General features: G+C 50.1%; 4 protein-coding genes across 9 annotated transcripts; 2 read left to right on the top strand and 2 right to left on the bottom strand.

The window, feature by feature from the left end:
* Positions 1 to 10,921: 10,921 nt before the first annotated feature.
* DENND2D (DENN domain containing 2D) lies at positions 10,922 to 22,955 on the top strand. The gene is made up of 12 exons (XM_042016033.1): positions 10,922 to 11,060; positions 14,071 to 14,255; positions 14,787 to 14,899; positions 15,029 to 15,098; positions 16,217 to 16,294; positions 16,406 to 16,546; positions 18,480 to 18,628; positions 18,754 to 18,931; positions 19,399 to 19,440; positions 20,048 to 20,138; positions 20,548 to 20,787; positions 22,070 to 22,955. The coding sequence occupies exons 1-12, from the start codon at positions 11,006 to 11,008 to the stop codon at positions 22,129 to 22,131; spliced, it is 1,404 nt and encodes a 467-aa protein (XP_041871967.1). The 5' UTR covers positions 10,922 to 11,005; the 3' UTR covers positions 22,132 to 22,955.
* Positions 22,956 to 27,930: 4,975 nt separating this feature from the next.
* Positions 27,931 to 58,208, bottom strand: CEPT1 (choline/ethanolamine phosphotransferase 1). 3 transcript variants are annotated; one of them, XM_042016035.1, is made up of 9 exons: positions 58,121 to 58,208; positions 56,207 to 56,607; positions 52,813 to 52,960; positions 51,631 to 51,772; positions 43,940 to 44,024; positions 32,629 to 32,760; positions 31,841 to 31,999; positions 30,547 to 30,672; positions 27,931 to 28,841 (listed from the first exon to the last, which is right to left on the bottom strand). In XM_042016035.1, the coding sequence occupies exons 2-9, from the start codon at positions 56,543 to 56,545 to the stop codon at positions 28,722 to 28,724; spliced, it is 1,251 nt and encodes a 416-aa protein (XP_041871969.1). In that variant the 5' UTR covers positions 56,546 to 56,607; positions 58,121 to 58,208; the 3' UTR covers positions 27,931 to 28,721. The 3 variants fall into 3 exon arrangements, with proteins under 3 accessions (XP_041871969.1, XP_041871968.1, XP_041871970.1); XM_042016034.1 differs by lacking the exon at positions 43,940 to 44,024 and adding an exon at positions 37,439 to 37,523; XM_042016036.1 differs by lacking the exons at positions 43,940 to 44,024; positions 58,121 to 58,208 and adding exons at positions 37,439 to 37,523; positions 57,580 to 57,682.
* On the top strand, positions 58,205 to 74,002 carry DRAM2 (DNA damage regulated autophagy modulator 2). Of its 2 annotated transcripts, none has more exons than XM_042016038.1 (9): positions 58,205 to 58,246; positions 62,543 to 62,633; positions 65,330 to 65,487; positions 66,397 to 66,464; positions 67,014 to 67,153; positions 69,294 to 69,471; positions 72,365 to 72,447; positions 73,143 to 73,235; positions 73,667 to 74,002. In XM_042016038.1, exons 3-9 carry the CDS (start codon positions 65,357 to 65,359, stop codon positions 73,772 to 73,774), a joined length of 801 nt encoding a protein of 266 aa, XP_041871972.1. In that variant the 5' UTR covers positions 58,205 to 58,246; positions 62,543 to 62,633; positions 65,330 to 65,356; the 3' UTR covers positions 73,775 to 74,002. The 2 variants fall into 2 exon arrangements, with proteins under 2 accessions (XP_041871972.1, XP_041871971.1); XM_042016037.1 differs by having other exon boundaries at positions 66,945 to 67,153.
* Positions 74,003 to 82,750: 8,748 nt separating this feature from the next.
* LRIF1 (ligand dependent nuclear receptor interacting factor 1) lies at positions 82,751 to 94,743 on the bottom strand. Of its 3 annotated transcripts, none has more exons than XM_042015992.1 (5): positions 94,663 to 94,743; positions 90,703 to 90,778; positions 87,104 to 88,628; positions 85,450 to 85,728; positions 82,751 to 84,239 (listed from the first exon to the last, which is right to left on the bottom strand). In XM_042015992.1, the coding sequence occupies exons 3-5, from the start codon at positions 88,613 to 88,615 to the stop codon at positions 83,778 to 83,780; spliced, it is 2,253 nt and encodes a 750-aa protein (XP_041871926.1). In that variant the 5' UTR covers positions 88,616 to 88,628; positions 90,703 to 90,778; positions 94,663 to 94,743; the 3' UTR covers positions 82,751 to 83,777. The 3 variants fall into 3 exon arrangements, with proteins under 3 accessions (XP_041871926.1, XP_041871927.1, XP_041871925.1); XM_042015993.1 differs by having other exon boundaries at positions 94,613 to 94,699; XM_042015991.1 differs by lacking the exon at positions 90,703 to 90,778 and having other exon boundaries at positions 94,663 to 94,733.
* Positions 94,744 to 101,778: the final 7,035 nt, after the last annotated feature.

The following is a 101,778-nucleotide window of genomic DNA, read 5'->3' as shown; positions in this document are numbered from 1 at the left end:
CAGATCGGCTCATGCACCCAGACCCGCAGTTCAGGAGAGCAGAGATGTGCCAGGTGGGATGGGGGAAGCCTCGGCAACGCCTTCCCCACCACAACAGCTGATGTGACGGTGCGGGGAGATGGAAAATGCCTCTGACAGCTGGGCCAAATCCTGTAGGCTTCCAGAGATTAGGACCATCCCCTAAACAGCGCTCCAGGATTAGACAGGAGGTGGTGAGACCTTCCCACTTGTGCATTGTAAAGCAAAGTGGAGATGCCAAAGGCCTGGAATAAACAAGGAACTTGTGTCATCCAGGTGGGAAGGGCTCCCTGAAGCTGCCACATCCTTTGTGCTCATCTCCTCTTATCCCTGTCCCTGTGAACATCTCTGGAGGTCGTGGTGGGCTCTTTGCACCCCAGCAAGACTGTGAAAGCAGCAGGTGGATGTCACACCAGGGCCACCACAGGCTCTGGGCATGGCATCATCTGGTCCTTGGCACAGCCATGGGCTTGGTCAGGGCAGAGGACAGAGCTCCAGGGGACCACCATGGGTGTCAACAAGGAGAGCCACCCACAGCCTGTGTCAGGGAGAGGAAGGGAACACCCAGGAGTGACAGGGTCCCCATTGCCGTCCCCAGCGGGATAAATTCAAAGTCACCCAATAGGACAGAGAAGGAAACATCCCCACCTCCCTTCGGCCACATCCAGCCCTGCAGACATCGTGTGGACTGCGAGTCCATGGGAGACGTCACAGAAGGCCAGAAAAATGCCCAAACCCCCTGAATTTCAGCAGAAAGGAGGTGCCCAAGCTCCTTCAGGGGGGCTATTGCTGGTGGTTACTGGAGCTGATTCCTGTGTGGGTCTGTGCCCTCCCTTTAGCTGCTGCTCCTGCCCTTGCCTGTCCCCTTTCCAGGGTTAACTCAGATCTCCAGAAAACCAGGGAGCTCATCTGGGAAGCACACAGTGGTTAACCACAAACGCCAGCAGGGCTGCAGCTTGGGGGGCTCAGTGCCCTGCCTCCCACCTCCCACCTCCCACCTGCCACCTCCCACCTCCCTGCTCCTGGCTCCGGCTCCGGCTCCCAGCAGCATTTCCAGCCTCGCCGTCACCGCGATATTCGCAGAGTACTGAGTCAAGCAGCCGGGGCAGGCGGCAGGTGGGCTGGGACCAGGCGAGGTTTCCATTCGTCTGTCACACGCAAGTGGACTCTTACTTCATCCCGAAGCAATGACTGCAGGCAGGGGCTCTAGGGCTGAGCTGGGACACGGCTCCAGTTCCCCTCCCAGAGCCCCCCAGGAAAGGGCCTGTCCAGGTGTCACCCTGGGACAGGAATTTTAAGCAAGTATTGCTTTAAAATATCCTTGTCTGGTCTAGAAAACACAACCAGATAATAAAAAGACATCAACAGGAGCATCTCTGAGGTGCTGAGGGGCATCTCTTGCCTGATGGGCATCCCTTGGTGGGCACTGCTAGAGGGCTTTAACAGCCACAGGCTCCAGCGTTGTCCGTGTTGCTGGGTGCACCCCAGCTCACCCCAGCAGCACTCAGCAGCACCAGTTTGATTTACTGACTCTCCAGTAACCCCTTCTTCATGGAAAGAGTTGTCCAGCCCTGGCACAAGCTGCCCAGGGCAGGGGTGAAGTCCCCAGCCCTGGAAGGATTTGGCAGCTGGGGACATGGGTTAGTGGTGGCCTTGGCAGTGTTGGGTTAAGGGTTGGACTCAATGATCTTAAGGGTCTTTTCCAACCTAATTGATTGTCTAATTCCATGATAAGTAGGGGTTCACCCACCTCCAGGTCCCCCAACATCAGCTCATGGAGCAGCAGGGTGGGCACCCAGACCTGCACCCTCCCTGCTGGGATCAGGAGCTGCCAGATGCAGGCAGGGGATGCAAACACCCAGAACCAACTTTCGGGCTGTTACTTTGGGACCATAATGGAATCATTCTCCTGCAAGATGGATGGATAGAAAATGAGGAAAACCCATGCAAAGATGTCCTGATTTTGCCTCGTGACTGGCTGGGAGCTGAGCCAGGGAGCTCCGTGTTCCCTCCAGCCTGCGACAGCACTGCAGTTAAAAAACCACCACAGAGAGGCATCAGCTGCTGCCCACAGCCAAAACGGTTTCCCCAAGGCCATCTGTGAGGCCACCACAATCACAGTCCCAGCACGAGAGGACAGCTCAGCCTGAGCAGGAACTGCAGGGCAGGAGCTCCAGGGCAGTGCCTGCAGCAGCTGCAGCCAGGGCCAGCTCAGCCTGAGCGTGCCCGGCCAGCAGGAACCCTCACACGCCTTGGCACCACAGCTGCCGTGTGCCCAGCAGCAATGCCAGTCCTGGGGCACTGCTCTGCCCCGGGTGGGTTTTTTCCAGCCCTGCCCTACTTCTGCAGCTGCCAGCAGGAGCTCACCTAGGACGGAGAGCCCGCAGGGACAGGGCTGTGCCAGCCCCGCTCTCCTCAGCCTGCCCCGAGTCACCTCTACCGAGGCTTGGGGACGGCAGCTGGAGACGCCAATAAGGCTCTGTCACCACCTGCCCTGGCTGGCCCTGCTCTGTAGCGGGGAGAGGCTGCAATTAGCAGCTCAGGTTTTCTTCTTCATTAAAACCAGGAGCTCAGGAAGGCCCAAATTTTTACAAAGCCCCTTTGCTGGTTTATTCTGAACATTTGCACCCAGGGGCCACAGCCAAACCAGCTGCTTCTGTCTCTTGAGCAAGGAGCTGGGAGGCTCTGCAGGAGAAGGGGGAGGGAACAGCTCAGCCCCAGGCTCCACCAGCTCCAAGGGTGAATTTTGCTATGGATTAGGACCAGCAGGGAACTCAGGGTTTGCTCTCCATAAGGACAGGCAGCACTTCTCAGAGCCTGCTTTGCTCATGTCCTCACCTGCAGTCCCAGGCAGGACCAGGCACTGCCAGACCCCAGGAGGGTGTCCAGCCCTGCCCTAAGGAGTTTGAGGGACTGAAACCCCTGCCAGGGTGCACCATGACATCGCCCAGTAACAGCCCAGGGTTAGACACTCCCGCTCTCATTTGACCTTCAGCATGCCCTTCATCAGGTCCCCAGACCTCCATCAAGGACTTAAGGCCACCTCAAGTGTCTTCAAGGCCATTGCTCCTACCCAGTCCCTCCTGTAGGACCAGCACTGGTGTTTCCACTTCCCCTCCCAGCTCTTCCCATATTTTCTCACGTCCAACACCTCCTTTCCTTGCCTTAAATGCTTTCACTGGCACCCTCACCTGCCTCCATTCCTTGCGCTCTCCCCATCCCCTCCTCCCCCCTGCTCCCAGTCCCTGCAGGACTCTGCCAAGCTCCGTCCTGGAGCAGCCCTGTTCAGCTGAGAGCAGGCAGGACCAGCAGGATGTCCTGCAGCCAGACCCACCCCAGCCCCGGGGACACTGGTGGCACTGGGACCAGCCGTGTTTCAGATGGGGCAGTGATATCCCAAGGAAGTCCTTGAGGCCAGTGTGGTAGTGGCCACAAGGGCTGTCTGCACCTTGCCATGTCCAGGGGGTTTGGGAAGGGCTGTCCCTTCCTAGGATTCTCAGAAGCAAATGGGATCTGCTCCCTTGATGGGAGCATGTCCCAGGCCCATCCCACAACCCTCTCTAACCCAAACACCTTTATTTGAGAACTTCCCTACTCTGTCCCCCTCTCTGGAGAGTTTGCTGGGTCGGAGGGGCTATGAGAGGGGTTGGAACATCCCCAAAACCCAGTGACTTCCTCCAAGTCCCAGTAAACTGGGAATACAGACCAGTTTGGGTTGTCCAACAGGGCCCAGCTGCATCCTTTCCCTGCTGCCACCAGGGAGCATCATGGGGACATTCAAGCTGGCTGTCCCCATGCCGGGGCTGGCCGAAACCCTCCAGACAGTGAAATCCTCCCAGCCAAGCTTTGGGAATGCCTGGTCCTTGGAGCTCCTGGTGTCCCCAGAGGCAGCTGGGCCCAGCCCTGTTCGAGGTGCAGGGGCTTGAGTGCCGTGGTCAGGGCACCCAGGAGCCGCTCCCTGCCCTGTCCCCGTTCAGCACAGCGTGACAGCCCCGTGCCATCCCTGGGGGAAGCATTTCCCCAAAACACCTCCAGAGCAGCTGGGCCAAGACGTGGTGCTCAGAGAACAAACGGGGGCTGATCGGTTGATCCAATCTCATCCTCCTTGTCCATGTGCAAGTCAATGCCAAAGGGACACTTGGATAATTGGAGGGAAAGGCCAAAACCTTCAGCTGGACATGACCAAGGAAACTGAGAGCCAGGGGTGAGGCTGGAGGTGGCTTTGGCTCTTACCCATCTCCTGGGGGTTAGGAGGTGGGGGAGACCCCAAGGGGTCCAGAGACAAGAGGAAGAGATGGGGGGGTCTTCTGCCTCCCAAGTGCTGACTCCTCAGAAGGAGGAGAAATTCTCAGTCACACAAAATCTGAGCGCAGCCCTGGGAGAAGGGCTTGGGGTGTTGGTGCTCAGTGTGCCCCAGCTGTGTGCGCTGGGCCTCAGGAACCCCCCGAGCCCTCAGCTGAGCCCCCAGCGTGGGCAGCAGGGGAAGGGGAATTCTGCCCCTGTGCCCCCTCAGCTGAGCCCCCACCTGCAGAGCTGCCTCCAGCCCTGGGTTCCAGCACGGGAAGGACCTGGAGCTGCTGCAGCGAGTCCAGGGGAGGCCACAGAGATGCTCCGAGGGCTCTGGAGCCCCTCTGCCCTGGAGCCAGGCTGGGAGAGCTGGGGGTGTTCACCTGGAGAAGAGGAGGCTCCAGGGAGAGCTCAGAGCCCCTTCCAGGGCCTAAAGAGGCTCCAAGAGAGTTGGAGAGGGACTGGGGACAAGGGATGGAGAGACAGGACACAGGCAATGGCTTCCCACTGCCAGGGGGCAGGGATAGGTGGGGTATTGGGAAGGAATTCCTCCCTGTGAGGGTGGTGAGGCCCTGGCACAGGGTGCCCAGAGCAGCTGTGGCTGCCCCTGGATCCCTGGAAGTGTCCAAGGCCAGGCTGGATGGGGCTTGGAGCAGCCTGGGATAGTGGAAGGTGTCCCTGTCCATGGCAGGGGGTGGAAGAGGATAAGATTTGAGGTCCCTTCCATCCCAAACCATTCTGGGATTCCATGGCACAGCGAGCTGGGTGCAGGGACCCGCCCTTTGCTCTGTGACACGGCCAACTCGCTGAGGGAACCCATCCCTTCTGCAGGCTGGAAATGCCCCGGGGTCCCACGGGGCAGTGGTGGCCAGAGGCGTCATTCCTGCCCAGCACCTGTAAAGCCCTCAGGATCCCTTGGGGTGCTCAAACGTTGCAGGAATGCCAAGCGACATGCAGGGCTGTTGCCTGCCCTGGCTGGCACTGAAGGTGAGAAGCTGATTTATTTTCAGGACCTGCAAAGCCCTAGGGAGGTGGACACGGCCAGGCTGGGCACCAGGGATGGCTCTTTTCTGTCCCTGGCACTGTGACTTCACAGTAAAGCGTCGGGACTCTCCAAAAGTTCACATCTTCCCGCAAGCCAGGCCGTGACCCAGTCCCACCCCAGTGCCTGCACAAGGGAAAACACCCTTTAGGCTGTTTGTGACCCTGGCTAGGTCTTCTTGTGGGGTGGTTCTTTTACACCCTAGCACGGCAACCAGGAGAGAGGGGGGGGACAAGGAGGGAGCTGCCAGGGCCAGTTATCTGATCCCAGCAGCCCCAGTGTAAACTTAGAATGGCCTTTTGGAAAGAACTTGCTGTGGCAAAACACGCAGTAAATCAGTGCTCTGAGTGCCAACAATATTTCGAGATTAGCAAATCTTAAAGCTCACTTTGGGGTCGTGGGTGGGAGCCCTGCCAGTGTAACTGGGGGGGTCTTCCTCACCTCGCACCCTCCAGCTCCCAGGGATTGCACCAAGCTGCAAATCCTTGCTTTTCGAAGGAGATGGGACAAGGTGCAGGGTCACCAGTGGGTGTGGGGTCCTGCAGCCCACTCCTGTGGATTCTCACCCTGTGCTCCTGAGAAGCAGAACTGACCCTCTGATTTCTGTGCCTTTTCCTTTCTGGACTACCTTGGAAAATCCCCGGTTTCCTCCCATTTTTTATCAAGTAACAAACCCGGCTCCCACCAGTTGCCCTGGCCCTTTCTAGCATCATCCTGTGATCCCTGGGACAAGTCACCGTGACCTCCAGCACCATCACCCCACCCCTCCCTCCCCAGTGTCCCCAGTGTCCCCAGCACCCCAGCACTGGGCTTTCCACTGGGCTTCAGGGTGAGAATGCCCAGGACTTAAAAGCCACCCAGGAGGTGGGACCCCAGTGCTTCCAGACATGTCACAAGTTTTCCTTGCTCAGCTGAGGGCTCATTCAACCTGTGAGACAAAGAGAAGGGAGAAGCCCTTGGAAGTGAGCTGGAAAAGGGGCATCAGATACCCGGGAGCCCCAGACAGGTGCATCCCAATGGAAAATCACCACAGGCTCTGCATCCTGCAGGAGACTGACCCCTGAAACACCTTTCCAAGGGCAAAACATCCTGGAAATGGCATTTTAACCCAGGATAAATCCCTGGGTCATCACAGGAGGCCTTAGGGAAGATCCCAGGCTACACCTGAGAGTTCTGTGGCTTGACCCTTTCCAGGCGATTTGTAGTTTGGATGCAGCTGTGTTGAGAATGGAGGAAACCACTTCATCCAGAGCAGTATTCCATCAAGGATCTGGAGGAATGTGGGACTGAAACCCCGATTGCTGCTGCTCTTACATCCGTGCTGTTTGAGTGAACACCCTGAATTATTCCAAGCTTAGACCTCCTGTCACTGAGTTCTCAAAAAGTTTTGTGTTGGCCACAGAAGGTCACTCCTGTCTGTGTCAGGGAGAGCAGGAAATGTTGCTTGTTGGAAGGACACTGTCAGTGTAGCTGAGCTCCTGCTCCCTGTGGAACTACTACAAAATAAAAAGCTGCCAAGGTCAGGTGCAGCAGCAGCACAGGCTGATATTCAAAATAATGCTCCTGCTTATTGGCATTGTGGGATGGCTCCCACCTGTGGTGCTGCATGGACCTGACCTCAGAGTGCAGGGAAAAGAATTCAGCAAAACCAGCACGGAGCTGTGTCAGGGGAGGGTCAGGCTGGAGATCAGGGAAAGGTTCTTCCCCCAGAGGGTGCTGGGCACTGCCCAGGCTCCCCAGGGAATGAATGGGCACAGCCCCGAGGCTGCCAGAGCTCCAGGAGTGTTTGGACAGTGCTGCCAGGGATGCCCAGGGTGGGGTTGTTGGGGTGTCTGTGCAGGGCTGGGAGTTGGACTGGATGATCCCTGAGAGTGTCTCCCAGCTCAGGGGTTCCTGTGATTCTGTGATCTGTGGTTGCCCAAATGCCAACAGCAATGCCAGCCCAGCTGGGAGCCTGTAAGCTGAGATGTCCCCTGGCCAGAAAACAGCCTCGTAGCACTTGCCCTGCACTGTACTTGCAAAGGGGCTGCAGCCCAGCATGAACCCTCCCTGTCCACCCAGCACTGCCCAGGCCCCTCTCCCCAACACCACGTTCATGAAATCCCAAATGTGGATTGAAATTCTTGGGGTTAAAACCATGAGGTACAAGGAAAAGTGGCTAGATTGTCTTTGTTTTCCAGTTCCTGGGAGCTTTGTAGCCTCCTCTACAACCACCATGCAAAAATTGGGCCCTAAATCTTTTTCCGTGTAAAAACGGGCAAATTTTGGGTGTGTGACTTTGACATGGGGGTCTCTGCACCCCAGCAATGGAACAAGGAGGCCTTTGGGGGGATAAGGGATGTGCTTGGTGTACCATGAGGGATGACATCTTTTTTCCTTGCCCGATCTGGGTCTGCTTTGCTCCTGGTCATGGCTCAGGGTGTCCCAGCTGAGGCCCCAGCAGGTCACTCTGCACCCACAGGGAAAGAGGAGCCGGCAGAGGATGTTCCATGGCACCCGTTCTGCAGTGCTGAGAGGGACCACGGAGCACGGAAGAGGGCAGAGAGCCAAGCATCAACGGCAGGAACGGTGCAAACACCGTGTGCTGAACCCACACATCCTCGGCCCGAGCACGAATCTCCCGAGAGTCAGAAAACCGAAGGGAAAAGTCCGTCCAGTGGAGGTCCCCTCTCCTGGAGAGATTTCTTTGCTCTAATGCCGCCATCCAGTGGGAGAAACTCCCTGACTTGGGAAAGGCTGGGAAAGAGGGCGTTGGGGTCCCCACCATCCTCGGGCTGCCCTCGGTGGCCTCCCTGCCGGGGCTGCTGCGACTGCACTCCATCCTCCGTTTCCAAGCCGCGATCCAGCCTGGAGGCGACGGGCAAAGCAGAAACGGCTCACGCGGCCCCCGAGCTCCTCCGGCACCCGGAGAGGGGATGGGGAAGGAGGGAAGAAGCGCCGGGGTCAGGCGAGGGCTGCAAGCCCAGAGGAGGAGGAGGAAGCTGAGATGCGAGCAGGGTCCGAGCCGTGCGGACAGCCCGGTCCCAGGCGATGCGGCCCCGCGGACACTCCCAGCGCTCCCCTCCCGCTCCCCGCGGTGGGAGCGCACCGAGCCTGCAGAAACCGAGCTCCAGCGCGTATTCAGCAGCACCGCGGCTTCGAGGAGGGAAAAACAGCCAAACACAAAACTCCCTGCGGCTGGTCAGGGAAGCGAAACGACTTTGGCAGCGGCCGCGGAGCAGCGCGACGGCGAGCGGGGGACGCGCGGTGGCCAGCGGCCCCCAGGATCCCACAATGCGCCTGTTTGTTGTCCCGGTGGGCGGCCGGATTCCCGCAGAAAGGAGCTTTCAGTGGGAATATTCAGAAGTTCAACCTCTCGCAGCAACGCAAGGTTTGCTGGATTGTGCCATGGCACAAAGGGACAGTGTTTCCGCGGGAGCGGGAGGTTTTGTGGCTGGAACACGGCGCTTTTCTTCCCGCACAGAAGCCGCCTGAGCGGAATCACGGCGTTATCGAGGCGGGATCGCACTCAGAGACTTGCCTTAAAGGGAGAAAGCAGAAAAAACCCCAGTGTTTATGGGTATGAAATCAAAGAATTTGGGGGGTTTTCTTCTATCTGAAAGCAGCAGCTGTTTTCCTAAGGTGGCGCCAGTTTCCACGGAAGCGTGCGTATTCCTGCAAAATCGAGGGGAAAACCCCTAACTTTTCCTTTCCCTTTGTGCCTAGAGGAAATTTGTTCTGGGAACAAGCCCTGTACGCAAACAAACAAGCTGTCCTCTCCTCCGGGAAGCACAAATTCTTTCCCACCCACTCAAACTCAGCCAGAAAAATGACTCCTGGACCAGCAATTCCCCGATAACCCCAATGAGGAGGCAGCATCCTGGCTGAATCAGAGGCACGTGTCCCGGTGGGGACGAAGTTTGGAAGCATCCACCACCTCTGCAAGCTGGTGAAGGCCACTTCTAGCGTCTGCAAACCCATCCTCGAGCTCCAGCCCACACTCGGGAAAGGGAGAGGGATGGGAGGTGTTGCAAAATAAAAAAGATGAGGACATTTGGTGTAGGGAATCTGCTCTACAGCTGCAAACGGCCCCATGCTGGCACTGAGGCAGAGAACTGTGCACAGCTCATCACACCTGGAGTCCAATAACCGATAGCTGTGCCCAAGGTCCCTCTGTGTGTTTAATTAGGATCATAGAAGGTATTCATGACTTCAATTTTCGGATCAGGGAATGGTTTGGAACAGATCTTAATTACTGCAGAAGCACTGCCCAAAAACAGCAGAGCAAATATTGGGGGACAGGCTGAGAACGGGAAAGGAGGATTGTGCTTTTAAAGATAACATTGGTTTTAAAGAGACTTTCCCCGTGGTGCGTGTGGAGCAGTGAAACCACCCGGCAAAGCCGAGCAGCTCCGCAGTGCCCGGGCGTGCCCGAGGCAGGGAAACCCCCGGATCGCAGCACAAGACACTGCGCTTCCTTCCTGCAACGAAGGAGGATGGCAACCGGCCTCCAGCCCAAGAGCTGGACGAAACACCTCTCAGTATCTCTAGGAGGGAGGATACACCTCTGACCGGTGGAGAAACGCCAGCCCGAGGTACAGCTCAACCCGGCCAGACGAGCTCTCAGCCCACGGCACTGGGAATGAAGCGCTGTGGAGCCACCGGAGCGGGTGATGGGCTGAGTGCCCATCTCACTGCAGAGCGAGAGACCCCAACACCTCTGTACCCTGCAGGGGACGGGTCAGTGTCGTCTCCGACTCCGCAGAGGCTGCGCTGGTCCTGGCACTGGTGGGGGCCCACGGAGAAAAGGGTTTGGACGAGGCCGGGAGGCTGGAGCAGGGCTTGGGCAATGCCGTGGCAGTGGGCAATGACTGTTTTGTCCCCTTGTTCCCACGGTCCATGCCCCGATTCCCACCCTGTGCCCAGTCGTGCCCTGTGCCCCAGCCTAGGCTGTGCCGGCTGCCTACTAGTGTGCCCAGCCCCGTTTGAGGGGATGCTCAGGTCCCTCTGTGTCCGGTGCTCCGGGTGTCCCCATGCCCGATTCTCCTGGATGCCCCATGCCCGGCTCCTCCTGGCATCCTTATAACTCGGGGTGTTCCCAGATCCCCCATTCCCGCTTGTCCCCACGACCATCGTGCCCGCGTGCTCTCAGATCCCGGTGCTCCCAGTACCCCCGTGCCCCTGCTCTTCTGCAACCAGGTCTTCCCTCCTCCCCCATTCCCGATGCTCCCAGAACTCCCGTATCCAGGTTCCTCCCAGGACCTCCTTGCCTGGTGCTCCCGACTCCTCCCCAGTGCTCCCAGGACTCCCATTCCCAATTCTTCCCTTACCCCCTGTCCTGTGTACTCCCGGATCCCCCATCCCCAGTTCCTCCTGGCATCCTCGGCTCCCTGCTCCCCTCATTCCCGATGCTCCCGGGCCCCCCACGCCCGTTTCTCCCGTTTCTCCCGGGCCACCCCGTGCCCCAGTGCCCCCACTCCCCGGACGAGTCCCCCGTGCCCGGCCGGTGCCAGGTGTTGCCCCGTTCCCCGCTCCTCCTCCTCCTCTCCGCCCCGTGCCGTCCCTCCTCCCCCGGGAAAGCGAAAGCACGGCGGGCGGAAGCCGAGCGCTCCCCGCCGGGCCGGGCCGGGCCGGGGCCGCACCGGGACCGCACCGGGGCCACTCCGCGCCGCGGCCACCATGGCTTCCATCGGCAACTTCTTCCGACGGAGCCTGCGGCGCGCCGGCCGCAGAGGTGAGGGGCGGGAGGGGCTCCGGGAGGTGCCGGTGCCGGTGTCAGGGTCGGTGTCGGAGTCAGGGTCGGTGTCGGCGTCGGGACAGGTCCATCCCCAGTGCCGCGGCTGCGGGAGCCGACGGCTGCCGGCGGAGCGGGGACGTTCCCGAACAGACGGCAGCGGCTCGGTCCCTCCAGCCCTGCTCATTCGCACCCCCCCGGCGGAGCCCAGCTCGGGCCGGCTGCCCCGGGACTCGCCGCATCTCTTGCTCCATTCTCGGGGGCTCAGCCCGTCCCGAAGGTTCAGCCCGTCCCGAAGGTTCAGCCCATCCCGAGAGCTGCACCCCGTCCATCCCCCGGGAGCCCACCCCTTCCCAGCTGAGCCCACCCCAGCCCCAGGGGCGACCCCACAGATCCCCTACCTCCCCACATCCCCACTGAATAAGGCATCGCAGGTCATGCCGGCGCATGGCATCTGGGACATCCCTGGGGGCTTCCATGGGGGGACCCACGAGGGAGATGGTGCCCCTCAAGACAGTTGGGTGTTGCAGAGCCTTCAGAAGGCAGTGCAGAAATCGGTCCTTTGGGATTTATGAGCTTTTCCGAGATACCGAAGGGGTCATCGGAGTTTTCTGGCTGCCAGAACAAAGCAGTTGGAGCAGCCTGTGGATCTGGGGGGCTTACTGCTCTCCCCTCCCCGTCTGGCTCTGGCTCCGTGTGCGCTCGATGTTCCCAGCTCAGCAGAAGAGGTTTGATAAAGCGAAAGCCATTTCCTCTCCACTGGGGCAGATGAGCAGCTGGGCGGCACGAGAAGCTGAGCTCCCCCGCCAACCAGGTCGGGAAACTTTGGCACACCAGAGCCCGGGAGTTTTCCGGGAAAAGCAAACCGGTTGTGCCACAAGCAGAGTGGGGCTGAGCACAGCCCTCGGCGATAAGAAAAGCCCACGGCAGCCTTTGCCCTCTCCGTGCCCGGTGGATGGAAGGGTGAAGATCCACGTCACCGGCAGCCACTTTCCATCCGGGAGCCGCGAGAGCCCTCCTGGCCACCCTCCTCCTTCCCCTCCTCGCAGGGGCTGCTCCCACTGCTGGGGGTCTGGGGGTTGTCCCTGAATCTTCCTGGCACGGGCTATGGGAGAGTCATTGGCTCTTGTGACCCTGGCTCATGTTCCCGGGAGATGAGGCACTGAATCCTGCCGGTTTGGGGCTGCGCTGGGCTCTCTGATGTTCAGCCTGCCTGACAGTTCACTCCATACATCCCTGGAGCTCATCTTCCAGCCCAGGGATGGGGAGCTGTGGTCTTGGAGGGGTTTAGGCTCTGCCAGTGAGGGCTTTGCAGGCAGACCTAGCACTGCTGGGGGATCCACACTTCCATGTGCGAGGCAGAGCCATGGCCTGGCATGGCCAGGCTCTCCAGAGCAGCGGGTTTGACTTGTTTGCTTGTAAACCCCACAGACAAAGATGCAAATCCAGTCCTTGCTCGAAAGCACATCTGGTGTTCTCTGAAATGCAGGATGGGACTGGATAGGCAGGATTTAACTGGACTTTCATCTTGCCCTGGTGAGGGGAAAACAACCAATGCCAGCGTCCAGCGCAGATGGGGGACACCAGCAGCCCTCCCATGGCACAGCCTTGTTCCCTGGGGTGCCCCCAACAGCAGCCTCCTGCCTGGGTCAGACATGGGACTAGAGCAAAGCCAGTGCTGGAGCATCCCAAGGAAGAGCAGGAGAAGCAATGCACATCTTGTCAACCTTTTCCCTGGCCTGGAGCACCTCGCTGGGCAGGTCCAGGATGATCCCCAACGAGGAGAAACCAGAGGTGTCCTCAGCCAGGTCTCATCCTCAGGACACTCCCAGGCTTCCCCTGCTGCAAAGGAACCTCTTTGGGATGAATTTCACCTTGTGAAAGAGGAAGGACTTTGCATGTGGGGTGGAGCAGCCCCAGGGTGCACGCAGGGGTGGCTTTGAACATTTCCCGACCCCGAGCTGGGAAAGGCATTTCTGGTCCCTGGGAAGGGACATCCTATGATGGGACTGTGAGTGTCACCTCTCAGCCCTAGCCAGCTGTGGCACAACCAGAAGAACCCAGGGATGAACTCTGCAATCTGGGGACAAACTGCAAGAGCCAGTTATTTCATCCAGCCACTTATTTCTTTTCTTTGCTATTCCTAAAAGAGCAGCTCAATTTTTCTGCTCCAGCTCCCCACCATAATCAGAGATGGGACAGTTTCTGTGCCAAGAACAAGGGATAAAGGGAGGCACAAGTGGCCTCTGGCAGAGGGAAGAGCTGTGGCATGGCCTGGCTGCAGTCTCTGTCCGGCATTTAGCTCCTTTCCAGCCCTCGGGTCTCACTGTCCCACTGTGGTCATCCCAGGGCCCTTGGAGATGCTGGATGGGGCTCTTCCCCCTCCTATTCCTGGCTGTTCAGGGTGTGACAGCTGACGCTTCCCAGCTGCCTTCCCCAACCGGCCCGACAAGAGCTGGGGTGGAATCTCAGGCAACTGCTTTGCTTTGGGAGCTGTGGTTTAGGGAAAACCCTCGAGTAGCTCATTTGCAATCAGCAGTTCCCAGGACATCTGGCAGGGCAAGGTTGGGATTCATCTGACTGGAGCTTTTGGGGGTGCTTGAACAAGATCTGGGCTGTTTGTTTGCTGTTTACTTCCCCTAAGGGAATAAAATTAACTGTTACAAACATTCCCACACCTCCCTGCAGATGTTTAATGCAGAGCCCATCTGCTCTCCCTCATTCCACATGCCCACTTCGCTCTGGGCATCCCTCTGCCCTCGCTGGGCTGGGGCAAAGGAGGGCTCAGGGTTTCTTAGGATTTTCCCTAAAAGACTCATAAAAGCCTTTCTCTTTCCTTTTCATGTCCCCAGCTGCTCATATTTCAAAAGTCCTGGGCACCAGGACCTGGTTCCTTCCAGCCCCTTTAGCCAGTTCATGTGTAACTCTGCAACTCCTCCCTTGCCCTCAGGACACCTCACACCTTTCATTGCACTCTGATCTGATTTTTTGGGTTTTTTTTTGGCTTCAGAAGGAAAAGATGGGGCCTCTGCTGCAGAAAACACCCCCCCGCGGGTGCCACAGGGGAAGCCGGGGGAGCGGAGCTCGGTCTTCTACTCGGCTGGGCAGTTCTTCTTCGAGTACCTGGTGGTGGTGTCGCTGAAGAAGATGCCAGATGGACATTATGAACCCAAGATAACCTACCAGTTCCCAAAGGTATTTAGTGCCGTGTTTCTGGTAAGATCCGTGTTCCACATTTAGGGGAGAAGGGGATGTTGTTCCTTCCCCATCACTAAAGCCATGGAAGGAGAAAAGTGCCCCATGCCCTTGAGTCACAGCCCCAGACCCCAGGGCTTTGCCTGCCCCGGGTTGGGGTTGCTGGGACCATCTGTCCCTCCCCATGATCCCAGCCCAGGGCCACAAACCCCAGGAGGAAACTCCCAGGGGTTGTCTTTGGCCTCCTGTTCCAAAAGGGGAGACCACAGCAGGGAAATCACACCTCAGGGAGGCGGCACAGGAGGAGATCCCAGTTTGCCAAGGGTGCCTCTGCTTTGCCTCACTGTCCGTGGGTGAAAGTCAAAATTTGGATTTTTGGGAGATGCTTGTCCAGACATGTGCACACCCCTTCTGCATCATTCTGAGCTGGGGGTCGCTTTGGGACAGACCCCATTCCACCCCACCCCACCCCGTCCCTGGGGATGGTGGGGGCCCTCCATCTCCCTGACTCTTGGCATCGCTTCCTTCCAGCGTGAGAACTTGCTGAAGGGCCAGAAGGAGGAGGAGGAGCGTCTCCTGCAAGCCATCCCCCTCTTCTGCTTCCCCGACGGTAACAACTGGGCCCCTGTCACGGAGTTCACCAGGTACCTGCCCCACTGCAGGGTCTGGGCTGGGGCCCCCACCCCTGTTGGACTCCTGAGGGCTGGAAGGACCAGCCCAGCCCAGCCCAGCCCAGCCCAGCCCAGCCCAGCCCGTGTTTTCTCTCCTTGCAGTGAAACCTTCTCTTTTGTCCTGACCAACGTGGATGGCAGCAGGAAGATCGGCTACTGCAGGCGGCTGCTGGTGAGCCCTCCCCACCCCACCCCCATCGGGGGTGTCACCCCCTCCCCACGGTGGGACACAGCACCTCCTGACCTGCTCACAGTGCAGCTCTTGGGGACGTGCCTCAGAAGCCCCCTTTGGCCTTGACCAAAGTGATGACAAGCAGCAAGAGGGTACCCAAAGGGGGTTTTGGAGCTCTCTGCTGAGGCATCAGTCAGATGCTGGATGGAGGAAACAATGAGTGTTCACAAAACATGTGGATGTGGCACTTGGGGACACAGTTTAGGGGTGAATGTGATGGTGCTGAGCTGACTTTTGGACTTGGAGATCTTGGAGGGCTTTTCCAAACTTAACGGTTCTGTGATTCCCCCCTGGTTTCCACAGTTTCCCTGGCTCCTTTCCCTTGTCTGAGGTGGTCAGGGTGGCTGAAAATCCCACTTGGGATCAGGATGGGAATGCAGCCATCCAGGCACCAAGGAGCTGGGAACCCTCAGCCCCATCCCCACAAAAACTGCATCTGAGCAGTGGCTGTTCGGCAGCTCATGGGTTTGACCAGCTCAGGGACTCTGAGGTGCGATGGGCTTCCCTGGCTGCTGCTTTAAACAGGGACATAAATCCAGGAGGGCATCCCTGTGCCACAGCCTGGGGTCTTGCTGGATCCCACCATCCCTTCACCCTGGTGAACCTTCCCATTTCGGCATCCAGGGCTGAGCTCAGGCTGTTGGAGGGCTGACAGAGCAGAGAGCAAACAGACCCAGGGTAGTCCAGTTGGAAAGGGGGAAAAAAGCCAGAGAACTCATCCTGATGGCCCCTGTTGTAGCAGGAGACAGGATTAACCCCAAGGATGGTGGGGCAGGATGTCTTGGAGAACGTGTCTGGGTGGGAGGAGAGTTTGGGAATATGCCAAAGGACTTTGTACCAGAATTATGAACAGCTTAGGCACCCAAATCACCTTCTCTGGGCACCCTCTGCTTTTCCAGCATCAGCTGCATCCTTAGCCTTGGTCCCGGCCCCTGATCTGAAAATCCCCCAGTGAGTGACTGGGAATTTGAGGGGAGCAAGTGAGGATCCCTTTGGAGAGCATGGAGCTGGTGCAGGGGGCTGGGAGATGCTCAGATCCTTTTCTCACACTCTTCCAGCCATCCGGGCGTGGTGTCCGGCTCCCTGAGGTTTTCTGCATCATCAGCTGCCTGGGCTGCTTTGGGCTCTTCTCCAAGGTAGGGACGTGGTGGCTCTGGCCCCGTGGTGGCCCTGTCTGGCCCAGTGGTGGCCCTGGCGACTGCTCCTTTGTCTGCTGGGCATTCCTGGCTCACCTCTTTCTCCCCCAGATCCTGGACGAGGTGGAGAAGAGGCGACAGATCTCCATGGCAGTGATCTACCCCTTCATGCAGGGCCTTCGGGAATCGCCCTTCCCAGCTCCAGGGAAGACTGTCACCATCAAAAGCTTCATCCCCGAGTCAGGCACAGAGGTTGGTGGGGAACCCGGGGTCACCTCCTGGACTGCTGCAACGTGAGGAGCCCGGGCTGTGTCCGGGAGCATCCTCCACACCTGCAGCACCCAGGGGAGCTCACTGGAGCAGGGCAGGGTGGGTCAGGCTGCCAGCGGCCTCATCCCTTGGGAATATGGCTGTTACCTCCCTCCTGATCTGGGAGGAGAGCAGTGAGGGTGAGGATGGAGCCCATCCCCAGGGGATGCTGCCCCATCTTTGCATCCTCTGCAGCCCCCCCAGCCTGGAGCTGGAACTGCCACACAAAAACCTCTGTGGACACCGGGCCGGGACTTGCACCGCCCTGATGCCAGAGTGGGATCTCGTGCCAGGGGCTGGGAGGGGGGTGTTGTGCCAGTGGCTGGGAGCTGCTCCTGCTCCTGAGCCAGTGCTGGGGACCACAGTGGTGCCAGGGCTGTCGGGGGCTGCAAATTTCTTCCCAAAAGAGGTGGTCGGGCACTGGCACAGCCTGTCCAGGGCAGTGGTGGAATCACCATCCCTAGAAGTGTTCAAAAACCACACGGATGTGGCGCTTGGGGATGGGGGTTACTGGTGAATGTGGAGTTGCTGATTTTAGAGGGCTTTTCCACCCCTGATGATTCCATGATTCTACTCTTCTCCATACCACTGTGCTCAGCTCCCAGCCTTGATTCCTGCCTGGTTTAGCCCCCCGGGCAGGTGCAGGTGTGTGGCAAGCCCAGCTCTTCCCTGTGGAGAAAAGATCTGATCCAGGCAGGGATGAGAAGATCTCATCGTGCCCACGCACGGCCCAGACTCGCACGGGCACAGCCTTTTCATTTGCTTTTTCTTTCTCTTGTGGCAAAGCCGAGCTGGAAAAATAGGAAAGATTCACTCTGGCACTGGGCAAAATATCCTTAATGCTGAGCATCCCATGTATGTGCCCTGCCAGGGAGGCCCTCAGAGCAGGATCCCTCCTCTAGAGCAGTTTAGCAGCTGGTGATCCAAGCGATTTCTTCATCCAGGGAGCTTGTGCAAGGCTTTGCAGGTTGCTCAATGCTCTGGCCCAGGGCCATGGTTGGGAGCACGGCCTGGGCTGCCAGAGAGAGGAAGAATGAGGATGTTCTTTGAAAGAGCTGCACTGTGGGGCTCTGGGCAGGGGCTGGAGCAAGGCAAGGAGATCACTGAGACCAGGAAAGGAGGGGAAATAAATCCTGGGTGCTGCATGGGCTGAGAGCTGGGGATGAGGCAGGATTTGTGCTGGAAAGGGGCTGTGGGGCCCAGCCACGCCTGATGCTGCTGGCTTGGAAGTTGCTGCTTTGGTGGAAAGGCACAGGGAGAAGGGGCTTCACCCCTGAAGGATGGGGAGAGGGGCCAGGACTGTGTCATGAGCTGCACGGTTCAGGTACTCGCTGTGTCCGGCTGCCACAGGGCGATCGATGGGATCAGGAGAACTGTCATGGGCAAAGGCAGCTGAGTAGCCAGCCTGCCTGTAAATATCTATTAGAGCCCTCAGTTGTGGGACATCCTAGCCAGGAATCGCCAGGCTGACCCTGCCGGAGAGGCTTTAGAGGAAGGGTTTGTCATGCCCTCCCCACTCCTCCGTTTCCTGGCAGGTCACAGGTGACCTGTCAGACACTGAGATGGGACATGTCCCTGCCACCCCCTGCCAGGGACTTGGGAGCACTGGAGAAATGAGGCATTTGGGTTAAAAATCCAGTGCCCAAATAAAGAGCCCCCCAGTGCACATCACCGACGGCTTCCCTGAGTCCTCAGCGCTGCACAGGCTGGATCTCCTGGCAGGATGAGACGGGGTTTGTCCCTTGCACATGGACACGGTGGGTCCTGCAAACACTGGGTCATTAATTGCTTCCAAATCACCTTCTCAGGGAGCCAGGGCAGGACGGGGGGAGCGTTGTCCCCCCTAAGCTGGGGTTCCATGGCTCTTCCTTGGCAGCTCATCGAGCTCACACGGCCTGTGGATGCCCACCTGGAGCATGTGGAGTTCCAGGCTCTGCTCCAGCGGCTCAGCCCTCAACTCATCCTGCACATCTTCGCCTCTGCCATGCTGGAGCGACGGCTCATTTTCCTTGCTGAGGAGCTGAGGTGAGTCCCAATCTCTTGCCCATAAAAATGCCCATAAAAATGCCCTTGAAGTGGCACAGGACACAGCAGAGCTCGAGGTGGGACGTTCCCTCGTCCCCACCATGGTATCACCACCTGTCCCGCAGTGTCCTGTCTCAGTGCATCCATGCCGTGGCTGCTCTCCTGTACCCCTTCACCTGGGCTCACACCTACATCCCCGTGGTCCCCGAGTGCCTGCTGGACACCGTGTGCTGCCCCACGCCCTTCATGGTCGGCATCCAGATGCGGCACCTGGAGCGGGTCCTGGAGCAGCCAATGGAGGAGGTATTTCATCCCGAGGGGAGGGCAGCTGGATGGAGCCATCGGTTAATCCGTGTCCCCAGCTCTGGCTCGGCCCCAGGGCTGGAGGCTCTGCTTGTGCCCTTTTCCCATTCAGGGAGGCTGGAAATGAGGGCATCTTCCATGTCCCGTCCTGTTGGTGCCTGGGGCGGTACCTCCACCCTCCCCGGGGCGCTGCCCTGCCCCTGCGGCTCCAGGAGCTGCTGCTGGGGTCACCCCAGCCTTGAAACAGAGGAAAGCTGTGTGGGGACAAGCTGCCAAACCTGCAGCAAAAGCTGGCCCTGTGGGGAATGTGCTGGTCCCCCTGCCCAGGTTCCTCCAGCAGAGAGGGGCTGATCCCTCTCCTGCCACCCTCACGGGCTGGTGCCACACCAGTCCCATCCCAAAATGGGTGGGAGGAAGGCCAGATGCCTTGGCAGGGCTAAACCTGGTCACTCCCTGCTCTCTTTCAGGCTCTGATAGTTGATCTCTGTGAAGGGAAGATCATCCGGGCGGTAGGTGCTCCCTGTGTGGGGGTGGGGCTGGGGGTGGCCTAGGTAACCCCAGGAAGGGCCTTTTCTCCTTTGGCGTCAGCTACCTGGCAGCTTCCACATTTTTAAATGGCTTCAAACTGCCAGAGGGCAGGGTTAGACGGGATTTTGGGAAGGAATTCTGTCCTGTGAGGGTGGGCAGGCCCTGGCACAGGGTGCCCAGAGCAGCTGTGGCTGCCCCTGGATCCCTGGAAGTGTCCAAGGCCAGGCTGGACGGGGCTTGGAGCAACCTGGGACAGTGGAAGGTGTCCCTGCCCATGGCAGGGGGTAGAATCCCTTCCAACCCAAACCCATCTGGGATTTTGTGGTTCTATGATTTTGGGGGCAGAGCCATCTCAGTGCCACCCACCCAGGGGAAATGCCCCATGTGGGAATGTCTGCAGCCACTGCACCTGGCTTTTGAGCCAGAACAGCAGGATCCATGCACGGGATACCCCACACCCACATCTCTGCAGCACATTATGACGATAATTAATTAATGAGCTTTGAAAGCCCCCCTGATGGGCTGCACCAACCCACGGCCCCCTGAGCTGGGTTCCCTCTGGTGCTTCATGGCCCCATTGCCTTCCAGGTGGGTGATGAGGAGGAGATCCTGCCCGGGAAGCTGCAGAACGAGATGCTGGTATCTCTGAACAGGCACAACAACAACAACAACGTGCACAGTAAGGATGTCTGTCATGGTAAAACAGCCCTGATCTGCCCTCTCCATGGCTACAGACCTCAGCCAAGGGGTTTTCCTAAAGGCACCTGGTCTGGGATGTTTCTCTCCCTATTTGCAGGGGTAATCCCTTGGCTTTTTCTCTGTTCTTTGAAACATGAGAGCAGGAACAGATCATTCTGCTAGAAAAATGGATTTTTGCTAATATTTAGAATGCTAAGATGCTGCCACCCTGGAAAGCAACACAGCCAGGGTTCCCTCAGCAAAATTAGTCTGATCTTTGATTAGTGGCAGAGGGAGGCTCTAAGCAAATCATTCCTTGGGATGCAAACCCAGACCAGGTTAAAAGAAGGCCATGCTGTCTGTGTTCAGAGGTGCCATCCCCACCTCTTGTGCTCCGTGTCCCCTTCCAGCCTCGGAGCAGGTGAACGCCCTGGTGTCCGAAGCCTTTGTGCACTTCTTTGTGCGGCTGGTGGGGCACTACGCCTCCTACATCAAGTGGGGCAGGAGCGGCTCCGGCAGCTTCCAGGAACGAGCCTTCTGCAAGGCCATCGCCTCCAAGAGCTGCCGCAGGCTCGTGAAAAAGTTTGTGAAGACCAACATGTTTTCCCTATTTATTGAGGAAGCGGAGAAGAGCAGGATCCCACAGGAAGGTAAGGTCCCGTTTCTCCTCCCCCCGCAGTGGGGTGAGCTCTGTGGAACCCTGGGCTGGTAGGTTTAGGGGCAGAGACACCTCGTGCCTGGTGAGGGATGGGATGCAGCCCAAGCTGAGGGTGTTCCGGGCACTGAGCAGATCCTGTGTGCTCTCAATGGCCTCATTTCTCCATCCCTGTCAAGCAATAAAAAATCCTCATTGTGACTCCCCATCCCTGGCAGTGTCCAAGGCCACACTGGACAGGGCTTGGAGTGACCAGGTCTAGTGGAAAGTGTCCCTGTCCAGGGCAGAGTTTGGAACTGGATGAGCTTTAAGGTTCTTTCCAACCCAAACCAGTGTGGAATTCTGGATTCTGTGATTCATTTTAGATTGTGTCACTCGCCTGGAGCTGGGGCCGGCTCACTGGGAGCTCTGTGTTGAGGCCAACAAGCAGCAGCAGCAGCACAAACATTTGGCTTGGGCACAGCAGCAGCTGCCGGGAGCCTGACTCAGCTCAGCCCCCAGCTCCGTGGCAGCAGGGCTGGTCCTTCCCCCTTCCCGGGGATTTACAGGGCACAGGGCAGAGCTGAGCCTCCTCCCAGCCTGGGACAAGGACAAATGGGCAGTGGAGGTGGAGGAAGCCACCCAAAAACTGTACTGGTGGATGGAGACATCCTGGGCTGGGATCTGCCACCACGCCCGGGGGGCTCCTGGCTGGCACTGCCTCAGGTGCTGCTTCTCTGCCCTTATGCGAGACCTTATAGGGCAAACCTGGACCTGGGCAGGGAGAGAGGGATGGCACAATCCCTCTTTTCTCATTGTATTCCCAGTCTACGTCACCATTCTGGCTTTCTGCTGGGTCTGCTGCTTTCTCCCTTCCTTGCTGGTGGGAAACACAAAACTGAACAGGAGTGAACACATGGGTTAAAAGCTCTGGCTAACCCAGCATAATAAAGCCTATTTTGGGTGAGAGGGATGGGTAGCATTGCAACCACCCCCATTTCACAGACTTACAGAATTCCAGAATTCCAACAAATTGGGTTGGAGGGACCTTTAAAGGGCATCTCGTTCCACCCCCTGCCATGGCAGGGACACCTTCCACTGTCCCAGGCTGCTCCAAGCCCCATCCAGCCTGCCTTGGACACTTCATTTCCACATTTACCCCACGTCCTCTCTGGGCACAGCTGTCCATCACCCAGCACAGTTTGGGGCACAAACACTTCCCAGGATTCGGGCTGCACAGCCCTGTATCCCCCATTCCAAACACCAGCACCCCACCCATGACCTTTTCTCCTCCACAGCGTATTTCCAGCAGAAAATAACCGAGTACCATGAACAGAAGAAGCACCGAAGGGACTCCTGAAGTCCAGCCCAGGAGCAGAGCAGCAGGACTGGGATTGACACACCCCCTGCCAGCAGCACCACACTGGACTCTGTTCCTGCCCACCTGGGACTCCTGAGCTGCCTGGGCACCAGTCCTGCCCTTTCTTCCTCAGGGCATCATTGCACTGCAGAACTCTTTGCACGGAGCTGGTGCCGGGCTGGGGTTTCCCTCCCAGCCGTGGTTGCTCCAGGGACACTGTGACTCCCAGTGCTCGGCCCTGCACAGTCCTTGTCCCCCCAGCACCTCACGCAGAGGGAGGGCAGCCAGGGCTGGCTGCAGGACAACAGGGGTTTAGAGTCATTATTAGAAGGGGGAAAAAAAGGGATGAGTAGGAAATAGTGTTACTTCTCATGGAAACAAACCAGGGGTTTGCAAATAAGGAACATCCCATTGAACAGTTCCTGAGGTTTTGTTATTAACAACTGTTTGATATTGTTTTATTGAGCCATTGTTAAACACCAGCAGGAGCAGGTGGGGGGGTTTAGTGGTTTCCTCTCTCGCAGCTGCCGCATTACTGGTGCCACGTAGAGCCAAGTTTGGCTTTCTAAGGAAACAAAAATACTCATTTCCAGCAGGTTATTTATTTGTGCTGGAGCAAACTGTGAAGGCCACGTGGCTGTGGGGTGTCAAGGGGGAAACCAGCTGATCAACAGCTTTGGGGAGGGAGGAAGGATTTGTTCCATCCCAGAGTAAAAGGTGTCACCATCCTCCTTGGGTCTGGTCTTGGTGCCAACTTCTCTTAAAACCTTGCAGTTCCTCTCTGAAATGTGATGCCAGCAGCATATTAAAGCTAAATTATTGTTCTCCTCCTTTCCAAATGCACTCACCCAGGAAATAAATATAGCAGCAGGGAAGCTGGGCTGGGACTGCAGATCTGACTGGTCCCATCCCAGAGAAACCTGAGTCAGGTACTTCTCCCAGCAAAGGCTGGGGATGATGGCAGAGCTGCTTTCTCCTCTCTGGGATCATACAGCCAGGCTGTCACATCACTTGGTACCCAGCAGGCATCAAAATATCAAAAATATCCTGGAATCATGGAATCTCAGACTGGTTTGGGATGGATGTTCATGATCACCCAGTTCCACCCCTGCCATGGGCAGGGACACCTTCCACTAGCCCAGGGTGCTCCAAGCCTCATCCAACCTGGCCTTGGACACTGCCAGGCACGGAGCAGCCACAGCTGCTCTGGTGTTCCAGGGCCTCTCCACCCCCACAGGGAAGAATTCCTTCCCAGTATCCCATCTATCCCTGTCCTCTGGCAGTGAGAAGCCATTTCCCCTTGTCCTGTGACTCCAGGCCCTTGTCCCCAGTCTCTCTCCATCCTTCTCGCGGTTCCTTCAGGTACTGACAGGACACAATTAGGTCACCTCAAAGCTTCTCTTCTCCAGAGTGAACACCACCAATTCTCAGCCTTTCCCCACAGCAGAGCTGCTCCATCCCTCTGACCACCTCGTGCCTCCTCCCCTGGCTCCAAATCCAGTTTAACACAACTCTTGCAGTGGTACTGGAAGGCCCAGCAGGGGATTTTACACAAGCACTGAAAGGCAGCAGGCTGCCACTTGGCTCTTCCTCTCAGAGCTGGGCAACAAGAGATAAAGGACATTTATTTTCAAACCCTTCATGCAGTCAGGCACAAATGTGACAGAAGCATGGCTGGGCACAGGGCACAAACAGCAGTGAAAGTCTCCAGCCCTGCTGAAGGAAAATTGTTGATTTGTTGTTCAGCCCCCACATGTGTTTGGAGGGGGAACAGGAATTATTTGTTAGGAAAAAAGGGCATTTTTGGCACTGGGGGTGTCTTCTCTGGCTCCACAAGTTCCCCCTCATGGGTAGAGAGAGTGGTACAGAGTTAACTACAGGAAATTAAAGATTAGTGGTATTTTCTTGTTTTGGTTTTTTTTTTTATTATTATATTTATTTTTCAAAGTTCAATCAACAGCAGAAAATGGTGTGGAAAATCAAGGGCACCTATCAGGAATAATCCCTTTGGAAATGATCTCTTGCCTCACCCTTCTCCTGCTTGGTCATTACATCGTGAGGAGATTCCAAACCTTTCGGTTGTGAAGCCAAACACCATCTCATTGAGAAATTGGGAAGTGGTTGTCATTTTGGAAACAATTATAAATCACCCAAGGGACTGAACTGTGTGATTGCTTAATTCCTGCTGGAGAAAAAACTGACAGAAAGTTATTCCTCAGCTGCTGAAAACAGATACACAAAAATGCATCCTTAAATTTAAAAATATATAAATTTTCAAATGCAGTCAGTGCTCCAACTGCCAGGCTAGGGTAAACTCCAGCAGCAGAAGGGCTGGAGCTGCCTTAGAATCATCAAATCCCAGAATGGTTTGGGTTGGAAGGATGTTAATGATCACCCAGTCCCACCCCCTGCCATGGGCAGGGGCACATTCCACTGTCCCAGGGTGCTCCAAGCCCAGTCCAACCTGGCCTTGGGCACTGCCAGGGATCCAGGGGCAGCCCCAGCTTCCCTGGGCACCCTGCGCCAGGGCCTCCCCACCCTCACAGGGAAGAGTTTCTTCCCAATATCCCATCTAAAAATCTCCTGTTTTAGTTTAAATTCATTCCTCCCTGTCCTATCACTGTCTCCTTGTGTGAAAGACACCCTCCTGGTTTTTATAGGCATTTGTTAAGTTCTGGCTTTAACACCTTCCCTTTAATGCCCAAAGGGTGGACAGGCTGTTTGCTGGGGACACACTGGGAAGGCTCAGCTGGGGCTGCTGGGAGCAGGGACACCGGGGCTGGGTCACACTGCAGCACATCAGCACAACCCACAGCTTTTTTTTAAATCTTTCTTCCTGCTCGAGATTTGCCCAACTCTTGATCCAAGCCTACAACAGTAAATAAAACAGTGCCAAGAAATGTTTTCCTGAACTGGAAAGAGCTCATTTATTCTGCTAAATTGTTAACATAGTTCCCAGCAGAGCACTGGCCAGCTCACACCACCCAGACAACAGCAGGCAGCTCAGCCCCGCTGCTGATTTGGGACTCAATCCCTGCTACACAGCTGCCCTGGGGAAGATAAGTTTCATGCTCTGGCATGTGTCACCCTCTGCCAGCAGCCTCAGTGCCAGCAAGCAGTCCTGGGAGGGTTCACCCTGCTGGAGGTGAACGGCTCCAGGGCAGGAACAGCCCCTGCTCCCACCCCACTCCCGGCCCACCAGGCCGTAACCTCGGAACTGCTGCAGTCCTCACACCCTGGAAATGATTCAACTCCTCTGCAGCTCCATTCCACACCCACAGCTGGGCTACAGCAGCACTGGAGGTACCTGGGACGAGCTGGGTAGGATGGGAAGAGGAGGAAAATAACTGCTTTGAAACAAAGCTGACACTTGGATGACACAGAAAGAGGCCCTGAGGTGTCCTGACCTGCCCCTTTCCTGTGTTAAACCCCTTATCAGAGCAAGGAAACTCCTTCAGCAGCGCTTAAAGAGCCAACACAACACCCAGGGGAAACTTCCAGCTTCTCTTTACAAATGGAGAAGAAAACCTGCAGAGCAGAACTGTATTTTTCTAGCAGGGCATGTTCTCAGTCCCAGGTGCTGCTGCTGCAGAAGTTCCTCCTGAGCGTCTTCTGGACACAACCAAAAGTGAAAGAGCACATCACGAGATCGGGCTGAGCCCACAAATCCCCTGCTCCCCTTCTTGGCCCCACAAGCACGTCTGATGTGACCCATGGCCACAAACAAGGCAGGTGGAAAGGTCATTTATTCCATTATCTCTCACCATACCCAGAGCCACAGCAGCACTTTAGAGGGCTTGGATTGCCAGCAGGGACTGTTCCCTGATAACACTGAAACTGCATCAGCAGAGAAATGGAGTTGTTTCTTGGCTGGGGTCATCCAGACTTCCAGGGAGTGAAAAGCTCGGGAAAAGGTGTCCTATTGCATTTCCTGAACAGCAGCAGGCTTCAGTTTTGCACATGGAAGTCTGGTCCTACACAGCTTTTTAAAGGCTTTGGTTCTTCTCCAGTCTCACGTATCAAATTATTTGGAGCAGCCTAATCTTGAAGCCCTGAGGACTGAGAGCAGGAATCTCGTTGTTTACATGGGTAAGTGGGCACAGAGGTGTTTGGTCAAAGGTTGGACTGGATGAAGCACCAGACTGATTCTGATTCGAGGAAACCACTCACACTCCAGGGAGGGACTTACCAGCAACAGCTCTGCACCCACTCAGTGCTGATGAAAGGAAACACATGGTTTGTAAAGGGCACTTTCAAACCCTTCCAGGCTCTTCCCTTGCAGACTTTTACCTGCTCCCCTTGAAGAGCAGTAGCAGAGGCTGCATTGTCCAAATCAACCCTTCCCTGAGCTCACTGCAGTTAAAACTCAATTAATGAGTTCCCTGAATGCCACTTATATCTAACAATGTCATTCTAGAGCTGTCACCTCACACACAGAGATGCTCCCGGCACCAAGGCACTTGGAGCAGAGCTCCAGGACACTTGGGAGCTGCCCCAGGAGTGTCAGGGAGCTGCCCCAGGAGTGTCAGGGAGCTGCCCCAGGAGTGTCAGGATGCAGGAACCAAATGCCCTCTCTGCCTCCAGCCCAGCAGGGACCCTGAGGAGACCCTCAACACAGGGCCAGATGCCCAGAGAACCCTCAGCTGCGCTTGCCATAAAGCTGCTGCTCACAAGATTCCAAGTGGCAGTGCAAGGGTGGAGTGGGGAAGCCCTGCAAGAGTCTCCTCCTCATCCTGAGCATGTTCCCAACTCCCCCCGTGCCCCCAGGCTGACACAGGACCTCCATCTCACTTGCTGACACGGTGCCACCCTGCAGGAAGGAAGCAAGAGTCTTCCAAGCACAGAAGGCACAACACTGGGCACATCCCTGTGCCAAGGCTGAGCTGAAGGACCTGGCACCTCTGCTCCACTTCCCAGCACAGCCCAGCAGGGCCAGCCTGCTCTGCCCCCACAAACACTTCAACCACTAAACCAGAGCCACCTTCCTCCATGTCCTCTCCAGTCCTGTCCCTGCCAGGACACAAGGAAGCCCAATCTCTCAGTCCACAGCAGTGGGACACTGAGCACTGCCCAGGGAGGGGGAACAAGGGTTTCAAACCTCTTCAGGCACTGCAGGAACTGAGTTTTCTCTCCACTTCCTGAGCACATTTTCTAATCACTGGAGTATAACAGGAAATCCGCATCAGCGCTTCCAGGAGCTGAGGGAGGTTTTGACTTTGTTACTGAGGTGTGGGGTTTTTTGGTTTGGCTTTTTTTCTGAACATGAGCTGTGTTTGACTCCTTCAGAGCCATGTTGTTGTCCACAGGCACTGCCTTGGCCTGGGCTCCCAGCACAGAGGAGAAGTTTCCTTCCCATCTTCAGAGAGATGCTCCATGGTCAGAGGGCTAGGATTTCAGACATGGGATCCCAGCATTCCAGCTCTGCCCCCAGCAGCTCCCCCACAGCCAAGGCAGATCCTGCTCAGAGACACTCCCTGCTCTGCACATCAGCCCCTTTGCTCGGGGGCTGAAGTTTCCCTCAGTGCCAGGGCCCATGGCACCAGGTGAATTTCATTAACATGCAATTAAACCCTCCATTAATCTAACTTGGTGTCCCTTGTGCAGTTCACCACAATTAAAATAGTATTAAAACAACAACAGAAGAAAGAAACCCAAACTTACTGCACTATATAGCAGGCAAAGTTCTCTGAGATCCTGGAATGACAACATGATCCACATAAAAGCACTCTCTAATGTGCAGGCAGGTTTGTCCTTCACAAGCCTAAGCAGGACAGAGCAACACACACATCTCAAGACAACTGTTGCTCTCAGAATTCTTATTTATTAAGAGCAGAAAGGAAATTTTGCTTAAGTTTTATACATAAAAAAGTAAACAGTAAATTTTTTTTCTTATAGTCTTTTCCACTGAAGAAAATTGAGAAATAAGTTGTCTTTTTAGATAATGTTTATTTAAAAAAATAAAATTAATTGACAAAGATACCACACTATTTTGCATGCCGGGCACCCCTTGGCTCGCAGGACCCTGTTCAGCACGAAACCGCTTTGTCAGCAATGCACGAGCAAAATCCACCCCAGCCTGGCTCCCACCTGGCAGCTGCTGCAGCCACACAACTTAGTGAGATATCTCTGGGTTTTACCAGCTCAGGTCTTTAGTAAATAAATTCCAAGTGGACACTAAACAAGTATATCACTAAGAGATGATGAAATATTAAAATTAAAAGCAAATCAGATTGCAGCTGTAATTATACTACATTAGAAACTTCAGTTGGTGGGGATCCATTCACCATATAGAGATTAATTTGTAATCAAGGTAATTACAAAGACAGAGCATTACTCCCTGCATGCTTTCCCGGGCTTGGAACCAACAGAGTTGACTACGTGGAGAGTTGACTAGGGTGTACTTGAAATTCACTCTCTCAGGCAGGAGACTAGTTAGGAGTGTTACTGATAACAAAGAAGAAAAGTTATACAACGTTGATTATTATAAATTACTTTGTTCTTATCTGCTTTTTGCCTTAGTCTCCTACAAGTCTTCATCCATTCCGTGGAAACCCAACTCCTCCTCCCTTCCCCTGCGGCAGCGGCCGTCCCTAGTGGTGGTTTGAGTGCGAGGGGCAGCCCTTGATGCGGAACACGTGGATGTGCAGGTGGGCAGCGATCTGGTTGCACACACTGACACAGTATCGGAGCAGGTCGAACAGGGACAGGATCTGCACAGGGGAAAATCATCCACAGTTACACCCCCATGTTCCTCAAGGGCCACACACGGGTGTAAGAGCCCACACTCCACAGCACTGTGGTCCACTGAGCTAAATCTCCAACCCCAGGAATAACCGTGGCTTGGGATGGAAGAGACTTTAGAACCCATCCAGCTCCACCCCTGCCATGGGCAGAGACACCTTCCACTAGCCCAGATTGCTCCAAGCCCTGTCCAACCCGGCCTTGAACACTGCCAGGGATGGGGCATCCCCCCCTAAAGGGTTTCTGGGAATGCTGGGCTTCTTTCCAGCCCAAGATAAGACAGACTCTTAATTCTACAATGAGAGAGTGGAGAAGAGTTACAGCAGCCACACAGATACCGTGAAATGCCCCATTAACTCTGAACGGTGATAGCCACACACACAACGTCTTCTCACATCACATCACATCAACAAAATTTTACTAAAAGGTTAACACTGGTTTTGTACATTAAACTCGAGCATTTGATCAGCCCAGATGAGCTGAATTTAAGATCTTTTTCCCAATGGGTGCTGGAGTCAGGATGGACATTCCAGAGCTTAAGGCACAGCCAGAGCACCCCTGCACTGCCCATCACAGACCCCTGCTAACGAGGCAGCAACACTCATCTGCAAAATATTCTAATCTAAGCTTTGAATATGTGCTACAGTGCTTTAAAATTTTAAATTATCACAGAGTCATCGAGGTTGGAAGAGACCTTCAAGATCATCAAGTCCCACCATCACCCCAGAGCCACCATAATCACCCTTAACCCATGTTCCCGGGTGCCACATCCAGACACCTCTTGAATACTTCCAGGGATGGTGACTCCATCACTGCCCAGGGCAACTTATTCCCATGCCTGATTAACTCCTTCAGCAAATTTTTTTTCAAATATCCACCCTGAGGCCGTTCCCTCTCCTCCTGTCCCTGTTCCCTGGCAGCAGAGCCCGACCCCCCCGGCTGCCCCCTCCTGTCAGGGACTTGTGCAGAGCCACAAGGTCCCCCCTGAGCCTCCTTTGCTCCAGGCTGAGCCCCTTTCCCAGCTCCCTCAGCTGCTCCTGGGGCTCCAGACCCTTCCCCAGCCCTGTTCCCTGCCCTGGACATGCTCCAGCCCCTCAATGTCTCTTGTCAGGAGGGGCCCAGAACTGATCCCAGGACTGGAGGTGCCCCAGCAGTGCCAGCACAGGGCACCACACTGGGCCTCTGGACACACCATGGCTCTGACAGCCCAGGGGCCATTGGCCTCTTGCCCACCTGGGCACATGTCCAGCCACTGTCACCAGCACTCCCAGATCCCTTCCCAGCTTCCCAGCCGCTCTTCCCCAAGCCTGGAGCATTCCATGGGGCTGCTGTGACCCAAGGGCAGGACCTGGCACTCGGCCTGGTTGACCCTCCCACTGCTGGCCTTGGCTACGGATCCAGCCTGTCCAGACCCCTCCAGCAGATGCACATCCCACCCAGCCTGGTGTCCTCTGCAAACTGACTGGGAGGGCCTCGATCCCCTCACCCAGACGGTGCCCAGGACTGTCCCAACCCCAAGCCAGGGACACTGTGACCCTGCTCAGCTCTGCACCAGCTTCAAATCCACCCTGTGATGTTCCTTCTCAGTCCCATCCCCTCCAGGGGACTCAGCTGGGCACAGCCAACACAATGAATTAGTGGCAGAGCTAATTAATAAAATGAGCCTGGACTCACCAGGGCAATCCAGAGGACAATATATTCATCAATAAAGCTGTTAAAATACTGGTCAAGGAACAGCAGTGCTGGGCCTATGAATGCTGTGTCATACAGATACATCTCACTCTTGGTCATATGGGCAACCTGCAGTAAAAAAAAGAGAAGTTTAAGAAATAAACATGTGCCAGCCAAGGCAGAGTGATTTTCAGAATACACAAAGCCACTTTACTGCAAAATATCAAATACTCAAGTGGCAGCAGCAATATTGTTTGAACCACAGAGCTCCACAGCTACAGAGATGCAGGGTTTGCAGAGAATGTAGCACAGGAAAAAAAACTAACATGTTTTCCAGCCCACCTGCTCCTCCTGCCACAAACCAAACAGTGAAATTGAAGCAGACTGGTAAATTTTAAAGCTGAGCCTGGAAACAAAATCTCACAGCTGCTGGAGCTTCAAAAGTCAGGGACACTTGGTGTTCCTCTCTCTCCACCTCTTTTTCTCCCATTCCACAAGGATCACCACCTCTGTCTGGTTACAATTCCATGAACATTTTTGGTGTTCAAGTGTGACCTTCCCACCTCCCTACAGGCACAGAACCCACCCCACACTCCATCCTCACTGCCCAGCACGGCTGGGATGGGACTGAGCACCAAAGCACGTCTGGTAAGAAAGAAACTTTTCTTCCACTGTGAGCTTAAACTCTTCCTCCGCTGTGAATTTGAACTCTTCCATTGTGAGATAAGTCCAGCACTGACCCAGCTCACAGCAGCCCAACAGAGCCCTGCAGAACTGGGATGGTATTTCAGGCAGGAGCTGTTTAACCCTCATTCATTGACACCTCCGCCCTTGTACAAACCTGTTAATGATTTTAACCCCTATTTCCCTCCAATTCTTTAAGTTAAACCCTCAGCAAGTGCTCCAAACCTCAGCAGCTCCATCACCTCCTCTCCTTCTGACAAACCCTCCTCCTCTTTGCATCTGAAGGGGATTCCAGCCACCTCTGTTCCAGCCCAGCTCTTCACACATGTGCACAAATACACTGCGAAAGTGTGAATTAACAGCTGGGGAAGGCGGAGAAACAGCTCTGAGCTGTCCTGGTGCTGCCTGTGCAAGCACAGCATCAACTCCAGGTTTCCACTGCCCTTTCAAACAGAAAAAGGCTCTGCTGCACCTCCAGGCTACTTAAAGCAAAGCACGAGTATCTCTTCAGCACACAAACAAGTGCAAGTTACTCAGTGGAACACACAGAGAGCTCCATCATCTACAAAAAGTTCTCCTGCAACAAGACTCAGGAAGGCTCTGGCACACTCACCACCAGTTTATTTGTGATCTTAGCAGACACAAAGCCAAAAGTCAGAATGTAGAGGCAGGGGTGCCTCTCAAAGAGCTGCACAGCAGATTTCTTGTAGATCATTGCAGCCAAGGCGATCACTGAGCCAATATGGAGAAAAGGTGAGAGGACACTCGTTCCCTACGACGAGATGAAAGCACGAGGTTAATAAAATGTGCACATTGCAAAGAAACCTCAAAGAGCCCTGCACGTGGAGTGCAATGAGGGGGTAAAAATAAAGTCACATTAGAAACTTCTTTCTGAATGCTGGTAAAAGGAACAAAAAGTGGTGAAACTTGAGCAAGCAGCAGCTGAGAATGTGGTGGAAAATTTCTGGTGCTGGGGAAAAAAATCAGATTTGCAACAGAAGGTGCTTGTGCAGACACCTCCACTTGTTCTTTTACACTGGTAATATGAATAATAGATCTTTTATAAGGATCAAACCCAGAATCTTCTTGAAAATTTTCCTTCTGAATGGATTTTTGCACAGGATTTTTCTATGAACTCTTCAGAGAGGAGTGTATTTGTATAACCTGGGTCTCATTAATTCAAAAACAAATACCAAAGTACAATGAGTACTTTTATTCAAAAATTTTAAAACTCTGACTCCTAAATCTACTATTCTTACACACACAATATTAACTTGTTTTTCCCATGCCAGCAAGGAGTTGAAGGGAAAATATTTCCCAAGGAGGAGGGTTTATGTTAAATACAAACTGTGGCTGAAGAGCCTCCGTGCTGAGGAGGAACTGGCAGCCCAAGGTACTCACTGCTATAGTGGATCCATTTTTGCCAACTCCACCCGTGAAGATCACACCAAAGTAGTTTGTACAGGAGAATATGGTTCCTGCCACAGTACAGAGAGCTGGGAATATTTTCACCTGAATATTCAGTATTGGAATCTTAATGGAAGAGAGACAGGAAGTTAAAATATGCACAAACTCAAATTTGGGTTAATATTTCAGGTGCACTCAAACACTCCACTTTCCAACACAACGTTTGCTCTTCTTTCTCTGCTATACAGAGATTGACATTCCTACAGAGAAAAATGTATTTTCCAAAAATCCTTCCATGAAGCTTCCCAGAAAGCCAGATTTATGTTCAGTTACCAGAGAAGAGACACCAAAAGCAGAGAAATGGACAGAAACCAAGAACTTGCCCTAAATCATCCCAGGGAAGAGAATCATCACCTTTCCTGAAGCTGCAGTCAAGATCAAACTGGGCAGAGCAAGAGCCACTTGGGATGGTCAGATAAACCCCTTCAGGGACTGGATCTGATCTTCTGGGCAAGGCAAGCAAAGAGATCAGACAAGCCAGATCCGAGTCAGTGACCCAGGAAGGATGAGGTTGCTAAAGAGGGGGAGAACGAGCACAGGCAGTTTCGAAAGTTTCCTTTGTCTTTTAACGGTCATGTTTCAAGCAGAACAGGAAAAACTAGAAATGAAGAAGAAAATAGTCCAAACTAAACCACAGGAAATATGTTATGGATGCAAGGGTTTAGAGATAACTACCCAAAACTTCCCAACTGTACCTATTCAACTGCTAAAAGCTCTTCATTTGGGAGCTGAAGTCGTGGCACTCAACTGAATAAACGCTCAGCTCCCCAGTGAGTCCAGCCAGGAACAGAACTTCAAAGAAGGTCAAGCTGCTTCTATTTTTCTTTAATTACACTCTCAGAGTAGCATTCAGAAGATAAATCATGGGATACTATGAGTTGGAAGGGACCCATCAGGAGCATCCAGTCCAACCCCTGTTCCTACACAGACACCCCAACAATCCAACCCTGTGCCTGAGAGTGTTGTCCAAATGCTCCCAGAGCCTGAAGATCATTCTTGAAGATCCTAAGTTTTCCATTCCACTCAACAAGTGAATCTCTTGATCTTTCCAGGGCATGAATAAGAGGCAGAGGAGCTTTAATCCTCCATGCCTTGTTCAGCCCACTCCCCAAACCCTGCCCAGTTTCATGACACTCAAATATATTTCACCCTTGCTAAGGCAAAAAAAAAAAAAAAAAAAAAAGGCCTTTTCTGCAAGACTGTAGAGAAAGAATAAAGATAAGTAAAGAGAAGGCTTGAATTGCCAGCCTGGAGCAGTACCTGCAATCATTCATTAATGTCAGGAGGCTCAGGACTCATGTACCTGTGCTGGCCTCTGCCCCAGAACTGATACCTTGGTATTTAAAGAACGGGGTGAACTGGCTTTTACAAGCCAAAGGAAACAGTAGCAAACTGCATACAGGAGTCCAAAGACATTAAGGCTGACATTTCCCCAAGACAAGAGGAGTTGGCTGTGAAAAACACCCCGTGAACTCCCAACTACCACTAGAACACTGGAGAAGGATGCTCAGGGAAGGAGAGGAGAAGGCCACACTGCTTTAACACCCAGTTTGGCCTCCTTTTGGCCTACACAAGCAGCTGCATCAGTGCAAAACATGTCTGCAGAAAATACTAATGAGAAACAGCCACATACAGAAGTTTGGCAGAGGAAAGCCAGAGGAGTGGATTAAAAGTCAGCACCTGCTGAATTTCTCCGTGTACAAAATGGGAGCAGCAAGGCCAAAAGTGGGAAGCAGCAAAATCAAGGAAATAGCAGATTATTTTTATTTTTTCCCTCTGACTAGAGGGAGAGAGGGAAATGTTCCTACAAAGTGGCATTGCAGCCCCTGAATTTTAACCCAGAGGACACTGGAAGACAGCCACAAGGCTTCCTTGTCTGGTATTCCATTTATCACTACAGTCCCTGCAATTATTCTGCCCTTCCTGGTGATTCCAGGGGCTTCATCCGAAGCCACATGCAGGCAGAACTGCCCAAAACCATGTCAGCAATGCAGGGAAGTATCACCAGTCACAGCTTTTGCAGGCAAATCATGTTCTCTGTTAAACCCTCTGAGATTGATTACAGAGGGAAGGCTGCAGTGCCCAGAGAGCTGCTGAATCCAGGTAAATCCTGGGAAAGTAGCATTACAGGCTGGACAGGGCTTGGAGCAACCTGGGCTAGTGGAAGGTGTCTCTGCCCATGGCAGGGGGTGGAACTGAATGAGCTTTAAGGTCCACTCCAAACCAAACCATTCCATGATTCCAGATTCTGTTTGGGAAGAGCCCAGGCAGGGCAAGAACCAAGGGCAGCAGGCAACAGACAGAGTCGGCAGCGGTGGCCAGAGCCGGCATTAAAGCAAGTCTGGAATATTTTGCCAGAAAATTACTGCCAGGATTCCAGAGTACATTCCATCAGAGTTTTGTGCAGCACAAATTGGGATTTAAAAAGCAAAATTATGAGGAAATAGGCCAGAGCAGAGCCCAGCTAAGGGCTCGTGGAAGCAGCAGGGAGGAGCATGTAAGGAGACACGGAGCTGCTTCCTCCAGGAACTGCTCCTGCCACCAACCCCACAATCCCAGCTGGGCAACTCAGCCCCTGGAGTCCTTCTCACAGGGCTGGATCCCAGCTGGAGTCTGGAGCTGTCCAGATATCCTGCAGTCACATCTGCCCAAGGAACAACTTCCAGAGGGCCAAACTCCAGCTTCATGTTCCCAAAGCGTTTGTGCCTTTTCATATTCCAGACCCTGTGGGAGAAAACTTCAGCAATCGCAGCACTTTTCTGCCTTCAAGCAGGAAAATCAACTCCAAATAATCAATGTATTAAACGAGTTACCCTAAGCTTCCTTGCTTTACTTGCATGTCCCAAGTGATTCCAGCTGGGATACTCAGCATCCCACAGGAATCACCCAGCTCCAGGAGCCTGGGGAGCAGCATTTAACAGGCTTTGAAGAGAATTTACACTGCCAGAAAGGAGGGAGCCAGGACAGGCACACATAGTTTCATGGAATAAAGGAAAGGTAATGAAAGCAACAATTGCCAAAATCCACAACTCTGCATTTTGCCTGTTCAGAGTGTTTTGCTTTTCCCATGAAAAGTGGAATGTTTGAGTACACAACCACATTTACTCCGTATTTCCCCTAGACAGAAGCAAATAAAAAATACCAAGCCACCAATTTTGCAGTCACATCAAGTATTAAAGGATTAGAGAGGGCTGGGTGAGATGGGGTTGTGTGACTTATTTTGCTCTGCAAGCAGTAAATAACATTTATCTCTAAGTGAACACAAAAATCTCACTCATTGAATTAAACAGGATTGTCATGGGAGACCTGATTAAGATTGTTCTCTGGAGAAATGCTCCATTAAACCAACCAAAATAGTTTAGTATTTTTGGGAGCTGCCTTAGGCAAATGCTGCTGCAACCCAGAACTTCTAATAGATGTCAAGATTCTGCTGAAAAGCATTATTGAAAAGGCTGTTATGGAGTTATTTAAGCTATTTAATAACAAGAGACCAATTTCTAAGCTCACATAAACACCACTGAATTGTGCCAGAGGTTGCTGTGGCAGCATTTTTCCCCCTTTACTATTTATTTTTAAAGGAAACTGAGAACATGAATTGAGAAATTCTCTTTGTAACACCGAATATTAAATTATAGCTGCATGGGAATGTTTGCCACACTGGTATTTTTTGAAAACTTAGCACCAATAAAGTGATGTGCAGCCTCATTTTTATTTTCTAATCAGTCCTACCCACCCTCATTCCCTTTAGATGGTATTTACTTTGCAGTTTATATAATTAATTAAGGTCTTTGGGTTTTTAAGCCTGAAAGCACAAGCAGCAAAATCAGGATGGCCACAATTAGCTCATTTGGGATCCTCTCCACATACTGTGGGTTCACTGCTCCCATTACATAGAGCAGATTAAAAATTCATCCATTTGGGGTGAAGCTTTTCAGGGACTTTTGACCATCTCTCGGTGTTATTGAAATCAAAATTTCTTTCTCCTTAAGAACTGCATTTATCAAATACAGAGAGAAGATCAATAGCCAGGAAGAAAAACTAGGAAAACCTTCCAGGAAATCAATGCTTTGGATTTTATTTCCAGTAAATTTATATATTTTGAATTTATGTATGCACATACATGCTTTTCTGTGCACAATGGCATTTTGATAGCTCAATGTGGCTTCAGTAATACTCACTCTTGTATTATTATTATTATTATTATTATCATCATTACCAAACTGTTAGCTGCCATGGCCTGGTGAGCCTATATTATATATAGATATACACACAGATACATATAAAACATCTGCAGCCAGGCTGTGCCAGCAGCTCATTTAATCAGGATCACCTGACAATCGAGGGTTTTCCCCTTGCACAAACCAAGAGTTATCAGCCACATTCAGGCCAAATTGTTTACTGATGGTTCCCAACTGCTCTCTAAGAGCCTCCCCCAAATCCTCATCCCAGTTTAATATTCCTCCACTGTTTGTTGCATGGAATTCATTCAGGTGTTGGCCAGGATTGCAATGTTTGATAGCTTTCCACCTGCATGCAAAAGGTATAAAATAACCTTGTTTTAATGACTTTGGTACAGCCAGAATCCACAGTTCACTCTGTGTGATCTGGACTCAAAAATCTGTTTCCATTTATGAGGAAAAGTGAAACCTTCCTGCAGAAGTGAAACTGTGCCCAGATGTGCAAGAGTCCTTCAGTGACCACAGGATTATTACAAAGCATAAAGTAAGAACATGAGCAAAATTACCAGAGATTGCCAAAAAGGTGGTCCTCCAATCACTGCCAGTAAATGCAGGATTATTATGAAGATTTGTACTTCAGTCACATCAATTCTGATTAGGTACAAAAAGCCAAAAAAAAAGCAAAATTATTCAAAGCAGTTTCAAGTCAGTTATTCGCAAGCTCAGCGGCGCAGCTCTGTCATGCACAACCCCAAAAGGCTGAGGAGAAGAGGAAAAACTCACAAATAATTTAAAAGGCAAAAATGTATTTAGCTTTATTGTTCAAATTCAGAGTGATGTTGTGCTATACTTCTGTTTTACTTCACTGCAATAACAGAAATCCATTTTATCAACAGGAAACATTGGAACTCTTCACTGCCCAGTGGCAGCTGCAGAAATAAATATTCAGTTTTAACCTTGTCCACCAAAAAAAAAAGAACTTAGTACAGATGATAAAATTCTAAAAAGATATTTTAAATCCCTATTATAGTCCCTACCCTATTTTAATATGAATATTCTCTGAATAGCATCAAGCTGTGAAAAGAGACAAATCCCTAAAGGGTTGATGGAAATGGTGCAGTGGCAGCAAGAAGAGAAACCACTTCTGGTTCCAGCAAAGCCAGGGTGAGCTGCAGGAAAGAATGGGAGAAAACAGGGAATTTATGGCTTTGTTTTAAAGAGCATGTAAAAGTCTTGGAGGTAGAAAGAGGGAAAAACAGTGTACAATGAATGCCAGAAATAGGAGTGTATAAAAATACAAGTGAAATGAAGAGGATGGACTTGCTGGTGTGATAGATATATGGGGTATAAATACACTATATATATTATAAATAGACATACACATTTTATATCTCTCTATCTGTGCATAGAGATGTATGTTATATATAACATATATATTATAGCCATATAATAGTATCTTGCCCTGAAGTGCTGCATCAAAAATAATCCTTCAAGTCAGTTTGAAACATTTCTGGCTTATTGTTATTTCCAATCAGACACTTCTACCTGGAAGACTCCAAATCACTTCCTGCACACACAGTGCTGTGCTGTGACAAAACCCTGCTGATATCACCTGCACAGGGAAGGAGCATTATGGGGTGGGCTTTCTTCTGTCTGCCTTCAATGAGCTACAGGACCATGGAATTGATTTTAGTATCAGCTCAGTGTTTCTCCATAGTCTTTGTTCCAGTTTGGGAGTGGATCCTCTCATTTGAGGATCTCCAGTCTGGCCAAAAAATATCTTTGTTTCAGCAGCAGAGCCATATGCACAAGAGTTAATTCCAAGGCTGCACCTAAATCCCATGGAGGGCATCCCCCCTGGCAGGGGGTGGACTGAGATGAGTTTTAATCCCAACTCAACCCATTCCACAATTCTTTGCTTCGTCATTTTTGTTTTCACTACACAAACCTGCAGATGGGACACCCAGGAAATAACCTTCGGGCTCCTCCTCTATTCAATTTGCTCAATAACAATCCTGCAAGGCAATCACAACTGGCTGGGGGAAAAACTAACTTCCACTGAGGGAAGAATGTTCTGAAAGATCTCTGTTTTCAGTCCTGATACAAACAAATGCAGTTAATTGAGGTACCTTGCTAGAAAAAAAATCAAAATGCTCAGCAGAGATGCACAAACCAACTGATTTAATGCAAATTGCTTCCTCCCAGCCCTTGGAGTCAGGATGGAAATGTGTTCTCAGTGTGTCCAGCCAAGGAAGGGCTGGAGCAGCTCCATTCCAGGAGCACAGGAACATGTTTTAGCCCATTTCACTACTTCTGTCAATCACCTAAAGAACAGAAAGAAACGGAGAAAGTTCACAGAAACAGTGACTAATAACTCATGGAGGTGAGTCCAATTTACAGCTTCCCTTGGGCAGGAAACCAGGTTTCTTTTGGCAGCAGGAATCTTATGCACAATAAAGTAATGTCATGTATGGAAACCCAAGTTACTCTGCCAGAGAAACCTTTGCACAAGGCTGAGAGCCCAACAAATACATGGGGAGCAGTGCCTGGACTGAGGTTAGGGAGACAGTTTTATCTTTACACAGCCATGGCACAACCTTTACTCCCCTGCCCAGGGCTCTGCCCTTCCAACTCAAACAGAAACAGCATCAGGCAGCCAATGATATTTGTTAAAAACTCCTCCCTGACTCACAGTATGAATCTCCTGTTGCAGAACAAATATGAGTCTTAACTTCAGTTCCACCTTAATATTCTGTATTTTTAATACCAAATGGCTCCTTAAAACAGAAGACAAAGGCATTAAGACCTACTGAGGAGAAACTAAGCACCAAACTATCACCTAAGGAAAGCATAAATTCTTAATCTCATGGAGGAAAAAGGCCTGGGAACATCCCATGCCCATTAAAACCACTGTCAGATGACTCAAAATGATAGGCTTGATATCACTAAAGCACATGCCTGATGTTGGAATTATTCAATGAATTTTTTTACTAGATGTCAAGTGGCCTCTAGACAGAAATCTAAGAATCCAGGAATCCACAGACCAAAGCTGGACCACAGAAGGGAACAACATCTGGAAGCAGAAGCTAGAGAAGGGAGCACACTGCTCCTCTCTGGGTTTAACTCGAATTCAAGGGAACTGCAACCACAGCATGAACCAGACACATCTATGGTGCTGCTACATGCAGCAGTCATCCCAGCTTTCTTAAAATCCGACCACTTTCTTCCCCCAAAAACACCCTCTCAGCCCCACTTTCTCTCCTTGGCCAGCACCATCTCCTGGTCAGGACCATCAGTGCGCTCAGGAGAGTGGCTTGGCTAAAACAATCCGACCAAAAAAGAACTTCCTGTCCCAATTCCCAGCACATCAGCTTCCCTGGTGGTTTTTTTCGTGACCTCAGCAATGCTGTGAGGCCTGAGGAGAGGCCAGGGAAGGTCTGCTCAGCCCCTGGAAGCCACAGAACCCAACACTGAGCCAGTGGGACTGGGCAGCTCCAGAGTGGGGAGGAATAAACGGGAATGACAGTCAAGTGGATTGCTACCAGCCTTCATAAAAGTCCTAAACAGCCCCTGGAATGAAAAATAGGTGGAAGAATGCCATTATAAACCAAAGCAACAATGGTTTTGTCAAGAGAGACATGAGCAAAGGAATATCTGCCCTGCCAGGAAAGCGTTAACAGGTCAGGTGATGCAGAAGACATTCTTACACCTTAACGATTAACTTGGATTTATGCACTGCGCCAGGTAAAATGAGCTAGCAATCAAAAAAATCCATAAAGTGCCTGGGCCACCACACTGTTTTTAAACTCTGGTAAAGCTGGGAAGTACCTAATAAAATGGGAAGGCAAAAGCAGGGCTGCAGGAAAGCACTTGCTCAGTTTGAATGGAGACTGACCAATGCCTTTCTTTTTGAGGGGAAATACATCCAGCCTGCTTTAGTGGATGGGGAATTTATTTGCAAAGCAGAGTGATAATGCTCCTGCTTCAATATGACATCATTACTACTGTACTTTATTCTACATCAAGTTCCATTGCATATTCAAGTGACTCTTCCATGGTAAAGATTAGAGAAAACACAATTTTGGAGTAATGGATCATTTATCAAATTATAGTAGAAAAATAAGGGGGAAAAAAGTAGAAAATAGGGAAAGGCCTTTGTTCCTGCAGACTGCCTCATTTAATTACTATAATTACATTTAATTACACACAAGCAGGTACAACACACAGAGCTGTAAGAAAGGAAAACCATTTCAAAGCAAGAAGGGAATCAGCCAGTTCAAAGATTCTATTTTCAACTTGTGTTTGTATTTATTTACTCATTTAAATACTACAGTGGAAATCCTAAGAAAAAACAAATGGGAAGAGCAAGCAGCATGAATTCTGCAAGCAGCTCTTAAAGCCTCTGAACTGGGATATTTTTATTAAGTGGGTTATTTTCAGGCATCACTGGAGCCACACTTCCCCCAACCTGACAGCTTTGCTGCCTGATGTTTCCTGACAACTGAGTCATGTCAGCACTGCCCAGACACTGACATTGTGCACATTGTGTGGAGGATCACTAAGCCCCATGAAGTGAAGAAAATGAAACAAACCCTTTCCCCAAGACATTCCCACACTACAATAGATGGACGGAAAGTTATTGTACGACTTCAGTGGACACAAAGAATCAAGTTCCAAAAATCTCTTCTTCAAATAAACCAGGGCCTTTTTCATCTTCTACAAAATAAACAGAAGACCCTGAACTGAGGTTTAAGATCACCAGGAACATCCAGGCGAAGAACAAGAACAAAGAGCTGATGCTGACAACAGAGCAAAGAGCCCAGACTCATTATTTAACAAACTAAAATGCCCAGACACAACATCCAATGGCAAGGCTGGGGAGAACACTGAAAATAATGCTGAGAAATACTGATTCTGCAGCAAAATGATGTTAGGGAAGAATAATAACCAGCAGTGCTGTAGAAGGCAGGGACAGGGCCAGGCAATGTCAGCACTGCACTGGGGGTGAACCACTGGCTGAAAACCAGAATATCTGAGGATTTAATTCAAATAAAGTCAGGGAAGGATAAAAAGTGTGAATTTTTAAATGCACATTTCAACCTCTCACTATCTGCCTAAATTCACAAGACAGGAGAACTCCTGCAGAGCTTCCAGGGGCAGCTGCAATTCCTGTGGTGACACTGCCATGGATTCTCCTGCACACACTGGAGTGCTTTCCTCTATTGACCCTCCTTTCCCTGCTGTGACAAACTGAAACGCAGATTATTTGCCAGTCTACAAACCTGTACAGTCTTCCCACATAAGAGAAGATCCAGAGAACCCCAGCCTGGTTTGAGTTAGAAAGCTCACCCTGTTCCACCCCCTGCCGTGGGCAGGGACACCTTCCACCGGCCCAGGTTGCTCCAGCCTGGTGCTTGGAGCACCCTCGAATGGTGGAAGATGTCCCTGCCATGTAATGGGATGAGCTTTAAGGTTCCTCTAAACCAAAGCATCCTGGGATTCTATGAAAATGCCCTGCCTGGCCCATCACCTCACCCCCCCCTCCCCAGCTGGCTGTAAAACCAGTGTCACCAGTATCTCCTAGGATGGCCAAGGCCTCCTGTCCCAGGGGGTACTGCAGATGGACATCTCCAGCAGCCCCAGGTCCTCTGCACCTGCCCTTCCTCCCTCCCGCCCCATGGCAAATTGTCCTCGTCCAGTTCAAACAACTTCCTTTTATCACCCATCTGAGTTATTTCCACCCCCCAGGGAATGATTTCAGAGCTCTGAGTGTTTCAGAACTACGTGATTTGATAATTCTTTCCGCCCGAAGCGACTCCTCGGTCAGTTGAGATGTTGATATCACAGGCTAGAATCTTGATTTAAGGTCTTCCTTCCTTTGGATTACTGCTTACTAAATTACCATTTCCTGACTCTATTTCCAGCCTTTCACAGATTATGAACAAAGTATTTTAAAAATTATGTCACTGATGCCACCTGACTCCCTTCAGAGCCACCCAGCTCCCAGGGTCAGCTGGAGACACATCGGGATTTACCAGACTGCTGATGGTGCTGCATCTAAAGCAGAGCTGGTAATTCATCTTCCTAAGTAACCTCCTGAAAGCAGAGATTTTGCTGAACTACTACATGAAAAAACAGAAGAACTATTAGAAAATAATTAGCATCAACACGAGTTTAACAATGGGTATGTAAACCAACCACCAAAAAAAATAACCTCACTTTTATTTAACATCTGATGCAGCTCTAAGAAAGAGATCAAAAAGCTATTCTTATATCCTCAAATATTTCAGGAAAAAGTCCAGGCTAAAAATTCATCAATAATAATCATAATCTATGAGATATTTCAAGGAATCTAACTCATTCACTTTTAATGCTAACATTTTAATGGGAGGGGACCTCAGCCACATATGTGTTAGGAAAAAAAAAAAAAACAAAAAGAGGCAAAATAAGGAAGAGAAGTCCTTTTTAAGGCCAGCAAACTAGAGAGGAGAAGGATTTATTTAGCACAGACATAAGGAAAAGCATTTTGAAAATAAAGACAAGCAGGAAAGGAAGTCACTCCTTCATGAAGCTACAAGCGGCAGAGCTTAAACCAGACATTTTTAACCACTAACTGGTGACTTTTGAAGTTATTACACAAAACACAGTTCCCTGAAAGAGCCAAGAAATTCTGTTTTTTTGGTGGAAAGGTACTGAAATTGCAGCAACAAAAGAAGCTTCTTCAAAAAGTAGTTCCAACAACATTATTCTACACCCACACTTAGAGCTGCTTCTACAGCCCTGCTTGGCTTTTAGGTGAAGCCAAAGCTGTGATAAAAAAAAAAGTTTAAAATCAAACTTTTGTTGAACAGGCAGGCTTTGCTTTGGCTTCAAGCAAAACGTGATGCTTTCAAAAAAATTTGTTTCCAGTTTAATCAAATTTTTCCTACTTGCTCAAATATTTTTCCTCCTTGTGTTAAACACGAAAGCAGCGGTGCAATCCCCTGGAGAAGCTGCTTTTCACAGAGCAGTGCATGACAAAGGTGCTGCCCTGCTCAGCCCATGCTGCTGCCAGGTTAAGGCTTTACCGTGTAGTTCCAGAGCCAGGGCCCCAGCGTTCCCGTGAGGAGCTGGATTATTACAGTGCAGAGCACGGACTCTGTCACATCAAATCTACGTGCGAGGGAGAGAAACGGTTCAGAACATTGTCCTGAGCACTCCTCGGAAGGGGAGCCATTAAAACATCTTCAGTCAGCGTCGGGATGATTCAAAGGGCAGGTCAGGGAAGGGATTAACGACCACAAAACCCAGGAGTATTAATGAATTAACAAAACCATTCCAGCCCACATAGTATTTTACACATTTAAATCTTCATTTAGAACTTCTGCAATTTACAGTTTTACCATATCACTCCAACACGGGAGGAAAAACTGTCATTTGGTGTGTGCATGAGGGAATAAATGAAATTCCTTGCTCTGAGTCACAGTGAATAAAATCCATAACCAAGCACAATCCAGGATTCTCATCTCCTGACCTCATGTTCGTGTCTCCAAATGACACTGAATATATGAATTCTTTAGCTGCATGTTTCAGTGGAGCACAAGTGCAGATTGTATTTCAGTTTGACACCTCTGAGGGAAAGGAAGAAGTTCTAACTTCCTTCCTTTGCAGCTCCGTGGCAAATAATGCTCCAAGAAGTGAGCTCTGGACCCCTGCTCAGGGGTAATCACACTCCATTCTGTATATATTTATTTTTCACCCCTGACAGAAAAGGATGAAAAAATATGCTGGAGTCAACAGAGCCATAGAAACCACCCTTTCTCCCAATACACAGCCATAAATCTGCATTTTACCCTAACAAAAGGATTTTAAAATGGGATGAAATTAAAAAAAAAAAAAAAAATCAAACCATCTAGATTAAAAAGAAAATAATTCAGCAGCAGCAGGTTCAGCCAGAACACAGCTCCTGTTTATTGCTGTGCTTATCAGAGTATGCTGGAACAGACACCACCATGCCAAGGGATGTAAAACGGGCACCACAGAAAGATCGTTGTGGCCCCACTGCCAGGGCTCAGGTGCAGTGATGATGTGCAGACCCCAGACCTGAGGAGAGGGGCCACTGAAGTTCAGCCTGATAAGCATTTTCAGTTTAATTACCACAGCACATAGCACAGTAAATAGCTGGGAGAGGCAATAGTTGGGATTTTACGGAATACAGGAAGAGAAAGCCCCATGGCCGAACCCCACAGCTACTTTGGTGCTTTACAACAGCTGCAGTTTCTATTCCTTTTTTCCTACGTTATTTTAGGTGATATTTGTAATTCAGACATGGATCCATTTTCTAATCATCATCTGGGAAGTTTAAGAAGGGGCATCGACCTCAACATGTGCTTCACTCCCCAGAGATGCTGGCACTGACAATCCCTGTGCCTGCTCTGCTGGGAGCCCTGTCAGGCTGCTGAGTCTGGAGCCAATTAGCACACAGGGGATTAGTGCTGCATCCAGAACGTTCCCTTGTCAGTGCTAACTTATTGAGTGTGTTCCATGGGCAATCCTTAAAAGGCCCTGTTTGACTGAACAAGTCATTAGACAATTCAAGAGCCACCAGTGGCTCAGGGCTCAGAGACAGCTGCAGTCAGTCCCTTCCTTGTGCTAACAGGGAACCCAAACTGAATTCAAATTGAGAGACTTCCTGAGAAAATGATCCAACGACAACAGGAAACAGACACTTACACTGGAGATGGCCCTGAAATCAAGTCAATCACTAGCAATACAGCTGATCTAATACAGCTTTTTAAGGCTGTGTGAAACTATGGGGGAGGTTTGTGCACCATCCTGCCCTCCTCTCCAGCACACAGAACTTCATGAAAAAGTCCCAAATCGCAGCAGACAAGAAAAACACTCCTGCCTCAACAGAAAACAGAAGTTACAGGGCTGGAAAACTCACAGGGATCCATCTACCAGTTAATGCTCTGGTCTGGAAAATGATGATTTTTCCATCTGTCTTGCCCATATCTACTGAGCGTGCAAGTGGGATTACTAAGGCTGGGCAATGAACTGGGAATCTGAGCAGGAGATAAAGGGCTGTTTTCTTAATGGAACCATAGCAGCAAGAAAGAATGTTCAACATCAGAACACGAGAGAAAGAAAGGCTGAGAGTCCCATGCTAGAAGTGCAAATGTTTAGTTATAAAGTTATTAGAGCTTTATCCTAACTCATTCCAAACCAGCAGTTTCACTCGGATGCAATGAAATACAACAGCATGAATAAAGCAAACTGTACAGAAAAAATGAGAACATGAATTAGAATTATTTCCAGCACCAGGAAATTCATGTTGAGGGAAAAATAATATTAAAAATGAGCCCCTTTCCTTGTTATAACACACCTCCAATATGTAAATTTTTCCTTCTGCAGCTCACAGAGGTAAATAGAAGTTGCACAGGTCAGGCAATAGCCGTGTGCTTGTTATGTTGTAGTTCATTATTTCACAGAGCAGTGAGAACTCCAAGGATTTATCAGAACAATCAGGAGCAGCATCTCCACACGTGACCAATGGAACTGTGGCTGAAAACGCTGTTAAGGGACTTGTGGGAGGAAGAGGAGGAGGAAGTGGAAAACCCCCGCACACCTCTTCCAGGAGCCCTCGGCAGCTGCACAGGTTTCTGTGGTGCTGCCAGTGTGACTGAGAGAGCAGGAGCTGCAGGTCAGCAGCACCAAACTTCACACCCACCACAAAGACACTTCAACACGGTGCTGCTTGCAAGCACAGAGAACCCAACACCCCCTGACATCAACAGAGGCTCTACTTAGCCTCAGACTCTCCTCTGCAAATAACCTGGGTGTAAAAGTTCTCCAAGAAAACTTTTGGAAAAACTCCTAAGATGGAAAGCTTTAAGCTCTGCAATCATGGGGATTATTGCCTTATCTCAGAGTGGAGATCCTGAGGCTGTTCCCAGGAGCAAGAACTCAATGTGCTAAACTGACTTGGAAGGCTTCCATCCCTGTATTTCAGAATTTGGTGTGTGTTGTCTATCCAAGACAAAACACCAACTCTCCTCTGCCAAGGCTGAAGAGGAAGGTTGGCTTAGCTGCTTTCTGAAATCCAGCCTCATTTCCTCACCTCTCCTTTGGACCTTCGTGGCAGGAGTGGTGACAGGGCTCAGGTGAACCAACCCAACCTTCCCCCTTCCTGAACCAACTCATGATCCCCCAGGCTCTGGGGCCTGTACAGCTGCTCCAGAGTCACTGAACAGGAATGTTCCCCCAAATTCTCCAACTCTCCTCAAGAAAGGCTGTTTTGTTCAGCAGTCTGAATTCTTTTGCTTTCTCTGGGGATTATTATTCAAACAGCAAAGTAACCATTTTTAACTTTTCAGTTATATGAAAGCTGGTAAAAACTGATTCTTCCTCTCATATTTATGATATGCCTTTGTGAAGCCTCCTTGGAAACTAATTTCCATCTCATTGTGTCTACATTTACACATATATACACAGCTGTAATTCCTACCATTACCAACTTTTAGTATTTCCATTTAAAAAGGTTGGAATAAACAAGATAATGCAGTAACTTGAAGGAGAAATGCTGGAGACCATGGTACAGCAGCACACTCATGTCTCTGGATGGACCCTTGAGTGTTCAGTGCCCACGGGGTTTTTGCAATACCATTCAGCCCCTCCAGCACTTCCATCACAAACAAGTGCACCAGGACTTTACCTGAGCAGTTTGTGTCTCATGTCCCTCAAGAAAACACCCAGGTTGGACAAGGGGGAATGGCTTCCCACTGCCAGAGGGCAGGGTTAGATGGGATATCGGGGAGAAATTCTTCCCTGTGAGGGTGGGCAGGCCCTGGCACAGGGTGCCCAGAGCAGCTGGGGCTGCCCCTGGATCCCTGAAGTGTCCAAGGCCAGGCTGGATGGGGCTTGGAGCACCCTGGGACAGTGGAAGGTGTCCCTGCCATGGCAGGGGTGGGACTGGATGAGTTTAAGGTCCCTTCCCACCCAACCAATTCCATGATTCTGTGATTCTGAGCTGTGCTGCAGAATCCAGCTCTGACAGGGACGGATGGCTCTGACCCCCTGGATATGGGACAGCCCCTGCAGTCAGGCTGTGCTCTGACCTTGTGCAGCTGGAAACACCGTGAGCCTGCACACACCTGCTTGTCCTCCTGCACTTCCTGCAGGGACCAGGACCACTACTGAATCCAAGTGGGATAACCCTGCATTGGGGAAGAACCAGGTGATCACACCTGGGCTCCAGATAACATCAGGAAAATCCTTTCAGGATTTGTGCTCCGTATTCCCTAATGATCTGTTTTCTGCAGCATGTTCTGAAGTATCAGACCTGCTTCCACAAGGACACAAGAAGGTCCATCGGGTCTTACCACTTTGATTTTTGGGATATGCAGGATAAAAGTCTCTGTTTCCAAAGCAGAGGTGTCCCAGTGACAGCACAGCTGCCCCAATACAGGACTCAGCACATGCTGTGCTGCAGCACAGCAAATCCACAACCCAGACAAACCAGTTCCTGTGCTGGAAACCAGGTCAGGAGAACCAAGTCATTATTTGGGCTGTTTCAACACCAAGTGTCTCTGCCATTAAAAATCACATTTTTCTTTCTCGAATGTGCCAAGTATTCCTGTTCTTCCATAAGATCATTCTCAGATCAAGTGTTTAAGTAAAACTTCTGCATTTACCTCTACCCCTGCTGTTTCCTGCTGCCTTTGCACTGCTGGTATCATTACAGTGACTCTCCTGGAGCCTGCTCCACTTGCCTTGAGACACTTCCTGCTTCCTCCGGGGGAATTTTTAAGCAATACTGACCTCTAGCTATTTATTTGAGCTGTTCAACCAACACCAGTTGCTTTTTGAAGAAAGCAGTGCTTGCCAGGATCTAATGGAATTATGTGATCAGTTGAAGATGGAGACAGATGACAGAACCTCATTGACTCAACTGATTATTCTACATCCTGGAGCAGCACAGGGATCACCCCACAGCTGTCAGGGAGAAGACAAAGAAGCGACACAGCTGATGGATTCAGTAATTGGGCCCAACTGAAGTTTTCCTCCTCCACCTGCAGAATTCTGTAGGAATCTTGCAGAATGGATCCCATTTCCTCCTCCCTCGGGGGAACTGATCTTGCCCTGCAGTCTGACATGCTCTGCTCAGCTTCAGACTTGCCAAGGCTGGTGCAGTGACACCAGACAGAATCATGGAATTGTGAATGTTGGAAAAGCCCTCCAGGATCATCAAGTCCAGCCTGACCAATCCCCACCCTGCCACCAGCCCTGAGCACTGAGTGCCACATACAGTTGTTCCTTGTGCACCTCCAGGGATGGGGACTCCACACCTCCCTGGGCAGCCCCTTCCAATGCCTGACCACCCTGTTCAGGAAGAAATTCCTCCTGATGTCCAACCTAAACCTCCCTGGCCCAGCCTGAGGCCGTTCCCTCTCCTCCTGTCCTTGTTCCCTGCGAGCAGAGCCCGACCCCCCGGCTGCCCCCTCCTGTCAGGGACTTGTGCAGAGCCACAAGGTCCCCCCTGAGCCTCCTTTGCTCCAGGCTGAGCCCCTTTCCCAGCTCCCTCAGCCGCTCCTGGGGCTCCAGCCCCTTCCCCATACATGAACCACACACTGTTCCACAAGCACACGCTTTGTTTGACACACTGATTGTCCTGGTTGTTTTAAGACAGACTTTTCCAGCAAGCCAGGCTGATTCTATAACTGAACATTTCAGGCCTGTGTGGAAAGAGTGAAGTACAGTCTCTCCCTTTAGCACCCTCTGCTCTTCCCCAAGTCATTTGATTATCGAGTTCTCTCTGCACTGAAATACAATTTCTTGGACACATCACAAATAGAGTAAGTGATAACTGTCTGCTCCTTCCTGCTGCTTCGGAATTAAGGCAAATCAAAACCACCATCACATTCCCCAAAACATCCCTACTACACCATCTCTGAGGATTTTTGAGAGTCACTACATGGGATACACAGACAGGAAAAACCTCCTGTGCACAAGGATCTTTCTGGGTCCTTTCAACAGCTGTCTCTGATCGCCCTTATTCAGGATTAAGGACACCTAAGTCTGTGCACTCCTGTGAATCTGAAAGGGTTGATAAAATACCTTTTTTTCAGTCTTAGATTAGTGAAACGAAAGCTTCATAAAAAAAGTGTCAAACAGTCAATCTGTTAACTGGATAAATAGCCTCATGGGTTTTGCATTAAAATGAACATCAGCTTGTAACAGTCTATTAACCTTGTGACACAGGGCAAAAGAAGGAACAAATGTGTTTACTACACAGTGCTGTGATATCTAAATTAATGATACACACATTTAGGTGCTTATTGCCTGCTCTGAATTAGCTACATATTAACGGTCATCACATTCTTATAAGGCCAGGCAGAAACATCTAATTTGCTGAAAAATGCCTCCAAAATACAGACTCCTAACAAAGGAATGTTCCAGTGAACACCAGCACTGACCCAAACACTCCTCTGCAGCACAACAGCTGCAATTTGGGGGGGCTGATACTTCCATCTGTAAAGTCAAGCACATGTCAAGGTCGGGCTCTTTTGTTCTTTGATCAATAACCAGAAATCTTTGATTATCAGGGCCTTGTAAAGTTCAAAGGGAGCTAAAAGCATTCAGACCTTTGGTACAGCATGAGACTCCTAAAACAGGAAAATATTTGAGCCACATGTCTTATTATAAAGGTTTAAGTACCAGCATGGGATAGTTGGATAGTTTCACTCAATCTGCTTCAGTGTAGTCAGAGTGGGAAGAGAAATCTAGATTTTCTTCTTTTTTTCCTCCAATAGACATTTAAAACTGATCCAACATCTTAAATTTTTGATCAGAAACACAGAAGTTTCTCAAGAGAATCTACAGTATCAAAACAGTATCCTGCCAATAAAAGCTGTCATATACAAGAGGCCCATAGTTGTACTGTTTTAGCAGTATCTGGGTACCTATAGACCAGCAATTATAGACCATAAATAAGTCTATTAGACATTTGTAGGTACTTGCTGTAGAATTGTTTCAAAATCCCACAAACTAAGGGCAAATTTCACTTTCCAGATGCAAAAAAAAAAAACAAACCTTCTGCAGTGCATTTATTTGAAATATATTTGTTAACTCTATGAATGCAAAAACACAGAATCAATTCTCAACATAGAATGCATTTATTTCCCCATTAAGGTTAGAGAATCCCACAGCTCACCAAGTCCTTGTGTTGTACCTCCCACCCACCCTCATCCAGCAGGAAGCAGGATTTCAGCTCCTGACCTTGGCATTGCAGTTTTGGTTCCATTATTGACAGAATCACAATGTGCACTAACCAAAAGGGATTCAGAACTTTAAATGGGAGGCACAATGGCAATTAATAAAGTGTATTTTAAGAGTTATGGTTAATATTAGCAATTAACTGCACATCACAATCAAGATGTATCAAGACAGAGTTCAATGAATGCTAAAGCCAGACTGCCACCATCTGACCAGAGCATTCCAGTCTTGGGATAAAACACCAGGTACTTTCCATTACTTACTTAGCTTTACATCACATCAAAAGCTCTAATTAACTAACAGGCCAAAAGGATATTTTACTACTCCTAACACAAACTATGGGACATTCAGTAATAATTACAGATCCAACAGCTGCCACAAGCTCTAAGTGCGTCTCTATGGATAGAAACAATTTGCTACTGCTCTGAGGAGCTGCACTATGCCCACACAAGGTGCAATTCAGGAGGACAGGGTGCCTTTCCCCTTCTCTCAGGCAGGTACTTACATGCCGAAGCGCAGCGTCCCCGAGACGTACGTCTGCCAGTGCGCGCAGTAAAACATGAACGTCCCAGCAAAACAACAAAAGAACATCCAGTCAGGGTTGGTGCCCAGCTGCACAGCAATACAAGTTCCCAAAACCACAAAGACTGCAGAAGAAAATCAGTCACAGAGTGAAAAGGGTGGATGTGCGTAATGATCCTCACCAGAGCAAAGCTAACAACAGGGCCCAGAGGAGGGACAGTGGGAAGGTTATCCTGGCATGGTTATTTCACAGACATGAGATTTAACACTTCCACTTGAAAAAATACAGGCTGTACAATGCAATTCAATCCATACCAGTGATTAGAAGCCATCAATATTAAGGGTTTCTAAGTCTCCTACATTTTTTATGCCCAATCTCATTAAGGGACTTCAGTGATTTCTGCAGCTGCAGCCTGCAGCAAGTTTTGGGGTTTTCTCCTGCATTTGCCAGATATTTTTCCCTGTTTTCTGAATTTTTCTGATGCCATTAAGAAAATCGAAAGTCTGGATCCATTCGGGATGTGTAACATATCTACGCTTTCCCCTCCACACACAACTTTGATAAAGAATTCATAACATTTAAAGCATAAGACCTTTAGCATTTAAGGAACCCAAAACACCCAATCAGGAGTTGGACTCGATGATCTTGTGGCACCCTTGCAACACAGGATATTCTATGATTTTACAGTTTTTTTCCAACGGGGTTAAACTTCAGGCTGGCTCAATGAGCTCCACCTACCCAGGAACTGACTTGGACAACTCTAATCTTAATCTCTGACTTGTGAAGTCCCACTGCTTAGGTAGACTTGTCTTGATATCACTCTGTATCAAGTCAATATGAAATAATACAGCAGAGTATTCTGACAACTTCTTACAGAAAACACTTTAGAACCAAGACTCTGCTAAAGCATCAAAGAGAAGCGCTGGCTCAAGTTAAATGAGTCACATGCTTAGTTTTGTTTTCAGTGTAACACAAGAGAAGACATTCAGCTGATCCAGAGCACTGTCTATGGAAAGAAAGGTGACTTTCTTGGTTGAAAGTGATACATTCAGCACTATCAGTTGTCCTTTCTTCAGTAAAGAAGCTTTTTTATTGTATTGTAGATTTGATCCCTGAAACAGAGTCATTTAATCCTCCTACTTCAATTAAAAATGACAACAATACCTGTGGACAGTGAATCACAGCCATGATCAAAAAGCTCTCCTAACGGAGTGCTGCTATTTGTCCTTCTTGCTTGTTTTCCATCTATAGCATCCAGGGACTGGTAGATGAAAAGGCCACAAGCACAAGCAATATATGCCCATGGAGGTGCCTAAGAGAGAAAGGCAATCACAATAAGGTTTAAAAAAATCTTTAGAAAGAAGCCTGCAGCTGAGCTGTCCCACAGCCTGACACTACAGCTCTCCCTTTGCACATACGTCCTCCTCGCCCAGGGACCTCTGAGCAGCTGGTCCTTGCAAGGACAGACAGAATGGGTTGTGACATGTGGAATGTAAATAAACCAGTAACAGATTAATAGCTACAGCCTCTGCTCTAAAGCAGGAAGCTGCACTGTACAGCTGGAAAAATTCTAATACTGCATTTGCAAAGTGATGCAGAACCAAATCCTTGTTAAATACATGCAAGTTGTCCCAGTGATTTCAGAAACTTGGGAACTTTTAGCCCCCACCTTTGTCACAAACAGAGCTCATCTACACCAGCCCTCCACCACTCACCAGTTGAGAACTGTGTCACTGCCAGTGACTTTAAGTCCAAGAACATTTCCAGAGCTCTGCAGCACAGCCCCTCCACCACCAACTGTTCCCTCCAGTACGAGGCACCAGCAGCTTTGCCAAATCTACGTCAAGAACCCTGAATAGTCACGTCCATGACAGCAACTTTTACTCTGACAGAAATACAAACAATGCCAAAGCCCTGCTAGAGCAAAGATTACAATCCAAGCTTTTTTATGCTTTTTGAAGCATAAACCCTTAAGAACATAAAAGTCACAGCGTTGCCATTACTCTGTCTCAGTTTACACATCCATAAATCAGATATTATTGGCTATTTTGCAATCTTCACATTTGACACACTTTACAGAAGTGAGCATTTATGAGCAGCTTTATTTTACAGACCACACCAACGAAATCCAAATACAGCTTACTCAAGCTGACCTGCCTCTCATAAAGCCCTGGAGTCCAGCTGATTTTGGCCAACACAACCATGACTAATTTGTAGCACGTCAACCTAAATATATTTCCTTCTACAGCTTGCATTGCTCCTGTATTTACCAAAACAGTTCATTCTGCCCCAAAAGCTGCCATTGTGCTCTGCTTTCAGCAGTGTCTGTACAAACAGCACAAGGAGAGAAAGGGGAAACGTGTCACCCAAGAGCAGAGCACCATATTTAGCCAAGGTTCTGATGCTGCAGAATTCCACCCCATTTTTATCCCTCATGTACAGATTTTATCTGCCACAGCTAAGTTATATTGCATCACCCTGAAGGTTTCTCTATAAACTTAAAAATCAGTCTGCTGGCTCTCCTTTCTTAAAAGCTCCTTTCATTAGCAGTGTAGGTGTTTCCACTTAGACCTATTTATATCCCAGTAAGATTTCACAGCTCCCTCTCTATCCAGATAATTTTCCTTTTTTTTTTTTTTTTTTTTTTAAACTCAGGTACCATTCCATCAGTCAGCACTTTTCCTCCTCCCAGCTAAGCAGGAAGTATTTGCATCTCCTTTTCTCTCGGGCTGCACGAGGCCCTGAGCAATAGCTCTGCCCTGGCTGCACCTTTGAGCAACAGGAAGGGACGAGTCACTCTTGAAAAAAAGCAGAACTAAGGCTGGGGTACAAGGAGGAGAAAATTTACATCAGAAATCAATAGTGCTTTGGGGGGGAGGAGGAGGAGAAAGTCTGTTCCTGGAGTTTCAGAGCCCCATTTTCTTCCCCAGAGAGCTCCTTGACACTTAAAAAGCACCTCCCTGGTCATGCTGTGCCATGTGGCAAATCAGATCAGGCTGGAAGCTGCCTCAGCACTAAGATATTTTTCAGTTCAAGTGAGGATAAAATCTCGTTCACCTCGCACAAAGTACTTCTCAAATTGTTAAACACCAAAGAGTGCCTTAACACAGCAGCCTGCAGCTAACTCTGACTTTCTGATGCTCTGAGTACAGCTACCCGGGAACTTCAGAAATTTAATTACCAACCAAAACACAATTGTTCTCCAAATTCTAAATTCTGCTCTGGTTCAGTGACCCAAACCAGCTCTGGGTTCAAACCGAATTTCAGGGCCTGAGTCCCCACATAACCCTGCTCAGAAGTAAACACAAGTTAAACCAACCCACACCATAATGCCACGGCCTGGAAAAGGAAGGAGCTGCTCCAAGTATTCCCTGCTCAAACTGAATAGTCACTGTTTATCTTACACCTGCCAAATTCCAGAGGTTATTGTGAAATAACCTATTTCAACAGATTTCTAGGGGAGGCAAACATCCCTTCCCCATGTCATAGATGGAGCAGGGATGCAGTGCTGACTGTGCCAGCCTACGTGGGGTTTTGGAGTCTGGTGGGGAACAAACTGCATCCTGCTGGACTCCCAATCCCAGCTGGGAGACTTGGTTAGGAAGGGGTTCAGATATTTTAAAAGCTGGAACTCTTTGAGACATTCCCAGCTATTTGGTGTGTAACACATTTCTAATACCAAATAATTCCCTTTCTCAGTATACACACATAAAAGCAGCTTTTAAGATTGAACATTCAAGTGAAAGCTTTTCCAGTGCACAAAAATGAAAGTCTTCAAGTGCCTTATGAGGTAACTGGTGACAGAGAGAAGTTGAAACGCCTCAAAAGGACTTTTGTACCCCTGAAATCAGGTTAAAACAGCTCTGCTTAAGGCAGGTCAGGAGCTTTTAGTGCATTCAGAACAAAGAATAAAACCACCAACTTTTATCTGGCCTCCTCACAGCATGGCCACAGGTCAGGAACACAACTCCATGTTCCCACAGCTCCACCACACTGTGCCAGGACACAGAACCTGCTGGGGCCCAGGAAGGTGTCCCTGTGGCTCCCTGAGCTCAGTTTGGTCACACCAGCTTTGATATCTCAAGTGGCACCACTCTGGAGCTCAGTGCCTTGGCTCTGGTGCAGCCCCAGCATGTCCAACCCACCCAGCTCATGTGGCAACTCAGATCTCAGAGCCGAGGGGGGGTCACCCTGTCACAGGCACAGAAGGTAAACAGGCACCAACTCCTCCTGCCACGCAGGCCAGGCAGCTGCAGAGCCACTGCTCCAACTCCTGGTGGGGCTGAGCTTTGTGCAGCAGATCTCCCACGGCTGTTTTGGTGTCAGACCCTGCTCCACATGGGTGTGTTTGCCCCAGGAACTGCTGTCTCACTCCAGCATCCACACGTGCTCTCTCTGCAAGCCAGCATCACAGAGAGGCACAAACATTTACAGAGAACAGGTTACAAGGACGAGGACTGCAGGCTGAACAGCAAGAACCAGCTCTCCCCAAAGCAACAACCCACCCAAAACCAGTGACAGCCACCAAAACAAAGACTGTCAGGAGTCCTTAACTCACCTGTTCTGTAGCTGTTGGGCAGTAACATACTAGTAGCAGAGTTGTAAATATATTTATTAACAGTCCGATGATGGTGATCAGGTTGGGGGCAATCCAGGCTGGAACTCTCCCAACTAACCATTCCCAGTAGCCCTGCATGAGGGGCTCGAGCAGGGACCGTCCGGCACTCTGGTATTTGTGCTCCTCTAACCGTTTGAGCTGGTGCTTAGACAGGGGCGGCGTGGGCAGCTGCACCAGCTTGCTGAGCACGCAGGCGGCGGCGGGGCCGTGCCCACAGCCCGCGGGGCCCTCCAGGTGCGACTCCCCACATCGCCTCTTGATGCTCCGGTGCCCACTCATGGGTTGGGTGGCCTAGGAATTGTCTTGGGCAGGCAGCAGCTGGGCTGGAGAACCATAAGATCCTGCGACACAAAGGGGTGAGACACACCTGAGCGCACAACCGAGATTTTAGCATATCAAAAGTTTCCACGTGCTGCCCTAAAGAGCATTTCATTTGCCAGCAGCAAAGCAAGACAATTTTATAGGATTACCCCCCTGAAAGAGAAAGTTATTTGGAGAATTGCTGAAGGAACAACAAGAAATGAGCGTTCCCAATGCAGCTGTAAAACCCTGCATCCACCAGCCAAAACTCCAGCAGCAGCAGAAACTGCCAGCACAGCAGTGAGTTGTGTTACAGACTGGGGCACAGCCAGTCCCCTCACACCTCTCCCAGGACAGCATGTGACACCACTCAGGTCATCAACTGACAGCACTAAAAACTGTGCCAACACTGAGAAGTCTTAAGTTAAATTAGTTCGGAGCAGCTTTGTCTCCGTGGTGATGCTGAACAACCACCTAAAAACAGTTATGCACAGGTTTTTTTCAGATTTATGTTTGTTATTTCAGTTTTGCTGGAGCTTTTTTCTGCTCCAAATTTAACCCAGCTCATTGTCTGTTCAATTTTCAAGATATACAAGAAACAAGCTTTAGCTGGCCAGAGACAGCATGAGGCAGTTGGGAAAAGAAAATACAGGGTCAGGAACAGCTCTTCCAGCACAAACAAAGACCCTCACAATGTTCCGTCTCCCTTGAAAGCAGGTGACCAGACAGATGTAACTCCCCACAGGAAGTAGAGGAGCAGTAGAGAAAGAAGACTAAAATAAGAGTTTGCTATTTATCTGTAGGAGACAACCAGAAAAAAAAAAAAAAAAAAAAAAAAGAAAAAGAAAACCTCTGCTTTATTTGCTGGTTGAAGTCCAGCAAATAAAGCAGAGAAAGGAAGAAGACAGAGAGCTCCAAAGCCATCCATACTGCACAGGTAGAGAAAACAAGCTGTGCAAATCAAAGGTCACCACTGGCCCAAGAACAGGCGCTCTCAGCTCCACTCTCCACACCTTCAGCAAGGCAAATTCCAGCAGTGAAAAGCCACCTCAGGCGGCCCCGTCAGAGGGAGGAGAAGAGAAAGTGGCAGGGCCTTGGCAGTGCTCGATAAGCTCGGGGAGGAAACAGAGCTGCACCTCTCCAATCACCAGGAGACCAGACTTAGTCACCGCGGAGGTCCCTGTGGGTGTTGCCCTGGATGACCAGAAAAATTAGCCCCAGTGCATTAAACTGGGCTCTTCCCTCATCCTGAGGGGATGAGCCGGGGGAAAACAGCCCAGGAGCGCCTGGAGCTCCAAAACAAACGCCCGGCCCGGCTGCCGCGGGACTCCCACAGGGCCTGGCAAACACCCGGCCGGGGAGGGGCCCCGGGCACCCCTGGCCCCGCCGACGCTTCGCCCCCGCCCACGGCGCAGGCCGGGTCCCCCCGGACACCGGCCCAGCCCGGGCAGGGGCCCAGCCGCACCTCGAGGCCCTCCCCGCTCCCCCCGCGCCCTCAGGAGCCCCGCCCAGGCCCGGGGGGCGCCCCGGACCCCGGGGCAGCCCCGGCATTACCTCCGCTCCCCGCACCGGGCGGCGCTTTTTTTTACGCCCCTTTTGCGACGGCCGGAAAGGAGGCGGTGGCAGCGCGCGCCGGGGGCGGGGCCGGGGCGGCGCGAGGACGGCGCGGGAGCGGCTGAGGTGAAGGGGGGGGGCGGGGGGAGCCGGGCCCGCGTCGCTGCCAGCCCTGACACCTCCCCAGAGACGCCCCTCAGCGTCCCCTTCACCCCCACTGCCACCCTTGTCACCCCCCAGCGACCATCCCCCGGCCTGCCTGTCACCCCTCTTAGCGGCCGCCCGGTGTTCCTGTCACCCCTTGTTACCCCCTCAGGGATCCTCTGTTACCCCCTCAGGGATCCCGCTTCATTCCCCTCAGCGACCTTCCGGTGCCCCTGTCACCCCGTCAGAGACACCCCTCGGAGACCCCTTGTCATCCCCTCAGAGACCCCCCCCATCCTCAGTGACGCCATGGCCTCCCTGTCAGCCCTCATCACACCTCAGTGACCCCCCCAGTGTCCCCTGACCCCCTGGATGTCACCCCCACCCTACTCCATGCCATGCCCTTTAGTCCCCACTGCACTTCGAGACCCCCAGGAACCTCAGGTGTCCTCCCTCCCTCTCCTGAAAACTCCCCCTCACCCCCTTTGTGCCCTCCTATCAGCCCCAGTGACTCCCATCGCCGTCCCTGCCGCCCAGTGACCCCCCCACCACATCCCCAGTGACCCCCCATCCCTTGCACTAATCCCTCTGCCCCGAGGACCCCACTGAGCCCCTCTGCCCCTTCATCTCTCTGCCCTCAGCCTCCCCCTTCTCCCTGCCATTCCCTTTCCCTCCTCTCCTAAGCCTCCCTCTATCCTGGTTCCTTTTCCCTTTCCTCTCTGATCGCCCCCAGCCCCCCCGTCCCCCTGTGACCTTGCAGGGACTCCAGTCCCAGCTGTGCCCTGGGAATCTCTGGTGGTTTTAGATGCCCTCTGTGGTCAGGCAGGTGGGACTGGCAGGTGCCGTGGGTTCATCCCTGGCACGGAGCTCCTGGATCAGCTGGAGTGTGCCAGTGTCCCGAGCAGGCTTGGGGACATCCTGTGTCACGGTGTCCTGGGCCTGGCACTGTTTGGGTTGGCTCCAGGCCATGCCTTCCCAGCCAGGGAACAGGAGCAGGGCCAGAACAGAGACCCCCTGGAAGCTGCCCCCCTAAAGATTCCATGGCAACTTTTTTTGTGTCTGTACTGAGAAAACATTCGAAATGAGTCACCTGTCATTACCCTGCAGCAGGGACAGCAGAGGTGACACATTTCCTACTTCCTTACGTCAGTGCTTTGAGGATCAGTGATCTCTACCCGTGGCTTATCAATGGGACCTGACAGGCAGGTGTGCAGGCTGTTTGGGCTTAGCCCCCTCCAGCCTCTGTTTGCTTAGGAAGGCACAGACAAATTCCTCCATCCTTCCCTCAGCACTGGACAATTTGTTGGAGACAAAAGGAGCGTCCCTTGGTAGGGCTTTATCTCTGCCTGTCTGCCTGACAGAGCAGGGAAGAGGCAGGCTGACAATCCAGGAATCAACAGTAAATCAGGAATTTCCCTTTTCCCCACATACTTCGACCATCTTTGCAGCTTTATCATTCCAGGTAGCATGAACTTTCTGCCCTTGATGATCTTGCCCACCTTTCATTTTCCTTTGGAGTTTCTATTCCACATGTTCCAGCCTGGGCAGGATGTGGCTGCATTCCTGCACTGGGAGAAACACTTCTGAGAGGGTTAAAATCTCCTTTGCTTTTGAAACACTTCCTTCACTTACTCTTGATATTGGAAACAATCTGTGATACTCAAACTGGAGCTTAAAAAAAACCCCTTAGAACTCCAAAGTGCCTGAAGATCAGGATAAATGTTTAAGAAAATCATAGTTATATGGAAAATCGAGGCGGGCCATTGCTGCTTTGTAACCTGCTTGCAAAGGAGCTTATACAAAAAGGAGTTTGAGTGTGTTTTCCTTCTCCCTGTTGAAACAATGGGACAGGACAAGGTGTTAATAATAATTTGTCTCAGGACCTTGCAGCTGGCACATGGCAGTTCCCTTCTGCCTCCTGCTGTTTGGAGGTGCCTCGTTCTGTGCCCAGACAGAGCCAGGAGTTGGCAGGGACACAGGGCAGCTGCACAGCTGGGGACAGCCCGGAGTACACCATGGCCTCACTGTGCACAGGGATTTGCACAGAGTGAAGCCTGTGTTGGGGATGTACAGTCTGCCCCCAGAACAGTGGGAAAACTGACTTGATTCCACTGTAAAATATTTAATGGGGAGAGAGATGAAGGGAGGTGGGAACTCAGGGTAGATCTTGACTGACAAGATGGTTTTTAGTGTAAGGAGTTAGTGAGGGGTTTCTGCTGGGGAAGGCAAGAGGGGCAGAGCCCAACTGGTGTCATCAGGATGAACCTCCTGGGGGGCTACAGATTCCTCCTGAGGGACAGCTCTGATCTCTGCTCTCTGTGAGCAGGGACAGGACCCATGGAAAGGGCTGGAGCTGTGTCAGGGGAGGGTCAGGCTGGAGATCAGGGAAAGGTTCTTCCCCCAGAGGGTGCTGGGCACTGCCCAGGCTCCCCAGGGAATGAATGGGCACAGCCCCGAGGCTGCCAGAGCTCCAGGAGCATTTGGCCAAGGCTCTCCGGGTGCACAGGGTGGGATTGTTGGGGTGTCAGTGCAGGGCCAGGAGTTGGACTGGATGGTCCTGTGGGTCCCTTCCAGCTCAGAAGATTCTGTGATTCCACCAGCCTGCAGCCACACTCAGTAAGAAGCTGTACCTCAGCAGAGCTGTGGGGTATGACTGAAGCTGTTCTTTGTGCCAGACTGCATGAAAACTGTGAGAAGTCACGTGCAGGGCTCAGCCCTGGGCTCGGTGACAGCTCAGGGTGCAGAGATTGCCAGTCCTAACAGTGAGGGCTCCTCTGCAGCCCAGCTTGCTTTGAAGCAGACAGTGTTGATGAGCTGCCTGTGTGGACACATTTATTTTGTAGTAAGGGCAGTATCCAGGGAGAAGTTGGGAATAGCTGTTCTGCTTTACTAAGCTCTTCCTAGCCCAAGTAAATCAGTCTGCCCAGGCACGTAAATACCCTCAGCAGGTGGAGCATCTGCACTGTCTGTGAGCTTCATCCCTACAGAGCTTCACCCCCTCTGCATCCCCAAGGCAATGCCCCAAACCTGTGGGAGGAGAAGTCAGGAGTTAGGGAATGTCTGATTGAACAGACAGGCTGGATCCATGGCCAAGGCCAGCAGTGGGAGGGTCAACAAGACCAATGCCAGGTTCTGCCCTTGGGTCACAACAGTCCCATGGAATGTTCCAAGCTGGGGCAGGAGTGGCTGGAAAGCTGGGAAAGAATCTGGGAGTGCTGGTGACAGTGGCTGGACATGTACCCAGGTGTGCCCAGGTGGGCAAGAGGCCAATGGCCCCTGGGCTGTCAGAGCCATGGTGTGTCCAGAGGCCCAGTGTGGTGCCCTGTGCTGGCACTGCTGGGGCACCTCCAGTCCTGGGATCAGTTCTGGGCCCCTCCTGACAAGAGACATTGAGGGGCTGGAGCATGTCCAGGGCAGGGAACAGGGCTGGGGAAGGGTCTGGAGCCCCAGGAGTGGCTGAGGGAGCTGGGAAAGGGGCTCAGCCTGGAGCAAAGGAGGCTCAGGGGGGACCTTGTGGCTCTGCACAAGTCCCTGACAGGAGGGGGCAGCCGGGGGGGTCGGGCTCTGCTCCCAGGGAACAGGGCCAGGAGGAGAGGGAACGGCCTCAGGGTGGGCCAGGGGAGGGGCAGGGTGGATACTGGGAACAATTTCTTCACTGAATGAGTTGTCCAGCACTGGCAGGGGCTGTCCAAGGCAGAGGTGGAGTCACCATCCCTGGAGGGATTTAGAAGCCGTGGATATGGCACTTGGGGACATGGTTTAGTGGTGGCCTTGGCAGTGCCAGAGGAACAGTTGGACTCGATCTTAGAGGGCTTTTCCAACTTAAATGATCCTATGAAACTCAGGTTGCTCCAGCCCCTCTCCTGCCATGTATTTAGCATTGCACCAGCAGGACACTGGGATGTGTGTCCACAACGAAATGGGAAGTCTCCGTGTTCTGTTCCCTTCCTGAGGTGAAAGCCCTGGTCTTAGGCACTGCTTTTAGTTGCATACACTTCATCTCTTTAAAGCTCCTCAGTTCAAGTTAAATTGTTGTGTAGACAACTCCTGAAATCAAACAGCCTTAAACACCAGTTTTTCTTCATTTCTGCCACCCCAGCACACACAAGCTTCACTCCTTAAACCACTTGGAGCACGGGAAAAACATCTTGGGGCAAGCCAATGGTCTAATCCTGTGTCCAGTCAGCAGCAGTGACTAATAAAAGGTGCTAAGAAGAATAAACAAGGCAAGAGGTACAGAAGTACTTCACATCTTGCTTATTTTCCTTTATATCTCAGAGAATCAGAAAAATGAAGCGGACGTGGAGCTTCAGCAGAAAAATGACCTTGGATTCCCCTTAGTGACGTCCTCTGATGCCCTTTTTCTCAGGTATGTGGAATGTGGTTGGTTGGTTGGTTGGTTGGTTTGTTTGCAGGGGAAAATCTGTTAGCTCAGAAATAAATTTAAGGCACTATGAATATTTAAATGTGAAAGGAAAAGTATATTCAGACTGACTGCTTGGAGTTGGGAATTACATACTCAGGCACATAACATTTATAACAGAGAATGTCATGCAAAATCTGCATTTCTCTTTCAAATTCCCAATTTACTCATACTAGAGATGGGATTGTGAAGTTACAGTCATTACTGCATTGCAGTCTTAAAATCATCATCAGATGGCAAACTTTATATTTAACTTAAAAACAGGCACGAAATGGGGCAACTTGAATTCTGTCAATCTGTTCTTATTCACTACATCTCCTGTTAAACACCTTCACCTGCCACCAACCAGTTCCTCACAAGCAGCTGACCCTTCACCTCTGCAAGGCTGCAGTTGTCCATTCTGTGCAAGGGTGACCAGCTCTGATCTCTTGCAAGATTCACCCGCTTTGTTTCAACTTTTTTTCCTGCCGTGAGACTTTCTAGTCTTGGTGCTTCCTCTTTCTTCCTTTTCTCTTCCTCCTTTCTTTCAGCCTCTCACACTCCAGGCCGTGCCTTTCTAAAACCTCTCTGTGCTGTACTTCCTTCTAATTTGTTTCAACATTATCCTGCTTTTCTCACATACAGATCTTTGCCTGGATGCCCTTGGATGTGTGCTCTCCATTATTTGCTCTTTACCTTTGTCCTCTTTCATACTGCATTTACGGTCTCCAATTTTAACTATGTTGAAACACTTTTTCTCCTCTTCTCTCCAGTGACCATCAGGAAACACTTTTTCCCAGTGAGGTTGACTGGCGCTGGTCATCCCAGGCTGCCCAGTAAGGTTGTGGTAGCTCCATCCTTGGGGTGTCATCCTGCACTACTGGCTCTGGTGGCCCTGCTTGAGCAGGGGGATGGCCCAAGTGACTTCCAGAGCTCCTTCCCCCCTCAGCAATTCTGGGATGCTGAAATATCTCTGGTTGTGTTTGAGGCTAGTAGCAAATTACTTCCCTTTTGCAGCAAGAGTAGGGAGGAGTCGCAGTTCTCTCTGTGTGAGCTCACCAGGGTGGCACAGCTGCACCTTCTTGCTCTTAGAGAACTGGGGTGAGACACAGATTTGCTGTCAGGCTGGGATTTAGGGAACTGGACAGTGAGTACAGAGTCATCATTTCACTGCACTGCACGTGAATCTTTCCCTCCCACCTGTAAAACAGCAGCTGCTGGGAGTAACCCTTGCGTTTGAGGGTTGTGATTGGTAGCAGTGAGCTCAGATAGCTGAGAGCTCGTGAAGCCAGGCTGGATGGAGCTCAGCAGCCTGCTCTAGTGAAAGGTGCCCCTGCCCTGTTAATATTGGTATTGTTATTATTGGTATTACAATCCATGGGGAAGTTCTGATTCATTCTCCACAAAAGAAGTGGATTTATGTTCTCAAACCTCCATAGGTGATGTCTTCCAAAAGTTAACTTTACAGCATAGAATAAATAGATCTGAACATTACTTCAGTTTTTATTTCATCCAAAATATGGGGTTTTTTTAATATTTTTACTGACATTTCATCCTAAACATTAATAAATTTAAAAAATAAACTCATTTTAAAAAGTTGTTGCAGAATGGCAAAGTCATTTTCTGTCCTACTCTGTGAGGTACCTCAGCATGGGCTTCTCCTTGGCAATACCCAAATCTAGAGAGGACGGGAGGAAGAGCTGTGGGGAAATGGAGCTGTTTGCTCAACATGAACACAGTGAGCTCAGGAAACCCTCTGTGCTTTGAGAGAGCCCATCAGCACCTTGTGGAGACACAAGGAAATGAGTCTCTGAAACAGAGAAGGCTCAGAATGGAAAGTAAAACCCATGTGTGTGCAACTAAAGGCTGGCAGGGTTAGATGGGATATTGGATATTCCTCCCTGGGAGGGTGGGCAGGCCCTGGCACAGGGTGCCCAGAGCAGCTGGGGCTGCCCCTGGATCCCTGGCAGTGCCCAAGGCCAGGCTGGACATTGGGGCTTGGAGCAGCCTGGGATAGTGGAAGGTGTCCCTTCCCATGGCAGGGAGTGGAATGAGATGGGGTTAAAGTTCCTTTCAGCCCTGGGACTCTATAACAGATGTCGAGTCACACAGCCTGACAGGGAGTAATTGAGGGCAGGTATTAAAGTAATTTGGGGTCATTTCCTCCATGTCTGTCCCGCTAATTGTTAATGGCAGCTGGAGGCTCCACCACAGCCACCATCAGTTGCAGTGTCAGTGCAGGGACATGTTCTATGTCAGCTCACTCTGCTGACATGGTGTTGTGACACAAGGCTGAGAAGAAAATGGAGTCACTTACTCATAGTGACCCACTTGACCTTCTTCTGGCAGCAACAAATCCAAGCCATGTAGTAAAATGTCAGTACTGGTTTCTAATGATCCTCTAAGAATTTCAGAATTAACATTTCCTGATTTAATTCTGTTTATTTATGATTTCTTCTGTGAAGTCAGTGTTCACTTTGGGTTTGCAGGAGAGGACTGAAAGCAGTATCAAACTGCTCTATGGGAAGCAGCCTGCCTCAAGGAAAGCAAAATTTTAGAGACCTCGTAGTAAAATCCTAGTAAACCTTTGAGAACTCTCAGTAAACCTTTGAGATCTCTCATTTGAGAACTCTTAGTAAACCTTTGCATTTGGTTCTTCACAGTGTTGGGAGGCAGAAGTCAGCCCTGAAATGTGGTGGTTCCAGCAAGGCCTCTCGTTCCTGCCCGTGGCTCTGGTTGTGTGGTCAGCAGCATCATTTGTGTTCTCCTACATTACTGCAATTGTTCTGCACCATGTGGACCCTTTGGTGCCCTACATCAGGTCAGTGATGTCCACCCTGTGTCAGAGCACTGAACTGACACCACTCCTGTGAATTCTTCCCAACTCCAGACTTAAATAGCAGTTCCTACCCAACAGCTCCAATTCCGAAGTTACTGTTTATAGCCATTATATAGTTATAGGTGATAATAAACTGACAGAGGGGGAAATTCCTTCCCTGTGAGGGTGCTGAGGCCCTGGCACAGGTTGCCCAGAGAAGCTGGGGCTGCCCCATGCCTGGAAGTGTTCAAAGCCAGGTTGGACAGGGCTTGGAGCACCCTGGGATGGTGAAAGGTGTCCCTAGCTGGAATGAGATGAGCTTTAAGGTCCCTCCCAACCCAACCCATTCTGGGATTTCTGTGTTACTCTATTTAAAGGTGTCTGGTTTTGTGCAAAACTCTAAGCTTTGGCTCTGTGAACATACCTTTAAAATGATGATGAACAAGGGAACTGGGGTGCCTCACCACACCCCTGCTCCGAGTGAAGCCTCTCGCTGTCACCAGGTTTGTTGCACCAGTAAATCCATACTAAAATCTACATTGCCAACTTTATTCCATCAAAGCTGATATATATAACTCAAGCTTTGCTCTTTCAGTTTTCCATGTTCTTCATTTTTCTAATTTTAATCCTTTTTATTCACCTTTTATGGAATCCAGATCGATATGAAAGGAACAGTTACTCTGAGCATGATCATCCCATGCTCCAAGGCTGCCTTGTCTTTATCATGGTGATTTCTACAACTCTAAAACCAGCACAGCATAGTTTGAGTAATGAACAATTCAGTGAAAAACATCTGGGAGGTTTTTTTTTACCTTTCCTTTGTAGACTGAAATAAGTAAAGTTGTGTTGGAAGTATTTTTAGTATAGATATAGATAATATAGGCTATGTGTCACTCCATTTATCTTTTCCAGTGATACAGGGACAATACCACCTGAAAGATGCTTATTTGGGATCATGTTAAATGTTTCAACCTTCTTGGGTGAGTACATAAAGCTGTTCCTTGGTGAGCTGCAGGCAGTTCTGGAATGCAACAACTTTAAACAAGTTAATTTCCTTCTCCAGATCATAAAACAGCCCAGAATTCTCACTCAGAAATGAAATACTGAGTAATAAATCTCAATTCTCTTAAGCAATTCAAAGTGTGTGTCAGGGATGTTATCCATGAATTGCCAGTATAGCAATTGCAGATTCTGGAAGGGCAAGAAATGCATTTAAAAAGCTAACAGAAAAGTAAAAGCAATAAAAATGCAAATTCAAGGCAGTCACCTTACCTGTGCTGCAACAATGGAGGGGGGAAACAACTTAATATGGCTTTTAAATGAAATAGATCAGAAAAATCTATTAATTTGACTTGTTTGCCATTATATTATTTCAAGTTTCACTTCCAGCCTTTCAGCTTTCCTATTTCAGTGCGCTCTAAAAAAATTCTTGTATTTTAAGAGTTGCCTCTGTCATTCAGCATCTTCCCAGGTAAAGCAGGACACTGCTCCCCAGCAGGAATCTCACTGCCTGGGGCTCTCTTTGGCAGGGATGGCCACCATGTACGTCCGGTACAAACAAGTGTCTGCCCTGAGCCCGGAAAAACCCAGGATCCTCAGGCTGAATAAGCTGGGCCTCACGCTGGGATGGCTGAGCTGCTTTGGACTCTGCATTATTGCCAATTTCCAGGTTTGTGCTCTGCCTGCTCTGCTCAGCTCCTGCCAGAGCTGTGTCTGTTCTGAGATACCTGATAATCTGGGGATTTACAGAAAGCAGCTTTCCATGGCAAACTGCTTTTTTGTCAAATTCTCTACAGAGAACGGTTGGAAAATACAAGGTTTGGCTTATAATTTGTTAGTTATTCCTTATTTGCTGTGGGACTTGGGAGCAGCTGTTCATGACATTTCCAAACATTCATAACCCCCAAGCTTTGCAGAAGCCACACTTGGATCTCCTTCCAGGCTGGTTGGAAGCCTGAGATCCAGATTGAAAGCCCACAGCTGTGGCTCAGGAGAATCAGGTATCAAATAGTAAACACTTGTTACAACTAGAAGTAAAGCCAGCAAAACCACCCAACCCCACAAGCCCAGCTCTGGAAAACCTGCCCTCTCGGGTGCATTTTCCTTCAAACCTCCTCAAATTCTTGAAAATTCTGCAATGTTAATTCTTCTAATTTTCTCCATCCCAGAGTCACTTTTTATTTTTTTCCTCCCCAATACTTTCCACTCCAAAAAACCCAAATCTGATATTCTCACTCATCACACCATGAGCAGGTCCCCATCATTGGCTTTACTTGCCAGGTGGTTGTATAATTGCCAGCCTTGTTAGTTAATTACCTGATGGATTTTGGGGCTCTGTTGTGGTGCCTGTAGCCTCCACAGGCTGTGGTGTCACCTTGGGCTCCTGCTGGATTAGGGACAGGGAAAAGCAAAGAGGAAAAGCTCATGGAAAGCTCCACCTTTTCCCCAGCACAGCTCCCCAAGTGCTTCAGCAGCCCCTGTCTGAGAGACCTCAGCACTTCTCATTCTGGGCATTTTTTCTTTTGGAGACCTCAATCTATTTACTATTTTCTAGATCCCTCAGAGGTCCCAGCCTCCCATTCCACACCCACCAAGGAGAATCCTCCAGGCTCTGCTCAACTCCATGATTTCCCTCCACTGCCCTCTAGAAAGGATTTTTCTACTTTCAGTGGATTTCACAACAATCAGAACCCAGGAGGTGCATGTTAATTTGGTAACAGTTTGTGTAACGTGTAATCTTGAGCAAAACAGAAGTTGGAAGTGATGCACCTGCATATCCCAGGGATGCTAAGGACTGGTTTAAAGGCAAAAGGAGCTGAATCCCCCTGAAATCCACTGGTGACTGAAGACCCCAAAGTGTAAAACCAGAGAATTTCTCCCTGCTGACACGTCCCTGCACTGCACATGATTTTGGAGCACACACCTTTGCAACCTGCTTATTTCATAAACAGAAATTCTCACTGTGGATGCAGCACTTAAAATTCATTTGTGCACAGAGAGTGCACAAGGAAAAGCTTGGTCTTAAGAGTTACTCAGTCAGATACACGGCCAGCCTCACGTTTTAGGGCAGAAACATCTGCATGATTGGGGTGCCAGGCCTTGCCTTGAGCAACAGGTCAGACAACACATTTTGTTCCCTGTGTCTGGGTCCTGTGCTGAGCTGGAGATGAGAAGAAAGGACTGAACACACATGGGTTTTCAAGGCATATATTTTAAGAATTAATTTTTAGTTGGGTTGGTTTTTTTGGAATATCTTCTTGTTTTAGTTATTTTTGCTATTTGACAGTTGGTTCTCCTGGTGGTGGTTTTAGTATTGAATTGATTGAACCTTGTTCCCTCAGAGTATTCCAAGATACTAATTTGACAAACAATCTTTATTCAAACCAGAGTTCATTCAGAGAAATGCAAAACCTCATTATTTTTAATCCAAAATTGGGTACTAGAATTGGGTTGTCTGTCCTGTATTCCCAAATCTTTCATAGATGCACAGGTTCCTGGGGTAGAAACTCCCATTCCCTGCCCGGCTGCAGGGATTCTCTCACCTGATTCTTGTGATATTGTCCATTTATGAAAAGAGCTCTCACAAATTCCTGTAGTGAAGGTACAGCTGTGACCTGTAACTTCACCACAAGAACAAAAGCAGGAATGTCAGAGGCTGGCAGGTTCTGGCCTCCAGACATCTCCCAATGGGGCTTCCAAGAAAAGTCTCCTGAGGACTGGCACAGTGCAGAGCTGCTTAGCTCAGGATGGGAGAAGGGCACTGAGGGGGTGGGTGCCAGCTTTTCACGGGCAGCGCCCTCTTTCCCTAGAAATGCATCCTGTACTACATCCACGTGCTGGGAGCCTGCCTGACCTTCGGGGTGGGGTCCATTTACATGCTGCTTCAGACCATCCTGTCCTACCTGATGCAGCCAGAACTTCACAGCAAAGACATCTTCTGGGCCCGCCTGGCCGTGTTCCTGTGGAGCTCTTCCAGCATCCTGAGCAGTATCCTTTGCCTGGGCAGTGGCACCAAACCCCAGCAGCCTCCCCAGGATTTACACCTGACCTGAACCACCACCATGTGCCACAAGAGGCCTGTCATTCTTGATTGTGTGCCCTGGTCTGTATTCCAACCTGGGAATTTCAGGGAAAAGGATTAATTCCTTTAATACTTTTAATATCCCCCCTGGATATTAAAAAAAACCATAAGAGGGATGGTTACCACCCTTTCTCCTCCCCTTTCCTACTGCACACCAGAGGCTGAAAACAGAAAAAATAAGAGTTTATCCCCAACAGGTCTGACTAAATAAGGAAAGATGGGGCCAAAGGGAAGTGTGCTTAAGGGATGGGTGGTTTCAATGGGGGAAAAAAACAGGTAAGAAATAAAAGTGTGTTCCTGAGGACAAGAACGGTGTAGCGTGTTAGAGTTGGATACAACTAAAAGAGAAACCCAGAAAGTAGCACAAGAGGAAATACTCTAACAGACCACGTGGAGCAGGGCTGCTGTGCCCGCTGGCTCTGGAGCAGGGATGAGGTACTGGCACTTTCCAGAGAGACAATTCTGGAGCACATTTCAAGGGTGTGTCAGGGGGGACTTTGACCTCTGATCTCCTCCCTGCTCATCCTGCAGTTCAAAATACAAGGCATTTCTGACTGGCATTCCCTACCACCTTCCCTCGGCATCAGAACCCATCCTCCCCCTTTAGTTTTGAAGCTGGAAGTGGCTGTGGGGTTCAGAGAAAGGAAGAAACACAGAATGGTTTGGGTTGAAGGGACCTTCTAGTCCTGCCCTCTCACAGTGGGAATCCATTCCTGTTTATCTGTGTATTTATATACCAAATGTGGGCCAACCTACCCAGAAATAGAGGTCTTTTTCCTCTCCAGACTCATTGAAAGAGTCAGGAAACTGCACCAGAACAGTTCCCATGCTCACCACAACAGACCTGAACATTGGATTTAAAAATCAAACTCAGTTTTTGTGTCAAACAGGACAACACCACCAAAGCTTCTGAATTCCAGAGATGCAAGTTGCAAAACCCATCGCTTAAACCCTGTCCCATCTGCAGCTGTATCCAGGCCACTGATTTAATCCCCACCAATCCCACATTTCCAGGCTGGCAGCCAATACCAACACTAAACCATAAGTCCCATTTCCCATGGTTGGAGCATCTCGCTGGGCTCCCATCCCTGCTGCTACAGGGTTATAGAATCTGCAGGAGTCAGAGGTGCAGGGACAGTGGGGCACAGGCTTGTTACCCATCATGAAGGACCCTCACCTGCTGAGGGGCTTGGCAAACAGCAAGGAAATCATCCAGGAAACTTGGAGAATTGTTGTCCCTAACAGAAATTTTTGGAATTAGCAAACAAGATTTTCAGCTTTGAATAGTGAGGAACCAAACTTGGGGGAAACTAAAATGGAACAATATGATCTGCTGCAAGTTAAGCTCCTCTTGCAGATGCCAGAAGCCCACAAACCTCAAATCTGTAGAGGTTTTTGTACCAATGTGGTCTAACCAAAATTATAGGGAAGTTGTAGAAATAATGATGTGTACGTACATAACAATGAAAGGGGAAGGAAAATTATTGTTCTAAATGAACAGCTCATAATGTAATAAGGGAAAGGGGGACAGGGAGAAGTCTGTGGCCTTGGGTGAAATGGTTGTAACAGGTACTGGAAGACAGAAGGAAATGTATTTTGTGTCAGCTCTGGGGTCACAGCAGGCCCAGGGCAGTGCCCATCCCCTGTGCTGGCACTGCTGGGGCACCTCCAGTCCTGGGATCAGCTCTGGGCCCCTCCTGACAAGAGACATTGAGGGGCTGGAGCGTGTCCAGGGCAGGGAACAGGGCTGGGGAAGGGTCTGGAGCCCCAGGAGCAGCTGAGGGAGCTGGGAAAGGGGCTCAGCCTGGAGCAAAGGAGGCTCAGGGGGGACCTTGTGGCTCTGCACAAGTCCCTGACAGGAGGGGGCAGCCGGGGGGGTCGGGCTCTGCTGCCAGGGAACAGGGACAGGAGGAGAGGGAACGGCCTCAGGCTGGGCCAGGGGAGGCTCAAGGTGGATATTGGGGAAAATTTCTTCATGGGAAGGGTGGTCAGGCCCTGGCACAGCTGCCCACTCAAGGCCATGTTTGTGCCAGGAAGTCCAGGCTTGTTCACCACCAAAATTAATCTTTCATATCAGGAGGCTCTTGATGTTTAATCTCATTACCCAATGAAGAAGTTAATACCTTAATCCTATGAAAATCGGGTTATCTGCAAATTAATGATCCGAGTTTCATTTGTGGTGTTGCAGGAGCACTTTCTTGGGTACCTTCCCTCTGTAAGATGTTGAAAAAGTGACATCAACCACTCCAGAAAGATCCAGGTCTTGGATTAAATGGGGGATCATTGTCACGTGGGGTGAAATCCAAAGAAGTTCTCAAACCTTGACTAAGAGGGAAACAGAAAAGCCAAAAACCCTCTTTGCTGCAGGTGATACAGAATTCCAACCTGTGGCTCACAGCAAGAATTCAGGGTGGTTGAGACATTGAAAAGCCATCAGAGAAAGAGATCTAGACTTTTATTAGGGTGGGAAATGCCAGTAAAATTAAATCTAAATGCTCTGTAAGTGCTCACATATGATCATAGCTTAAACACTTACATGAGAGTGCTGTACTTGATCAGAGGAATAACAAGAAGCAGCACACAGAGAACAGAAATAATGGATTTAGGTTCAGATTAACCTTTTCACGTGACAATAACCAGGGATTGGGACAAGCTACAGGTTGATGGGCACGATGTGAACAGTCCATGGCACCATTAACTGCTCCTCAGGCTGAGACCTCACAGCCTCAGCTCAACACAGTCTGCAAGTTCCATGTCCTTCATTCTTGGCCTTGAATCTTCCTTAACCTCTTCCCTCAGTGTTTGTGTCCTCAGTTGTGTTGTACAGTGGCCTGTATGGCCAGAACCTGGTGCAGAAGCTGCACTGGGACCCCCAGGAAAGAGTAAGTGACTGGGGGAGAAATGGACACCAAATCCATCTGGGTTTGGAGGGACAGGTGGGAACTTCTGCAACTCACCACATGGACTGGGGTGGGAGAGGAGAGAGCTGTGCCAGCCAAACCAGCCAGCAGCTCCTTGGAATCACAGGATCCCAGGCTGGGGTGGATTGGGAAGGAAGTTAAAGCCCATCCAGTTCCACCCCCTGCCCTGGCCAGGGACACCTTCCACCGACCCAAGTTGCTCCAAGCCCTGTCCAACCTGGCCTTGGACATTTCCAGGGATAGGGCAGCCCCAGCTTCTCTGGGCAACCTGGACCAGCACTTGCTGAAGTTCTGATCTCACAAAACTTTGGATCTTCAAGTGTAGCTCTAAATTAATCCCTCCTGCATCTTGAGGAGGGCCTTGAAGCTCCCTGCTCTTTGTTAGTTGAGCTCTGGATTGAACCTTCAGGTTTTGCAGGTGGGTATTAAATTCCCAGTGGACATCATCCCAGTTGGAGCAGGTGCTTTCCTGGTCATTCTCATTCTTCAACACTTCCTTCTTGGAGACTCCAGACACAAGAAGGGATTTTGGTCTCCAGTGGGAATAGGTGTGGATGCAAGATCTCACATAGTGTTCCACGAGTCACGAGCCATCCATGCACCACTGCAGGTTCCAGAGCAGTTTCCACACAGATTTTTTCCCCTCTTTAACACAGGGCTACACCCCCCACATCATCAGCACCGTCTCCGAGTGGTCGCTGGCATTCTCCTTCCTCAGCTTCTTCCTCACCTACATCCGTGACTTCCAGGTAAAATGAAGTTCATGTTCTCTTTTTCTGAATGGCCCGGGGTGGTGCAGCTGGGCAGCCTTAGATTTTGTGGAATCATGGAATCGTTTTGGTTGGAGAAGACCTTTAAGGTGGTGGAACCCAGCATGGATCAGGAGTCACCAGGGCTGGAGAGCCATGAGCAGCTCTAAGTGACCCCCATAGAATCTGTCCCTGCTGTGTCAGCACAGCTCCAGCACCAGGCTGGCCTTAACTGGCCAGACCTGTCACAGCCACAGGACAAGGCAAATGATGGAGCCAGTCCAGAGCACAGCAAGGAGCCAGGCACATGGTTCTGAGCTGATCTGTTGGTGTTTCCAAAAATCTTTAGCATTTCCTCTGGCCACTGAAGTTCCCAGTGCTGAGGCAGTGAGGAGCTGCTCACGGGGACTCCCTTTGCTTTCCCTCCACAGAAAATCTCCCTGCGAGCCGTGGTCAGCCTGCAGGGCCAAACCCTGCACGAGAGCCCACCGAGCTTCGGGGCAGAGGAGCAGGCGTTGCTTGTGGCAGGGAGCATCTGATGGATGGAGAGAACTCAGCAGAACTCAGGAATTCAATAGCAATAACAGCTGAAATTTCTAAACATCTATTTTATATTTTTAAAAAGTATGAAGTGATTGTCTTGTACTTGACATCAAGGGCTTTGCTATTAACCCACAGCAATGCAAATGTTACCAGTACTGTGAATGAGTCTGTGACATTTCTACATTTTCCAATGTAATGAAGGATTAAATGAAGATTATTAATGAGTTGTTGTCTCCTCATCTCTTCCTCCACATCCAGTTTGACCTCCCTCACCCTCCTCTCTCCAGTGCTCCTGGCCAAGTCCTTTTGGATGGCAGAGCCTCCAGCCTCACCTCTGCTCCCCTTGGGCCCAGGGAGCTGATCCATGCCCTGCACTTTGGGCCAGATGGGATGGACCCCAAAGCCTCCCCATCCTTTGAGCAGCCCATAGGGAAAAACCTCTTCACCCCACAGCCTGCTCTGGAGGTGAAGAGGCAGCTGAGCAGCTCCCTCCTGCTGGCTCTGGAGAGGAGTGACAGGGAGCAGCAGGAACCACACAGCCATGGAATCCCAGAAGGGTTTGGCTTGGAAGGGACCTTAAAGCCCATCCCATTCCACCCCCTGCCATGGGCAAGGACACCTTCCACTAGACCAGCTGGTTCCAGGCCCTGTCCAACCTGGCCTTCTCTCCATCCCTCTCGTGGCCATTGCTGGAGCTGACGGGCAGGTTGGCCCAGGAATTCTCATGCCAAGTATCACTGTTGCACAGGTGGAAGAGTTGGCCAAGGCAGCCCATGTCCTGCTCCCTCCAGAGCCAAGAGCTGTTCCTAAACACCCCAGAGGGCAACCCTTGTTCTCGTGTCCTTGACATCCCTGGTGCTCCCTGACAGCCTCCAACCCAAGCCAGCTGCTCCTTCCTCCAGCTGCTTCCAGCAGCTCCCAGAGTGCTGACAGCCCTTATTCCAGCCCTAAGGAGTGTCTGTGCTGCAGGGGCCGAGCTCCATGAGCCTCTCAGTGCCAGACACACCAGCTGGTTCCAGGGTCAGTCCATAGGGACAGCCTCCCACACTCCAGAGTCATGCCCAGACCGAGCCAGAAGCCTTAAAAACAAACATCTCGAATTCTACCAGAGTACAGCAGATTAAGGAGATATTTGATTGCACACAGACCTACCAAGTACATCCACAGCTGCCTCTGAGCCCTGCTTGGCAGGAATAGCTCAGCTCCCTTCCCAAGTTATTGCTCAAGGCTTGTACGTGAGCTCCAGCACATTTCCTCCCACACCAGAATCCCTTACATTGGCATCTTCCCTTCCTGGAGGGGCAGGCAAAGCACCAGGAGAGGAATTAATCTAAGCTGGAGGCCTCCTGGAAATCCTAGCAGTTCCCTGGGCAGCTTCTTTCTCCCAGATTTAAATGGGATGTCTCCATCCCTGTTACTCCATTTCCAGCCTGGTTCAGCCAGAGTTCAGACAATCCACAGGGTGTAAACAAACTTTGGGGGCAAAAGCTGCCAAACTACTGAGGGCAGTGGGGTGAGAGGACAGGTGGGTGAGATAAACACGGAGTCACAGAGAACCCTGGACTCTACAGCCTGGGAAGGTCTCCCAGAGTTGTATTTTAGCTGCTGATGAATCCTTAGGGATCCCAGCTGCCCTGGAGAGCTGCACACTTGGCCACACGCTTCCTAAGCAGGGAATAGGTAAACCCCAGTTCCTGATTAACTGCTCCAGTGTAGAAAATGGGATGTTTCAGCCGAGAGAATCCTTTGCCTCCCTCAAGGCTCATTAGACAAATGGTTTAAGCAGGAAATGGTCCCAACAGCGATGGGATCCCTGTGGAGAGGGAGGGAGAGAACTCTTTGCCTGGTACGATGGGAGGAGAAGGAAAAACCCCAACTGATTAATTCATGTAGCTCTCAAGGAGGCTCTAGAAGACATCTGCCTGCTCACAGGGCTTTCCTCAGCTCCCCTTCACTGCTTTCTCCCTGGATCCCTGTGAAACATGGAGATGTCATTCCTGACAACGGCCATCTGACGTGCTGCTCCCAGAAGCGATTCCTGCCCCAGGGAGCAGGAGTTTCTCTGTCATTTAATGTCCCTGTGATGAGCCAGCCAGGGCAGACTGAGGTTTAGGTTGGACATTAGGAAAAATTTCTTCCCCAAAAGGGTTGTCCAGCCCTGGCACAGCTGCTCAGGGCAGTGTGGAGTCGCCATTCCTGGAGGGATTAAAAAAAACCATGTGGATGTGGCACTTGGGGGACATGGTTAATGGTGGCCCTGGCAGTGCCGGGGAACAGCTGGACTCCATGATCTCAGAGGGCTTTTCCAACCTCAAAGATTCTGATTTTACTGCCCAAACCAGTACATTCCTGGGTTTACAGTTAACACCCCAAAGCCCCCTCACTGCTTCCCCACCAGCCCAGCACCACATGCTGGGATTCCTGCTCATCTGCAGATCCATGGAAGTTCAGCCTTAGAGCATCCAACTCTTCTCTGTTTAACAACCTCCTCAATGCCCAGAAAACCCTTTTCTTGCTCTCTCACCCTTTGCCAGGAGACAGGGATGAGCAGCACCAAGGAGCAGCTCCCTGCTCCCAGCTGCTCCAGAGTTACACACCCCCATGAATCCCTGCCTTTTCTCCCTTCTCTGCAGCCCCACCCACAGTCATGATCCAGGGGCTGGGTTGGGTCCCTCCTCCCATAGAATCATGTCTGGAAAAGACCTTCAAGATCATCCATCCAAGTCCATCCCACACTGCCACTGTAGCCCCATAACCCCTAAATCTCATCACCCAGCAAGATCCAGACACCCTCTGAACAACTCCAGGGATGGTGCCTCCACCAGCTCCGTGGGCAGCCCCTTCCAGCCTGACCAGCCCAGCACTGAACAGACTGACAGGGTCCATTAACACACCTGATGGCCCTGACCAGCCCCCAGGGACCTCCTCACACACTCATGGCCCATGAGCTCCATCTGAGCCCAAGCTTGAGCACCCAGTCCTGGCCTGGGCTGTTGTGGGTGGCCCTGGCTCAGCTCTGCCCCGGGATTTATTCTGTGGACAGTCCTCAGATCTCAATTCACAGAATCCCAGAATGATTTGGGTGTGAAGGGACATTAAAGACCATCTCATTTGACCCCTGTGTCATGGGCAGGGACACCTTCCACTGTCCCAGGCTGCTCCAAGCCCCATCCAACCTGGCCTTGGGCACTGCCAGGGATCCAGGGGCAGCCCCAGCTGCTCTGGGCACCCTGTGCCAGGGCCTGCCCACTCTCACGGGGAACAATTCCTTCCCAATATCCCATCCAACCCTGCCCTCTGGCAGTGGGAAGCCATTCCCTGTGTCCTGTCACTCAATTGCCCCAATTCCTTCACCAGCTCTCCTGGAGCCCCTTTAGGCCCTGGAAGGGGCTCTGAGGTGTCCCCAGAGCCTTTTCTTCTCCAGGTGAACACCCCCAGCTCTCCCAGCCTGGCTCCAGAGCAGAGGGACTCCAGGCCTCAGAGCAGCTCCGTGGCCTCCTCTGAACTTTCTCCAGCACCTCAACATCCTTCTGCTGCTGTTGGGCCCCAGGGCTGGAGGCAGCTCTGCACTCAGGGGTCTCACCTGAGTGGAGCAGAGGGGCAGAACCTCCCCTCCCCCGCTGCCCATACTGGGGGATCAGCCGAGGGCCTGGGGGCATTCTGGACTGGGGCATGTCCAGCGCTCACCACAAACACCCCCAAGTCGTTCTCCCAGGGCTGCTCCATCTGTTCATCCCCAGCCTGGATTCATCCTGCGGTCACCCTGACCCAGGTGCAGCACTCAGAACTTGGCCTTGTTAAGCCTCCTGAGATTCCCATGAGCCACTTTTGAGCTCGTCCGGGTCCCTCTGGGTGACTCTGTCCCTCAGGAGTGTCCCTGCCCCCTCAGCTCAGTGTCACCTGCTCAGGGTGCCCTCAATCCCTTCATTTGTCATTAATAAAGATACTAAATAATGCTGGTCCCAGTACAGACCCCTGAGGGACACTACTGATCCCAGTATGGACCCGTGAGGGACACTACTGATCACTGATGTCTGTCAGGACTCTGAGCTGTTGACCACAAGCTCCTGGATGTGCCCATTCAACCCATTCCTTATGCACCTGACAGTCCACCCGTTAAATCCATCTCTCCAATGGAGAGAAGGATACTGGGGGGGAACCGTGGCAAATGGTTACAGAAGTCTAGAAAAATGACATCTGCAGGCCTTCCCTCATCACTGATGGAGTCCCTCCTGTGGAGCTTCTCATCCACCAATGCCCCCAGGTCCTTCTCTTCAGGGCTGATCTGTTCATCCCCAGCCTGGAGCTGTGCTCGGGGTTGCCCCGACCCAGGGGCAGGATCTCATCCTTGGCCTTGTTGAACTTCATGAGGTTCACACGATCCCATCTCTCCAGCCCATCCAGGTCCCTCTGGATGCCCCATCCCTTCCCTCCAGCATCTCACTGTCAGCATCGTGCTGAGGGTGCCTCAACCCCACTGTCACCGACAAAGACAGCGCTGGTCCCAACACTGACTCCTGGGGACACCACTTGTCACTGGGCTCCCCTTGTCTACAGCTGCAGCCCACAACCCTTTGAGTGCCACCATCCAGCCAATTCCTTATCCACTGAGTGTCCCACCCATCAGATCCACGTCTGTCCAGGTTTGAGACAAGGCTGTCCTGCAGGACAGTGTCAAATGCTTTGCACAGTCCAGGTAATGATGTCAGTCGCTCTGCCCTCACCCACCAGCACTGTAACCTCATCATACAGGGCCACCAAGTTTGTCAGGCATGATTTGCCTTCAGAGAAGCCATGTTGGCTGTCACCCATCACCTCCTTCTTTTCCATGTGCCTTAGCCTAGTTTCCAGAAGGATCTGCTCCATGATCTTGCCAGACACCAGTGTGACTGACTGGCCTGTAGTGCACTGCATCTGCCTTATTTCTCTTTTGAAAAATGGAGTCAAATTTCCCATTTTCCAGTCAGTGGGAACTTCACCAAACAGCCACAACTTCTCAGATATGATGGAGAGTGGCTTAGGAACTTCCTCTGCCAGTTCCCCCAGGATCCAGAGATGCATCTCATCAGGTTCCATGGACCTGTGCACCTTCATATTCCTTAAATACTCCTGAATCTGACCTTCTCAAGTCCAGAGAAGGGAGTAGAGCTGGTGGGAGGGTGTGGAGCACAAGTCCTATTAGGAGCAGCTGAGGGAGCTGGGAAAGGGGCTCAGGCTGGAGCAAAGGAGGCTCAGGGGGGACCTTGTGGCTCTGCACAAGTCCCTGACAGGAGGGGGCAGCTGGGGGGGGGTCGGGCTCTGCTGCCAGGGAACAGGGCCAGGAGGAGAGGAAATGGCCCCAAGCTGTGCCAGGAGGAATTTCTCCATGGAAAGGGTGGTCAGGCATTGGAAGGGGCTGCCAGGAAGGTGATGCAGTAACAATCCCTCGAGGTGTCCAAGGAATGCCTGGACACGGCACTCAGTCACAAGGTGGGGATTGGTCACAGGCTGGGCTCGATGACACAGGTTTGACTTGATCACCTTGGACGGCTTTTCCAACCTTAAAGGTTCTGGGATTCTCTGATTCTCCCACTGTGGACAGTTCCTCCTTCTCCCAGTCCCCGCCTTTGCCCCGCGACTCCAGAGGTGTGACTGGGTCACTTCCCAGTGAAGATGAGGCACAAACGTCGCTGAGAAGCTCAGCCTTCTCCATGGCCTGGGTAAGCAGGTGTCCTGTTTGCTTCTGGAGAGGGCCCACATTTTCCCCAGTCTTCCTTTTCTCACCAATGTACCTATAGAAGCTTTTCTGTTGCTCTTGATGTCCCTGGCCAGATTTAACTCTAGTAGGGCTCCAGGTTTCCTAACCTGATCCCTCGCTGCTTGGACACTCCCTCTGTATTCCTCCCAGGCTGCCTGTCCTTGCTTCCACGCCCTGGAGGCTTCCTCTTTGAGTTTGTTCAGGAGCTCCTTCTTCACCCTCACAGGCCTCCTGGAGTTTCTGTCCTTGGGATGCGTTGCTCCTGAGCTTGGAGGTGATCCTTAAATATCAGCCAGCCATCCTGGGCCCCTCCTCCCTCTTGGGCTTTATCCCATGGGACTCAACCAAGCAGATCCCTGAAGAGGAGAACAGCTTTCCTGAATCCCAGGGCTCACTGTGTGCCCTCCTGGCTGCCCTGAGGATCCTGAATCCACCATTCCATGTTCCCTCAGCCCAGGCTGCCCTTGAGCTTCTCATTCCCCACCAAGTCATCCCTGTTGGTGAGCACAAGGTCCAGCACAGCTCCTCCCTTTGCTGGCTCCTCTCTCACTTGGAGAAGGAGTTTATCCTCAAGGCATTCCAGAACCTCCTGGATCAATTATGCTCCGTGTGTTGTCCCTCCAAGAGATACTGGCGTGCTTGAAGCCCCTCATGAGGAGCAGTGTTGTGAACACGACACCGCTATTGTCTGTCCAGAGCTTCATCTGACGGCTGTTCCTGGTACAGACCCCCTGAAAGCCACCCCCACGTGGCTTCCTGGGCTGCACTCGGCAACGCCCAGGTCTGGGTCAGTGCTGGGCTCGACTACCTCAGGTTTAGGTCAGACTTGATGATCTTGAGGGTCTTTTCCAACCTAAAAATGATCCAACAATTCTACATCTGGGACAGAGCTCTGTGAAGGTTTGTGCCTCACACAGAAGTGCTGGGGCTGTGGGGAGTCTGCAGTACAGGAGACAGGCACAGGGGCAGTCCTGGCCAGGGACCCCAAGGCGCCAGGTTTGGCTGATGTTGGCAACTTGCCCAGCACCATCTCTGCTTCCTGATCTGTTCTGCCCAGCACTCACTGCTGCCTCTGCTCTTTGCACTCTGAAATTCCTAAAAGGTTCTTCCCAGGTATTTGCTTGGAGTAACAGTTTTAATGCATATCCTAAATCCATGGAGTTCGTATGTACTTAGCACAGCAATAATCCCAGTGTGTGACACCTTCCTGCCAGCCAGGCTGCACTCAGGGATGGCCACCAGTCACCTTCAGTCCTGGGGTGGCAGCCAGCATTCCCAGAACTCCAGTTCTTCATAGACTCTTCATAGATCATGGGAGTTCAAGGATGAACAGGGCAGCAAAATCCAATCCATGCTGCAGATGATGAGTCTGGACGAGGGGCAGCTCCAACAGCCTCAAGGTCCTTGGCTGTCAGAAACCCCTTTGCTCCTCCTGGCACAACTTTCCCCCATCAGCACATCAAGAGGCTTCTCTTGGCTCTCAGTGAGCCCTCCAACTTTGCACTGATGTTGTTCCAAGGAAGATCTCTCTCTTCCATACTTGGTTTCACTCTTTTTCTGAGCTGCACCAGGTGTTTTCCATCACTATATTGGACATAGCCCATTCACCTTCTTCCACCAAATCCTGGTCACATTTCTTCAAAATTTTGCAGTGACGATTCTTCTCCCAATTTTGAGTATTTTATCATCTCTACAAAGAACCAGGCAAATGGACCACTTTGTTAGGGTAAAAGAGGTTCTGAGAGAAAGAAGATGGTGTATTGTAGAATGTCAGTGCTGGAATCCTCCAGTGCAACGAGAGGATAAGAGAACTTGGCTTCCTTATTTTTTTGAAGATCATTGGAAAATAGAGGAAAGACATTTGTTAGAGGACAGTAAGTGAGCAAAGCCTGTTGGAAGAGTATCCACCAGGTGACTGCAGCAGCAGACACAAGGTTGCCTCCATCTACTTCCTGATTCCCACCTCATCCTTTCAGGTGGGATGGAGTCAATGTCCTTCAAGCAGCCCCATGTCATGCTGTGTTTGGGATTTTGAGGAGACTGCAGATCACACCCCCATGGTTTGAGGAGAGTTCCCACAACATCCAGGTTTTCTCCTTCTCTCACTGTGCACCCCCCAGCAGGCTTGGGATGGACAGGACGTCGGGAATGGACAGGAAGTCGGGAATGGACAGGAAGCTGGGAACAGACACAGCCTGGACAGTCCTCCCAGACTGACCAAAGGGATATTCCATGGCACAGGAGGCCATGCTCAGCAAAGAAAAGCTTTATGGCAGCAGGAGGATGGAGGGACGTTTCTGGTCACAGTGTTTGTCTTCAAGCGAACGCTGCACACAGAGACCCCGGGAAGGGCCGATCTTCTGCACTGCCAGGACGTGGTGACCAAATCCTGATTCTGCTTTTTGCGCAAGCAGCTTTTGCTTGACCTGTTAAACTGCCTTGTTCTCCACCCACGATGCCATCCTTCCACTTTCCCCCATCCCGCAGGAGGGCAGTGATTGGGTGGGTGGGTGTCTGGGACCTGGCCAAGGTCAATTCTGTCACAAAACACCCATTCCATACAAGGTGAGCCCATGCATACCCACAGTACCACCCTGACCTGCTTGTTCCACCACACTTCCCTCCTACCGAGCAATCTCAGTCACTGCAGAGTTTATTTCCATGATTCACCTTCTCTCCTCACCCACCTGCAGCTGGTCCATCACCTTGGTCTAGGCCAAGCTCTCCCCATCCCTGGCAGTGTCCAAGGCCAGGCTGGACGAGGCTTGGAGAAACCTGGGATAGTGGAAGGTGGACCTGCCCCTGGCAGGGAGTGGAATGGGATGAGCTTTAAAGTCCCTTTACACCCCAAACCCTTCTCTGATTCTGTGATTTTTCAGAGCAGGAATTTCCTTTTTCTTACCTTATAAAAACCCCTCCTGCCTCTTCAATCCCCTGGAATTTTTCACACTGTCAAAACTTACATAATTAAGGAATATGGGACTGAGACAGTCGAAGCTCCCCAAGAAACATCCATCCTCCACCAAAACCCTACAGATAAACTGGGCATCCATGGGATAATAAATGAAAACTCTGCAGATGAAAATTTGATTAAAATGAAACAAAATAAGAATAAAACCAGAAATAAGGACAGTAACAAACAACCTCCCATGAACACAAATCCCCAGCGGAGCTCTGCTGGGGCTGGTGATGTTTAACATAAACATCAACAAACAAGAACAAAACAATGTCAAACTCTGCTGGCAAAAAAAGTTATTAATTGGTGGAAGGGAAACTGAAAAACTGCAGAAGGAACCTGCAAGGATCAGAGACATGAACAACAGAGGGCAAGGAAAGGTGTCCCTACAGATACAACAGAGCATGGTGGGAAAACACACAAAAAGTTCTACAAAAATTAGGATGTAAAGACAGTCTGAGGGCACATCCCCTCCTACAAGGCAAACTAAGGTACCATCAACTGATGGTGGCAAGAGACATGTTCAAACAACAACAAATTAAAAGACACTCATTAAGGATTGTTAAAGATACCACCCAGGGATAAACAAGTCTTTTAGCTTCAAGCAATTATTATTAACAGAATTCTGTTTAAAAAAATACATCCCACCCTTCCAAAAGAACCCCACAACCACATTTCCACATTGCACAGCTGGCCATGGCCTTATAAAGGCTCACAATAATGACAGGGAGAGCCATGAATCCAAACTGTCACAGGGCTCCTCCTGCCTCTGTCCTCACATCTGCAAAAGGTTTCGTATAAATATCTGCATTGTTACTGCCTAAAGTCTAATTCCCAGATCCTTTAAATAGCATTTATTAACCACTGACTGTTGACCTTTTCTGAAAATTGACAGTTTTCAGGAATTCATCAAAATTCTCATGCACATGAGGAAAACAAACAAAAAAGTATCCACAGCTGGGGTTTGCAATTTGCATTCGGGTTCTAAGAGCCAGGCCATGGAATTCCAAAGGGGAAAGTTTATTTGCTAAGACTAATACAGAACCCCTCTATTCATCATATGGGGAATGTGCTGGTAAAAATGCCCTTGGTCTGTGCTCTTGGATCGTGTCCCAGAAGTAGAATTTGATGGTCCAAGTTTCTTATTTCTGGCATTTAACAAAAACCTAGAGTTCTCTAAATACACACATACTTAAACTTCACCTAGTTCTTCCATCTACCAGAAATATTCATTTAAGCAAGGGATTTCCTCTTGAAGTCACTGAAGAGGTGATGCACAAGGTTGGGATCTCCGGGGGGGGGGGGTTTAGCTCTGCTGCATTTCCCGACGCATTTCCTCCAGCGCCGCCTCCCGCTCCCGCAGGAGCTGCTTTAGCCGCTTGATCTTTTCATCCCGTATTGTCTCATCCAGGTCCGGGGGAGCCACAGGGAAGGCATCATCTCGGAAAGAACCTTCCAGAACCGAAGTATCCTCTTCAGAAGTCACTAAAACTGAAATCCCTGGCTGGGTAGTGTCACTGTACCTGGGGAACGTGTCCTGCTCTGAGTCCCTCCCTCGGGACGCTCCAGCGGAGCCGGTGGGAACACTTGGCTCTGGTGAGGCTGGGGGAGGTGAAACACTCCTGTTAAGTGCACTGGAACCTGAGCTGGTGATCTCTAAACTGAGACTTGTGGCTGATTTGATCGAGGTTCTCCTTCTCTTGCCACTGTCCAACAACGGTGAGGATTTCCTTTTCCTAGTCAAATCCTCTTCCAGATCCACAATTATCTGCACAGTCAGAAACAGACAAAATTCACTTCTGTTAAACTGGGCATCAGCTACTTTATAACACCAAGTTCTCTAAGCACAAATTACGAGTTATTTGTTGCAAGCTTTTTAGAATTACTGCCTGGAAGAAGTTTCCTTCAGCAAAAGAACAAAGATATTTCTGCATTTGATATTTTTCTAGTAAAGATTCCCAGTTAACAATTCCAGAACACTGAATTCCCTCCTTAGTCAACACCGCATGTCTGCCTTTCCTGGGCATGTCCATCATCGCCTGTGGCTGTTTAAGTTAACACTACTGCAAGACAAAACCTTTCTAATTTGATGGGAAAATTCAGTGTAGAAGAATTCTTCATGTCTACATTTCCAAAAACATCAATCTGAGAAGTAATGTCCACTATCAGATTCAATTCCTCCCAGATGTTTTATTATTTGAATCATGGAATCACATCCTGGTTTGAGCTGGAAGGGACCTTAAATCCCATTCCATTCCACCCCCCGCCATGGGCAAGGACACCTCCCACAAGACCAGGTTGCTCCAAGCTCCATCCAACCTGGCCTTGGACACTTGGGATGGATGGGTTAAAGCTAATGTGAATGTCAACAGCAGCCATGGATCTGCCCAATTATTAGCACTGAATTAGTAAAACCTGAGAAAGTCTTTGACTGAGTTGAGTAGAACCACATAGAAGAAAATGTGGCTGAAAAGAAATACTTGGATGGATAAAATCCTTTCCATGCATTAACATGAAAGTTCTTCCTTCCAGAAGTACCCAACCAATGACAAAGTTCAAACCAACATTTGTAATTTTAAAGATTGGACAGATCTACAAGTAAATTTCTTTTAACAAACCCATTCCTCTGCCTGTACCCCCTGCACTGCTGGACAAACACAACCATCTGCAGAGGGTTAAATATAAATCAGGATACCAAGGTCTGGTCCCTATTCCAACTAGGACCATCACCACCAGCAGGGACAGTTTTCTCCAAAGAATCTGTTGTTCAAGTTTCCTCCAGAACCCAAAAATGAGGATAAAAATTCCTAGATGGTGCTCGAATCATACAGAAATCTCAAACAAGTTCTCACAGAGATCCCAACAACTCCTGACTCTCCTGGTGAATCCAGAGGTGGGAGGCTCCAAACACCCCCAGCTCTGCACTGACTGAACATACACTGCTTTCTGAGTGTTTAGCACTGAAAAATCCCAGATACCTTTTCCTCTTTAACACATTCCTGATGATGATTCGTTAGTTCCACATCCAATGAGGATGAACTGCAAGAACCATTTTTCCTTTCCAAGCTCTCACTGGAACAAACCCTTTCTTCTGGATTCTCACAGACGGCCCTTAACGGTATTCTTGTAAGGTAAACTCTCTCCTCCTTAAAGAGACCAAATTTTTTCCTTAATTCCAAGTATTGTTTCCAGTGTGGGTGCTCTTGGTGTTTGATTTGAATAACCTTTCCCGGTGAATCCATCTTTTGACATTGGATCTGAAATACAGAAGCAGTGAGAGAGCCATCAATCACTCTCTCACTCTCTCTCTCTACATATAAATAGATAAAATATATTAATATACAAGAAATAGGTACTAGAAAGACAGGTGAACATTTATTTTGTCTGCCATTCTCCAAGAGCTACATTTAACACAGGTAACATTTAACACAGATAAGCCAATTGTGATAAATTATACACAAATTATCATAGGTCTAACACTCGTTATTTAACACTCCAAGTACATTGTGGAACATCCAGAAAATGTCCAGGCCAACCAGCAACCACAAAAATAAAAGAAGCAACAAGAGAATCATCTGTTCTACCCCTTCAAATAGCAAAGAAAGAGGAGGGAAGAGCAGGCAGTGTCCTTACTCTGCAATCCAGGGGTTTGCAAATTTAGGGACAAGAGCACCAAATTTGCTATTTCTCACCAAGGTTAAAGCAAATGCAAATGCTGACACTTGGCATCACACAGCACTGAGGAAAATAAATGGTATTTCAACCATTTTTCAGGTGAGGAACAATAAAAAAGCTAAGTCTTACAGTCTGTTGCAATAATTAAATGTCTAAAATTTGCAAAAATACACTTGGCTGACATTTCTGTTCTGCCTGGACAACACAAACAAGTTTCAGAATTATTTTTTTTCCCTGGAAACAAATTCATCCTGGCCTCTGGAGCTACTAAAAACGTGACCACCAATCCTGCATGGGGAGTTTGTGGGATTGGAGGCCTACAACTTCTAACAGATTTTCAACATTATGATCTTAAAAGAATATGTCAATGCAGCCACTAAGGATCTCAAGAGTTCCCTCTGCCTGACGTGGAGCCAGGAGTGAAGGAGGTGGATCCCTCCCCACCAGGGCAGGGGAGGAAGGAAACACAGCTCCTGCCTGTGGCTGTCAGAGCAAGTGGAGTCTGGAGCCGACAGTGCTACACACCAGAGTTGTCTCTGGAAGACAAACTCTGCTCTTCCAACTTGCTCTCCTCTTGTGAGATGCAAACTTGACTTTCTCTACCCTACATCACCCCTACAGCCCTAAGGTTGTGCTGTGAGCGTGTGGCATCAACATCCAAGAGCCCAAACCATGAACAGCCTCCCTGGAGTTCAGTTATTGCTCATCATTTATCTCAGGAGGAAATCAAAAGCTACCTTACCTCTGCCCCTTTCTTTTCTATGCATTTCTCACTTGCACAGTGCAAAATTATTAGGAAATAGGCCATTTATTGACTAGAACCAACCTTAGAGCTGCATTTCCAGGATACCTGGTTACAAAAATGTGTGAACTCATCAAGAGCCATTTTATCCACCTAAAACCAGGACCACAGAACCACTGACCAGACACTGGGGTGGCATGTTTATGATTTATTACCTTTGGCCAGTCTTCACTGACAGCACATTCCTGCTTAGCCTGAGGTGACACAGGCCCTGCTGCCCTCGGGGAATGACTCAGGTCTTTGCCACTTTGCCACACACCTTCCTGCACCCCTACTGCTGCAACTGGGGTCGCTCCACTGCAAGAAACGCTCTTGGTGAAGGGCAAACTCTGTCTCTGCATTACACTGGAATCCTGCTGACTAGCACTTGGTGTCAGCAGAGCTGCAGGTGTGGATTTTAAGTCATTTCTTAAGCCAACTGGTGATGAATTTTTGGAGACTGTACACGGTTTTGGGTCTTTTTGAGACAGCACCACTCCTTTGCTTTTTGACAACACCAGATTGACCACTTTACTGGTTATTTTATTGACTTCAGCAGAACCAATTCGCTTGGGTGTCTCCTTTTTAAGTGAAGCATCAGAAGAGGAAGATGTTTGTTTGTCAGCCTGGGCTGACAGAACATCAGAGCCTCTTTTGGTCAATAAATAGACTTTCCCATTGTACATGACCAGAGCATTATCTTTTAAAGGTGTGATTTTGGTTTGGCTTCCACCAGGACCGTTAGAACAGAGTGGCAAAATATTTGCAGGATTAACTTCTACATTCTTTGTGTCTGACAAAGTTTTCAGGATCTTGGAAGCCACATTATTTGAAGACTTTACAGGGATGAGACAAGCTGCTGAGAGCGGGGCAGTTTCTTGCACGATCCATTTCATGGGAGTTTGCTGGCACTGCTGCCCCTCGGATGGGACTGGCTCGGGAGAAGAACCAGATCCCTTTTGGGCAGCTGTCACTATCAGTGTCTTTGAAACTTCCGTGGCAGGTTTGGGGCAAAAGCTCTGCAAGTGCGTGGGCAGGACTTGGGAGGTTTTCACTGTGTTCACGGGTGACACGTAAATCACCGTCGGCGTTTTTGTACTGTCAGCCCCTCCAGACACGTTGGTGGCTGCAGCTGCCAGGATTTTTTGCTGTATTGAAGGTGGCAAAAGAGAGGCTGGGACAGATTTCACTTCTGCATCAGCTGGAATCTGGAGGTGGTGTCCAGAGGGCAGTGCTGGAGACCTGACAGTCACTGGGACGGGTTTGGTGTTCACCACCATGTAGGTTGTGCTGCTCTGGTGAGAGGAGCTCGTGATGGCCACGTTCTGCAAGGACACTCCATCCACGGACACACAGCTGCTCTGGCCGTTGGCAGCTGCACTTGGAATCGAGCTTTCCTTTTCAGAATCTGTCCTAACACTCTCCTGCTTGTCTAATGTCCTCGTAAGAATAATCTTTCCAGGATTAGGAGGCTGGAAAATAGGTATCTTAACAGATGAAGGCGCAGCAGTATTGCCAAGCTGTGTCTTAAAAGTAAGATGGACTGGGCTAGAAACATTTGCGTTAGAATTATTTGGCATGGCTGGAGACTGAACTACTGGCACAAAGCTTCCAGAAGTTTTAGAAATGGGAAGCAATTTCAGAAGGTTTTTTCCATCTGGTCCCGTTGTCTGAACGACTCGGTACATACAGCCTGCAATGCTTAACAAAGAAAAGGGAAAAGAGAGAAAAATGAAAGGCAGTGTAAGTGAACGAGCACAGGTACTTTAATTCATGAGCATCAGTGAACTCTACACCCAGGGCTGAAGCAGATTAACTCCTGGAAAATACCTGAGTTAATTTTCAGGAGCTTCCTACTGACCTACCCAGGTTTCCATTTCAGACCATCTCAGACTGTCTGAAAATAGTGTCCAGCTTCTACACCCCAGAGTAGCAAGAAATGACATTTTTTCAGATTAAAAGTAAGTTAAAAGACCCCAGAAAACACCTCACATTACCCTCCTCTTCCCCTCACAGGGCCTTTCATTCTGAAAATGATACCACTACCTCCCAATTTCCCAGAGAAGCCTTATTTTCCCCTTTCCCATCTCCCTGTTACTATTTCTAACCCTCCTGAGTGCTATGAACTATGAATTTCAGGAAGGCTTCAGGAGAATACAGGCAGAGTAGCTGCATGGCAAGAGAGAAGCAGAAACTACTTCAGACACAACAAAGGAATTTGGAAACAGGATGTGTTTATTTTGTAGAAGAGGTGGCTCCTGTGCCTCCCTGGCACCTGCCTGGCCATTCTTGAGGCAGATACAGACCACAGAGGTGGTTCATCCTCAAAGAGATGGAAAACTATCAAACGATACTGGGTTATAAACATTTTTGAGAACAGAAGTCTAAGTCTAGGAAGGAAAAGGCTTCAAAACCAAGGAGGAACACATGGAAACAGCACCAGGGACATCTGGAGAGAAAACAGAGATTTCTTGCAGGTGAAGTAAGAACTCACCAAGAGACAGACAGATCTTGTCAAAACACAAGTTAGTTGTGACTGCTCCAAATGCCAAGATTTTTCGAGTCCATGGCAGGACAAAGAACCTCTCCCACTCCAGGGGAGTCTGCCCAATGCAGGCTCTTCTGCAAAGAACTCCTGGACTCTGAGCAGAACAATCTACTGCCCAAAGCACTGCAGAGACACGTGTGGGCAAACAAAGCTGCCCTCACTGAGAAAGAAGAGACCAAATCACTGGAAGTTGTGACAGCAGATCCAGAGCGATTAAAAAGCAGAGCTGCCAACTCCAGCTGGAGTCACCAAGAGCACCACGTCCATCCCATCGACTTCCTGTGTCAGTAAATGCTGTGAGACCACGGACATGGGAGCAGTTCCCAGTCCCACCGCGATGACATCAGGGCTGTGTTCTGCTTTCTGTCAGGTAGCTTTGAAATGGGCATTTTTTCTGTCTTTTTTGGGCTTCTGACTCAGCTTGGAGCAGGGCCCGAGAGCTCAGTCCTGCATCCCAGCCCTGTGGCTGCTCAGGGGTCAGCCAGCCTTCGCTTCTCCCACCTGCTGAGAAGTCACAGGAGTGCTCTTCACTCCCAAAGCTGGGCGGTTCCTGCTGGGAGTCACATCCCCTGGGGGCTGACACAAACACCCCACTACTGTCTGCCCAACACACAAAGCCATCAGATACACAGAGCCCTCCTTGCTGTGACCTTGGAATTAACTCCCACCCCCAGTGTTTTGGTACAATGCCTCATTTCTGGGCACAAGGTATGAAAATGGAGATTTTTACATGAGGTATCAGTGCAGTGGGCAGGAAATTCTGCAGTATTTTTGGTTTTAAGGTGCTGAAAATTAAAATATGGGCATTATACCACATGGTTCCTAATGGAAGCTGTCACAGGAGGGCTTATGAGCAAAATGGGAGTTGGATGTTTTGGCATCAGAAACGAGAGTTGAGATGGACTAGCACTGACAGGCAACAGTCTGACAGAAAACAGTTTTGCTTAAATGAAGAGGAAGTAGAAATATTTGTGTGTTTGAACATAACTAAAGCAGAGAAAAAAGACTTTTGGAGCACTTTAAACCTCCCAGCACTACTGACAATGCAAATGAGGAACAGCAGCAGCTCCTGGACTGTGCTTTGAATCTCTCAATACTTGTTTAATAACTCCATGGTCTACAGCCTCAACTTTGCTTCTATATATAAGAAGTAAAAGCAAATCCAGAAGGAATTTTTCAGCAAGTCCCACAAATGTGGAGCTGCTGAACAGAGAAACAGGCACTTACCTGCACCCCAACTAACTACGGCTGCAAATTGGCACCAAGGGGCAGAAGAAACCTCCAAAGAGGCTCGTTCCTCCACCTGTCAAAGCAAGGGAACACTTCTAACTTTTGGGCAAGAGGAGGGGGAGCAGATCACAGGGAAAGGAAGCAAGAAAAACAGGGAGAGATGAGCTGAAGATATATTTGCATCAATATTTTCCTCTGCCAGTTTCCAGCGCTCACATCCTCGTTCCCACCTGGAACCACCATTCACCTCCATCTTGACAGACTTAAAAACTGGTTTTGACTGTGCTACAAACAGGAACTTTAAAGTAGATTGGGGGAAAAAAGCACCAGTAAAAAATCTCATTTGCCTGAACTTCAGATCATTCTGCTTTCCATGATTACAGAAGGCAACTGCAGCTTTTTATCTCCATGAAAAAGTGCAAGACACCCCAAAATCATCATTTTCTGGGAAATAACATTCTTTAACTTGAAACTAGTATCAGGTATTTACACGTTGGGAGAATGACAAAAAGCTAAAGGATAGGCAAGAGAGAAGGAAAAGTCCAGTGAGATACCAAGAAGTGGAATTCACCCAAATTGACTCAAACATCTTCGACTGAGGAGAGAAAGGAGCACTGCACGTTTCCAGCACTGTGAGTTAAAAAGGCTTCATTGCAGCAATTTCACATAAAGCTTTTCCGGGGTGATACAAAGAAATAACCACGAGGAAGCTTCATGTTACCAGAATAAAATAAAGCACTGTCTCCATACGTTTTTGAGGGATGAAGAGGAGAGGTAGAAGTTGTTTTACTTCAGTCTTCAGGTCACTGCTCTTTGAATTAATGAATCTTTAAGAATCTCTTAATCAGAATGAAAAAAACTCCCTCAGTATCCCCTTTTTTAGGGTGTGAGATTAATTTGGTTAAAGAACAGGTTAATTTCTTTTCCTAAAAAAAAATGACAACAGGAAATCTGTATCCTGCCAGGTTGTCCTTGGGAATTTCTCCCATCGTTACTGAAGTAGAGTTTTCTTTCTCCTCTTCACCTTCCTTCACTTCCCAACTCCATAAGAACAAACCTCCTCAAATCTCATATATGAGTGCTCAGAAATAATTGTGTTGTTACAATACTTTAGAAAGGCCTAAGGCAGATCCATGAACAAAACTTGAGACAAATAAGTTAATGGAAGAATTAAAAAATGGTGGACTGGTAGAAACCTTATTTAATATCACCAGAGAAATGGCCAAATTCAATAAAAACAACCAAATAAAATTCTGTGACATTCATAGAGGGATCTGTCAACCAGATGACATTTTTTGGACCCAAAAAGGAGATTTCTTTCAGTGAACAGTCTGTGTGCAGCAACACCAACACCTCCCTATGGATGTGGCATTAAGGAAGGTAGGAAAGCAGAGAGAACAGAAAGAAACTGGGAGATTTATTTCTTTACTTACTTATTTCAAGACAGAAAAATAATAAGAATAATTTACATTTCCTTCAGTTCACCAGAATTCCTGTTTTCTTGACCAGACACAGCAGTTTTACTGTCTAAACTTCTCTCACTGTTCATTACTCTCAGTGAGCAGCACAAACCACAAAATATCGAGTATTTAAGCATTCACCCTCTGTCCTTTATGCTTCCATTAACAAAAACACCCTTGGAATATTTTCAGAAAATCGGAATACTTTTTTCTGCCAAATAAATTCATTCACCAAATGCAGTGCAACCACCAGCACAATTCCCACAGAAATCCTGACTGTGCCATTAAAAACCGCATCAGCAGAGATCAAAGAGACAGACTGCTCAATTTCCCTGCAAAGTCGTCAGAAGGAACAATCCCCCTCGGAAGAAATGAGCTACTTTTCCATCTGCCTTCACTCCCAACTGTTCCTTTAGGCACAACTTTCACCTACAAATGTGAGGAAATCACCAGGGACTATGGGCCACTCCAGAGAAGCAACAGAATTTATCTTAATGGGTTCAGTTGGATCCAGGGAGTGGCAAAGTAACAACTTCTTGTCAATTGGAATAATTGATTGTAGTTGAGATATATTTATTTTATATAGCTGCATTCATTCTATGGATCATCTGAAAATTGTAATAAAATAATAATAGTAATGACAATACTAAATATATAGTAACATATAATCTAAATAATATACAATGATCATTGTTATTATCATTACCATCATCTAAAGGAAATCAAGAAATTGATGTTGAATTTGGAGGAATCCTGACCAGTATTTCAGTTCAAGCCATCTCTAATGGCCTGAGGTTTTACCCTAAACCAGAAGCTTTCAATAACGGCAGAAAAACCACTTTCTGTTTGACAGTAATTGTTTCTGGGAACTCTTTCATCCACTGTGGAATATTCCCTGCAGTACAGATAGCTGTGGATGTGCAAACTGCCAGGAAACGCTCGCTGTGCTCTGTTCTGAACCACAGCTCTCCTGATCCGTGACAGGATCCTCCTCCAGCCACAAAACCTCTGGTGGAATCTGCGACCATCAAAAACACCCAACGGGGATCAGAACCACCCAACGGGGACCAGAAACCCCGTTGGTTCTGACCAGAAACGGGGGTCAGAAATCACCCAACGGGGATCCCACGGCAGCCCCGGGAATCAGAAATCACCCAAAACTCATCCCTGAGCACGCAGAGCACCCTGAGAACTCCAGAGAGCCAAGGAAAGGCATCGGGAGCCAAACCACGGCTGGAGCCGCGGGGCCCGCTGAGCTCCCGGCGCAAACCGGGGCTGGAGGCACGGAGAGGCAGCAGCCGCAGAATTCCCGGTACCGTCCCAGAGGGAGATCCCAGCACAGCCACGCCCGCGCGGTGCGATCCTAACGAGGGACCTGATGGGTAAAGCTGCCCCAGAGAGCCCGGGGCAGGGAACAGAGCTGGGGAAGGGTCTGGAGCCCCAGGAGCGGCTGAGGGAGCTGGGAAAGGGGCTCAGCCTGGAGCAAAGGAGGCTCAGGGGGGACCTTGTGGCTCTGCACAAGTCCCTGACAGGAGGGGCAGCCGGGGGGGTCGGGCTCTGCTCCCAGGGAACAGGGACAGGAGGAGAGGGAACGGCCTCAGGCTGGGCCAGGGGAGGCTCAGGGTGGATTTAGGGAAAATTCCTTCATGGAAAGGGTGGCCAAGCACCGGCAAAGGCTTCCCAGGACAGAGTGGAAGCCATCTGTGGAAGTGTTCAAAAAACGAGTGGATGTGGCACGGGTTAGTGGCGAACACGGCAGTGCTGGGGAAATGGTTGCACTCAGTGACCTTTAAGGGTTTTTCCAAGGGAAATAATTCCATGACTGTGAAAGGTTCAATTCCTCTGATATCCCCACTCCCCGTTTCCCGGCTGCCTCCAGCACACCCCACCCTCACCGCGATGTGGCCGCAGCGACAACGAACACCAAGAGCCCCTGACACCAAAACACAACCAAAATACAGCCAAAATACAGCCAAAATACAACCAAAACACAGCCAAAACACAACTGGCATCGAGCCGGAGACGGCACCGCACGTGGAGCGGGGCTGGAACCGCCCCCAGCCTGCTCAGCACCGCCTGGGATGGGAAAGGGAACAGGAGAGGAAAGGAGGGAGGGAGGAAGGAAGGGAAGGAAGGGAAGGAAGGAAAGGGAAGAAAGGGAAGAAAGGGAAGGAAAAGGTGAAAGAAAAGGTGAGGCGTGGAAGGGGAAGGGGCAGGGAAGGGAATGGAAAGGAAGAGAAGGAACAAGGAAAGGAAGGGCTAGAAAGGGATGAGTAAGAAAGGGATGGGAAAGGAAGGGATAAGAAAGAAACGGAAAGGCAGGGAAGGAACAGGACGACGCCCTCCCCGCTGCCCCCCCGCCCGTCCCGCCGGGGCCGCCGCCGCCGCCCCCGCCCTCCCGTTTCCGCGCACGGGTCCCGGCAGGACGGGGAGCGGCGGGACCGTACCTGGCGGGGCGTCCCTGCGCGGCCGAACCCCCGGGCCCGCCCGTACTCACAAGTGCGGCCGCTGCTCAGCGCTCCGGGACATGGCGGGGCGGCCCCGCCGCGGCCCCTCGCGTCACTTCCGCCCGCCCCGCCCCCGCCGCCGCCGCTTCCGGCACGCCGCTTCCGGGAAGTGGCGCCGCCCGGCGGCCGCGAGCGGCACAGCGGGGGCGGCGCTTCCGGTGCGGGCGGAAACGGGCGGGGAGGGGCGGGGGGGGCAGCGGGGGCACCGGGGGCACCGGTATCGCCCACAGGCACCCGCACCGCCCTGCTCCTGTGTGTGTGAACCGCGGACTGGCCGCGGGACAGCACCGCTGAGGGCGGGCGGATATTTAAATAGGCAATTTGCATATGCAAATACGTGTTATAATATGGGCAAGGACTGGTGTGTGTCAGAGTGGGGTGAACGCACACACCCAGTGAGCTTTATATATTATATATAATATATGTAAAATAAATAACGAAATGTAATATATCATCTAATATTATAATGATTTAATAATATAATTAATGGTGATAAAATAATACATTGAAATGAAAGTGATCAATAATGACATAATAAAAAATAATAACAATTTATAATTACTATGCTCTTATATATTATATAATTTGTATTATAGATTACATAAAGCATATATATACATATAAAATATAATTTTGTATTCTATTCCATAGAGGCTCTGAGAAGGGGTACGTCAGCCTGCACAGACTACAGATATACATGTGTACATAGAAGGAGACTGTGTGAGGCTGGGGTTTTTATACACATATATATAAAATGATAGATCACATTCCAGTGTAGCAGCATGTACCCAACAGGAGGCAACAGCATGACTCTGAGGGGTGTAATACTAAAAATAAATACAAATAATACTCTGCATAACACACAGAACGTGGCAGATATAAGCTGTCCTGGGGATTTTGTTGTATGTTCTGTGTTATTATAGCTGCAGGGAGAAATGAAGGAGTGCCTGGCAGTGTGTGCATTTGTGGAGCATAAATAACACAAATCACATTCTCTACTGTTAAGTGTTCTGTGGTGTAACATTAGGATAAAGAGTCTGTACAAACACATGGACCTACAGGCGTGAATGTGTGTGTACACAAGTGTATAAATACATATATCAAAGGTGCTTATATATTATGGAAATATATAATATATAATATATTATATATGATAATTTTATATATTTTGTATTATGTATTATATATTATATTCTATGTAAAACTTATCAGGTTGACGAGGTGAGGGTTGGCCACAGGTTGGACTCGATGATCCTGGAGGGCTTTTCCAACCTCAACAATTCCATGATTTGCACTGTTGGACTCCTTATTCCATGGAAGGGAAGAGTTTCAAAATCACCTGTTAAAATTTTGCTTTCACCAGCCATAAATTGCCAAAGTGGCACAAAATGCTGGGGACACGTTTGGCTGCTCCCCACGTGGGGAGGAGCAGCTTTGGAAGCTGTGTCTCTGCATCTGTGTCGCCAGGCTCGTTCTCCCTCTGCCTGGTGAACCAGGACCATGTCAGCCCAAATCCCAACTTCCCAGAGCAGCAGAGCTTCCCCAGCCCAGAGCCAACACTCTGACAGTCACCAGTGTGGCCAAACACGGTGCTCAGTGTCGTGTTATCCATGAAGATTGGCCAGCTTGGATGGGCTTGGGGCAACTTGGGCTAGTGGAAGGTGTCCCTGCCCGTGGCAGGGGGTGGGACAGGATGAGCTTTAAAGTCCCTCCCAACCCAAACCAGGCTGGGATTCTGGGATTCTGGGATTCTGAGATGTTACAAAACTGCCTGAGAGACTCTTGTCACTGATTTTCCTGTTGTTCCTTGGGAACAGACTGGAAGACCCTTTCATGTTCTGTCCTCTCTCTCTCTTGCTCCATGACCAGGATCACAGAATCCCAGGATCACTTAGGCTGATAAAGACTTCAAGACCATCCAGTCCAACCTGTGACCAGTCACCAGCTGGACCAGAGCTCTGAGTGCCACAGGCAGTCATTCCTTGAGCATGTCCACGGACTCCACCATCAATGGATCCCCCATTACCCTCCTCCACCCCAATCAAGAGAATGAGTCAAAAGTCTCCAGATTTGCGTATTACCGCAGGCCTGGCCCCTAGGGTACATCACCGTGTCCTGCAGCCGTAGGGAGGAGGAGGAGAGAAGATCCAGCAGGCAGGAATTGTGCAGCAAGATTGATTTATTTAATTATTTTACAAACTCTTTTATAGACTTTTTCTTCATAGTCTAATTGGACAAAGGATCAGCCACCCCTTGGGGTGATTGGCTAAAATCCTAAAACATCCATTGTCAAAATATTTTTCTACCATACCATAAACAAGACTTTTCAAGGTTGCAGGTGTTTGGTTGTTTACATAACTCTGCTACCTCTTCTGTGAGAGAGAAAAGTTTCTCATAGACTTAGAAAATAGCAAGAAAATCCTCGCTAGCAGCATTTTTGTATCTACATTTGTGAATGTCCAGATTGTGGTGACGAAGGCGTGTCAGAGCAATACAGGAGAAGGTAGCTGTGTCCTGAAGGAACCACATCCATCTCACGGAGCACCCACACTGGAGCAGGAGAAATGCAAGGAAAAAGGAGCAGCAGAGAGGATTTTTTTATGGACTGACCACATCCCCTATTCCCCATTCCCCATCCCCGCTGCACTGCCCAGGCTGGAGGGAAAGAGAGATTAGGGGATGTGAAACTGAGCCTGGGGAAAAAGTGGTTTAAATCTTGTCTTTATTTCTCACCATCCAAATATATTTTAATTTGCAATAAACTAAATGAATGTTTCCAACACCAAGTGTTTGCCCATGACAATTATTGGTGTCACATGGAGATTATAGGAATTTGGCAGAAAATAATCCCCCTGTGTCCCAACTGGTCCTCAGAGGGGCTGGGAGCAGCTGGGTTGAATTTCTGATCACGACCAGTTGGGCACCACAAGTCTGGTCCTGCTCAATGAGGACTTTCATAATCACAAATTTACGAACAGTAGGAATTTTTGAAACAACAGAAATACAGGTTTGGACTTGCTGTAGATAAATGCACCAGCACCAATAGAGTGATGATGATGATGATCAACAACAATCATAATAATAATGATGGTGTGCTAACATGGGTAATAATAATTGTATGCAAAATGTCACCAAGAAGGCATTCCCAGCTGGGAGGGGGGTGAGCAGAGTCACCCACCCACTCTCCCCAAGGTCCACCTCTTCACTAGGGTAATTTACACCCAAACCAATCATCCTTCTCCTGTTTTATGCGCAGCATCATCCAGGCAAAGAGCTGAGTTGTGAAGTCATCCACAGAATCCTGGAATCATTCATGTTGGAAAAGTCTCCCAAGACCATTGACTCCAACCTGTGAATGGCCTCCACCTTATCAGCCAGGAGGGAGCACTGAGTGCCACATCCAGGCATTCCTTGGACATCGCCAGGGATGGGCACTCCAAACCTCCCTGGGCAGCCCCTTCCAATGCCTGATCACCCTTCCCATGGAGAAATTCCTCCTGATGTCCAACCCGATCCTCCACTGGCACAGCTTGAGGCTCAAGACACAAAGGTTTAGACCATCTTCTGATCTTTATGGCTCCTGATACACCTGAAACATTACCTTCAGAATTACTGTTTCTTTATAAACAAAGACTGAGTTTGGAACCTGCCATGAAACCAGTGGTGGGCTTACACAGACAGAGGTGTCACGGGGACACTCGAGGACAGTGTCTGGCACGTGACACCAGGCAAAGGCACCATGACTGGTCCCAGTCTGTCCATGCCACTGCTCTGAGATGATTCTGCACTAATCCAACCCTTGGGCTGCATCAGGAGGTTATCTGGAGGAACACCCCATCGTTTCAGCCCAGGAGGGAGCCTTCACAAGCTCTCATGGGTACTTACTGGCCAGCAACTCATCAATGGGGTTGCTCATGCCCAAATTCATGCTTGTGAATCTCTTTCCATTTTTCTACACTACCTGTAATCCTAGTCACAGCCCAGAATCACCGAGTCATGGGATCATTTTGGTTGGAGAAGCCCTCTAAGATCATTAAGACCAATTGTTAACCCAACACTGACAGAGCCACCACTAAACCGTATCCCCTGAGCACTTCCAGGGGTGGTGACTCCACTTGTGCCCTAGGCAGCTGTGCCAGGGCCTGACCACCCTTTCCAGGAAGAAATTTTTCCCAATATCCAAACTAAACCTCCCCTGGCCCAGCCTGAGGCCGTTCCCTCTCCTCCTGTCCCTGTTCCCTGGCAGCAGAGCCCCATCCCCCCCGGCTGCCCCTCCTGTCAGGGACTTGTGCAGAGCCACAAGGTCCCCCCTGAGCCTCCTTTGCTCCAGGTCCTCCCCTGCGGAGGATCAGGCACAGGCGTGATTTGTCTCAGACATTGTGACTGTCACAACAGGAGAAGTGTGATCAGAGGAGAAGGTTCCGTGGAGCTGAGCCAACTCACTCCCTGCTGGTGGAGAGACTCGTGCTCAGTCCCCCCTCTCGAGGAGGATTCAAAGGATTGGCTGCGCATTCATGAACAAAACAGCACGAAAAATCTAATTTACATAAGAGGCTGCCCAGGTTTAACGACGAAAGGAAGTGGATTGGGCCCCCTGGTTCTCTTTTTCCTCTCTTTCACTTTCACTTTCTTTGTCTCACAAGCCGAGCTCCAGGAACGAGGTGGGATCTACGGACTGGTGGTACTCTTTGCTCTTCTTCTCTCCTTCCCCCTTTTCTGTCTTTATTTCACAGAACCACAGAATGTCCTGAGTTGGAAGGGACCCACAGGGAGAGTCCAGCTCCTGGCCCTTCACAGACACCCCAACAATCCCATCCTGTCCCTGAGAGTGTTGTCCAAACACTTCTGGATCTCTGGCAGCCTTGGGGCCGTGACCTGGGGAGCCTGGGCAGTGCCCAGCACCCTCTGGGGAAGGACCTTTCCCTGATAGCCAATCTAAACCTCCCCTGACACAGCTTCAGACCATTCCCTCAGGTCCTGTCCCTGCTCACAGAGAAGAGATCAGTGTCTGCCCCTCCTTTTCCCCTCACATTGAAATTGTAACTGTGATGAGTCTCCCCTCAGCCTCCTCCAGACCAAGTGCCCTCAGCTGCTCCTCCCACAGCTTCCCCTCAAGGCTCTTTACCATCTTTGTTGCCCTCCTTTGGATGCTCTCCAATGGCTTAATGTCTTTTTTATCTTGTGGTGCCCAAAACTGCCCGCAGCCCTTGAGGTCAGGCTGCCCCAGAGCAGAGTGGGGCAATCCGCTCCCTGCCCAGCCATCGGTGCTGGGCCTGATGCCCCCCAGGGCAGGGATGTCCCTCCTGGCTGCCAGGGCACTGCTGGCTCAGGTCCAACTGGCCACTGACCAGGACCCCTGGGTCCCTTTCCAGGCACTGCTTTCCAGCCTCTCGTTCCCCAGTCTGTCCGGACAGGCAGGTTTGCCCCATCCCAGGTGCAGAATCCAGCACCTTCCCCTGTTGAACTCCATAGGCTGGTGATTGCCCTGTCCTCTAATTCGTTGAGGTCTCTCTCCAGGGCCTCCCTGCCTTCAAGGGGGTCAACAGCTCCTCCCAGATTTGTATCATCTGTGAACTTGCTCAGTATCCCTTCCAGTCCTGGATCCAAGTCATTTATGAAGATGTTGAAGAGCACAAAGCTGCGGATGGAGCCCTGTGGAACCCCACTAGTGACAGGTCCCCAGTCTGATGTCTCCTCAGCCATTGTCACCCTTTGTGCCTGACCCGTGAGCCAGCTGCTCACCCTCCCATGATGTGTTCATCCAGCTGTGAGCTGGACATTTTGTCCAGAAGGATCCTGGGAGAGACAGCATTGAAAGGTTTACTGAAACCCACAAAGATTCCATCAGCTGGCTTTCCTGGATCAAGCAGGGTGGTGGGTCACCTTGTCATGACAGGAAATCAGGTTTGATGAAGCAGGACCTTCCTCTCATGAGGCTGTTCTGGTTGACCAATGACTGCGTTGTCCTTCAGGTGGTTTTCCATCATTCCCACAGTAACCTCCTCCACAGTTTTACCGGGCACTGAAGTGACACCGACAGGTCTGTAGTTCCCAGGGTCCTCTGGAGTTTAAATCTCCCTCAGCTGCTCCCTTGCTTTGCCTGGGCAAAACATGGTTTTCATATTCCATCCTGTGCTCTGCATGGAAGTTGGTTGTGGGAGTGGGGAGATGGAGTAGTGGCACCGTGGCTTGTGAGCCAGCTCCTCTGAGGAGTTTGTTGTGGGAGCTGAGGACCCATTGAAGTGAACTGCACAAAATTCAGGGCTTGTAGCCACCACTCCTGTGGAAGTGCACTGTAAAAATTCAAGAGCTTGTTGGCCCACACCTTTGGAGTCTATACTCTATATTCAGCTGGCTGGTTGCTGGAGTTGTTGGAGTACCACAAAAGCACAAATGCTCCCTGACCTTTGCTCAGCCTGATGAGGATTTACAATGAACCACCCATGGGTCCTGAGACCCCCCAGCTCCCTCAGCTGCTGCTGGTGCTCCACATCCTTCCCCAGCTCCATTCCCTCCCCTGGACATGCTCCAGCCCCTCGATGTTTCTCTTTCCAGGTGGAGCCCAGAACTGCACACAGCTCTCCAGGTGCCTCACCAGAGCACCTCATTCTACCCAGTCAAAAGCTTTTCCTCCTATTTCCCTCTTTTCCCACCTGAATCCTAATCCTAAAAAATGAACAAGGTTTGGTGTCTGCCTGAACTGGGAATACAGCATCTGGCATGTTCTGGGTGTCACCTGGCCAGGACAGACAGGTAAAGGCTTCGGGCATAAGTTTTTGCTATTTCCCAGGATCTCTGCCAGCAGTATTTACTGCTGGTCCTTTTAGCAAGAGGATGCTGGCTGGGCTCCTGGAAAATTCAAATTCCTTCAGATTTGGGTAATTTTTCCAAGACTTTCAAGCTCCCTTTGAATTGGCAAAGTCCCCCAGCTTCTGGAGGTCGATCTTTGCCTTCCTCATTTATGAGATGCCAGGCTAAAAATTTCTCTCAGGTTTTTTTTTCATGGTCAGGACTTTTTCCTCATGTTGAATCCAAGCACATTGAGCAAGGTCTAACTCAGCTTCCTCTAAATTGCCAACCACAGCCACAGGCTTCAAACAAACATT

This window comes from Corvus kubaryi, unplaced genomic scaffold, assembly GCF_017639235.1.
Source record: "Corvus kubaryi isolate FWS band 111438036 unplaced genomic scaffold, C.kubaryi_AGA036_p1.0 split3-37355, whole genome shotgun sequence".
Taxonomy (NCBI): domain Eukaryota; kingdom Metazoa; phylum Chordata; class Aves; order Passeriformes; family Corvidae; genus Corvus; species Corvus kubaryi.
This window is presented reverse-complemented; position numbering and strand designations above follow the sequence as displayed.

Coding starts and splice junctions, on each gene's coding strand:
- LRIF1 (XM_042015991.1), bottom strand. CDS start 94,694: ATGTCCCGGAGCGCTGAGCAGCGGCCGCACTT. Junction 85,729..87,103: donor TCAGTGAAGACTGGCCAAAG/GTAATAAATCAT, acceptor TCTGTATTTCAG/ATCCAATGTCAAAAGATGGA. Junction 84,240..85,449: donor AATGTGTTAAAGAGGAAAAG/GTATCTGGGATT, acceptor CTGACTGTGCAG/ATAATTGTGGATCTGGAAGA.
- CEPT1 (XM_042016035.1), bottom strand. CDS start 56,545: ATGAGTGGGCACCGGAGCATCAAGAGGCGATGTGGGGAGTCGCACCTG. Junction 44,025..51,630: donor GGGACGCTGCGCTTCGGCAT/GTAAGTACCTGC, acceptor CCTCGCACGTAG/ATTTGATGTGACAGAGTCCG. Junction 30,673..31,840: donor AGATCACAAATAAACTGGTG/GTGAGTGTGCCA, acceptor TTTTTACTGCAG/GTTGCCCATATGACCAAGAG.
- DENND2D (XM_042016033.1), top strand. CDS start 11,006: ATGGCTTCCATCGGCAACTTCTTCCGACGGAGCCTGCGGCGCGCCGGC. Junction 11,061..14,070: donor GCGGCGCGCCGGCCGCAGAG/GTGAGGGGCGGG, acceptor TTTTGGCTTCAG/AAGGAAAAGATGGGGCCTCT. Junction 16,295..16,405: donor GCTTTGGGCTCTTCTCCAAG/GTAGGGACGTGG, acceptor TTTCTCCCCCAG/ATCCTGGACGAGGTGGAGAA.
- DRAM2 (XM_042016037.1), top strand. CDS start 65,357: ATGTGGTGGTTCCAGCAAGGCCTCTCGTTCCTGCCCGTGGCTCTGGTT. Junction 66,465..66,944: donor AAATGTTTCAACCTTCTTGG/GTGAGTACATAA, acceptor TCTGTCATTCAG/CATCTTCCCAGGTAAAGCAG. Junction 73,236..73,666: donor CCTACATCCGTGACTTCCAG/GTAAAATGAAGT, acceptor TTCCCTCCACAG/AAAATCTCCCTGCGAGCCGT.